Source organism: Patiria miniata, unplaced genomic scaffold (assembly GCF_015706575.1).
Source record: "Patiria miniata isolate m_02_andy unplaced genomic scaffold, ASM1570657v1 HiC_scaffold_6, whole genome shotgun sequence".
In the NCBI taxonomy this organism is placed as follows: Eukaryota; Metazoa; Echinodermata; class Asteroidea; order Valvatida; family Asterinidae; genus Patiria; species Patiria miniata.
The window spans coordinates 20659770-20783434 of record NW_024037073.1 but is presented as its reverse complement, the minus strand read 5'-3'; the positions used below and the strand labels follow the sequence as shown (position 1 = coordinate 20783434).

Below are 123665 nucleotides of genomic sequence, written 5' to 3'. Positions count from 1 at the left end.
AGCCATCTCACTAGGCGTATGTACAGTTAGGCCTACCAATTAGCTGTAACAAGGGGCAGCTTGTACTATTGCAATCACTTCAAGCCTAGTTGAGTCTGCAGGTGTTTATGCCAAGTTTCTTGCATATAATCCACAGTAAGGCTTATCCTGGATTTCTAATACTGCAGGTGTTCTGCTGCATAATACGGGTAAAAGTCGACCAGGATCTGATGAGCTGTCACTGTCATTTCCCTGCTAACTTAAACTGTACGGTGAAAAGCTCGCTGTGTTTCTTTAGAGACAAATATTCCCACCGTGGCATCAATGCCTCGTGTTGATCAGGGATGGCGCAAAGTTCACCTATGATCGTTTCCACTGCACTGTAAACTTGTCACCCTGAGATCGAGACCCTTTTTATTATCCAGGTACTAGCGACTGAGTCAGTTGGACCTGGGGATCGGGCACGGGAAGGGTCCAAACTCCCTGAAGAAGCAATTGCAATGACACAGCTGCATTCACTGCTATTAAATTACTCTTTAGAATCCTTGCCGGATCATACATGTTCACATTTGCATTTATTTATAAATCTGATAAATTTGGCTTTAACCAAGGGTAAAGTTTTTACTTTACACCGAAATAAAACGCACAGTTATATCATGTCTAGGCACCAAGATGCAGGAAGTAGTGGGCTTACTTTTGGCACAAAAGCCATCTTGCCAATAAATAAATAAATGTACGGCATTGCACATCAATAATGTGTAATAATTGTATCTTGCACACACCAAGGAGGTCATCCTCTTAAATATGACTTGGGTGCCACTGCTATCTCACTTTTATTTTCAATGTACCCTGCATTGACCACGGTATAACGTGTACAAGCAGTGAATGGGCAGATGGCTCTCTGGTACAAATTGGATCAATATTGTAAGACTCCCTGTGGTGTGGGGCGTGGTGTTTTACCAAGACCAAGTGCTCCATGGTACCTTCAGCTTTGTGTTTGAGTGCCATGCATCTTGAGCAATAAATGCCTACATGAGTAAATACACAGTATTGCATTGACATGCTGAGCTATACTGGTCAACATACAGTTTGAACAATTCCCTATTTTTAGACATATTTGTAAAAGCAGACTACTGTATGTTAGCATACTTTTCATTGAAGAGTTTTGTCATTATTTTTTTGTCCTGTAAAACTGACACCAGGAATTCTGGTGCAATCCACTAACATTCTAACTGCAACATACCCAAGGGCTGTTACAATTACAACACCATACTCTTACAACCAAGCCACTAACAATTGCAAACATGTTGGCTCTCTTTCCATTCATCATTAGAAAAATTACACTTTGTCAGTATTTGACTTTTGATGGAATTTGCATCAGGATAATTTATATTTTACAAATAATGAATGTTTCAGTTCGTGCAATGGTAAGAATAATTCCATTCCGTGACAGATGAAAAGTTCCATTCCACTATTGAAATTATTCTTACCATTGCACTCACAAAACATTCATTATATTTGTATACTATAATTACTGGCACTGTATAATCAGTGCTTTTCAACAGAAATTAAAACCAATAGCAAAAGCTATCTTGAAAAGGCCAATAGTATCATTTGCAATTACAGAAATGTAAATAAAATGGCTGACTTTTCAGCTCAAGTGTCATGTATCATTTTAATAAAGATCATGCACACAATTTGTGCTTTTATTTAAACAGGTTATTTCAAAGGCAGATTTTGAGTACTTGCAAATGATCCTGTCAAGCCATGTTACTTCCAACCTACATGAGGCCAATGAGGCCTTTACTTTTTAAAAGATATGCCAGGCCTGTACAGAGCATTTTCAAATGAGTGTCATGTATCGTTTCTATCAGAGAGTGTTCATATCAAGTAGCAAAGACTATTCATAAGATAGAATTTGCATCAATATTAGGTTTTGTCCTTCATCGACGAACAAACACTGTATACTCAGTGTGTTCAACCTGAGTGAAAGTCAGCAAAAGCACTCGGGTGGGAATCGAACCCACAACCTTCTGCTTTGTGAGCAGAGACGTCTTACCACTCGACCACCAAGCACGTGAGGTTGTTTAACTTTCACTCGGGTGTAACACACCGAGTAGACAGTGGTTATATGTCGGCGAAGGGCAAAACCTAATTATTGAAATTGTAAAGACTTAAATTGTGAAAGCAAAATGTATGCCAAATATAAATCACACAACAAAAATATGATTTAGCTAAATAACACTTTTCAAAGGTACATGTATTAGCACCCATCTCTGGTGCAGGCCTGCATATTTTATTTTAACTTTTAGTCACTGTAGCGCCCAAAACTGCCCTGCCTGTTACTCACTGTAGCACCAAAATGCCCTAGCACTCTTAGGGTACATTCGAGTACAATGTACATGTAGCTCACCCGGATCGATGTCTCAGGTTAACCCCTTGCTGTTCAATTCGCTCCAATGTCTCGAGTCAGCCACCACAGAAACTGCTCAAGGACCAAACTCAGTGGTGGAAACAGGTCCCATGCATACAAGTGTTGTTCATTTCAAGAAACGAACAAATTCTGCGGCTAGACAGTGAAAAATGTCGAGCGGACCCAAAAATCAACTTATTTCAAGCAAAAGGGTAATTATTTATTTAGTTAATTTCAACTTTAGAGGCTGTAATTCCAGCCCAACATTTTACTTTTGCAACTCTCTAAAAAGCAGTAAATCTCAAACTTAACACCCAGTCTGAAATGGGCATTTTGTACGGACATCACGTGAGGATCGTGATGGCCCACGGTTGAATGTTTGATTAGTCTGGCTGTCATAGCTAACGTCTCCCTTTACAGAGTCGATCCCAGTGAGCTACTTAAAGGCACCCTATGATTATTTTTTTCAGTGAATAAATACACTGTAATAAAATACAGACCAAGATGCTAATGGGTTAATTATATTGAATGACAGATATAAAAATCATCAGTTAAAAAAAAGATTGCTCAGCCATTCGGAAGAACATAAATTGCAATTGGTCTCAAATTAAAGCTGATGGTCAAGTGCATTACACACTACCAAAGCTTATATCATCATAGTTCCTTGATTGTTTATTTAAGCACAGTTTTGTAACTGATGCATTTTTTTATGCACACCCTGTGTAACAGCTATTTAAAGTGCTTTTGGGCAGCCAGGAGAGAGTAGGATTCTCAACGGAAAGAAAATGGCGTATATCGCATTTTGGAAATACACTCTTCATATGTTCATACATGTACACCACACAACAAACATTTCATATTACAGCTTTAGCTAGAAAAATATTCTCACTAATAGGAAATTAGATCTTCATCATTCAATCCTAACTATGAGGTGTTTTACGTGAAAAATAGGGAGGGGGACTTCCACAAATGACTTCTTTTATCAAGTGATACTAACTTTTCTTTCATTTTGTTTTTAAGTTGTGCACCATGTTACACAATTGTTAAAAACCCGATTAAAAACTCTTTTCTTTTTACATTCTTGCAATGGTTGACATGTACATAGAACTCTCTGAGAAGTTGCAGTTGTATAAAAGAGAAGAGATATAAGCCACAGAAAATCACTATCTGATAATGCTTGTCCAGTAACTTTACAGAAAACGTTGTTGCTGACCAAGATTTGGTCAGTGACGGATGACATAGTTTGGTTTGAATTAGCATTTTAAAGAGATTTTACACTTCAGATCAAACGTTTGTTTGAAAGTGATATTTATGGGAGTATGCACTCTGTATGCCTAACAGCAACAGTGACACCTTCCCTTGAATATGGCCACATTTGGTCATTTTGTCAGGCAACACAACCTACATAATGACACACTAGCAGGGCAAATTCATCAAGGCAACAGAAAGGGACACAGGGGAAAAAAGTGGCCTGAGTGAATCAAAGAGGACCAAGCTCTCGGTGAAAGATTGATTCAAACAGGAAAGAGGTACAAGCATATAAGGGCAGCCAACCTCCAGACTGGACAAAGTGCTGGGTGGAAAGGTACATAGTTTACGATGGAAAAAATATCATGTTTTTACTGTTTACATGCCAACTTAGTTGGCAGGAAAATGAACGAACATAGATATTGACTAGATGCCTATTGTGATTTGCAATGTTTCAAAGTCACGACAAGTAATCCACAGGACCAAGACAATTAATCCACAGGACAAAAACAACTTTACATGAGGGCATTCAAAAGTAGAGGCCAACAAGCACTGTGTTATTCAGATAAGTTTTCACCATGGGAATTACACATTTTTCTTTTGAGATATTTTCTTTTAAGAATGATTAAAAAGTATGGCACAGTCTTACCTAGCAACTGCAATTGGGACGAGCTCGTGTTTCCATGACTCCTGGTCTCCATTCTGTGCATCATCAGTGACAGGAGATGCTAATGAGACGAGAGAAGCTTGGGCTATCCTTGAGGGCTGGATGACTCCTGACTCCTTGGCTATGGAGATGCTCCTCACAGAGTACAGTCAATCATTACTGCTCCTCCAGTGAAGGTAAATGAAGCAGGTCTATTGTCCCTGGGCCCAGCACAGGAGTAAGATGCCATGGGTATAGAAGACCGTAGGCTTGCTAAAGTGGGGACACATTGCTATGGGTGCCGAGTCCTTGGGTATAGGTGACCCATCGGACTGTCCAGTGAGGATGGGCTAAAACATGTCACCACCAGGATGTCGATATCTTACTGGTGGCTCAGCCATAGGAACCAGTGTCAGCTTGCTGCCAATAGATCCTTGCTGGTGCCAGGTTGGGCAGTTTATCACTATCCCATGTTTGCCAAGGGATCTTTATTCACCGAGTCCCGTAGGTGATGTCTTGCACTTCACCACATTCGCAGCAGATTCTCCAAGTCTGCACTTCAGGTCCTGCTTGTCCTTGTGGGATTGTAAAAGGCTGTGAATACTGATTAGTGTGCCCTTGTAAAATAATATAGCAAACCACCAAACAACTGGCCAGTGGTAAGGTGGTCTTCCAACTGACATTCAATTTGGCGTTTGGCACTATGCTGAAGTTTCATTGGAGTCAACATTGATTTGAATTTGTTGACTCTCAAGCAATTTGATCGTCAGAGAAAGCAAATCCCAACTTAAGTGTCCTACATGTATATTAAGACCTGTTCTGTATACCAATACTCTAATATAGTAAAATGCCATTTTTAATATATTTTCAAAGAGTATGGTGGCATATTGATCTCATTTAATCAATGCTCGCAGTAGCGTTAATCCTTCATCATTACCTTCAGTATTATTCCCATGCAATATTCACATGCAACTAAACTTTCAAAGTTAAGCTGATGAGTATAAAGTATTGACTCAGACATATTCAAGTTGACTATGAAAGGACAATAAATATTACCATATTATGCTATGAATTATCAATAACATATATGCGTACGAGTAATAACTTGAGTACTATATTATTCAAACATTTCCAGAGTTTTCTAATTTAAAAGAATAATTTCACATTTTACTGGTATTTTCAATGGTTTTTGATAGTCGGTAATTGAAGAAAGTAAAATATTTATGGTTAGAAAGTTGGCACATGATCCATATGTGAGAAGAATTAGATTACCATTTTTATTTGTCAAGGTAGGTCTATATCGTGTTTAAATGAAATAATCAGAGAACAGTTTCCAAATTATATTTTGATGAAACACTGAGGCACACAGAGTATGGTGGCATTAATGTTAAATCTATTTTTGCAGTAACATACCCCCCCCCCTTCATTGCCAAAGGAATTATTCCAACGAAATTTTTCACATCCATTTTTGTTATTTGCAAAGTTAAGCTGGTGAGTATACAGTATACATGTAGATTCCGACATATTAGAGTTGACAACTATAAAGCATGTGAAGTGCTGCTATGAAGCGCGTCACCTTTTCAGTTTGGTAGCGCACGATCATTGAGGGCGTACTTGTGGGAAAAAGAGGCGTTGCGCATTAGTCTGTTGCTAGCCAGGGAACAGAGTGCTGCATAGACTCAAATCGGGGTAATAGCACACCAGGCCCGTCATTTTTAATCCTTGTTCTGTTCTTTCAGTATATTTTACTTTTTTAAGAATGTGGTGATTTTGTGATGTGAACATGTTTTTTTTTTCTTGTTTTGTTTTGTATTATAGTGCAATATTGTGGCACATGTATCTTCATGCATAATTCTTATAATTTACTATTTCACTGTATTGATGTCCTTTATATTATTATATTGTTATTGTAACATGTGTGTGTCACTATTTATAGCTATAGCTTCCTATGGTTGTGAGTCCAAGGGCAGACTAGCGTAGAGTGGATGCCTTTGAGATCTGGGCATACAGACGCGTTCTCCGAGTGTCGTGGATGGAGAGGAGGACCAACCGCTGGGTATTGGATACCACAGGGAGTGAGTTGATGCTGAGACAACAGATGGCTGTGCGGAAGATGCATTTCTTTGGCCACGTCATGCGCCGCGAAGGAATCGACAAAGAAATAATCCAGGGATTGGTCTATGGGACGTCATCCAACAACATCATGGAACCAACGACATAAAGCAGTGGACCAGACAGGGACTTGCAGCAGCATCAAGATCAGCAGTGGATCAAGATTGTTGGCGTAGACTAGTAATGGCCACTGAGCGCAAATTGCGCCATCGGACTGAAGAGAGAGGGAGGTACTTGACCGTGATTCATTCATGTGGTATCCCCCATTCAACATGTGGCATCCCCCCTTCGGCCACTACGTTCACTGTTTAACCAAGAAGAATCGTGATTTCATATGGGACGAGTAGTGTGACAGCTCTTTCAACACCCTCAAGACAGGATTGCAGGAGGTCACTATCCTGGGTTACTCTCAACTGGAGGGCCAATACATACTCGATCAGATGCCAGCAGGGATGGGATCAGTCAGTTCTCTCGCAAATTTAGGAAGGGAAAGAAAGAGTTATCATCTATGCAAGTCTGGCATTGTCCGAACCAGGTGCCTACCTATGTTGCCCAATACCTACATGTTCCACAACCCTAACCCTGGAAGCATCTGCATCTGAGGCCTTTACTTTTAAAAGATATGCCAGGCCTGTACAGAGGATTTTCAAATGAGTGTCATGTATCGTTTCTATCGGGGAGTGTTCATATCAAGTAGCAAAGACTATTCATAAGATAGAATTTGCATCAATATTAGGTTTTGTCCTTCATCGACGTACAAACACTGTATACTCAGTGTGTTCAACCTGAGTGAAAGTCAGCAAAAGCACTCGGGTGGGAATCGAACCCACAACCTTCTGCTTTGTTGAGCAGACGTCTTACCACTCGACCACCAAGCACGTGAGGTTGTTTAACTTTTACTCGGGTGTAACACACCGAGTAGACAGTGGTTATATGTCGGTGAAGGGCAAAACCTAATTATTGCAAATTGTAAAGACTTAAATTGTGGAAGCAAAGTGTCTGCAAGATATAAATCACACAACAAAAATATGATTTAGCTAAATAACACTTTTCAACGGTACATGTATTAGTACCCGTCTCTGGTGCAGGCCTGCAATGGTGATTCATTCATGTGGTATCCCCCATTCAACTACTATAGTGGCATGGTGGCAACGTTGGAAACATTTCCATGCACTTTTCAGCTCATAAAAGGACTGGTCACAACAAACCGCCGACTTTGAGTGCTACATTTGGACTTCCGACCCGGTGCATCATTCACAAACAGGTGAACAGCTAGCCAGCTGATACTACAGCTGCGTAATAACACTAACTTTCAGTTTTTACCAACAAGAGTGTCCTTACCCTTCCAATCACCATTGCCAGTTCACATCGAGCACCAAAACAATGGTGTTTGGACAAGAATGAAACTGTCAACTCCTTCGACATCTGGAAACACAACCTACAATATATATCATTTCAAATATTTCAAGCTTCCTTGTAAAGTTCACATGGAACTCCACCGAGTAAATAAAACCCAATCCCGAGCTTATTTGGCCAAAAACAAAAACAATGAACACGTTATATTCAACCTATCATAAGCTATCCATCTCCACATCAGAGAAAACAGCCCTGAGTAAAGATTTAAACTTTGTTCCCACTCCGGCCAAACCACTACCAAAGACGAATGAGAATTGCATACCTCATGCAAAACAAACCCTTCAAACATACAAAGACCATTCAAACCTTTGTGAGGAACTTTTCAAAGTCTTCTTCCTACTGGAAGAACGAGATACACTCACTACAAGCACGGCCACTACGTACACTGTTTAACCAAGAAGAATCGTGATTTCATATGGGACGAGTAGTGTGACAGCTCTTTCAACACCCTCAAGAAGGAATTGCAGGAGGCCCATACCCTGGGTTACTCTCAATTGGAGGGCCAATACATACTCGATCTGATGCCAGCAGGGATGGGATCAGTGAGTTCTCTCGCAAGTTTAGGAAGGGAAACAAAGAGTTATCGCCTATGCAAGTCTGGCATTGTCCGAACCAGGTGCCTACCTATGTTGCCCAATACCTACATGTTCCACAACCCTGACCCTGCAAGCATCTGCATGTAACCCTAAGCATCTAACCCTAAAGTCTAACCCTAAGCGTCTAAACCTAACCATCTAAACCTAACCATCTAAACCTAACCCTAACCCTAACCATCTAAACCTAACCATCTAAACCTAACCATCTAAACCTAACCATCTAAACCTAACCATCCAACCCTAACCATCTAAACCTAACCCTAACCCTAAGCCTAACCCTGAGGATTTTTGGGAACATATATAGGTATTGGGGAACAGGTATTGGGGAACATCGGGTAGACCCCGTCCAAACCCAAACCTAATTACTGTGTAACAAGGCGTAATTGCGAGCTGTTGTCCAGCTTCCTCAAGCATCGAACGCAACACCTCTAGGGCTGAGTCACCAGTAGAAGAAGCCATGCAGGCGGGATGTGCAGAGCCAATCAAAACATGCAGAGCCAATCAAAACAAGTGAGGCCCAACTAAAGAACGACACCATAACCTGGGTTCTGAAGGAGAAAAATGCAGCAGTCGACCATACCAGAGTGCCGTATCAATAAATGGTCCAGCATCAAAAACTTACTGGTCCAACTGGGACCAGTTCGGGTGAGCTGGTGCCAGACATCGATCTTGAGGAGACATTGAGCTGGACTGCTACCAAGATGACAAAACCTTCATCGTCACCAAGTTTCAGCCAGCATAGCAACCAAGATCAGAAAAGGATGTGGATGTTTGACATCATCTTCAATGCCAAGCTTAAGAAGAAATGAACCATTAGGTCCCAAATTATTCTTTCTGAGTACTGCTCCCATTAGAGACGTCCCATAATTTAAAAGTGTTATTAAAGTGCTCTTAAAATATTCTAAAATCATTCTTAACTTGTTTGGAAAAGGTTCTTAAATGGTTCTTAAATTGTTATGAAAATGTTCTTTAAAGTATTCTCTTAATTAAAACAAATTAAACTGTAAGACATCTCCAGTACCACAGTTAACAAGAGGTAACTTTTCATGTTGGCAAAATTGTTATTTTTTATTAATGTAATTTGTGAGTTATTGTGTATAAGCTTTCAGGTCGGGACACCCTGGCTTAATTAAAGAGGGCCCATTGTAATGCAAATCATACATCGCTACGAGTGTTGCTATGAAGCACGTCACGTGAACAGTTGCATAGTGCGCTTTCGTTGAGGGCATACTTGCATGAAGAGGCGCAGCACATCAGTCTGTTGCTAGCCAAGGCACGGAGCACACGAACAGTTTACCCGATGGTAAGTCTACACTACACTATGCTACTGTCAGAATTCCCCTTAGATTTGAAGTGTTTTATATATTTCCAAATGTGCTTGTAGACTTCTTCATGTTTATTCATTAACTTCTGACTCTTATTTACACAGGGCCATGGATTTCTTTGCCAACATGTAAATAACCTACTATTTTGTTTAGCAATACAGGACTGACAGGAGCAGTAGAATTCTCTTCCTTTGTGTTACCCATACCAATAGCATGTAATGCCTTTTGTGTTTAATTGAATAAGCTTATCCAATTCGTCCTCAATCTTTGTGTTTGAATTCCTTGAGGTTGTAATGAATGAAGCGGAATGTTAGGTATCACGGTTGGTTTGCAGTGATTGCTGGTATAAGAGAGATTTTTGGGTGTGCCATGGCAGAGCACATTTGATTTTTGATAGACATGGATGTCATGCTTTGATCCTCTGAGCCGCGCGCTTTCTTACAAGCCGGTATAGCTGCCGCATTTGCTGCAACTTGCAGAAGCAGATATTACAGACTGCTTATTAAGGCAAATAGTGGTGTGGAGCTGAGACCAAGAGCGGCTGGATCAGCGAATCCAAGATCGTGAATGACAAGGAAACCATGGCCCTTGGCCCTTGTAGCTTGTAGCCTGAGGTGCAAATTTGAGGTAGATTGATGAGCCGGGATGCTCAAGACGTGGATTAATGCAGTAGCAACCGTCGAGTTTGAGGTAGAGTCGCAGAGACGACAGAGGACACCGGAAGGGCTGTCATCTCTAGTGTAACACCACTGAGAGGCTGAAATCAGCAGCAGAACACCAAAGTTTTAAAATACGGTGAACTGTATTATTTCTTATTATTTGCAATAACATTTAATTGTTATTGAAATCTATTTAGATAGATTTCTTTGATCATCTTGATTTACAAGACATGTTTTTTTGTGATTTATAAATTGAAGAGGTATTTTGTTTTTGGCAAATTTGACTGGAAATGAATTTGGAAGTAGTAGTTAACTGGTCATTGTTGTTTTTTAATAGATCCTTTGGAAAACATCCAAAGTTAGTATACCGGTACATTGCTTTTTTTATGACTTAGTGGACAAACGTAGAAGTGGTTTTGAAAGTATCCACACCTAGCGTTCTTGTTTGAGTTTAATTTGTTCAGAAAGTAAAAACAGATATTCCTTTAATTACTATTTTTTTGGTTCAGTTGTGTTTCAAGTTAAGAGTTTAAAACTGAGAAGAAAGAATACTTATAGTTTTTTTGTGAGATATTTTTGTTGTTTTCCGCATTAATCATCCATTTTATGACTTAAGAGAAATTTATAATCCTTTTTATGACTTAAGGAGAAATATTGTAAATACTGCAAGAAGAAGTGGACTTATAAATTAAATTGTAAATAATAATTGTGTAAATAGAACTGATCTTGTCCATTGTTGTGATTATTTGGTGTTTGCAATCTAATCATTTTATCTTTCCAGCCACAGTCCCTAAAACAAAAGGGTAACTGTGACAGCTACGAGTCATACGCTGCACTGTGTACAGCTGGAGGTCCAGACTGCACCGCCATATCAGTGTGACCAGCCGACATGCTTATTGGTTGGGCCTGTGACTCACATTTTCATTATTTAATGCGTGGCTTGGATGCGCTGCATAGCGAGCACTGTATTGACTCAAACTGGGGTAGAAGCACATACTGTGGAGGCATGCAATCCAAGCGTGAGTCCATTTCCTACCCAGGCTGCTAAAGATTTCACCTATCGTTTTTTTAGCGTTCGTTATTAATAAATGTGTTGAATCTAGTAACTGCTGTCACTGTCTCTTTACTGCATTGTCCACTGACTCATTCAGTTTTCTTGCCTATAGATGGGGATATGTTTTCTCTAAACGGTGAGGATTACTGGTGACCAACTTAAAAATACTAGTTTCCTAATTCATGTAACTGGAGGAACATAGGGAGCAAATTGCTAGTTCAGGAATATTTTTCAAGCAAAATAATTAATTGAAATAAATCATATTACAGCCTAACATTGTACTGAATCATTTCTAAAAAGTCAAACAAACCCTTTTGAAATACTGTGTGCCTCAGTGTTTTATCAAAAGATATTTTGAACCTTTTTTTCTAATGATAATGATTATTCAAATGCTTATGTATGTTTACTGTTTTCAGGCATGCAACTGGCATTTTAGGGGGAAAAAGGAAACTCCAAAACCACACAAGACTTTGTATGGTATTTTCAATTTGTAATAGCATTCACGAAAAGTTAAAAACAAGGAAATCAGCAGATCCGAGGAAAAGTTGCATGCCTGAATTTTGACTTTAGTTTAATTTGGTTTTTCTTGATTTTGAATACCAAAATAAAATGTAAGACAAAGTAAAGTAATAAACTGCTGACACTTATTTAAATTCGGTCATTACTGTTAAGTAGCCTTCAACACTAACTTTTGTGTGATCGGTCACAGACAGTCAAAATTTCAATTCTTTTCCCCTGCCATGCCTTTTACACAGGCTAGTCACCAACAGTCAGATCTTGTTTAAAGGCACTGTGACAGTCCATTCCATCAACAGACAAAAGCAGGAGATTCAAAGGTGTTCAAGTTTTTTGTAAAAAACTGATGGAAATACCAAAAAAATATTTAAATCAGAAATCATGATTTGGTTTTGACATTTATGCCCTCGCACTTACTACGTGGACAAGCCCAAAGCTTAGACTTGAGTAGGCCTACTTGAGGCAACACTCACACTCAATTAATAAGCTAGTGAAAACACCATAATTCTTGTTACATGTAGATGGGTTTGCCTTCTCTGACCCCAAATTCTTTAAAAGATCAAGAAATGTCAAATGACACCAACAAATTGCCTATCAAAAAGAATCAACAATAAAAAGTAACACAAATTTGAAGTTATAACAAAAAAGGATTGAAAACGTTGAATGTATTTAAAAAGTAGAAGTAATTTTTTATCAAGTATCAAAGATTTAACAAGTGTTGCCATGCTGAGTCACAAAGTCAGTGGTTAGGATAAGGGTAGGGGTGTTTTGGGGGAGGGGGGTTTCATAGTCTTGTTTTTGTTTTTTTATTTTGTTTCAAACAATTTCTAATTCAAGGGCTCTGGTGAACATGTTTTTCAAAGGAAGTGACAAAATTAAGTGGTTACTCACCATATGCATACACTTGTGTGGCCGTTCACATAAAAGACAACTGGTGCCAATGGTTTGGCTTTGCATGGTTTACCTAATAAGGGTGATGACCTGCTTGCAACAGCAGCAATACTAGCATCCAGTACAATTAATTGAAATAAAACAACGTAAAGGGCTGTGGCTTTCAGTGTGAACTTTTACCCAATTTTCTGTATGACTAAACAAATTAGCAAGGGATTACTTTGAATTAATCTTAACCTAAAAAAACCTAATGAACTAGACCTTCAATCCAGCCATTGACTTGAAGTTGAAGGCAACTAACTGAGGTTAGAACTAGAATTGTGTGTCTAGAATGGGAGTGTACATGCCTGGCAAGGAGGGTTGATGCATGGCAGCTTTGATTGGAATAACATTTTGCACGTAGGACAGTATCGGTAAAGAAGGGATGTAATTATGGCAAGTGATGGCAATAGGCCTAGAGACATTAGACAACATGGCAAGAATTATCACTTTAGGCAAGAATTAATTGGCACTTTAGGCGAGAATTGGCACTTGAGGCAAGAGTTAGCACTTTAGGCGAGAGATGGCACTTTAGGCGAGAGATGGCACTTGAGGCAAGAGATGGCACTTGAGGCTAGAGATGGCACTTTAGGCAAGAGATGGCACTTTAGACAAGGATTGGCACTTTAGGCAAGAATTAATTGGCACTTTAGGCAAGAATTAATTGGCACTTTTGGCAAGAAATAGTTGGCACTTTTGGCAAGAAATAGTTGGCACTTTAGGTAAGAATTAAGTGGCACTTTAGGCAAATATTGGCACTTTAGGCAAGAAAGTGGCAGGCAAGACAGGACAATTAACATAAGGCAAGAAAGGGCAATTTTTGTTCACTATAGAATGTCAAGTGAGTACATGTACATGAATGTTACTTACAGAGCTGAGTTTTGAGGACAGACACCCACAGACAAGCTAAAAGGGGAACTAGATGTTAACTATTGGTGGAGTGAGTATTGGAGGCCTGTGGAATATTGAGATGCTAGCACAGCAAAGGACTCCAGATATCACTGATGATGGAACTGATGTCCTGCAGAAAAATCCTGTGCCAGACATCCAAGGCCTTTCAGACTCGGCAAGGATTGTGGCACTCAATACTTATGATGAGGTGCTACCGATCGGTAAAATGCTGAATTATCAAAAATTTCCTGCAATCTCCCCAAAGAACCATGCGCCTTGTGTTCATGGAGTCCAGCGCTAAGATCCTCACCGATGTACCCAATGCAGACCTTTCTGTATTCACAGGTGTTACATCAGGTTAGGTCTCAGAGTCTTACTCATCCTTGTAGGCTATTGCAGATCATGTTAGGCATGGAAAACCTAGATGCCAGTGTCATTCAGGAAGGACTAAATGCAATAAGAGCTGCCTATGAAGGGAAGTGTAATGGACCAGATGAACCTGATGGGTAGACTTTGAGTATACGAAACACTTTAGTCAGTGAAAGACTTCGGATCAAGTGTCTCAACTTGATGTACCCCAAATCGGTCGTGTTGGATTGTTGCCTTGACATAGCAAAGTTGTCGCAGCAAAGGATCGTGGTCAATGATGAAGGATTGCCAGACAAGGGTGCCAATGACTGATGAATAGATCCCAGGGCACTGGACAGATTGATTGTGGAGATGCCTATCAATGTGTGGCTCTCTGATAGACAAAAGGGCTGAGAATACTGCCAGACTGCCTGGAGGCCTCAATATCCAGGAAGAAGATTCGATCCAAGGTGAGCCAGATGCTGCTGTGTGTGAACCAGCTGAAGTGTCTCAGGAACTGCTGGAGGTACTGTGCTGTGTGATAAAATGATGAAAGTGTCATCCACAAACTGAAGATAACTGTTGCTCTCAAATCCACGAAAGCTGTACAGAACTATATGATGATATTGGCCAGAACTGGAGATGGGGTTAATCCTGTGGAAGTTCCAGCTGACTGCTTGAAGAATTGACCTGTCCACTGGATGAAGGACGGCAGGATGTAGATGGGTAGGAGATCACAAACCTAATCCAGAGAGAGGGTTTCACACTCACACAGCTTGTCTTCATGAAGGTTTCCTGACCGAGACCTTGAGACATGCCTCACCCATGGGATTGGTGATGAATACCTGGAGTCTCCACTGAAGCTGCACATGGCTTTGTTGGGATCACAAGTAAAGGTTTTCGCAGCAGCAGCAGCAGCAGCAGCAGCAGCAGCAGCAGCAGCAGCAGCAGCAGCAGCAGCGCAGCGCAGCGCAGCGCAGCAGCAGCAGCATGATGATGATGGTGATGGTGGTGGTGAGGGTGAGGGGGGTGGTGGCGGCCGCCAGTGGGGGTGATGGGGATGGTGAGGGTGATGATCCCAATGACACCATGAGCGCAACCTCACAGTGTTCCCAACGACACCATGGTCAACCCCGATGAAGGCTACCAGATATTCACTGCCATCCCCACAGGCTACTCATGCCTCGGTGCCAAGGGGGACTCCGACTTGACTACGCCCTGCAGAAATATGAAGCCCCACACTCCAAACCAGGTTCATGATCTGCGACCCACCTACATCCTGCTGTCTTTCTTCCAATGAACAGCCAGTTGTCCAAGCAGCCTTCTGGAACTTCCACAGGATCAACTCTATCCCCAGTTTTAGTCAATGCCTTCATATAGGAGTACTGCCTTCGTAGATCTGAGACCAAGAGTTTGTCTTCAGTACATGGATGAGACTCTCATCACTTCATCATACAGCATGGGACCTCCAGCAGGTCCTGAAAGACTTCAACTGGATTTACAGCAGCATCTGGCGCAGTGAGGATCAGGCGCCTTGAATCTCATCCCCGGATGCTAAGGTCTGAAAACAGTCTGACAACACCCTCGACCCCTGAGTCTATTAGAGATGACCGACAGACACTGACTGGCAACATCGACAACCAATCCTTCCTGCACCCGGAAATCCAAACACCAGTCAAAGAGCAACCTTGTCCGGGAAGCCTGCATCAGCAACCACAATCCTGGCCGGCAACAACTTTACCATATCAAGACAGCACTACAACACAACAGATTCAAGGCTCATCCAGTCAAGACGCAAGATCCAAAGTCTTTCACCTACCAAAGGGTCCCCTACACCCAAGGTCGAACCCACTAGGCTCACCCCGCCTATTACACAGCCCAACACAGGCAGTTCTCATCACATCCAGTACTTCCTAAATGACAAAGGTATCCGGGCTTTCCACACCCACAAGATCCACAATAGCCCACAGGACAAGCAAGCCTCCAAGACCGAACCTGATGCATCCCCTGCGAATGCAGAAGGTGTACACTGGGTACACCAGCAAGAGAACTCAACGCCAGACAGCACAAACACAGAGCACATGGCAGATGGGGAGAATTACAGGAAATCAGTGAACACCCAGCACTCACCAAAAGGGACACCATCATCATGAGTATCAAGCAGCTACATCCATGCTCTGTCCGTCTAGCAATGAAGGTCAGCAAACAGACGATAGCTCTGCAAAACTTCAGCATCACCATCAGAGACATCTGTTACCCTCTACATGTACGTAGTAGCTCAAACATCCACAGACCTCCAATTGCCTTCCTCCTCCAATTTCTTAGACCTCCTCCTCCAATGTCTTCTAAGGATGTGACGTTTCATTTTGTAAATGTTTAGCAAACATTTAAAGAACCATCTCAATGTTGAGCCCTTTCACAAAGACTGACGACTGCCCATTGTGCAGACCAACATGATCGACACAACAAATAATAAATGAGTAACATAATAAAAAGAGGGCTGTCATTGAAAACAATAAAAAGATGAGCACGTAGCCTGAAAGTAATCTAGTACTGCAGTTCTCCTTAGCTTTTAGCAAATTGAATAGGTTTGGATTATTTTTGTTATGCATGCTCAACTCAAAGGAAGATAGCGGAAAATAGGTTCCTGTTTTTAAAATTTGAGTTTTGTTAAAACTTTTGGAAAAATACGATTTAGAATTTTGTTTATTATTTTAAATGTTTAAATGTGTAAATGTCACATCCATAATTTCCTCACTCCACCAATACATAGTTCCCCTTTTGCCTGTGGATTTCAGTTTAATGTTTACACTCAGCCTGCAGAGGACAAAAATACTTTTTGATATCAGATTTTATATATTTATTGAATTTGTTAAAAGCACAAGTAAATTAATAGGCACAGTTTAAGTAGCTAAATTAAATTTATGATATACATCTTTTTTCAAAGTGGATTTTTGTTAATTTTCACCTACTGCTTCTAATTGTTTCAGCTTCTTTTCAAAAAATTAAATGTACCCACTGACACCCTATAGTGAACATAGTTAAACAGTACAACTGCCAATGCATCAACCTTACGCTAGAATCATTCGTGGGTTTATCTCTATCCTAAATGCTGGAGATAGTTTATCATGAATTTCTTCCCGCATGTACACTCCCAGCAAGTTTTTATTAAAAGGGGCCTATGGGTCATTCTTCAGTATCAAGTGTCTACTTTCATGTCCCGACACTTTAAGGCACTATAATTCGAAAAAATATAGAATGAAAATAAGATTTTTGAGCAGTGAAATTAACACGACTCCTATTATGTGCAGTGTTAAAAACTCTTTAACATAATGGACAAGATGCTCATTCTTTACAATACTCCCTCAAAACCCCCTCAAAATGCATGTCCCCGTGTATTTCTCAATATGTACCTACTGCCATAATTTGTAATGTAAACAACTTGAAAAGGTAATTATACCTCCAAAAGCCAAGTAATATAATAATTGTCATTTCCGTCACAAAAGGTGTGACGGATATGACTTTTGCATTCTTTTCACAATCAATATTTCTTTGGGTCCTATTGAAAATAAAGGAACCCAGCATTAATTATTTCCTGTAGAAAACTACTTCACATCACCACTCCAATACAATAGAGACTAAAATAACAGAGAGAGAGATATGTTGCAAGGATGAATGAAGTCCCTGAAAGCCATCAGCCCTGTTTTTGGTACATAATAATTGTCAATTATCAGATTGATCTTCGATCAGGCCAATTAAATATGTTGAACACTTCAAGTTATTCAACATGGGAAAATGCACATGACGAACGTGAGAAACCACTAGCTTAACTGTCACTTCCTTAACATGCTCAAATCCAAAATGTTTAAATAGGATTATGTGAAAATTTTAGATCTACGGTTTACGGAAAATTGTACGTTGATTCGATTGCAAACCCCGCGCTTTGTGAATGCACATCGCCATGATCGCAACCTTGGTAATACGATTCTGTCCCTGTTAAATACTCACGACCAGGCCATGAACTTCTTGCAGTTTTTCAGGGGTTAAGAAAATCGAGTTGACGGCAGACGCACTGAACCAAGTACCTCACAAATTAGCAGAGAAACAACCATGAAAACATCCGGAGAAAGTGACCCAACATGGCGACGACACTTGCGAGACGGGCTTGAGTGCAGGGTCTTTTCATTGTGACATGTGCATGCAGCACTGACATGACAACAAACCACCACGTGTGAATTGCAATCATTCATTTTGCACCTGTCAGTGTCACAAAACAACACCACCTGTATGCGCCCTCACGTGGGCAATACGTCATACCTTGGGAATTTTCGTAAACATTGGTTTCGTTTGAAAGATTTAGCTTTGACTTCTAGCGATGTTATTTTGTCACTTTCGGGATATACTGGTATCGGTCTTTGTTTTGCTTTGAACATTTCTTGTTGTTGACAGCCCAAATGTTATGACTTGCTTGTATCGGACATGTAATTAGTTGTGGAAATGATTACGACACCGAGTCCGAAGCTAGTCCGAAATTTCAAAAACACCACTCTCAAAGATTTGTTTAGAGGGCGCTGTTAAAGTTACCGGTAGAAACTTTTTAACATAGACTTGGTGGCAAGATTACCCCCAGAGAGATTGACCCCTGATACCAAAAATGCTACCTCAAAATGAAAAAAAGTAGAACAAAGTTCCTTTAGAACGGTGTAAAGATTATGTATGTATGTTTTTGTGTTTAAGTATATGTATAATATCCTGGGTCCATTATTTTTTTACCAAATTGTGGTAAACGCAAGAAATGTGGCCTACAGAACCGAAATGGGCCGAGTCATTTGAGGGAACTCACCCTCAGATGTGGTTCCACCAGTGTGGGGGGGGGGGGGGGGGGGGGCAGGGAGCACCCAAACGTTTGTTGAGACCCCCCCCCCCATTAAAAAAAAGGAATTCCGTACAAAAAGACGGTAGCAAATGTTAGAATTAAGGTGATGTTACATTCGAACGGTCTCTGTTTACATCGGATTTTTTGGCTGATGTAACAACCCCCCCCCCCGCGAAATTCCTGGATCCGCCCCTGTACACTATTAGGTAATGTAGTGTGCACGATTGTAGGCTTTTATCGGCACTCCCCTGGGCACTCCCCATTGAATATATGTACAAGAAAAGGAAGATACTTAAATTTTTCAAGATATTTTAAATTTGGATTTGATTATTTTTCTTGAGTACTTTCCATCAGCCATGATATCTACTTGAAAACATTGGGATTCTGTAAACAAGAAATTAAGCGTGACACAATGACATAAGCAAGAGGAAAAAATGGTCAATCTTTCACACAGAATAATTTGACTGAAACAAGTAAATTGGCTCAGATCTACATGTACATGTATTTAATATAAAATTTGCCATTGAAAATACAATTTTATTAAAAGTTCAAAAGAGTTCATTTCTAACATCACGTTGCCAGAAAACTAGAACATTTATAGAATAGAAAGTCTGATTCATTTCAAACACCGCATCTACTTTAATAATTTGCCATTGGAAATATAGTTTTTTGAAATATGAAAGAAGTGACTGTTGATATTTAAACCAAGTCACAAAAATCCAAAATTTACAGCACAAAAATTCTGATAAGTTTAATAACTATATGGTGTACATGTATTATAAATGACAAACACAACTACATGTACATTAAAGTAGGTGAATCATATCCACATCATCTACGTTCATACCAACATCCATGACAGAAAACCTTATCGCATTTGCATAAATAATCTCAACAAGGCAAATTTGCACTTCACTGTAACACACATTGTTTTGATGTTCCAATGTATTTCACTCGCGAAGGTTATACGAAATGACAAAAACACTTCTAAATTGTATATAAATTCTTTGGAAGATTTGGCAACTTAAAACAAAGGGAATACAAATTCATCTTGATGTTTTCTAATTACACATTGCACTCAGATGAATACATGCCTTTCATGATTGCATGTGCTGTCCAAATCTGGTCTCAGATTATCATGATCATGACTAATCCTACACATGCAAGAGTCATTTGACTATTAAAAATGTTCACATTTGATGTTTCCCATTTACCATCAGAAGCAATGAAATACACTTCTTGTATAATCCTAATGACTGCAACTTTCTTAAAAGGTACATATGATTGTTTGCTTCTTGTGCCTTTACTATCGTTTGAAGCAACAAAATTGCTAAAAGTCTGAAGCAGGGTGCATGACATTTAACCTGTTGAAGGCTGATTGGATAGTATACGTTTTAAGAAAACCGAGGAAATACATTCACTTTTTTGGGGTGTCTTGAAACTGGATTCCATTGCTAATGCATAATGTGCCGTGGACACCCTCTTTCAACACCACCTCAGTTTTCATCCACACGAAACAATTTCAGCTGGAATATTTTCAAAGAGTATTTGGTACCACTCCTATCTTGACTTTGAGCAGAGTTTTTGTCATTAAATCAATGCTTCTCCAGGTCATTGCAAATGATGCACATGGCTTTGAGTTAACAGTGTTTCAATTTTATCTGTGAATGTACATTGGTCCAGTAAACAATACTTTCAGGTACTGTTGTCCACAAAATTTTCACACAAAATTTGAGCCCTGCTAACGAACTCATTGCACACAGTAAGATGTGACAATAGCTTGTACATTGACAACTAGTCTCTGTGGTTTCAGTAAAATATATATAAAAAAACATGTTTACATAATAAAATATGTATATTGCATTATTAATTTAGAGCACAAAATTGCATCATGACAAGTTCCATTTTAAGAGTACTGATTTCAACAATGAATTAATCATAATTTTTTTAAATATAACACTGTCTTGTTATTTTGTTACAATTGTTATATTATAATAATGCAATATATTTCATAATGCACTAATCGTCGGTTTCCCTTTTTGGTTTATTGGAACATTTGTTTGTTTATTTTTTAACAATCCTTTGTACTGATCCAGTGTAACCGGCACAAATTTGGACACCATGTATTGGTTCAGTTGAGCTTGCCATTTGGGGTCGAGATGCATGTTGAGAAGATGCCTGCTGATAGATGTCTTGAGATCCTATGAGAAAAAAAAGACCAAAGAATATTCAACATGAGACGAGAAAAATGGTGATTAATCTAAACGCAGACTCAAAACGGCAGGTTCTTGCAGGCCGTTTAAAGTCTGATACTGGCAAACGCGTAGATTGTCAGATTGACCTATGATGCAGGGTTCAACATTATTTAAATATCTACAAGCGTACTAAATATCAGAATCATGAGGCCCTTGTATGTCCTCATGTACACGTGTCAGGTCAGATCTTCTGTTTAAACGGTAGTCTGACTGTCTAAGGTACTTTCCTCTTCCACACAACAAATATCTTTACGCAAAGTATGTACATGTGTATCACTCATTTTATTCAGTATCCATAAGATGGAATTTTGCGTCGGGGTGATGTAAATCAAATTAGGTTTTGCCCTTCACCGACGTATAAACGGTTGGTATAAACGGTCAGTGTGTTACCTCCCGAGTGAAAGTTGGAAAAAAATCACTCGGGTGGGACTCGAACCCAAGACCTCCTACTTTCTAGTGCAGATGTCTTACCACTCAACCACTGAGCTAAGGGAATCAGTTGGTTGGTTCGAATCTGATGTACATAGCAGCAGGTATAGCATTAACTATTCATAAGATGGAATTTTAAGTTGGGGTTATGTAAATCAAGTTGGGTTTTGCCCCTCGCCAACATTTTTTTTCTCCAACTTTCACTTAGGAGGTAACACACTCATACAGTGTTTATACGTCATTTGTTACGGTTATTTGATTAGAGTTTTATTCAGCATACAGAGTCCTGTGGTCAAAAGGTTCCTGTGTTTGACTCATGCACGATGTTATGTTGAGTCAATCTTGACAGGGGACACGGTGCTGGTGTTCTTGGGTAAGATACATTACTACAATTGCCTCCATTGAGTACATGTGGGGGGGGGGGTGTTGACCACATAGGGCTGATCTCGAGCTTATAGCAGGAAAGTGTTCTCATGGCCTGATGAACAGGGGTAATAAGTGTGAGCAATCTGAGAGTGTTGTATAAGAGTGCTATATGAACACTGCACTATGATCATCAAATATCTTAACATCAGCACAAGGTGTTGGGCGACGATGCGTTCAAGAGTTCCACCTAAACTTTTTCTTAAGAGGGATTACTGGGCAGTGTTGTAGGACTCAAGTCTAGGACTCGGACTTGAGTACGACTCTAGTCACATTGGAAAATGACTCGGACTTGACCATGACTCCTCGAACTTGATGACTCGCGACTCGAGTCAAGTAATTTCATCAAAAGTAAAAACCTAACGTAGGGATGGGAAAGGATCATTGAGGAATACTGTTTGGATGATAAAACATGGAGGGAAGGGTTGGAGGAAGATTTTTTAGGAATGGGAATTAAAAGGAAAACACATTTTGGCTCTAAACAACATGTACAACCACAACTATATACACTAGGATTTACTTAAAAGACAGAATGGAGGATTAAAAAATAATTTTAAAAAACGATTAGTTTGGTGAACAACTAAGAACAAGTGACTTGTGACTCAGACTCGAGGCTTGTGACTCGAGACTTGGACTCGGACTCGGACTCGACGTTGGTAACTCGACTGCAACACTGGTACTTGGTCACAGAGTCCACTGTACCTACCAGGTAATTCTGAGTTGACCACCCCAGGGTAGACAGGCAAAGGCCCCCAAGAGGTGACGACATGAAGCTAGTCCCTCAGCTCAGGATGGCCCTTCATCTGTAAGGCTAGGGTGTTGGAGTTGATGCCTGTACCGTCTGCTGTCTTATTAAGGATCATCTGGATGGACTTCAGATGGGAACCTGGGCAGGAAAAAAAAAATTATGAGATGTAAATTAGCCTTTTTTATATTTGATTTTTGTTTGCCCTTCGCAGACATATTTTGTAAACACTGTGCACTTAGTGTTGTCCGAAGGCTTAGGTGGGACTCGAACTAATGACCTCCTACACAAACAAAGTTGGGTTAAGCGCTGCTTCATCAGACTCCAAACGGCCAGCTTGCCACAGCAAGCTCAGTGGTCGAGTGGTTAATGTGTCTGCACTAGGAAGCAGAAGGTTGTGGGTTCGTGTCCAACCAGAAGTAAGCTTGTTGATTTTTTTTCTTGCAAACCCTCGGACAAAACTCAATGTGTACAGTGTTTGTAAACTACTTCACGGAAGGGCAACAAAAAAAATACATATATGAAAAAGAAGATCAATATTATATGGATGAAATCGAATACAGTTGATTCCTACTTTCTAATTCACAATTTCGAATTTCACAACTATCCATATAGAATTGAGATGCAGACCAATGCAATGAGTCTTCACAGATGTTTGTCTTACCTGACTGGATAATTTTACCGAAGAAACTGGCCTTGTTCTCTCCTATCTTTTCGAGTCCTCGATGGGTAATCCCGAATCCGCTCAGTGAATGGACGTAGTTGTAGGCCCAAACAGATCCACGTAGGTCCTCAAACACTTTATATCTATCATTGAAATATCATCAATACAAGTATGATTAGCATCGAAATATTTACATAGAATCAGGGGCGGGGGGGGGGGGGATGTCAGGGGAAGAAAAGGGGTTGGGGATTATATCCCCCCCCCAAACAAAAATGGACAAACACACTTTCCCCTTCCCAATTGTCACATTTGTGGAAGACAGTGTTCTAGTGAAGGTTTGCAGTTTGCAGTAACACCATGTAGGCATGCAGAGTCTATTTTGGGAAGATGTGTGGTTCTGAAAAGAACCACACATCTTCCCAAAACAGACTTCTACATGGTGGTACTGCAAACTTTTACTAAACCATGCCACCACGTAGTTAGATCAAGTAGTTAGCCCTTGCAAATTGTCTTGCAAAGATGTTCAATCAACAAAACTGAGAATATGACAACATCAACTTGATCGTCAGGCAAGGCAGAGACTGATTTCAAATGACAACAACCCCAGAAAGTGAAGAAGAAACTCTGATCAGATGACAACCAACATTTGCCCAGGAAAGAAAAAAAAGGCAACTGATGAACGGAAATCAAATTGTGATTTGTGAATAAAAACTTTCATAAATAATTTGATCAAATAGAATATCAAACAGAAGGGAAGCACAGAATTGTTGTATGGGTAAATAAATCAACATCCAGGGGAAGAACACAAATCATTTGGGGGAAAAAGACAACAAGGATTGATAGAAAAGAAAATGTCCTCTTTTTTTTGCTGCTTAAAGATGTTTTGAGTGAACAACTGAAACCAACTACCAACTACCTGCTACTCCGTCCAATCACATCCATATACTGTCATTATCCCCAAAGGCATTTTCAGGATGTATTCATCAAGTTTATTCCCATGTGACTGGTTGAACCAACTACAGGATGAGTCAAAAAGAAAGTGACAGAATTTGAAAATAAACGTTTAAAGTATTTGGCTCGTTCTATGTTAATAGAAAAACACGGATAAAGTACATCTTATCAGACTTGTATGACTCGTGACTCTAAAGTACATCTTATCAGACTTGTACGACTCGTGACTCGGACTCGGACTCGAGTCCGACTCGAGACACATTTTTAATGACTCGGACTGGGACTCGAGTCACTTTGACTTACGACTCGAACTCGGGGCTACGGACTTGGACTTTGACTTGAACTGACTTGTGACTCGACGGAAATTACCGCACTGCACACGCGCACATATATAATTCGATCGTTTTCTTTACTGTGCAATACCTGTACAGGGCGCTCGATGTGGTGCGTGCGTGGCCTTGGCCGGTTACCGATATATTGACTTATAGAAATCAATGTACTGAAACTTGTACCCCGCCATCAACACGCAATACTGCACTGGTGCAAGATTGATAGGGTACATGTAAGGTACCAGACTTTTCTTGTCAGACGTCCTGTCGTTCACAAGCGTATTGCTGTCGCATCGCGATAACGCGATATGAATAGTCTGCTGATCTGCCAGTTTTGGTAACGTTACATGCAAGTTGCAACGTACATCGATCATGATGGCATCCACTCCAAAAATTGTCAATTTTGAATATCTTAACTTCAAGAGAAATGCCAATGGAAGATCAAGTGCAGAATGCAAGTTCTGCAGGAAGAAAATAGAGGAGAAAACCGGCACTACGTCCAACTTCAATCGCCACCTTTCACGTATATAGAAGTCTAAAAGGAATATTTGAAATGCCTGAACTTTAAATGCAAAAGTTAGGCCAATACCAGTTTTGTCTGAATTGCCTTTAAAACTGTTTATAACTACATGAACTCCTCATTTCCAGAGAAAATTAGAGAAAAGCTGTCGGGAAAAATGAAAATTTACAGCACCTGAAATGTAGGTATTTCCATACTATATCAAAGGTGACTCTGAATCTCTGAATTCCCTAAAATGTGCGTTTTTTTATACAAAGAGGTGACTCGTGACTCGGACTTGGACTCAACCTTTGTGACTCTCTGACTCGGACTTGACCTGGAGGACTCGGGACTCGGACTTAGACTCTAGAAATGTGTCTCGGACTTGGACTCGATGTTTCGTGACTCGAATACAAGTCTGCATCTTATTGACTATTAACTGTGAAAATTTCACTTAAATTGCAAACTCTATTCCCAATTCATGTCTATTTCAATAAAACGATCACAAAACTTGGCTGTCCACAACTTATCAATTACCGTGCTGCGAACTGATAATACATCTCCCAATGAGGATAATGAAACATCAATTGTTTTCCCACCTCCATGAATGAACGAGAACTTGCAAAGGAAGAAATACAAAATCACCATCGATATTTCGAAGAAAAAAGAGAGTTAAAGGGAAAATACAACATTTGCAAACATCGAAAAATAAAATTACCAAGTTGTTACGAAATACCTTACTAGGATGTTGGTAAATGACATGCTAAAGCATCCTGTAAAATTATGGCACCTGGTGTGAAGCCATTTTCAAGAAAATGGTATATTTGTATACATTTCCAACGCTGGTCGGCCGACCACCGTTGGAAAAAACTAACTATTTTTCAATTACTGCTCCAAATTTACCAATTTTTTTTAGTCTAAATTTTGTTTTGCTAGCTATTGGTTCCAATGTTCATGAACGGGTGCAGGCCAGCTAGACTGGTTCCCTTACCTTACAATTTTCCGGTATTTTTGATCCATTTTATCTTTAGTGGAGTCAGGGAACCAGACTACTTGAATATTTTTGTTTTTCATGGTTTTTCCAGCATTTTCGAACACAAAACGTCAAACATGTCAGTGCAACAATATTTGATCTATTATACTAACCCCCCAAATAGTTCATTTCTGAAAATTACAGCAAAAGCCAATGATGTACATTCCCTTTAACTTGCTTCTCATATTCAAAACACACAACCTGATAGTAAAAATTCTCTTGATTTCAATTATTAAAATCTCATTTGTATTTGAATACTTGTGTGTAATCTGTAATTCTCACTTAGCTCATTTAGCTTTCAATATTATCGCATTCCTTGGACAGCTACACAAACGGGTTCTTTTTAGTAAAACATGCTTTTTAGTAAAACATGCAAAAGTTTTAGTAAAACGTTCTTTTTTAGTAAAACATGCAAAAAACTGTGGATGGCATGATCAAATTTAGTGATTGGGTTTTTTGCAGATGAGTGGAAGAACATGCTCTTTTAAGACATATTTCTTCAGTGTCTCTAATTTGATTGCTTAAAGTAAGAAAAAAAATCTTGAGTGCGGGTCACTTTTTTTTTAATCACCCTGTATAAACACAATGTGAACATGCATCTCTCATACACACTAAACTTAATTGTCTTCATTTTCTATCATCCTCTTTTTTTTCTGTCTTTTCTTCTTGTGCGGTAGCCCTCACATTGAGTGGCATTTATGCCTTGTGAAGGGACGACTTGCATAAAAAACAATTACATGTACACAATATGCATGTTTAATCTGGAGCAAATTATTAAAACTGAAACAAATTCAATGCTCAGATTTCATGTCAGTGCAAGTAGTGAAACTGACTAACATGCATCTGCTTTTGTTACAGGAACTGATACCACAAGATAGTCACATGCATTAAAATCGGACAGAAATTTTGGGGGAAAAGAAGGAAAAGAACAAGAAACTTTCTGTTTCAATCACATATTGCTCAAGGTCTTACAATCCTTGTGAGTATAAATCTGGAGTGATTTTGAAATAGAAAAGAACATTCTTTGCTGTATCTGAATAAAATATAGCTCACGGGGCTCAATGCTACATTGTGCATGAACTATGGGTGATGGCTACCAAAACAGCTCCACTCCATCAACTGGGTGGAAAACCGAAGTTGAAAAGCATCTCAAGAACTTTTACATGAATGGAGAAAGAGCTAATCAAATGAAATGGTTAAGTGCTGAAATCATTGCACCAATCGGCCTCTGCTTAAACTTTGTCTTTCTCTTCACAGTCATTCGAGTGAAGTCCATGCGTACAATCATCAACATCTACTTATCCAATCTGGCTGTGGCTGACTCCCTCAACCTTATGACTTACTTCATATTCGCACTGTTTTCACCTATAGAGTACAAATTATTGGTCACAGCAATAGCAAGTGTCCGATACACTTTCCTTGCTACTTCTAATTTCTTTGTGGTTACCATAGCAGCTGAGAGATTCTCTGCAGTGTACAATCCCATAACGTTCAAAGAAAAAGCCTCTAAATCTCGAGCAGCAAAGATATCAGCAGGACTCTGGGTGCCAACAATTATTGTTGGTGTGATTCTGATTTTCTTACCATTAACAGACGCTGTCTCCACTAAAGTCAACCTTGGGATTCTTTCCATTATCAACCTTGCCTCTTTGATAGCAACTCTTGCTTTGTACATCTATGTAGTACTGAAAGTGCGCAAGCAATCAGCCCTGTTTCCGAACCGTCCCAAGCGAGCAGGTAAGGTCCTCTGCATGGTTATCATCAACACTGCTGTTTTCTTCATTCTGAACTCACTGTACACTGCAGCTGCAATAATGACAATACATGTACTCGTAATGGCATCAAAGTATACTTCAACTTCTCAGATTGTTGCCTATCTGGAACTTGGAGAGAAAGTATATATTCTGGCTACATGCATTATAATTTTGCAACTGATCAATAGCTCAATTAATTCCTTAGTCTACAGTGCCACAAACACTGACTTTCGTGAAGCCGTAGTCAAGGCTTTCTCATTTCTGAAACTGTGCTGTCGTTGCTGCCCAAGACGGAATCCCAGCCGACCATCGCAGCCAGGGAAGCAGATTGAGCTTCATGTGCTTCCACAGGCAGAAAATGACCAAGAGCACTGTGCTGCCAGGCCAAGCAGCAGCAAGCCATCAAGACAAGGGCATGCACAACACACAGAGAGTCAGCAGCCACTGGACGGTTGTCAAGAACAATGTTCCAGGCAAAGCAGCAGCAAGGCATCCATGCACAGTCAGCAGCATGTTCAAGTGCATGTTGAGGTACATGCAGAACCAGCAGGGACCCCAGCGCTTGCAAGTTCTCATCAGGAACAATGCTCTAGTCTGACTGACTGCAAGCCATCCATGCAAGGGGAACAGTGTGTACATCCAGAACCAGCAGAGAGCCAGCAGTCACTTGCAAGTACTCAGGAACAATGTCCTGGGCTGACTGGCACCCAGCCATCAGCACAAGGGCAGCAGTATGCACATCCAGAACCAGAAGGGAGTCAATCGTTTGAAAGTTGTCAAGAACGATGTTCTCTGGTACCTGATGAGTGCAAGCTATCCATGTAAGGGCAGCAATGTGCGGAGTCAATGTGCTTTTGAACTTGCTGTCGTGTTTAAACTGTAGAGCAGATTTAAGGCTGTTTCATACATCTTCTTCATTGGAATGCCAAGTAGATTTGACATCGAGAAACACTAACAGCATATTATGCTGGAGTTGAAACGTGTTTTACTTTAGCGAATTGCCAATACATGTACGCACCATGACATCAGAAATGTGCAGGCCCGCCCAGAGCAGATTGCAACCAACTATCAGTGAAGGGAACAGCTGGTATTCATGCAATGTATGTATGTAAATGGTTCAGAAATTAACAAATCCCAAATAGTTTAACTGTTATCTGAATCAAATTTGTGTTCGTGTTTAAAGGTAGAGTAGATCATTTGCAGCTATACAAAAAGTAACTGACAAAATTATTGTTAAAAGGCTTTTGGTTTTGATGGCACTAAACTCCCTGTGAAATCATTCTTTCTGGCATGCTGTCATTTTGAAGGAAACAATGAAAGAAAGCTATTTCCAACGATGCATCAAGTTAGTTCACGTAGTTGGTTTGTATATTCGGTGAATCCATGAATATGTGCGTGCAAGCGTTGACACGACGCACACGCGCACTAGGTTGCTATTATATGTCAGTTCAGTGCATGACATCGCGTAGCTGCAATTGACTGAATGAGAATGTGTCCCTGGAGGCTGAATTTGGACGCAATATAAAACATGACTCAGCAACTTTTGATATGAACCCGAGATCCTAGAATATAATTTTGGAATATACTGCATTCATAGAGCTAAAACTTCATCGTGTTAGTTGTGAAGCTCCCATTTTTAGATTTTGAGCACTTTTGTTGCTGCAAACGAAAAAAAATTCACAAGTGACAAATGATCTACCCTTCCTTTAAATGAGCAAGTTTGTTACTTTTTTCAGTGTGAAAATATACATGTATTGGTACTAACATATGGATAACCCTGAAATTTTTCACTGTAAATAACAGTTTTTTTTAAGTGCCTTTGAAACAGATTTGGAGGTTTTTATCTTAGGAAATGCACCTCTGTATTCCATTTCTTTGGATGTTTCAGACTTTTACATATTTTCATGATGGTGCCAAGATGCATATTCATGAGAAATACAGTGATGTCATGAGCGGGAACTTCAGTGTCACTGCTGTTTTAGGGAAAAATGTTAACAAATGTGTTTTGATCAAGTTTGATGTTACTGTTCCGTTCATTAGCACATGGCAAGCAACCAATGAGATACTCAAATGTACAAACTTTTACACATGTACAATGCAATCAATTTTAGGTTCATAAATTATACAGAAAATCCCGAAGCTGTTTAGTGTAAAATACCTAAATCAACATCACAGCAACATTAGGAACAATTGTGAACATGTGCACAGGCATTGCAAAAAAGTGTGCGTAAAATGTGACCATTACTTTCATACAAACACAGGGCTAGGATATTTCATGTTTTAGTGAAATTCATTTTACAGCCTTTTGATTCTGTTATTAACAGACTTCGACAAATCCCAAGCATGGAGCACAAAACATACATACTCCTAAAAAGGCACAAACTGCAAGGTTATCGTTTTTGAGGCTTCAATATTTAATAGGGAGCAAACTCACCGCAAATCCAAAGTGTCTTGGGAGGTTTTGGATCTCAATCTTGAAGATCTCTGAGGTAAAAAGCTGTTGTTTCAGAGAGTGATAAGGATCCCTTATGGCATCGCCAGTCACCGGTACGTCAGAGGTGCTGGTGGAATGGTTATCTTGTGGGTCAAGACCTGATGCACAAATGGACAGATTAAAAGACCAACTCCAATTAGAGAAGAAAACAGATTAGATTGGTATTTTTTTTTTAGGTTTTTTAAAGTCTAATATGAGCAAGTGAGATGTCTATGGCTATTGTCTAGGTCTTCACCCATAACAATTACATGGGAACAATCTGACAATAGCCGTAGCCATAGCTCTAGAAGCCCGTTTCAGACACAGCCTAAGTAACAGATCAACAAAGTGGCAAGTTATGCATTAGGAGCATCTGATTGTATACCAATCTTTGTGCATACATGATGCACAATGTGGATAACTTTTTTTGAAGACCAAATAAAGTGCTGGTTTTTTGTTCAAAGTTTCTTGAAAAACCCTTTAGGCCGAAAAAAAAAAGTCTCCGGTTTCTGGTATGCGCACGCGTCGCCGTAGCCATGCGCGTCGGCAAAATGAAAAAAGGTTTTTTTTCAATGAAAGCTGATGTCTCAAAACCGCCAAACTCACTGGTTTGACTGGAATCCTGCTGCTGCACAATTTTAACGTGTTTTTAGATTGGGTTATGGTTGAGAATAAGCTTGATGTGGCCTCTCTGGACTCCCATATATTTGCACTAAGTTTAGACATTTGAAGCAAAAAAAATCAGGTAAAAAAAAACAAAACAAAAAACCCGTCGCCGCACCACTTTTTGGGCAAGCTCCATACCAGAAACCGAAGACTTTTTTTTTTGGCCTTAGCAAGGAGAAATCCATTGAATAGACTTTTTTCCCTGCAGACCACAGATATATACGAAACCATTGTAGGCTTTAGATGTACAGTATGGGATTTAAGTCTGATGGATCAAAGGTGTCTTCACAGCTACTAGCTGGAACAAATGTAGTTGATAGTTAAAGTCAGCAATTTGTACTCCACTTCTGTCAATAGAGCGTGCAAGTTGACCTCAAAAACCTAGGTGATTTTACTAGGTTTATCCAGTCAAGGGCAAAGAATGGGTTCTGAGCAAGAAAAAATCATTCCAATTTACAACACCTTCAAAAAATATTGCAAGTTGATTACTATAGTAAATTGAAAAAATGTTGACCTCCACTTCCGTTCATTGGGTGAATTCAAAGACGGGAGTCTGTGGCTAGACTAGTCAGTGTTTGGTACCAAGATGTTCACATGAAAAGTGAATGTGAACTGGCGAGACTTGCATGCTCTATAATTGTACATAATCTGTGTAGCACCACTAGTCTGTTGTATTACATTATGAGCTCCGTGTCTGTATGATGTTTAAATGCAAAGCAATATTCTAATATTTCTTTTAGATGGACTCAAGGGTACTTCAAATTTGGGTAATTGAAAAATCAATGCTGTGAAATATGAATGTCGTTGTAAAGTTAGCATCATACAAGATGTATCTTAATTTGCACAGTATCCGAGGAATTGCTGCTTTTTATATGTTCATTAAAGCTGCTATTTCCTTGTGTAATTTAAAACTCTAAACACAAATAACACAGAAATGTACTATCACCAAATCGGTGTTTCAGCTCTTACATCTTTCTGATGCCTTGTAATATTTGAGAAAAAAAATTGCAGGGCAACCCACATTTCTGAAAGTCACACACTTTTTATAGGACAAACAAATTTGCGTGTAAAAGCAAGATCAGTGATAAAATAAATAAAAGTGTACACTAGCAACATTTAAACAAACAGTGATTTTCCTGAATTTTGTATTTAAAACCTAATTCTTGCTTGTACAAATGTTATTGTTGAAAAATCCCTATTGAGTAAAAGAGCTTGCTGGTCAATGTTAAAAGTACAAACATATACCCTCAATATTCATGCCACAAAAGTAAGCCAACATATTGGTCAGCAAAGGGGATGACAAGGTTTTAAGTCTTTTGTGGCTTGTTTCTTTCTTTTCAATAATTAATTCCTGACAGACATATTAGACAATGCACAAAATGTACACCTGTCAATCTTTCTGTGTATTGCATTCTGATTGGTTGGAATTGATCAGCATTAGCTACTAATAGGCCACGCCCCTCGACAGCCGATCCAATCAAACATAAAAGCTGATCTACGTCTTTTGCAAAAAGGAAACTTCAGAGGAAATACTTACCTTTGTAAGCGCCAAGCCGGAAACCAACAGTGTTATCTGTCAATGAAAATAATAAGACATGAAACTGAAACGTTTGCACAATTTATCCAGGGCCAAGTTTCATGAAGACCCGACAAGAAATTAGGGGAATAACTGAGAAAAAATCCTGGAACTTTCTGTTCAGCTTTCATAACAGGTGCATTAAGTACATGTGTGCACACTTTATATCCAGGCGAGGGGGTACTTGTGAACGGAGTAGATACACACAAAAAATGAAGAGACTGGATAAATAAAAATAAATGCCAGTTTCATTCACCGATGCCATCTACACTCTTGCCGATGGTAAACTCACACTTGTTGCGATAACTCTCTAATACTGGCTGTGAGTGTGCAAACAAACAATGAAAATTAAAGGAGCAAATCAGACATCTCCAATGTCAGGAATATTTACCCCACAAAAGATTCACATGCTGTATAGTTTATCTAACAAGAAATCCAGGTTGAAATATTAATTTAGTACAAGTAAGGTGACTCTATCTATCTACCCGAGTTCATAGATCACACCAGTCAAGCTAACATAACACTATGTGCCAAAGTGAACTATCATAAGGGAATAAATGTGTGCTCCGGAGGTTTTTATCACTCTGTTTAAGACCACTTAGAGTCTGGGTGCTGATAATTACCCGAGCCGGAGGCAAGGTATTTATGAATTCAGATTAAAATTCATAGAATCATTCACAATACTACAAATAAATTTAAATAAAATCTATATTTTTATCAACAAATATTTGTCACCTAGCTTACTCACCGATGGCTTAATTGGCTCCAACTCACATGCCATCCCACTGTGGCTCTTCCTGTCAATGAAATGAAGAGTGCACTATTAAACATGAGAGTGTGGGTTCGAATCCCACTCCAACAGGCTTGTGAATTTCTTCTTGTGGTAACCACAGCTATATATGCACAAGATTCAAACTGGCCCACTAACCTTTGCAAGCTCTGTTATTGAGTCGTTAAGATGTCTGCACTAGTAAGCAGGAGGTCATGGGTTCACATCCCACCCAAGCAAGCTGGCAGAATCTTTGCTCGTAAGCTCTCAGACAGCACTGAATATACAGTGCATTCAAATTTACATTGGTGAAGGTCAAAACCAGGTATTCACATTCACAACTCCCCTACGTAAACAATTAATTAAACTCATTGATTGTGGCACCTGCTATATCAGATTGGGACCAGCCAGCCAACCCCAGCAAGCCTGATGGTCAAGTAGTTGAGACATCTGCACTAGGAAGCAGGAGATTGTTGATGCAAGTCTCATTCGAGCAGCTTATGTATTGTGAAGTTTTGGTTTTGTGTTCATTTTTTTGCTTTTTGTTTGTAAACATTTTTTTTACCACCTCCCCCCCCCTCCCCCTTTTAATCTTTGGGACTTTTGTGTGTGGAAAGGAAGTTTATTTCAGAAGTTGGCTAAAACTTTGCTGAGTTTTAATTGATTCTCAAGAAAAATGAGGCATCATTTTCTGGACTTTTAACAAAATTTCAGGGCAGCTGTGCATGTAAGTCCACTTGACAGAAAACTGTGTCTGGGAACAGTTTTTTGTCAACGAAGATCACATTTCCATTCTGGCCCACAACCATCCCGTGTCTTTGGTGAGTAGCTCACCTTTGTTGCTTCAGCCAGGAAGACATCTCCCCAATGTTCCGTTGCAGCATCTTGGATAAATCCCTCAGAAACTCCCTGGTGTTGGTTTGTTTGGTGGATAGCTGGTCCTCATACGGCTGGTTCCACAGTGGAGTCACCATGTTGTTTAACCTGTAGATTGGAAAAAGATGTGAAAAGCACATTCAGTATTTCAGAGTCTTAACAATTTTGGAAAAAGTGAATAGCTCAACTGCTATAAGCCTTTTGCGATATATGGCAGACACAATACAAGGGTGTTTGATTTGGGTATATTTGGGTAACTTATGCAAAAGACTAGACCCAGACCAAATAGCGCCTTCGTATTGTGTCCACCGTATCTCCAAAGGGGTAATGGATTGTGTGTGGAACTTGTGATCTTTCTACATACAACCATTCTCCTAACTACAGTTCATAGTTCTGGTAGTGCATGTGCAAATTAAAGTTTAAGCTTGAAACAATGAGGGTAATGTGTTCAAGTTAGACAGTTTATCAGATAAAATAAGAATCATCTGAAACTGTGAATCGCACACACACTCTACACAGACATGCAACCTTTAATGCTGTACCTTCTAGGAAAAAAAACAAGGAAAACTGTCCACATAACAGTTTTGCTCAACAAATGCCAGATGAAGTACTAAATTTTCTTAAAGTTCCGTGCTATTTTCGAGTTTCATCCCGAAAAACAGATTTCTTTACCAATCTGCTATTTTTCAAGCAATACAAAAGTTATTCACTTTTGAATGAAACACCAAACACAAAAAAGCTCATGTTTAGTTATTGAATTATTACTTTACAATTCCAAATTATTGGCTGCCAAACATTATTTCTGTTCTTGCTGGGTAGGCTGGTTCCCCCCCCCCCACAATTAGTATCAATAATGTATGGACGGGAGCCAGTCTGTTTGCAAAGCTGGTCATCAGTTTGGGCCAAGAACAAAAAGAAAGTTCATGGGTACTTTCTTAGTATAACATTTGATAGCAGAATTTAAAGTACACTTTCAATTTCAAGCAAGAGAGTGTAGGAATTCCATGGTTTCAAATCTTTGTCGATGCAGTGACTATTTGTATCTGCATTTTAAATGTCTTTCTTGATTATCCAAACACCAAATCTACAGCTTGTGTCAAGTTTCTAAATGTGAGTTATAAATAAATATGTTGTAAGCAAAACGTAGTGAACGACCTGAAAGATTTTGTGTCATTTTTTGATCTGCATCTAATTTTATTCAGTTACAGATAATTCCAGCGTTACGTTATGTCTGTGATCTTTTATGACCTGTAAAACTCTGTAAAAAGTGCAGAGTGCTATTTCACTTTTTTTAAGCATCTGCTTTGATTACAGGAACTGATACCACAAGATAGTCACATGCATTAAAATCTGACAGAAATGTTGGGGGAAAAAGAAGGAAAAGAACAAGAAACTTTCTGTTTCAATTACACTTTGCTCAAGGTCTTACAATCCCTGTAAATATACATCTGGAGTGATCTTGAAATAGAAAAGAACATTCTTTGCTGAATCTGAATAAAATGTAGCTCACAGAGCTCAATGCTACATTGTGCATGAACTATGGGTGATTGCTACCAAAACAGCCCCACTCCATCAACTGGGTGGAAAACTGAAGTTGAAAAGCATCTTGAGAACTATTACATGAGTAGAGAAAGAACTGATCAAATGAAATGGTTAAGTGCTGAAATCATTGCACCAATCGGCCTCTGCTTAAACTTTGTCTTTCTCTTCACAGTCATTCGAGTGAAGTCCATGCGTACAATCATCAACATCTACTTATCCAATCTGGCTGTGGTTGACTCCCTCTACCTTATGACTTTCTTCATACTTGCATTGTTTTCACCTATACATGTAGAGTCCAACTTATTGGTCAACAATGCAATATCAAGTGTCCGATGCACGTTCATCGCTACTTCTAATTTCTGTGTGGTTACCATAGCAGCTGAGAGATTCTCTGCAGTACGCAATCCTCTGACATTCAAGGAAAAAGCATCTAAATCTCGAGCAGCAAAGATATCAGCAGGACTCTGAGTGCCAACAATTATTATTGGTGTGATTCTGATTTTCTTACCATTAACAGAAGCTGTGTTCGCTAAAGTCTACTTTGGGATTCCTTCCATTATCAACATTGCCTCTTTGATAGCAACTCTTGCTTTGTACATCTATGTAGTATTGAAAGTATGCAAGCAATCAGCCCTGTTGCCGAACCGTCCCAAGCGAGCAGGCAAGGTCCTCTGCGTGGTTATCATCAACACTGCTGTTTTCTTCATTCTGAACTCACTGTACACTGCAGCTACAATTATGACAATTCATGTACTTGTAGTGGTCTCAAAGTATACTTCAACTGCTGAGATTGTTGCCAATCTGGAACTTGGAGAGACAATAAATATTCTGACTACATGCATTGAAATTTTGCAACTGATCAATAGCTCAATTAATTCCCTAGTCTACAGTGCCATAAACGCTGACTTTCGTGAAGCTGTAGTCGAGGCTTTCTCATTCCTGAAACTGTGCTGTCGTTGCTGCCCAAGACGGAATCCCAGCCAACCATCACAGCCAGGGAAGCAGATTGAGCTTCATGTGATTCCACAGGCAGAAAATGACCAAGTGCACCGTGCTGCCAGGCCAAGCAGCAGCAACAGCCAGGCCAAGGGTCAGAAGTCACTGGACAGCTGTCAAGAACAATGTTACAGGCAAAGCAGAACCAGCGGGGACCCCAGCACTTGTAAGTTCCTATCAGGAACAATGCTCTAGTCTGACTGACTGCAAGCCATCCATGCAAGGGGAACAGTGTGTACATCCAGAACCAGCAGAGAGCCAGCAGTCACTTCCAAGTACTCAGCAACAATGTCCTGGGCTGACTGGCACTGAGCCATCAGCACAAGGGCAGCAGTATGCACATCCAGAACCAGAAGGGAGTCAATCGTTGGAAAGTTGTCAAGAACAATGTTTTCTGGTAACTGATGAGTGCAAGCCATGCATGTAAGGGCAGCAATGTGCAGTTGCTTTTGAACTTGCTGTGTAGTGTTCAAAGTGTAGAGTAGATTTATGCCTTTTTCATGTATCATTTTCATTGGAATGCCAAGTAGATTTGACATCGAGAAACATCAACAGCATTATATGCTGGAGTTGAAATGTGTTAAATTACTTCAGCAGAATTGCTAATTTGTATGCACCATGACATCAGAAATGTGTAGGCCCAGAGCAGATTGCAACCAACTGTCAGTGAAGGGAACAGCTGGAACTCATTCAATGTATGTATGTATGTAAGTGATTCAGAAATTACAAATTCTATATATTTTATTTGTTACTTAAATAAGGTTTTTGTGTGTGTTATATGAGCAAGTTTGTTCATGTGAAAATATACCAGTATTGGGGATAATGGCACAAACATACCCTGCACTTTTCCTCTGTAAATATATATTGTTTTTAAGTGCCTTTGAACCAGATTTTGAGGTTTTGTTTTTATGAAATACACCTCTTTAGATAAGTCCTAGGATGTTGCAAGTTTTAATTTTTTTTTATGACAGTGCCTCGAGATCTACATTCATGAGCAATACAGTGATGTCATGAGCTGGAACTTCAGTGTCACTGTTGTTTTAAGACAAAAAGTTACAAAAGTGATTTAGTCGAGGTTGATGTGACTGTTTTGTTCATTTAGCACATGGCAGGCAGTCAATAGATACCTTAATGCACAAACTGCTATGTGTACATGTACAATGCAATGAAGTTTAGGTTCACAAATTATTTAGAAAATCCCAAAGCTGTAAATATCACAGCAACATTAGAAACAATTATTAAAGTGTACACGTATGCAAAAGAGATTACAATTATCTAGTTGTTTACCATTACTTTCATATAAACACGAGGCTTAGATATTTTCACATTTTTAGTGAAATTCATCCAATGGCCTTTTAATTCTGTTATATACATGTAAAAAGACCTTGAGAAATCCAACCGTGGAGTGCAATATGAATCTTGAAAGAGCACAAACTGTAGGATTATCCTTATCGAGGGTTCAATGCTTAGAGAGCAAACTCACCGCAAATCCAAAATGTCTTGGGAGGTTTTGGATCTCAATCTTGAAGATCTCTGAGGTGAAGTGCTGTTGCGTCAGACAGTGATAAGGATCCGTTATGGCAGCGCCAGTCACCGGTACATCAGAGGTGCTGGTGGAATGGTTATCTTGTGGGTCAAGACCTGATAGACAAAAATGAACAAATTAAAAGACCAACTCCTATCGGAGAAGAAAATAAATTAAATGTACTTTGATTTTCGTTCGCATGAAATATTGGTAAATTTAATTATGAGTTTTCAAGTGAGACACTCCACAACAAAATCAGTTCACAATAACAAACAGATCAATAAATTTCAATCTCCATGGATGGATAATTGAAAAATGAATGCTACAAAATATGAATGTCTTTGTAAAGTTAGAGATAAGCCTGTATATATCTTAATTTGGATGGTTCCCAAAAATTACCAATTTCTACAGTTCATAATAAGCTGTTATAACTGACACACAGATCCTTGTCATTTGTTCGGTGGAACTTGCATTACGTGACATTCGTTATTGCTCCCATTCACACCGAGGCACAAAAAGTCATATTCGCCCATGGGGAATGGGAAATACTATTCCACAGTTAGGATCATTCTTCGCTCGTACCCCCCGCCCTGCAAACAGGACGCTGGGATACTCTGATGAATTCACGCTCTGATTGGTTGGATTTTGCGTGACCAGTGACCTGCGCATCATCAAGGTCATGACTCTGCAAGGTTTGAAACGGCCGTTAAGACTGATTCATTACTCTTTTATTCCAGTTTAGAGATGTTTTTTCCCGTTGAAAAGCGTAATAATGTAGGAAATTCTGTAAAACTTATGTGTTGTAAATTTAAAATTCCCATCACTCGCTCAGCCTCCGTTTCGAATCACGAACGGTCGGATTGCATTATGCGACGCTCAAAATTTTGTCCACATGGTCCGCAATGAAACAGAAATCACATCCGGTATGGAATATGAGCAGTTCTATGAGAATTATCGAATAACATTTGCCACATTGTCTAACTGCGGTCTTGAACAGCTGCAGCCAGATGCTTTATACATAGGTCATAGGCCACTTCCTTCACAAGATTCTGTGAAGCTCATCAGAGTATCCCAGCGTCCTGTTTGCAGGGCGGGGGGTACGAGCGAAGGATCATTCTTGTTCCATGAAGCTGTGTTTGTGTGCAAATGTATGCTGGTACGTTGTGCGTTCAGCATTGCGCGCGGCGCGTATTGCTCCAAAGAGCCAGCACTACAGAGTTGAGTTCAAACATTTTCATGAAGGAGTGGTTTGGAAGAGAGAAATACAGTTTTCACCAATTTTGTATTGAAATAAAAATTAAAGTATATCAAATGACAAGGATATATAAGTCAGTTATATAAAACAAATAATGAATGGCTTTAAATTGTGAAATGGGAGAAATATTATCGCTTGGTAAAATCTGGACTTTCCGAGTTCACTTGGCTTTGCCTCGTGAAATGGAAAAGTCCAGATTTTACCTTGCGATAATATTCCTCCCATTTCACTCTGAATCACTCATTACTTGTAAACTATTCTTTTTGTACGTAATTAAACACTACCAAACACAAACAATGATTTGTACTATCACCAGTCTGGTACTTGAGCTGGTAAGGTTTTCTGATACTTGGTACTTTGTTGATGCCTCGTAATATTTTGATATTTTTATTTACCTTTTTTCAATGGGCTTTATATTAATCAACAAAGAATTAATGTTTTAAGATATGAATGGCTTTGTAAACTTTGCATTCATTCATCAGAAATTAACAAGTTGGACAGTTCAACAATGACATTTTTTTTTTGAAATTGAACCCTCGATCCCCCAATTTAAAAAAACAACCTGGAAAACAATGAAACCTTTTGCAGCAAAGTGAATTCCACTGGAATAAAGTATTAAGTTCTCCAATTGGCAAGAATGGACAAAATCACATGACTGGGATTACACTTAGCTGACCTGGCAAAGGGGCAAACGTCTTCACCACGTAAAAGAATAACAAGTCACCTTTGGATTTGTCCTCCTTATCTTCATTGGGAATAGCATCCATAGTGATGGCCACATCTGTTGGCATCTTGCCAACATCACCCTCCGTAACTGTGGTTGATGTTGACTCCCCAGTTGGGACATCATCAGAAGTTGGTCCCTGCTTCTCATCCATTTTGGTGTTATTACGTTGGACCACAAACACACTGGAAATATAAAGAAACTGCACATAAAGCAATTGCATACTATTGAAAGCCATGACCAGTGGGATATCTAGGGGGAGGGGTCGAAATTTGAAATCACAACACGCACCTGAAAATAGTATGATAACCATTTTGTGTATATGTGGTTACCATATGTATATGTGGTTACCATACCAGTTTCAGATGCGAGTCGTAAATGTCGCCACAACACGGCTGCAACGCGACGGTTCTGTCCGAAAAGCTACCAAAATCATCATTTTCCCCCCATCTTGTAGTCGGTGTAGTTCTGCTTCAAGCCGATCCTTTGCTCTGTGATGAGTTCTGCATTGTATTAGGTGAGTTTAATCTCAATTAGGTTCTGGATAATGGGGGGAAAAGACAATTTCAGTTGAGGCAATTTTTCATGGCCTCCGCCATTTTCTGACTGCTGGGGAAAAAATAGTTGGGGAAGATTTTCATACATATTGCATCGGGTGTCAAGTGATGTCCAGGTATGGAACTCTTTCCAATAGTTGTTCCCCCAGCTCTAGCTTGAGAAACTCTAGTCCAAAAATTTGGAACTCTCAATACTGTCTATGATAGTCCCAAAAATTAAGGTTTTGAAAACTTGCCATACAAGATGGAGATGAGAAACTCCAGCTCCAATGCTCATCACGAATTTGACACGTAGAGCTGGAGGCACGTCTAGTTTTTGTCCAGCAGTTGAAAAATGGCAGAGGCCGTGAAATTTGGCCTATACTAAACTTTACTTTTTCCCCTATTATCCAAACCCAGATGAGATTAAAACTTACTTCACGCCCTGCAGCAATCATTTACGAAGCAAATGGTCGACTTGAAACAGAACAATGCTTTGTACTAGCTTGAGTAACTCCAGCTCCAATGCTCATCAGGAATTCGACATATAGAGATGCATGGAGCTAAAAGTATGTTGTAGATTCTAAGATGCCCTGAAAAACAGGGCTCTCTGTATCTGTATCACAATCTGGGTTGGGATTAATAGAGGGGAAAAGGACCATTTTTGTGATACAGACCTATACAGAGAGTCCCGTTTTTAGGGCCTCTTAGAATCTAGTATCAATTTCAAATACATGAATTTCCTCTTCATGACAGAAATGAAAAGTATTAAAATATAAAGGTCTCTTGAGGTGGCAAAACCTTGAAAGCATAAGATTCCCATGTTCCCATATATTCCTGTGTCTGCACAACACAGTTTTAGCGCTATATGTCGCATTCCTGATGAGCATTGGAGCTGGAGTTACTCAAACTAGCTTTATTAAACTAAAATATGAAGAAAATAAATGATTTCAATGGTTTTCCGAGGCCATTGTTTACAGCCTCTGCCATATTGTGGCTGCTGAACAAAAACCAGATGTCTTCCTCCAGCTTTAGTCCGAGTAACTTGGACCCAACTTATCGCCCTTTTAACATTCGGACATGGTCTGGTGACCTACTTGCCAGACCATGTCTGAATGTTGAAAAAAGCGATAAGTTACTGGGACTACCACCAGCTCATATAATGTTGAATTCCCGATGAGCATTGGAGCTGTGGTTGGAAAGATTCCCGTATCTGGCCATCACTTTTCACCCTGAGCACAAACCGTATGAGACTGGTCTGAAAATGTCTGTGTTTTCTCAATTTCAAATACAGGCCTACTTCAACATTTCCCTGCTAAATCTGACTTTTTAGGACACAGGCCTATTATCACTTTCTGATGGCTGATAGGTCACTGAAGGGGAAAATTAGGGCAATCGTGTAGTGTAGGGCCCCTGTTTTGTTTTTATCAAATTAGAATCAAGAATGTTTTTTGTTTCTAAAAAAATGACATTGTCAACTTAAACAGACTTCTCTCAATGTTTTGACACATTTTTGGCAATTTTTGAAAAGTTTCTTAGGGTAGAAATTACGATTATCCTACGCGGTTTACAGGCCAGTTGGTGTCGTGCAGCGCGACTTGTGTGCTCATGGTACACATGGTCCATCGCGTGGTGATCGCCATTTTTATTTTCGTGTTGCATTTTGTCGTTGTCGTCGTCATTTTACCCCCAAATTTTCTTCATATATTAAAAACACTGCCCTTTATCTATGACATACCTATATGGGGAATCCTTACATTTAGGACCCATTCCTATATTTGAAAGACTCATCAAAACAGCCCACTAAATGACACTAAAAAGTGACATTCTGATATTTCTTGACACATCTGAACAGGTGGTAATGACACCTTCTTTATTATCAAAACTTTAATTTTGTGGAAAGAGGACAGGGCTTTGATTTACGAGGGAAATTAAGGGGTAGAACTAAAAGACGATGACAACCAGAAAACAGACTCAAAAACCAAGATGGCAAATGTGAAAGCTAGATGCAATGTAAAAGCTCACTGCTGATTGGCTGATAAAAAAAAATATTTTACTTATTTTTTTTAGCAGCCAATCAGCATTGGGCTTGCATTGTGTTGGGCTTTCACTCGTGTTGTGAGAAATACAATGAGCACATCTCACGTTTTACTCCTAGAACTATGAGGCTCCACATAGAACCCCGCAAAATTGTTTGCAGCACAAAACACTAATTAAGTACAAAAACGTCCATCAAAATGCAGACATTTCCCACAGAACCACTGCACAGTTTGCCCCTAAACTCCGTACTATACCTCATGACATACTCAAGTAATATACGCAGAACAAACATCGCTGGAATTTGTCGGTTTTTTGGCTAAAATGATGAAATATATGACCTTTCCGCACTGAGCCAACCTGACACTTGAAACGTGCACGCATATGAATGATCCAGAGTCGTTCATCAATTGACTCCGAGTCGTTCATCAATTGACTCTGAGCCTAACCCTAGCTCTCCCCTCCAGCAGTCTTCTCCTATAAATAGGTCCTCCAAAAGAAGGAAAAATAATCCCAGGCCCTTAAAGGTCCTCTCGGTCAACCTACAAAACATGAATGCTAAAAAGGAAGCGTTTTGGGAAGCAGTGGAAAGTTGTCAGCCTGACGTAATCATTGCTAATGAAACCTGGCTGAAACCATCTATGTTGAGCTCAGAAATGATGCCTCCTGGATATAATCCTCCCATTAGGAAAGACCGTACTGATGGTTATGGAGGTGTTTTGCTTGCTACAAAAAATGACATCATCGATGGTGAAATCAAAGTGAATAGCGATAGCGAACTAGTGGTAACTAAGATCCACCTCTATGGACATCAACCCCTCATTGTTATGTTGGCGTATCGACCACCAAATCGTGACCTTGCCTACGTTCAGACCTTGTGCCAGTCCATCCAGCGCATCATCACTAGTAACCCTTTGGCTGTAGTCTGGCTCAGTGGAGACTTCAACCTCCCTGATATAAATTGGGCTACAGCGGCTATTGTTGGTCACCAATTCAGTCATGCAATCAACAACTGCTTCATTTCTACCTTCAACGACTTGGGGTTAACCCAAACTGTGGACACTCCAACTAGAGATAAGAACATCTTAGACCTGTTCCTTACAAATAGACCAACCCTTGTCAGTAAATGTATGCCTGTGCCTGGAGTGAGCGACCACGAGATGGTTCTTACTGTATCTGACATCCGTGCCAAAAGACAAAAGCCAGTCCGACGAAGAATCTTCTTGTGGAAGAAAACTGATATGGGCAGCATCAAGTCGGAAATTAACACCTTTGGCAGTCACTTCGTCACATCCAATTCTGTTGATACTAATGTCAATGATCTCTGGAGCCAGTTAACAACCTTCCTTAACAAACTCTTGGATACGATGGTCCCCTCCAAGCTATCCTCCACAAGATTCAGTCAACCGTGGATCAATCGCCATATCAAAGCCCCATCTAGAAGAAAGAAGAGAGCCTACAAAAGAGCTTGTAGGTCGAAGAAATCGAGTGACTGGACCCGATACAAGAACCTCAAGAAACAGATGCAAAGAGACTGCAGAACAGCTTACCACACTCACATCAGTGACATGCTGTGCGAAGAAGGTAGTAACCCGAATAGGTTCTGGTCTTACATTAAGAGTAAACGATGCGAGAACTCCGGTGTTGCGCCACTGATGAGTGAAGGCATTCTGCAAAGTGACAGCACAACGAAGTCCAATATGCTGAATGACCAGTTTGTTTCTGTCTTCACTGATGAGAACGCATCAGAACTACCAGATCTTGGCACCAGCCCGCACCCAACAGTTCCATCTTTCTCCATCGTTAGTGAAGGTGTAAGGAAACTCCTCGCCAACATCAAGCCCCACACAGCCTGTGGTCCTGACAATCTGCCTGCCTATCTTCTCAAAGAGGCAGCTGAAGAACTTGCGCCTATTTTTTGCCAACTTTTCAATGCTACCCTTCACCGAGGAAAAATCCCACATGCGTGGAAATCGGCGGATGTAACTCCAATCTTCAAAAAAGGTGACAAACACAGACCTGAAAACTACCGACCCATATCTCTCACATCTATTGTTTGCAAAACAGCTGAGCATATCATCCATAGCCAGATCATTCAACACCTTGATACCCACAACCTGTTAACAGAATGCCAATTTGGATTTAGAAAGAAGCGATCCTGCGAATCCCAGCTCTTCTTAACAGTAGACGACCTGGCCAGAGGTCTACAAGACAAGCAGCAGATCGATGCAATCCTCTTAGATTTCTCGAAGGCCTTTGACCGAGTACCTCAATACCTCATGAACGTCTCCTCCTGAAGCTCCATCACTATGGGGTCAGAGGTCAGCTACTGTCTTGGATCCGAGATTTCCTATCAGGACGTACCCAGCAAGTTATTCTAGAGGGAAAAAAGAGCAGCGTTGCCAGTGTAACATCAGGGGTACCCCAAGGCACCGTACTGGGGCCCCTGTTGTTTTGGTCTTTATCAACGACCTGCTTGAGTGCGTTTCTTCAAACCTACGCCTCTTCGCTGATGATGCTCTCCTGTATAGAGTAGACCCATCCAATCTCAAGATGACACTGCCATTCTTCAAAAGGATCTTGCAAACCTTCAGGAGTGGGAGAAAAAGTGGCTAATGTCATTCAACGGCGATAAATGTGAAGTTCTTAGAATCTCAAACAAGCGAAACAACATCCACGGAGCAACCCCTTATTCAATCCATGGGACTGCACTCCGTACCGTAGATGAGGCAAAGTACCTAGGTGTCACCATCCATCGAAATCTCAGCTGGAAGCCCCATGTTCAAAACATCTGTAAGAAAAGCAACAGCACCCTCGGCATTCTTCGCCGCAACCTGAGAAGATGCCCCCCAAAGATCAAGGAACAGGCCTACAAGACCTATGTCCGCCCCACCCTTGAATACTCATCCTCGGTGTGGGATCCACATACACAGGACCTGATTTCCCAGGTTGATATGGTGCAACGGCGTGCCGCTAGATTTGTAACGGCTGACTACAACCAACGGAATAGTGTCACCCAGATGCTACAAAATCTCCGATGGCAGACTCTCTACGAACGTCGAGCCCACAACAAAGTCATCATGCTGTACAGGATAATGCACGGTCTTGTTGCCATCCCTGCTACCACACCCTACTTGTACTCTTCATCAAACCAGAATAGGGGCCACCAACAGCAGTTCACACAACAGCACTGTAGAATTCTATCATACCAGCACAACTTTTTCCAAGTGTCATCTGCATCTGGAATGCCCTACCAGCCACCGTGGTTTCAGCTCAGTCACTGGAGATTTTCCGGACTAGCTTGAAACCTCTCACCCTCCGCTAGTTATGCCACAGGGGCATCGTTTTTACTTGCACCAAGTTCTAAATTAGTTTACTGCACTCTTCGTTAATATTTGTTCCCGTGACCGAGCACTTTTGCACCCAAGTACGACAATACTCCACTATGGATGGATGTACTTACTGGAAGAAGAAGAAGATCCAGCAATGATTTTTCGGTTCGCTCGGAGCGCGCCGTGGGGGGGGGGGGGGGGGGGGTACGGTACTTGCATTTGTACGCATGCACATACTATCATTTCTGTTGCAACTGAAAATCATCGCTGGATCATATGCGTGCAAGTTTCAAGTGTCAGGTTGGCTCAGTGTGGAAAGGGCATATTTTTTCATCATTTTAGCCCAAAAAACGACAAAATCCAGCGATGTTTGTTCTGCGCATATTACGCGAGTATGTCATGAGGTATAGTGCGGAGTTTAGGGGCAAACTGTGCAGCGGTTCTGTGGGAAATGTCTGCATTTTGATGGACATTTTTGTACTTAATTAGTGTCTAGGAGTACTCACGTCTGACTGCAAAAAAACGGTAGGCAAGTCACATTTTCTTTGAAAGTGTTTCAAAATTGCAACAAACATGAGTTTATCGGAGGGAAAAATGCTGCTTTAGCCTGCAAAAGTCACTTTGGTAATGGACAGTCAAGATCATCTGCAAAAGTCAGTTTTGAACAGCTAGTACTCATAATAGAAGTGTCCTAAAGATAAGGATTACCCCTATATTACTTCTGAAATCAGAAGGCTTCTCTGACGGAGAGAAGCCTTCTGATTTCAGAAGTACCCCTATATATGTTCTCAATGTTGCCAACTAGTTGGGGTGGTCGGACAAAATTCCATACTGGGCCACCACTCAGAGTTCCTGCACAAAGTCTTTGGCCGGGCAATGACAGAACAGGTATTATCAAAGAATTTTTGCTCTCCTTTATATAAAGTGTTTCTTCATCAGATTTACAACTTTTGGCAATAATTGGTACTTTTCAGGTCATATTAAGGAATATGAGTGGTGGCCGGAAAGATTTCCATATACGAAGTTCACTCAACACACTGTGTACAAACCCTATGAGATTGGACTGAAAAATTCTAAGTGTTTTCCAAGAAAATGCTTGTATTTTCTCACTGCTCAAATTGACTTTGATGACATGAAATTGCTATCTGGGGCCGGGCTTGTTAGTCAATACAGAGGAAAATTAGTGAACTTCGCATATGGTAATCTTGCCTGGTGGCCCAGTATGGACTTTTTTCCCAGCATCTCAAACTCTTCATGAACACACATGACGAATTAGATACAATGATACTAGCTGGAGTTACCCAGCCCTGAGTTTTATCATTGGGTTGTCATTTAGGGCTGGAGCTAGTTTTTCTTGTAACCGATAGAGTATAGGCAAACATTTTTGGAAAATGTTCAATTTTGTCCCCGTTACACACTAATTGCAATTGCAACTCACCCCAAACTTGCCTGGAATAACCATTACACAGGTCCTTGAAGTAAATACGATCCACGATGAAGATTCAGCCTACAATTGCAGTAAAAACAGGAGGAATAACCGCTAACCTGACAACCTTGCAGGCATGGCCAGGACCACAATTGGTTTGTGCACAAAAAAAAATTGTGTACAATGAATGGCGGTCGATTACCATGCACGTACAGCTCGCTGGTACTAGGCGTTTTTGCGGTCGGTGCATGACGTGACGCGGAAGCGTAATACCCGATGACTGTTTCATGCATTAATAAGAGGTTCACTCGCATCACAGTGCGGTACTGGAACGGCAACCGTCGAGTAACACTGCACTATGAATGCACGATAGCCGGCCAACTCTTTTTTCCAGCCTCTCAAACTCTTCACGAACACACATGACAAATTAGATACAATGATACAACGCTATTGATAAAGGGGGTCAGACAAGTCGACCGTTGAGACAACTCGACTCGGGACAAGTCGCCCGTTGAGACAACTCGACCGTTGAGACAACTCGACCGTATGTGCGATAAATGGAAAGACAAGTCGACCGTTGAGACAAGTCGCCTCGCATGTTTTTGGGCCTAGTTTGGGAAATAGTACCGGGGATTTTGACGGCGGCTGATCGCCGTTTGGGAGTTATGACACATAACAGAGCAGAGCCGATATAGCGCAGCGTGATTGTCCGTGCACATTGTTCGTTTTTGCCGGGCCTGTGCGCGCATCTCCGGTGCACGTTAGCTGTCTCAACGGTCGAGTTGTCCCGAGCCGACTTGTCTCAACGGTCGAGTTGTCTCAACGGTCGACTTGTCCCGAGTCGAGTTGTCTCAACGGCCAACGGTCGACTTGTCTGACATTCTTGATAAACGCAGTGCCAGTCATGCCAGTGCGTGCGTCTACGGGAGTGCAGCCATGACGGCTACTTCTGCAGTACGTTTCACTAAATAAAATAATGCAGATTGCACCAATAGCTGTTAAAAACAACCAAATTAATGTTACCTTTAATTAAAACAAACTTGTAGTACTGATACTGACGTAATAAGAAAGTTTTCAGCCACTCGGAAGAATACGGGTAGCGCCAGATTTTCAAGAGTCGCGTGTTTATGTTGTTGAATGCTGCCCTCATGTGTCCCTCACATGCAAGCTGTTTCGAAACCTCGGCCTTCGTCGCAGGTTCGCAGCTTCATCATTGAACTGGCATCCTTCTTTTTTTAACGAGATGCCTGCGTCTCCCGTAACGGAAGCCCAATAATACCTATTTGTCTCTTCTTATTTGACACCCCACACTTTCTGAGTAGCTGTGTGGAAATTACATAATTATTCTTCTTCAAATTGGTTTAATAGAACAAGCCGCACTGGGAATGAATCGAATTTTGGAAAACCCTTTAAACCCACATTTTTCTTTTTTTTTCTGGAGGGCGCTGTTTACGCTGAACACTAGTTTTTCCCCTTGATATTTTCCCCGGAATTTATTTATTTATGTGATTATTCAAGGCAAAGGAGTTGTTGAATATGGCTATTCATGTGGTAGGTACCCAAGATATTCTGGAAAATTATTTATATTTTTAAGTTGGACACCTCGTCGTATGACTTTTTTAAACAAAAAGCAAAATGTGAAATCGCCCAGTTTCCGGACACTTCACAATATTGAATGGCTGCTGCTCGCTATCCCTAGTATGGCTAGTGCTACTTTTTTTCGGAAAGATTCCCATATCTGGCCATCAATAATGTTTTCCTTCAGCGACCTATCAGTATCAGCCATCAGAAAGTATGTCAAATTTAGCAGGGAATTTATTTGGGTAGGCCTATTTACTGAGAAAACACTTTAAAATTTTCAGACCAGTCTCATTGTATTTGTACACAGGATGACAAGTGATGGCCAGATGTGGGAATCTTTCCAAAAAGAATATGCTTAGGTCCTGCTTTTTGAAAAAAAAAGGAAGCAGGAGACCCTTCTTTTTTTTTGTCCTCCCCAATGGTCGCCCAACCGGGCTATTTTTCAAGATGGCTGCCATTTTTTTTTTAAATGGCCGCCATTGGACTCAGCAAATTACATACCAGCTTCATATTGAAATTTGTTTATAGCTCCATGATGCAACAGATACAATGTCACTGATGTCACTATTGAAAATTTAAAAAAAGTTTGGTTTAAAAAAAAAAAACCTAAGGAGGCAGCCTCCAAAAAGGAAGCAGGCGGGGACGCTAGACATGTTTTTGTTTTTTTATTTGGCCTAATTTGTTTCCCCCTCTCCACTTTGAAAACTTCTGTGAAGATTTAATTGGTGTTGCCGTTTCATACATTTACATTTGTTTTTTTACATCATACATGTAAACTTGACGGTTGTCTCATTGGTTTTTGCAACTGTAGGCGCATCCATCGGTGCGAATGAAAGGCGCTGAGGCAGACTGGACGCCCATACAATGCACAGACAGGGAGTGTAGCCACTCCTTGATGAAGGCTCCGCATCTGCACTGTCCATTCTGCTCCCAGGACAGTCTCTTCACTGATGAGATTCTCCTCAAGGCGCACTACAGGGTCAAGCACGTGGATAAAGGCATCAACTTTGGGGGTGAGTTTGCATTTGGGAACAAGACCAAGCTCTCGCATACTTGTGACTGGATCCCAAGAAATAAGTTTTAGGTTAAGGACAATGTTTTCACTTTCTCTTCATGAGTCATGCTACAAGATGACTTGTGGTCCGTGTTTGTGAAAAGGTTTGTGAGTTGAATTAAGATAAGTTGAAGGTAGTGGACAGCAGGACAAGGTAGTGGCATTTGTGGGAGTTTTATGAAATTGACAGATACCTGGGCTGGTTATTCTTAGCAGATATCAGTGTTCGATAGACTCAATTGTCACAGGCCATGCCCAAACGCCGACTGTGTCTTGGGAAAAGCTTTGCATCCCTTGCCTGAACAAGAGTCCTAACTCAGGTCAATAGCTTACTTGTGCCTGTTACAGCAAGAGAACCATATAAAAAGATCCATAGTTCATGTTTTGTCAAAGTGCATATGGCTGTCAGCTGTTGTCATAATTGTCAAACCAATCTTCTACTGTATCCCTCCCCAGGTCTTAAAATATTGCGGTGTTGTAGATCCTGCATCGTCCACGGCATCATTCACGGCCTACGTCCCCTGCTGGATTGGCGAGTGTGAAGATCTACTTTGCGCCCATGAAGAAGCAACGACCAACGAAGACAGGGATAAAGCAGCCAATGATCTTTTGGGTAGGCTCTATGAGAAATGAAGGCAGAGATGGACAGAGACTGTGGAATCGATGGATTTCACCCATTCCAGCTGTTGGGCATGGCAAACCATCAACAACTCACGGGTAGGTCCACAACCCCAACACAATGTCCAATTACTGCAAATTCCATCGCGTATCAGCTGTTGAGCAACGGTCGCTTCCCCAACGCGAACAAGAACTTTACTAGAATCACGTCGGCGAGAGTCAAGGAGCTGCGCCATGCGCAGGGGTGTGATCCCAACCTTTCAGGCGACTTCACGGCACACAAACTCCAGTTGGCCATCCAACGGCTAGAGACCGGCAAGGCTCCAGGTTGTTTGCCATCCACGCCCACAAGCTGCTCACGACATCAGCAGATTTCTCTAAGGCCGCCTGGGTAAAAACCAGCTGGAGAGTCTGGTGGACCTCAGCAGAACCATCATAAACAACTCTAAGGATGTGTGCGGTCAAGATCTCCCACGAAAGCAGTGGACGACCCTCTACCATCTGAGGACTGGAGTCGGACGCTATGGTACATCCATGAAAAGCTGGGGATTGGCAGACAGCACTTACTGCGACTGCAGAGAACCAATCCAGACAGTAGACCACATCATCACCGCCTGCCCAAAACACCGGTCACCTGATCAACCTGGAGGATGGCACACTGGCCTGGCTCACCTCGACAGAGCTGCATGTCTAAGGACATACATGTACAACAGAAGAAGAAGTCCTAAATTAACAACGCAATCTCCAGGTGCGTCTTGCACGACATCACACAGTACGTGCGAACGCGCGCGCCAATCTCCATAAAAGGAGTTGTGAACATCTTACTCGCGAGCTAGACACTCCATTATTTAGCTATAGAGGGGTGTTTAAAAAACATGAAGTGAACTTGTTGAACAAAATCGGGGTTTTTTGACCAAAAGTTTTGATTTCTTTTACCGAAAAAGTTTTTATGAATGGGAATAAATATGTGCTTGGTCGGTATTAATCACTCTGTTTAAAAACTGGTTGGAGTCTGGGTGCTGATAATTACCCTCACCTTCGGCTCGGATTAAAACCGACCAAGCACACATTTATTCCTTTTAAACTGCATCAACAGTAATAAGCTGATCAATGTTTGCACATGTGGTTAAACTACCATGGATCACTCAGAAAATGTTGTAAATTCCTCATTGGACTTATTTATAGCTTCAACCATAACAGAACTCAACCCATCAAACTCCAATGACATGTTTTGTTGGAATCTGTCAGGATGGGTACAGTACCCCTAAACTGACAGTCTTTTACATTGGGTTGGCACACCTCCAGAATCAAAGTCAGAAATATGTGTGCGCAGTTTCCCATATGGTGTTGGAAGTTGCCAGGATGGGTATGGTTCCTAGTAAATCATGCTAGGGATTTAGGGTCAAAAGACTCTCTGAAATAAATTTCTCAATCAAACATTTGACTCAAGTATCCATTCTTTTGAGAATGATTAGACACACCTTTTTGGCTTAAAATGTTTGAAAATGCACTTATTTTTAGCCTTCACAGTTTCAGTGCTGCTTCAAGACAACTGGGTATGCCGTTGCTGTAATGTAATGGTCCCCTTTCATCTGCATGAAAAAAAAAAATGAAATAAATTTAATCAGTTGAAATTTATGTACCTTGTGAGCAGGTATGGTAGTTCTACAAGGATTTGGGTGGATTATATCAAATGCCAACACTCCGTGCCTTTTAAAATAATTAATTGTGAACCTAATTTTATCACTGTACGTTTGTGTCGTTAATTGAATCTTTTGCAACCCTGCAGGTTTTAGTCTCATTTTATCAACCTTAACGACTTCACTCCACCATTTTTACCCAGGATGTCAACCAGATCTTCACCACATACACTGACCCAGCACCCAACAGTGCCAGCCTGGTAACACACCTCATAGTCCCCCAGTCACAGCAGCCATCGGAGACGGACACATCATCCCTGGGCTATGAGCAGACTGACGGGCAGCAGTCGCAGATCGAGTACCAGTACGCCTGCATCAATGATCCGAGCCAGAGCACTGCCAATGGGGAAGGTAAGATGGTAAGAATATTAACCCTGACCCTCCAAGAATTCTGCAGCATCTACCCAGAGGTTAGGGAGGATAATGCCACCAGCAGTGAAGGATAATTAGAAGAAGCTGACTAAAAGCCTAGAGGGAAGCATTTGATGCAATGAAGAATTCTTCCCCCATCCCCCCAACCCCAACAATTGATATATCATGAATCCATACGGAAGAAGGGAATGGGTAGACAACAGTATGTTTAAAACAGTTGTCTTCACTCCTGGGCTTGTTTAGTCATGAAATAAAAAAAAACAACCAAAATTTCAGCATTTTTTTTAGGGGGTTGGAGCGGGTGAGGGCCGATATTGTCAGTGGATTTTACAAATTGGAATTTAAAGGTGCACAGAGTGTGCCGTTTGTGTTTTTAAGTTGATGGATTTTGGAGTATTCAAGAAGATTCTAAGCAAATTGAAAAAAAAAAAGAGTCAGGGTGGCAATACATTTTGAAAGCGGACTTCAACAGTTAATTAAATACTGGAATTTGTCTTTCACCTTGCCCACCTAATGTTAGGAATAAGGTTTGAAAAATGAGTGATTGCTTACACCCAGTTACATGAAATTATGTGTTCTTGACACGCACGGCATCTCTTGGGACTTCCTCGCCTGTATCCTGTTTTTAAGGCTACAGATTATCTGTCGCATTGAAGCGCAACATACATGTCGACATTTCTACTCCATAAACTCCTGTCGTTCCCCTCTGTGTAGCCCTCACCCGGAGTGGCCTGAGGGACTTTCTATAATACAGGAATTAGTATCCAGGATAATTACTCAACCTTTCCCTCGACCATTCTGTCCTCTCGTAAACAGTTGTCCTTATTGAGATACCAGATGAAGGAAGCAAAGGGGATTTGGAGGACGAGACTTGCTACACAGAGCACAACTTGTTGCTGCTGCTGCAGGAGAAGGAACATCTGGAGAAGACTCTTGAGGAGGTGCGGACCACGTGGGCCCAGACAGAGCACAGGATGAAAGGCACTATAGAAAGGCTTCGTACAAAGGTGAGTGGGCATTCCATCTGGTCTTGGTCTAAGAATGAGTGTGGATCTTGTTCCCTGAATGCAACAGGTATCAAAGGCGTCAATTGCTTCTCAAAAGTGGGAGGGGGGACATACCTTGATCAAAACTAATGCAGGCACACTAATGCGACTGCATTCTTTCAGTGGTCAGATTTCTGTCAGGATGCCAGCTGTGGGCGATCATGGTGTGCACTGTTGTTGTCATTGTTCTACATTTTCTACACGTTCTACGTTGTTCTATGCACTGACGCTGCATATCATATATGCAGACAAACCGTTCCACACATTTTGTTCACAAGCTCAGATGTGTCGTTTATCTTTGTGTAGAAGATCCGTGGTTGCACTCATACTCTAGTGGCACTAAATAACTGGGCAACAACACCTGTGCCTCTGTAGGCATTCATGCTCCAACTGCACACATCATAAAGTGCATAAATTTTGGACTTTGGTGTGCGCTGTCACGGTTGTGATTGGTTACACATCATGGGGCAGAGCCTAATGGATTGGTCTATTAAAATTCCATCTGTAAACAAATAATTTCTCTGCCCATCCTTCTTGCCCTCCAGGTTGAGTATTTGTCCAACACAAACACGTCACTCAAGCAGCAGCTGTCCATGATGCACACGTCCAGTTTGAAATGTCTGACCAACGACAGCGAAAACCAGTCCATTTTGCAAGAGTTACTGAACACGTCTGAGGAGCACACCCAGCTGCTGCACCACCACCTAGCACAGCTGTGGCTGTACGCTCAGGCCTGCCCATTATCCAAACCAACCCCCGAGGAATCTGCAGCTGAATCTACAGTCTTGGTACCAGACCTGACCGACCAATCACAGGACATCTCACACATGGCCATGATGTCATCCTCGGAGGGCACCCTTGGGAACATGGAGCAGACAGTCGTCATGACGATAACGTCGGAGGAGGATTCGGAGCCGCTCGTCAACATCGTGGATAACCCCGGAGATACTGTTGGACATGACTCCTTGACTTTGGATTAGGACGTTCACTTGTCACCAAATACATTCTGTACCAACTGACAAGCGAGGGACTGTCACCAAGACATGCCACCTCTGAGTCAGGTCTCGTTTATCAATCAGGTAGAACTCATCCACATCACAACACACCCTGTGATGTCACGCAATAGGATTTTCACAAGAACAAAAGTTTGAAATTGATCTTTCCAACAGCACGCCAAAAATATTCTGCCCCGACGGCTTCGACAAGAGAACGTTTGAAGACGACATGTCAAATGAGAGACCACCATTAAAACGTGGGAGAACTAACAGCCTGAAAGCCACTTAACTAAATAAAACCTGACATATTTTGTAAACAGTGTACACTCAGTGTTGTCTTAGGGCTTAGTTGGGGGGGGGGGGGGACTTGAACTAATGAGTTGAGTCTTCATGGAAGTTTGTCTGACCTGAATGAAAAATTTTACCAAAGAAACTGGCCTTGGTCTCTCCTATCTTTTCGAGTTCTTGATGGGCATTCCCGAATCCGCTCAGTGAATGTGTGTCATTGTAGGCTCAACCAGATCCACGTAGGTCCTCAAACACTTTATATCTATTACTGAAACATAAACGATGCAATTATGATTAACATTGAAACATTCGGTCGTATGTATAAAAACTAGCATTTGCTTTTTTTTTACTACGTATTTTTCAGGATAACTTTTATTTGCATAAATAAAAATGAGAGCAAATGCTTTCACTATTTGCTTCAAGCTAAAAGTATTTGCTTTTTAACTTTTTGGCTTTTGCTAGACTAGAAGTGTGGACTGGTTTTTCTTGAAAAAAATATAAAGTTTCAATTGACCTCAAAATTAATAAAATTTTTAACATCTAAAACTCCAACTGTGGGAATTGAACCTGCAACCTTCAGAAGTTCAGATTTAGGGTCATTAGTCCGTATTACTTTATTAAGCACAACTTTACACTATTTTGTGGTTACAAAATTAACTTAAGTTTCGATTGACCTAAAAAGTAATAAAATTTTGAAAAATCTAAAATTCCCAGCATGGGAATGAACCTGCAACCTTAAGATTTAGAGTCAGCAGTCTGAACCACTGCACTAAGACTAATTTCACACTTTCTGTGGTTACGAAATTAACTATAAAGTTTCAATTTACCCAAAAAGAAATAAAATTTTAAAATGTAAAATTCCCACCCTAGATTTGAAACCACAACCTTCAGATTTAGAGTCAGCAGTCCGTACCATTGGACTAAGCATAATTTCACACTTTTTAATGGTTACAAAATTAACTATAAAGTTTCAATTTACCCCAAAAGAAATAAAATTTTAAAATATAAAATTCCCACCCTGGATTTGAACCCACAACCTTCAGTTTTAGAGTCAACAGTCTGAACCACTGCACTAAGCATGATTTCATGCTTTTTGTGGTTACGAAATTAACTATAAAGTTTCAATTTACCCCAAAAGAAATACAATTTTCAAATATAGAATTACCACCCTGGATTTGAACCCGCAACCTCCAGAATTAGAGTCGGCAGTCCGTACCATTGGACTAAGCATAATTTCACACTTTTGAGAGGTTACAAAATTGACTATAAAGTTTCAATTTACCCAAAAAGAAATAAAATGTTAAAATGTAAAATTCCCACCCTGGATTTGAACCCGCAACCTCCAGATTTAGAGTCAGCAGTCCTTACCATTGGACTAAGCATAATTTCACACTTTTGAGTTGTTACGAAATTGACTATAAAGTTTCAATTTACCCAAAAAGAAATAATATTTTTAAAATGTAAAATTCCCACCCTGGATTTGAACCAACAACCTTCAGATTGAGAGTCAGCATACTGAACCAATGCACTAAGCATAATTTCACATTTTTAGTGGTTACGAAATTGACTATAAAGTTTCAATTTACCCAAAAAGAAATAATATTTTTAAAATGTTAAATTCCCACCCTGGAATTGAACCCACAACCTTCAGATTGAGAGTCAGCAGTCCATACCATTGGACTAAGCATAATTTCACACTTTTGAGTTGTTACGAAATTGACTATAAAGTTTCAATTTACCCAAAAAGAAATAATATTTTTAAAATGTAAAATTCCCACCCTGGATTTGAACCAACAACCTTCAGATTTAGAGTCAGCATACTGAACCAATGCACTAAGCATAATTTCACATTTTTAGTGGTTACGAAATTGACTATAAAGTTTCAATTTACCCAAAAAGAAATAATATTTTTAAAATGTTAAATTCCCACCCTGGAATTGAACCCACAACCTTCAGATTGAGAGTCAGCAGTCCATACCATTGGACTAAGCATAATTTCACACTTTTGAGTGGTTACGAAATTGACTATGAAGTTTCAATTTACCCAAAAAGAAATAATATTTTCAAAATATAAAATTCCCACCCTGGATTTGAACCCGCAACCTCCAGATTTAGAGTTGGCAGTCCGTAACATTGGACTAAGCATAATTTCACACTTTTTAGTGGTTACAAAATTAACTATAAAGTTTCAATTTACCCCAAAAGAAATACAATTTTAAAATTTAAAATACCCACCCTGGATTTGAACCCACAACCTCGAGATTTAGAGTCAACAGTCTAAACCACTGCACTAAGCATGATTTCATGCTTTTTGTGGTTACGAAATTAACTATAAAGTTTCAATTTACCCCAAAAGAAATAAAATTTTAAAATATAAAATTCCAACCCTGGATTTGAACCCGCAACCTCCAGATTTAGAGTTGGCAGTCCGTACCATTGGACTAAGCATAATTTCACACTTTTGAGTGGTTACGAAATTAACTATAAAATTTCAATTTACCCCAAAAGAAATAAAATGTTAAAATGTAAAATTCCCACCCTGGATTTGAACCCGCAACCTCCAGATTTAGAGTCGGCAGTCCGTACCATTGGACTAAGCATAATTTCACACCTTTGTGTGGTTACGAAATTGACTATAAAGTTTCAATTTACCCAAAAAGAAATAAAATGTTAAAATGATAAATTCCCACCCTGGAATTGACCCCACAACCTTCAGATTGAGAGTCAGCAGTCCATACCATTGGACTAAGCATAATTTCACATTTTTAGTGGTTACGAAATTGACTATAAAGTTTCAATTTACCCAAAAAGAAATAATATTTTTAAAATGTAAAATTCCCACCCTGGAATTGAACCCACAACCTTCAGATTGAGAGTCAGCAGTCCATACCATTGGACTAAGCATAATTTCACACTTTTTAGTGGTTACGAAATTGACTATGAAGTTTCAATTTACCCAAAAAGAAATAATATTTTTAAAATGTTAAATTCCCACCCTGGATTTGAACCCACAACCTTCAGATTGAGAGTCAGCAGTCCGTACCATTGGACTTAGCATAATTTCACACTTTTTAGTGGTTACAAAATTAACTATAAAGTTTCAATTTACCCCAAAAGAAATACAATTTTAAAATTTAAAATTGGACTAAGCATAATACCGATGGACTAAGACTAAGAAATAATATTTTTAAAATGTTAAAATTTAAAATTGGACTAAGCATAATACCATTGGACTAAGACTAAGAAATAATATTATTAAAATGTTAAATTCCCACCCTGGATTTGAACCCACAACCTTCAGATTTAGAGTCAGCATTTTGAACCAATGCACTAAGCATAATTTCACATTTTTAGTGGTTACGAAATTGACTATAAAGTTTCAATTTACCCAAAAAGAAATAATATTTTTAAAATATTAAATTCCCACCCTGGAATTGAACCCCACAACCTTCAGATTGAGAGTCAGCAGTCCATACCATTGGACTAAGCATAATTTCACACTTTCTGTGGTTACGAAATTAACTATAAGGTTTCAATTTACCCCAAAAGAAATAAAATTTTCAAATATAAAATTCCCACCCTGGATTTGAACCAGCAACCTCCAGATTTAGAGTTTGCAGTCCGTACCATTGGACTAAGCATAATTTCACACTTTTTAAAGGTTACGAAATTAACTATAAAGTTTCAATTTACCCAAAAAGAAATAGAATGTTAAAATATAAAATTCCCACCCTGGATTTGAACCCACAACCTTCAGATTTAGAGTCAGCATTTTGAACCAATGCACTAAGCATAATTTCACACATTTTTAGTGGTTACGAAATTGACTATAAAGTTTCAAGTTACCCAAAAAGAAATAATATTTTTAAAATGTTAAATTCCCACCCTGGAATTGAACCCCACAACCTTCAGATTGAGAGTCAGCAGTCCATACCATTGGACTAAGCATAATTTCACACTTTTGAGTGGTTACGAAATTGACTATGAAGTTTCAATTTACCCAAAAAGAAATAATATTTTTAAAATATAAAATTCCCACCCTGGATTTGAACCCGCAACCTCCAGATTTAGAGTTGGCAGTCCGTAACATTGGACTCAGCATAAATTCACATTTTTTAGTGGTTACAAAATTAACTATAAAGTTTCAATTTACCCCAAAAGAAATACAATTTTAAAATTTAAAATTCCCTCCCTGGATTTGAACCCACAACCTTCAGATTTAGAGTCAACAGTCTGAACCACTGCACTAAGCATGATTTCATGCTTTTTGCGGTTACGAAATTAACTATAAAGTTTCAATTTACCCCAAAAGAAATACAATTTTAAAATATAAAATTCCAACCCTGGATTTGAACCTGCAACCTCCAGATTTAGAGTTTGCAGTCCGTATCATTGGACTAAGCATAATTTCACACTTTTGAGTGGTTACGAAATTAACTATAAAGTTTCAATTTACCCAAAAAGAAATACAATTTTAAAAAATAAAATTCCCACCCTGGATTTGAACCCGCAACCTCCAGATTTAGAGTCGGCAGTCCGTACCATTGGACTAAGCAAAATTTCACACTTTTGAGTGGTTACGAAATTGACTATTAAGTTTCAATTCACCCAAAAAGAAATGAAATGTTAAAATGTAAAATTCCCACCCTGGATTTGAACCCACAACCTTCAGATTTAGAGTCAACAGTCTGAACCACTGCACTAAGCATGATTTCATGCTTTCTGTGGTTACGAAATTAACTATAAGGTTTCAATTTACCCCAAAAGAAATAAAATTTTCAAATATAAAATTCCCACCCTAGATTTGAACCCGCAACCTCTAGATTTAGAGTTTGCAGTCCGTACCATTGGACTAAGCATAATTTCACACTTTTTAAAGGTTACGAAATTAACTATAAAGTTTCAATTTACCCAAAAAGAAATAAAATGTTAAAATATAAAATTCCCACCCTGGATTTGAACCCACAACCTTCAGATTTAGAGTCAGCATACTGAACCAATGCACTAAGCATAATTTCACATTTTTAGTGGTTACGAAATTGACTATAAAGTTTCAATTTACCCAAAAAGAAATAATATTTTTAAAATGTTAAATTCCCACCCTGGATTTGAACCCACAACCTTCAGATTGAGAGTCAGCAGTCCGTACCATTGGACTAAGCATAATTTCACACTTTTTAGTGGTTACAAAATTAACTTTAAAGTTTCAATTTACCTCAAAAGAAATACAATTTTAAAATTTAAAATTGGACTAAGCATAATACCGATGGACTAAGACTAAGAAATAATATTTTTAAAATGTTAAAATTTAAAATTGGACTAAGCATAATACAATTGGACTAAGACTAAGAAATAATATTATTAAAATGTTAAATTCCCACCCTGGATTTGAACCCACAACCTTCAGATTTAGAGTCAGCATTTTGAACCAATGCACTAAGCATAATTTCACATTTTTAGTGGTTACGAAATTGACTATGAAGTTTCAATTTACCCAAAAAGAAATAATATTTTTAAAATATAAAATTCCCACCCTGGATTTGAACCCGCAACCTCCAGATTTAGAGTTGGCAGTCCGTAACATTGGACTCAGCATAATTTCACACTTTTTAGTGGTTACAAAATTAACTATAAAGTTTCAATTTACCCCAAAAGAAATACAATTTTAAAATGTAAAATTCCCACCATGGATTTGAACCCACAACCTTCAGATTGAGAGTCAGTAGTCTGAACCACTGCACAAAGCATGATTTCATGCTTTTTGTGGTGACAAAATTAACTATAAAGTTTCAATTTACCCCAAAAGAAATACAGTTTTAAAATATAAAATTCCCACCCTGGATTTGAACCCGCAACCTCCAGGTTTAAAGTTGACAGTCCGTACCATTGGACTAAGCATAATTTCACACTTTTTAGTGGTTACAAAATTAATTATAAAGTTTCAATTTACCCCAAAAGAAATAAAATTTTAAAATATAAAATTCCTACCCTGGATTTGAACCCACAACCTTCAGATTTAGAGTCAACAGTCTGAACCACTGCACTAAGCATGATTTAATACTTTTTGTGGTTACGAAAATGACTATAAAGTTTCAATTTACCCCAAAAGAAATACAATTTTAAAATATAAAATTCCCACCCTGGATTTGAACCCACAACCTCCAGATTTAGAGTTGGCAGTCCGTACCATTGGACTAAGCATAATTTCACACTTTTTAGTGGTTACGAAATTAACTAAAAAGTTTCAATTTACCCAAAAAGAAATACAATTTTAAAATATAAAATTCCCACCCTGGATTTGAACCCGCAACCTCCAGATTTAGAGTCAGCAGTCCGTACCATTGGACTAAGCATAATTTCACACTTTTGAGTGGTTACGAAATTGACTATAAAGTTTCAATTTACCCAAAAAGAAATAAAATGTTAAAATGTAAAATTCCCACCCTGGATTTGAACCCGCAACCTCCAGATTTAGAGTCAGCAGTTCATACCATTTGACTAAGCATAATTTCACACTGATGAGTGGTTACGAAATTGACTATAAAGTTTCAATTTACCCAAAAAGAAATAAAATGTTAAAATGTAAAATTCCCACCCTGGATTTGAACCCACAAACTTCAGATTGAGAGTCAGTAGTCTGAATCACTGCACAAAGCATGATTTCATGCTTTTTGTGGTGACAAAATTAACTTTAAAGTTTCAATTTACCCCCAAAGAAATACAATTTTAAAATATAAAATTCCCAACCTGGAATTGAACCCGCAACCTTCAGATTTAGAGTCAGCAGTCTGTACCATTGGACTAAGCATAATTTCACACTTTTTAGTGGTTACGAAATTAACTATAAAGTTTCAATTTACCCCAAAAGAAATAAAATTTTAAAATTTAAAATTCCCACCCTGGATTTGAACCCACAACCTCCAGATTTAGAGTCGGCAGTCCGTACCATTGGACTAAGCATAATTTCACACTTTTGAGAGGTTACGAAATTGACTATAAAGTTTCAATTTACCCCAAAAGAAATAAAATGTTAAAGTGTAAAATTACCACCCTGGATTTGAACCCGCAACCTTCAGATTTAGAGTCAACAGTCTGAACCACTGCACTAAGCATGATTTAATACTTTTTGTGGTTACGAAAATGACTATAAAGTTTCAATTTACCCCAAAAGAAATACAATTTTAAAATATAAAATTCCTACCCTGGATTTGAACCCACAACCTTCAGATTTAGAGTCAACAGTCTGAACCACTGCACTAAGCATGATTTCATACTTTTTGTGGTTACGAAATTAACTATAAAGTTTCAATTTACCCCAAAAGAAATACAATTTTAAAATATAAAATTCCCAACCTGGAATTGAACCCGCAACCTTCAGATTTAGAGTCAGCAGTCTGTACCATTGGACTAAGCATAATTTCACACTTTTTAGCGGTTACGAAATTAACTATAAAGTTTCAATTTACCCCAAAAGAAATAAAATTTAAAAATTTAAAATTCCCACCCTGGATTTGAACCCACAACCTCCAGATTTAGAGTCGGCAGTCCGTACCATTGGACTAAGCATAATTTCACACTTTTGAGAGGTTACAAAATTGACTATAAAGTTTCAATTTACCCCAAAAGAAATAAAATGTTAAAGTGTAAAATTACCACCCTGGATTTGAACCCGCAACCTTCAGATTTAGAGTCAGCAGTCCGTACCATTGGACTAAGCATAATTTCACACATTTTTAGTGGTTACGAAATTGACTATAAAGTTTCAATTTACCCAAAAAGAAATAATATTTTTAAAATGTTAAATTCCCACCCTGGAATTGAACCCCACAACCTTCAGATTGAGAGTCAGCAGTCCATACCATTGGACTAAGCATAATTTCACACTTTTGAGTGGTTACGAAATTGACTATGAAGTTTCAATTTACCCAAAAAGAAATAATATTTTTAAAATATAAAATTCCCACCCTGGATTTGAACCCGCAACCTCCAGATTTAGAGTTGGCAGTCCGTAACATTGGACTCAGCATAAATTCACATTTTTTAGTGGTTACAAAATTAACTATAAAGTTTCAATTTACCCCAAAAGAAATACAATTTTAAAATATAAAATTCCAACCCTGGATTTGAACCCGCAACCTCCAGATTTAGAGTCAGCAGTCCGTACCATTGGACTAAGCATAATTTCACACTTTTGAGGGGTTACGAAATTGACTATAAAGTTTCAATTTACCCAAAAAGAAATAAAATGTTAAAATGTAAAATTCCCACCCTGGATTTGAACCCGCAACCTCCAGATTTAGAGTCAGCAGTCCATACCATTGGACTAAGCATAATTTCACACTGATGAGTGGTTACGAAATTGACTATAAAGTTTCAATTTACCCAAAAAGAAATAAAATGTTAAAATGTAAAATTCCCACCCTGGATTTGAACCCACAAACTTCAGATTGAGAGTCAGTAGTCTGAATCACTGCACAAAGCATGATTTCATGCTTTTTGTGGTGACAAAATTAACTTTAAAGTTTCAATTTACCCCCAAAGAAATACAATTTTAAAATATAAAATTCCCAACCCGGAATTGAACCCGCAACCTTCAGATTTAGAGTCAGCAGTCTGTACCATTGGACTAAGCATAATTTCACACTTTTTAGTGGTTACGAAATTAACTATAAAGTTTCAATTTACCCCAAAAGAAATAAAATTTTAAAATTTAAAATTCCCACCCTGGATTTGAACCCACAACCTCCAGATTTAGAGTCGGCAGTCCGTACCATTGGACTAAGCATAATTTCACACTTTTGAGAGGTTACGAAATTGACTATAAAGTTTCAATTTACCCCAAAAGAAATACAATTTTAAAATATAAAATTCCCAACCTGGAATTGAACCCGCAACCTTCAGATTTAGAGTCAGCAGTCTGTACCATTGGACTAAGCATAATTTCACACTTTTTAGTGGTTACGAAATTAACTATAAAGTTTCAATTTACCCCAAAAGAAATAAAATTTTAAAATATCAAATTCCCACCCTGGATTTGAACCCACAACCTCCAGATTTAGAGTCGGCAGTCCGTACCATTGGACTAAGCATAATTTCACACTTTTGAGAGGTTACGAAATTGACTATAAAGTTTCAATTTACCCCAACAGAAATAAAATGTTAAAGTGTAAAATTACCACCCTGGATTTGAACCCGCAACCTTCAGATTTAGAGTCAGCAGTCCGTACCATTGGACTAAGCATAATTTCACACTTTTTAGTGGTTACGAAATTGACTATAAAGTTTCAATTTACCCAAAAAGAAATAAAATGTTAAAATGTAAAATTCCCACCCTGGATTTGAACCCACAACCTTCAGATTTAGCGTCAGTAGTCTGAACCACTGCACAAAGCATGATTTCATGCTTTTTGTGGTGACAAAATTCACTATAAAATTTCAATTTACCCAAAAAGAAATTAAATTTTAAAATTTAAATTTCCCACCCTGGATTTGAACCCACAACCGTCAGTTTTAGAGTCAACAGTCTGAACCACGGCACTAAGCATGATTTCACACTTTTGAGTGGTTACGAAATTGACTATAAAGTTTCAATTTACCCCAAAAGAAATACAATTTTAAAATATAAAATTCCCCCCCCCCCTGGATTTGAAACCACAACCGTCAGTTTTAGAGTCAACAGTCTGAACCACTGCACTAAGCATGATTTCATGCTTTTTGTGGTTACGAAATTAACTATAAAGTTTCAATTTACCCCAAAAGAAATCAAATTTTAAAATATCAAATTCCCACCCTGGATTTGAACCAGCAAACTCCAGATTTAGAGTTGGCAGTCCGTACCATTGGACTAAGCATAATTTCACACTTTTTAGTGGTTACGAAATTAACTATAAAGTTTCAATTTACCCCAAAAGAAATACAATTTTAAAATATAAAAATCCCACCCTGGATTTGAACCCACAACCTCCAGATTTAGAGTTGGCAGTCCGTACCATTGGACTAAGCATAATTTCACACTTTTTAGTGGTTACGAAATTAACTATAAAGTTTCAATTTACCCCAAAAGAAATACAATTTTTAAATATAAAATTCCCACCCTGGATTTGAACCCACAACCCCCAGATTTAGAGTCGGCAGTCCGTACCATTGGACTAAGCATAATTTCACACTTTTTAGTGGTTACAAAATTAACTATAAAGTTTCAATTTACCCAAAAAGAAATCAAATTTTAAAATTTAAAATTCCCTCCCTGGATTTGAACCAGCAAACTCCAGATTTAGAGTTGGCAGTCCGTACCATTGGACTAAGCATGATTTCATGCTTTTTGTGGTTACGAAATTAACTATAAAGTTTCAATTTACCCGAAAAGAAATAAAATTTTAAAATATCAAATTCCCACCCTGGATTTGAACCAGCAACCTCCAGATTTAGAGTCGGCAGTCCGTACCATTGGAATAAGCATAATTTCACACTTTTGAGTGGTTACGAAATTGACTATAAAGTTTCAATTTACCCAAAAAGAAATAAAATGTTAAAATGTAAAATTTCAACCCTGGATTTGAACCCACAACCTTCAGATTTAGAGTCAGTAGTCTGAACCACTGCACAAAGCATGATTTCATGCTTTTTGTGGTGACAAAATTAACTATAAAGTTTCAATTTACCCAAAAAGAAAAAAAAATTAAAATATCAAATTCCCACCCTGGATTTGAACCAGCAAACTCCAGATATAGAGTTGGCAGTCCGTACCATTGGACTAAGCATAATTTCACACTTTTTAGTGGTTACGAAATTAACTATAAAGTTTCAATTTACCCCAAAAGAAATACAATTTTTAAATATAAAATTCCCACCCTGGATTTGAACCCACAACCCCCAGATTTAGAGTCGGCAGTCCGTACCATTGGACTAAGCATAATTTCACACTTTTGAGTGGTTACAAAATTAACTATAAAGTTTCAATTTACCCCAAAAGAAATCAAATTTTAAAATTTAAAATTCCCACCCTGGATTTGAACCCACAACCGTCAGTTTTAGAGTCAACAGTCTGAACTACTGCACCAAGCATGATTTCATACTTTTTGTGGTTACGAAATTAACTATAAAGTTTCAATTTACCCCAAAAGAAATACAATTTTAAAATATCAAATTCCCACCATCGATTTGAACCCGCAACCTCCAAATTTAGAGTCGGCAGGCCGTACCATTGGACAAAGCATAATTTCACACTTTTGAGTGGTTACGAAATTGACTATAAAGTTTCAATTTACCCAAAAAGAAATAAAATGTTAAAATGTAAAATTCCAACCCTGGATTTGAACCCACAAACTTCAGATTTAGAGTCAGTAGTCAGAACCACTGCACAAAGCATGATTTCATGCTTTTTGTGGTGACAAAATTAACTATAAAGTTTCAATTTACCCAAAAAGAAATAAAATGTTAAAATGTAAAATTCCCACCCTGGATTTGAACCCACAACCTTCAGATTTAGCATCAGTAGTCTGAACCACTGCACAAAGCATGATTTCATGCTTTTTGTGGTGACAAAATTCACTATAAAATTTCAATTTACCCAAAAAGAAATTAAATTTTAAAATTTAAATTTCCCACCCTTGATTTGAACCCACAACCGTCAGTTTTAGAGTCAACAGTCTGAACCACGGCACTAAGCATGATTTCACACTTTTGAGTGGTTACGAAATTGACTATAAAGTTTCAATTTACCCCAAAAGAAATACAATTTTAAAATATAAAATTCCCCCCCCTGGATTTGAAACCACAACCGTCAGTTTTAGAGTCAACAGTCTGAACCACTGCACTAAGAATGATTTCATGCTTTTTGTGGTAACGAAATTAACTATAAAGTTTCAATTTACCCCAAAAGAAATCAAATTTTAAAATATCAAATTCCCACCCTGGATTTGAACCAGCAAACTCCAGATTTAGAGTTGGCAGTCCGTACCATTGGACTAAGCATAATTTCACACTTTTTAGTGGTTACGAAATTAACTATAAAGTTTCAATTTACCCCAAAAGAAATACAATTTTAAAATATAAAAATCCCACCCTGGATTTGAACCCGCAACCTCCAGATTTAGAGTTGGCAGTCCGTACCATTGGACTAAGCAGAATTTCACACTTTTTAGTGGTTACGAAATTAACTATAAAGTTTCAATTTACCCCAAAAGAAATACAATTTTTAAATATAAAATTCCCACCCTGGATTTGAACCCACAACCCCCAGATTTAGAGTCGGCAGTCCGTACCATTGGACTAAGCATAATTTCACACTTTTGAGTGGTTACAAAATTAACTATAAAGTTTCAATTTACCCCAAAAGAAATCAAATTTTAAAATTTAAAATTCCCATTCTGGATTTGAACCCACAACCGTCAGTTTTAGAGTCAACAGTCTGAACCACTGCACTAAGCATGATTTCATGCTTTTTGTGGTTACGAAATTAACTATAAAGTTTCAATTTACCCCAAAAGAAATATAATTTTAAAATATCAAATTCCCACCCTGGATTTGAACCAGCAACCTCCAGATTTAGAGTCGGCAGTCCGTACCATTGGAATAAGCATAATTTCACACTTTTGAGTGGTTACGAAATTGACTATAAAGTTTCAATTTACCCAAAAAGAAATAAAATGTTAAAATGTAAAATTTCAACCCTGGATTTGAACCCACAACCTTCAGATTTAGAGTCAGTAGTCTGAACCACTGCACAAAGCATGATTTCATGCTTTTTGTGGTGACAAAATTAACTATAAAGTTTCAATTTACCCAAAAAGAAAAAAAAATTAAAATATCAAATTCCCACCCTGGATTTGAACCAGCAGACTCCAGATATTACGGAAGCCGGATAGTGCCAGGTCTCTAAGGGATGAATATATATTTTGCAAACACGTCAGAATTTTTTTGTACATCGCCGCCACTTAATATGCGGCGGCCGCAACTTATTATGTGGCGGCCGCAACTTATTATGTCGCGGCCGCAACTTATTATGTGGCGGCCGCAACTTATTATGTGGCGGCCGCAACTTATTATGTCGCGGCCGCAACTTATTATGTGGCGGCCGCAACTTATTATGTCGCGGCCGCAACTTATTATGTGGCGGCCGCAACTTAATATGTGGCGGCCGCAACTTAATAACTGGCGGCCGCAACTTAATATGTGGCGGCCGCAACTTATTATGTGGCGGCCGCAACTTATTATGTGGCGGCCGCAACTTATTATGTGGCGGCCGCAACTTATTATGTGGCGGCCGCAACTTATTATGTCGCGGCCGCAACTTATTATGTCGCGGCCGCAACTTATTATGTGGCGGCCGCAACTTATTATGTCGCGGCCGCAACTTATTATGTCGCGGCCGCAACTTATTATGTCGCGGCCGCAACTTATTATGTCGCGGCCGCAACTTATTATGTGGCGGCCGCAACTTAATATGTGGCGGCCGCAACTTAATAACTGGCGGCCGCAACTTAATATGTGGCGGCCGCAACTTATTATGTGGCGTCCGCAACTTATTATGTGGCGGCCGCAACTTATTATGTGGAGGCCGCAACTTATTATGTGGCGGCCGCAACTTATTATGTGGCGGCCGCAACTTATTATGTGGCGGCCGCAACTTATTATGTGGCGGCCGCAACTTATTATGTGGCGGCCGCAACTTATTATGTGGCGGCCGCAACTTATTATGTGGCGGCCGCAACTTATTATGTGGCGGCCGCAACTTAATAACTGGCGGCCGCAACTTAATAACTGGCGGCCGCAACTTAATATGTGGCGGCCGCAACTTAATAACTGGCGGCCGCAACTTAATAACTGGCGGCCGCAACTTAATAACTGGCGGCCGCAACTTAATAACTGGCGGCCGCAACTTAATATCTGGCGGCCGCAACTTAATATGTGGCGGCCGCAACTTAATAACTGGCGGCCGCAACTTAATATCTCGCAGCCGCCACTTAATCATCTGAATTATCTGACGCTATCAGTCAGACCAAAGACTCGAAGCTTTGGAGAAGGAAATCTTCACAGGTGAGCTCGCTGTTCCCGCTTTAATTTTTGGTTTGCTTAGTTCTAATAACGCCAGGTAATGAAAAATCCCTCCCTGTAGGCCAATATTGCCAAAGCTTTTGGCAGATGAGATGTATTGCTTTTAATAGCCTTTAGTACCGTAGTGTTATCATGCATAATGCATGAGGCCCCTGATTGTCTCGACTCTGCCTGTGATTATGACAAAGCGGCTGATTTTTGCTACTAAACACTAATATTTTCACGGTATGGTGTTCAAAATGTGTATGTAGTATACATGTTGTATTATTTTGCTCACACAGATAAGCTATGGATCAAGATATTATAGCCACGTATTTCCATTTGGGTCTCAGCTACACGGAAATTTTGTATGCGCTTGCTCTAAACCACCGAATCGTCATAAGTCTTAGGACACTGAAAAGACGCTTGCGTCAGCAACGTCTGTTTCGACGCAAACACTTCACTGACATTCTGGAAGTCGCTGACTTCATTTTTGATCAGATCAATGAAAGTGGAATTATGCATGGATACAGATGGATGCATTTGAAATGTCTGCAAGCTGGCAAAGTCGTTCAACGAGACACGGTTTATGCCGTTATGAAGATCCTAGATCCTGATGGTCTGCAACTTCGGAGAAGAGGCAGGCTCATAAGAAGGGAATACTTCGCAAGGGGACCCAACTACTTGTGGCACCTGGACTCCTATGACAAACTTAAGACGTATGGGTTGCGCATCAATGGGTGCATTGATGGGTTTTCGCGTCAGATAGTTTGGCTAAACGTATATCGCACGAGCAGCGATCCTAAGGTGATTGCTGGATATTACATGGAAGCAGTGAGCGCTATGGAGGGATGTCCAAGTATGATCAGAGGAGACATGGGAACCGAGAACGGGCGTGTGGCGATGATGCAAGAGTTCTTGTCGGAGCAGAATAGCTTCATATATGGGAAAAGTACTCACAATCAGCGGATAGAGGCTTTTTGGTGTATGCTGCGTAAAGAATGCACACAATTTTGGATTGATGCTCTGAAGACATTGAAGGATGTTGGCGATTTCACAGGAGACTCTCTAGACACAGGTCTTGTCCAATTCTGCTTTATGAGTTTGGTCCAGGTGTGTTGAATTATTTCAATTTGCTGTTCGTCATCCTCATGCATGTATGCCGAAATTAGGTCAATGTGGAAAAATCTAATATGGTGCAAAGCCTGTCTTAACTGTGAGGACGGTGTAAAGTAATGCCGTGCACTTTACCCTTTCCATATGACTGGATATCCCTCTCTCTCTCTCAAAAAGGAAAATAAATATAGAAAACCCACTTAATACCACTAAATGGAGTTCCAAAATTATTGATTGTCATTGTGAAAGTCTTAAGTATGTGTATGGCTGCTGCAATTTTGACTACTAATTCTAATGTATAATTCAATCAAAAGTTATGATACTCGAACATACCGAATGTGAGTAAAAGATGTGATATAGCCTAAATTTCTTATTTGTCATTTTTTTGTAATAGAATGATCTTGATAGGATGTCGTCTGTCTGGAACTGCCATCGCATACGACGTTCAAAGAATCAGAACGTTCCCAACGGAAGACCTGTAGTTCTCTTCTCCATGCCAGAATTGTTTGGCCGACGTGACTACTTGAAGCCAGTTGACCAGGAACATATCGAAGCCTGCTGCACCGAGTGTACCTTCAGGGATGGCCTTCCGTGTGACGAGGAGTTATTTGAACTCTTCATTATTTACATGACTGAACATTCTTTGGAACATCCTGGCAATGTAGAGCAGGCACTGCAGCTATACCACGCGCTGCGTGATGCCATTCGACAGGATCTGGAACAGTAATATATAGACCTATATAGTTTCTCACAATACTGTCAGTGTCGGTGATACCTGCTGCCCAGAAACGACTTGTGGATCAGTAATGAGATGAATTATTGATGTTATATGAAAACCTCCAATTTGTAAAGAAGAAGCACATGTCACGAAGTAGACATCAATTACAAAAAGGCCATTAATGAACCTCTTAAAGTTGAAATTGGTGTACTAAGTTGTCAGTTTTCTGAAATCAAGTACATGGAATTATTGAAGTAATTGAGTAGGATAAACAGCCAACGTCAAGGATAAACAGCCAACGTCAAAAAAAAAATAGCCGATATCCCACTCAGCCCAGCCAGACGTTATTAAAATATCAAGCAACAGGTTTGGGTGTGTTGGTGGGGGTGAGGGACCTTCTGCTGAGCAACCCCAGCAAATAAGGCGAAGTACACCATGTCTGCACCCCTGGACCCATTCTTAGAACATACTCGAATGCCATGAATGACGTACAGACAAATCTATGTAGATTACACTACTAATTACATTCTTACCTATTTCTTAGTTTTGTTTATGTATAAGTCTATTTCCAGGTTTTTTTTTATATATTTGATTGCAGCACTTTTGGAAAACTGCATTGTTCAAAGAATGTTCAAACTAACCACAAATGAATATACAGAGTGAAACCAACATTTCTAACGGAAATTTTCTGTGATTCCCAGTTTAATTGCCTGGCAAAAACTACTTTTATTACAATCCACGTCACTTTTTAATTAAAAACGATTAAATAAACACTTCACTTTTTTTATAATTTCAACGAGCAAAACCAAAACGCTATATCAAAACTTCAACAATATCTAACACGAGCAACTGCCTGCAAATGTAACACCTCAGTCACCAATATAATTATGCAATGAAATTTGGGACAAATATAATCCAAATGTGTGAGCAAAACGTCTTTGGAAAATCGAAAAGGTACGATTTGCTTTTCCTGTTGAATTTGTATTTCAACGGAACTAATTTACATTTTGGGCGAGTTACCTTTGCACAATTTGTACAGGACGCGGAATATGCATCGCCAAATTAAAGTGCTTTATAATTAGGATTTTGTGACGTATGTAAAATCTACAACTAAATCTCGTATGAACTTATTTATGAGGGACACATCATTCAAAGGAAACCTTTGCATCGTAGGAAAGAAGCAATATCAACAAAATATGTTTTGTGGGATGGAAAAAAAAGGAAAAAAAATTATAACAGTAGTGCCAGCCTTTGGGATTAGCGAATCTTATACAGTAACAAAAAAATCATTTCAAAATACTACAACTACAGAACACCACATAAAAGAATGTATATCCCATGAACAGAATTTGGGATTTAAAAAGGTTATTTCACTACAATACAAATGGGAAATGTCACTGTTTATGAAGAATACTTGTCCTCGTTAAAACACATAAAGAACAAAATGGCAACGCAATTGAAAAATACAACTGTTACTGAAGGATATTTCTCTTAAAACATAAAAGAACAAAATGGCAATGCAAATGAAAAATACAACTGTTACTGAAGGATATTTCTCTTAAAACATAAAAGAACAAAATGGCAATGCAAATTAAAAATATAACTGTTACTGAAGGATAGGCCTACTTAAAAAAGAACCAAAATTATGGCAATACAACTCTGACTGAAGGTTATACTGAAGGTTACTTCTCCTCAACCAAAATGGCGGCGCAAATGAAAAAAATACAACTGTTACTGCAGGATACATCTCCTCATAATACATCATGAACAAAATGGCAGCGCAAATGAAAAAAATACAACTGTTACTGATGGATACTTCTCATCATAATACATAATGAACAAAATGGCAGCGCAAATGAAAAAAATACAACTGTTACTGATGGATACTTCTCATCATAATAGATCATGAACAAAAATTATGGCAATGCAACTGTTACTGAAGGTTATACTGAAGGTTACTTCTCCTCATGATGATACAAAAAGAACAAAATGACTTTTCGTTTCAAGCACGTACATAATACAATATACAAATCATGTATAACATAAAGCACACTTCCAAATCACCTAATTAACTACTACTGCAGTGAAACAAGAGTGCATGTATGGGGATTGATATAGGTTGTCTGTTAATGAAATAGAAGAAGGGTGACACGGCTTTTAGATGATGTCCATTTGCCAGTATCTGTTGCGAAGGAGGGTGGTGAATTCTGACTTCAATGTGATATAAGGCAGTGCCGCATACGAGCGCGGAATGTTCAGAACACACCCACATGTGTGTGCTGTGGGGCAGCGAATCTCTGACTCGGTGAACCTGGTGGTGATCTTCTCTCTGACCGCGAGGTCGGACCCTGTGCAAAATCGCAAGAACAGGCCGAGCAGATTCTGATCCATCTCCCTCACCAGTCTCTTAAGTGAGGAACTCAAGGCGCCTTCTTCTGTGTTCATTGGTTTGGGAAATTCCAATATGTTCAATACCTTCCTGGTTGATGGCTTCAGGTTGTCATAAATCTGACGGAGCTGGAGTCGTGAGAGGCCGAGAGATTTCAGCTTTGGTCGCCAACACAGCGCCACAAATAGTGGTACTTGAAGCATCTCCTTATTTGCCATCTCGGTAAGTGATTTCTCGATGTTCTCGTCTGTAAGGTTTCGTCTGGCATCGTGTCGTTCCATGAAATCCATCAAGTCATCTGCATCGACAGATGAAACACTCCTCATTGCATCTTCAAGCAGCAATCGGTCGACATCCGGGAGCAATTGCATGAACGCGTCTAGTGGGTCATCGGGTGTCCCAAAAAATGCCAGTTGCATGAAAGGCAGAGCAAGCCTGACCGGCAATATTCCCTCCTGTCTGAATGCTAAGCGGATTACTTCTCCCACTGCCGACCAATGGACCTTGGTCATGTCATGGCGTAATACCGGTACGGCTACCGAGTTGCCGATTGTGTACTGCAAATAAAAGCTGTCGAAAAACTCAGTAAGTGCATCCCTCAAGACTCCTCCGTTGTCTTCAGCCATCTCTGTGCTTCCATCTGACTTCAGCATCTTCACTTCGAAGGTTGTTCCTCTCAGGTTGACGTTCTCCTCTTTCGAGAAAAATGTTACCATTTCTTGACAAACGTTGCCACGGTGCACTTTTATTTCTTTTACCAATGGCTGTGTTGCATTTAAGTCCAGTTCCACTGCTGCTGGGAAGGGGCCAAACTGAATGATACCGGAGTCGTCGTCGTTTAATCGAGCCAGTTGGTCCTCTTGAATGAATTCGTCAGGAATGTTATAGGTTGGTGGAGTGAGATTCACAGCATCCGAGTCCAACGTTGCAGCAAATACTGACTGGACATCTAATTCAACGCGGTCTTCAGCAGCTTCGGACAACAGTGGGTTGTTGGAGGGCGATGAGTCATCAGCAGTCTGCACGATGACTTCATTGTCAACTGTCATCTCATCACCTTGATTCAACGGACGGTATCGCTCCGAGTTAGGTTGCCCATGAGAAATGTGGTGGCCGTCACTTGTGCTCGGTACCTCCTCTTGGCTCGAATCAATGGCTGTTGGCATGAGGTTTTCCTCTCCTCTCCGACGTCTGTGAGCAAACATATCAGGTAGATCTTCCAGGCTGTCTTCTGCAGGGTCACTTGCTGACTTATCTTCATCCAGGTCTACTGATTTGGCCAGGAGATAGCATCGTACGTGTTTTAGACCAAGTCTGTCGATCAAATGTTGAATAGTCTCGTTCTCGTGAACGGGTTGGCTACCATGCACATCTGTGGAGACATCTAACTGGAAGTCCCCGAGCGAACCATGACAGTTTTTTCCATCTTGAAAAAACAAGGGGCAAAGGGTATGTAGCAATTTTCTTTTGGGTGTATTTTTGTCGACAGTAATGTGACGTATCCCCCCACCCATGGGGGCGCGTACCTGCTTGTACCTGGACTCTGTAGCCTCGTAAACAGAGAACCCGACTATTAGGGACCTTGAACTTGTTGATGCCTCTTTCGCTTTCTTGCCTCTCGGGCCCCTCTTTGTTTCTGCTGATTTCTGCGTGCTGTTTGACTGACCGCCGTCACTTGGCCCGGGGGCAGAACTCTCATATTCTTCCTCGCTGTCACTTACAAGTCTGGCTGTTTTTTTCCCTGACTTTCCTGCCATTCGGGACCTCAAGCTCTCGAGCAGTGTAAACTTCCTCTTCTGAGTTTGAGTTTCACTGTTCTCCTTCCGGACGAAAGCCTTAACGACAACTCGGTCACCCTTACGAGGAATGTACTCGCTGAGTTCTTCATCCGTCATTTCAATAATGACATCCTCGTCAATCTGAAACATACAAACAAACAAACAAACAAAAAGTAAAAACAAGAATCTTTTCTAGGCATTGATATACTCCGACTAGAAGGACTGACAAGGAAGACTTAGTCCCGTGACTTAAGAAAAAAAATGTGACATGCGGAATTCAAGCACAAATTGTGTGCTGTGGGTCCAAAATAATCGACAGCAGTTGGGTGTCAGGTTTTGGTGGACTAAATTGAGGTCAGGTCATAGTCAAAGTTTGCGCAAAGGGTCTCTGGTGCTTTGCTTTTCTGATTGGGCGGTCTTAACTGCCAGGTATATAATATCCTTTGATGTTATTCCAAATGTAAAATGTCACACTTTTATGTGTGGAAATTCACTTCAACCATAAACAGTATAGTTGACCAACTTTGACCTTAACCTAGACAACAATTAATATGAATTGGCATTCAAAATTGCGACCGGGTCGTACCCGATCACTTTACGAATTAAGAAGAACGGTCAGGACAGCTTTAAGAAAATTCTCAAGAGCCACCGTTGAGGAAAAGAAACGTCTTTTTTTTTTATCAAGACTCAATTAAACAACATACAGGGTGTCCCAAAAAATGGTGCAAGTGAAACGCGCCACGTTACCCATTAACCATTCAATATTTGCTACAGATGTTTATATCATCTTCATGATTACTTCATTAGCTTCGAAATGCCGCTTCTTTCATCGTATTTGCTTTAGTTCATGTAGAGATATGTTTGATTAACCACAAACACCTAAAATCAAGTTTGTGCCACTTTTAGAGTATGAATGCTTCTAAGCCCAAACGCTGCCAGTAGTTCACACATGAGAAGAAATCACCCATGTGTGAACTACTGGCACTTGCACCATTTATTTTGGGACACCCTGTATATTTGAATGAAATTAATGCCCCCCCCCCCCCCACACACACACACCCACATTTTTAGGACCATATACAAAAACCCTATGGATAGCGTCTAAAAAGGTTTTCCTAAGAAACGTAACATATTTTCCACGTTGATATCATGATTTCTCATTAGAATTTCACTTTTGTTATAAGGAAATAAAGTGGAGGTATTAAAGTAAAATCTATACCGCTTGGATAATTGGATTAGGTCCCTCCAGGAATTCTGCTGAGCACCCTTACCTTTTCGTTCTGCATTTTTTCCAATGTGTCACGCTGCACACCTCGGGCTTTAAGTACACCCCACAGCCGCTCAGACATGCTGAAATGTGCAAACAAAATTAATTTTGCAAACGCGCATTCTCAAATTTGTATCCTTGTGGAGACATTGCTTTGTTTGTTCTCGTGTACAAATAGAAAATAGTGTGGAAATCGAATTTCAAAATGCTGCTGTTCTAACCAGAATCACTCTCCTGGGTTGAAACTTCGACCCAATGTCCCTTTAATATATAAAATACTTCAATTTGCGACGGATCAACACACTTGGAAATTCCTAGTTTATGAGTAAAATCAAAATAATCTATTTCGTGAAATCCTGGTGGATACCTAGTCACCTTCAGAAATTTCCTTGTGTCGACCTTTACAATCTTTTGTTCCATATTATACCCGGGTCTCCACTAGGATACAAATTTCAGGTCATGAAAATCAAAATAAGGGCCGGAAGCCGAAAGAGATTTACAACTTAAACTTGGTAAAGAAAAAGGAAACATAGCTGTCAATAATTACAAGAGCAAAACAATGTGCAATGAAGGCCTACAGCTACCTAGGCCAAGTGCCTCAATTTGACTGATGACACGTACATTTACAAGGCACATCCAAAATGCCTGGTACAAAACGAATTTAAGATGTTAATGTTAGTAACATACAGTATGGGCTTGATCTCACCTGACGAGGCTTGCTACCAAGTGCAAATGTACGCGTCCCCAGTGTCGCCTTTACATACAAGTGGTAGCATCAATACGATCGATCGGACTGACAGACAAGACCGTGCACGCCCGGTCCCCACTGGCTGTCGAGACCACGTGGTGAACACGAGATATTAAGTTGCGGGCCGCCACATAATAAGTTGCGGGCCGCGACATAATAAGTTGCGGCCGCCACATAATAAGTTGCGGCCGCGACATAATAAGTTGCGGCCGCCAAATAATAAGTTGCGGCCGCGACATAATAAGTTGCGGCCGCCACATAATAAGTTGCGGCCGCCACATATTAAGTTGCGGCCGCCAGTTATTAAGTTGCGGCCGCCACATATTAAGTTGCGGCCGCCACATAATAAGTTGCGGCCGCGACATAATAAGTTGCGGCCGCCACATAATAAGTTGCGGCCGCCACATAATAAGTTGCGGCCGCCACATAATAAGTTGCGGCCGCGACATAATAAGTTGCGGCCGCCACATATTAAGTTGCGGCCGCCACATAATAAGTTGCGGCCGCGACATAATAAGTTGCGGCCGCCACATAATAAGTTGCGGCCGCCACATAATAAGTTGCGGCCGCGACATAATAAGTTGCGGCCGCCACATAATAAGTTGCGGCCGCGACATAATAAGTTGCGGCCGCGACATAATAAGTTGCGGCCGCGACATAATAAGTTGCGGCCGCCACATAATAAGTTGCGGCCGCCACATAATAAGTTGCGGCCGCGACATAATAAGTTGCGGCCGCCACATAATAAGTTGCGGCCGCCACATATTAAGTTGCGGCCGCCGCATATTAAGTGGCGGCGATGTACAAAAAAATTCTGACGTGTTTGCAAAAAATATATTCATCCCTTAGGGACTGGCACTATCCGGCTTCCGTAAGATATAGAGTTGGCAGTCCGTACCATTGGACTAAGCATAATTTCACACTTTTTAGTGGTTACGAAATTAACTATAAAGTTTCAATTTACCCCAAAAGAAATACAATTTTTAAATATAAAATTCCCACCCTGGATTTGAACCCACAACCCCCAGATTTAGAGTCGGCAGTCCGTACCATTGGACTAAGCATAATTTCACACTTTTTAGTGGTTACAAAATTAACTATAAAGTTTCAATTTACCCCAAAAGAAATAAAATTGTAAAATATAAAAGTTCCACCCTGGATTTGAACCCACAACCCCCAGATTTACAGTCGGCAGTCCATACCATTGGACTAAGCATAATTTCACACTTCTAAGTGGTTACAAAATTAACTATAAAGTTTCAATTTACCCCAAAAGAAATCAAATTTTTAAATTCAAAATTCCCACCCTGGATTTGAACCCACAACCGTTAGTCTAAGAGTCAACAGTCTGAACCACTGCACTAAGCATAATTTCACACTTTTGAGTGGTTACGAAATTGACTATAAAGTTTCAATTTACCCAAAAAGAAATAAAATGTTAAAATGTAAAATTCCAACCCTGGATTTGAACCCACAACAATCAGATTTAGAGTCAGTAGTCAGAACCACTGCACAAAGCATGATTTCATGCTTTTTGTGGTGACAAAATTAACTATAAAGTTTCAATTTACCCAAAAAGAAAAAAATTTAAAATGTAAAATTCCCACCCTGGATTTGAACCCGCAACCTCCAGTTTTAGAGTCAACAGTCTGAACCACTGCACTAAGCATGATTTCATGCTTTTTGTGGTTACGAAATTAACTTTAAAGTTTCAATTTACCCCAAAAGAAATAAAATGTTAAAGTGTAAAATTCCCTCCCTGGATTTGAACCCACAACCTTCAGATTTAGAGTCAGCAGTCCGTACCATTGGACTAAGCATAATTTCACACTTTTGAGTGGTTACGAAATTGACTGTAAAGTTTCAATTTACCCAAAAAGAAATAAAATGTTAAAATGTAAAATTTCAACCCTGGATCTGAACCCACAACCTTCAGATTTAGAGTCAGTAGTCTGAACCACTGCACAAAGCATGATTTCATGCTATTTGTGGTGACAAAATTCACTATAAAGTTTCAATTTACCCAAAAAGAAAAAAAATTTAAAATATCAAATTCCCACCCTGGATTTGAACCAGCAACCTCCAGATTTAGAGTTGGCCGTCCGTACCATTGGACTAAGCATAATTTCACACTTTTTAGTGGTTACAAAATTAACTATAAAGTTTCAATTTACCCCAAAACAAATCAAATTTTAAAATTTAAAATTCCCACCCTGGATTTGAACCCACAACCGTCAGTTTTAGAGTCAACAGTCTGAACCACTGCACTAAGCATGATTTCATGCTATTTGTGGTTACGTAATTAACTATAAAGTTTCAATTTACACCAAAAGAAATAAAATTTTAAAATATCAAATTCCCACCCTGGATTTGAACCAGCAACCTCCAGATTTAGAGTCCGCAGTCCGTACCATTGGACTAAGCATAATTTCACACTTTTGAGTGGTTACGAAATTGACTATAAAGTTTCAATTTACCCAAAAAGAAATAAAATGTTAAAATGTAAAATTCCAACCCTTGACTTGAACCCACAACCTCCAGATTTAGAGTCAGTAGTCAGAACCACTGCACAAAGCATGATTTCATGCTTTTTGTGGTGACAAAATTAACTATAAAGTTTCAATTTACCCAAAAAGAAAAAAATTTTAAAATGTAAAATTCCCACCCTGGATTTGAACCCGCAACCTCCAGATTTAGAGTCAGCAGTCTGAACCCAGCACTAAGCATAATTTCACACTTTTTAGTGGTGACGAAATTAACTATAAAGTTTCAATTTACCCCAAAAGAAATCAAATTTTAAAATATAAAATTCCCACCCTGGATTTGAACCCACAACCCCCAGATTTAGAGTCGGCAGTCCGTACCATTGGACTAAGCATAATTTCACACTTTTTAGTGGTTACAAAATTAACTATAAAGTTTCAATTTACCCAAAAAGAAATAAAATGTTAAAATGTAAAATTTCAACCCTGGATTTGAACCCACAACCTTCAGATTTAGAGTCAGTAGTCTGAACCACTGCACAAAGCTTGATTTCATGCTTGTTGTGGTGACAAAATTAACTATAAAGTTTCAATTTACCCAAAAAGAAAAAAAATTTAAAATATCAAATTCCCACCCTGGATTTGAACCAGCAACCTCCAGATTTAGAGTTGGCAGTCCGTACCATTGGACTTAGCATAATTTCACACTTTTTAGTGGTTACGAAATTAACTATCAAGTTTCAATTTACCCCAAAAGAAATACAATTTTAAAATATAAAAATCCCACCCTGGATTTGAACCCGCAACCTCCAGATTTAGAGTTGGCAGTCCGTACCATTGGACTAAGCATAATTTCATGCTTTTTAGTGGTTACAAAATTAACAATAAAGTTTCAATTTACCCCAAAAGAAATCAAATTTTAAAATTTAAAATTCCCACCATGGATTTGAACCCGCAACCTCCAGATTTAGAGTCGGCAGTCGGTACCATTGGACTAAGCATAATTTCACACTTTTGAGTGGTTACGAAATTGACTATAAAGTTTCAATTTACCCAAAAAGAAATAAAATGTTAAAATGTAAAATTCCAACCCTGGATTTGAACCCACAACCTTCAGATTTAGAGTCAGTAGTCAGAACCACTGCACAAAGCATGATTTCATGCTTTTTGTGGTGACAAAATTAACTATAAAGTTTCAATTTACCCAAAAAGAAAAAAATTTTAAAATGTAAAATTCCCACCCTGGATTTGAACCCGCAACCTCCAGATTTAGCGTCAGCAGTCTGAACCACGGCACTAAGCATAATTTCACACTTTTTAGTGGTGACGAAATTAACTATAAAGTTTCAATTTACCCCAAAAGAAATCAAATTTTAAAATATAAAATTCCCACCCTGGATTTGAACCCAGGGGCGGATCCAGGATTTTCAAAAAGGGGGGGCACAAAAACTTTGTGCGCGTTGCACACATAACGAGACTGAAGCGCGAAATCCCTTGCAGGCAGGGTTGAGGGCACTGGAAGCTCTACGATTTTAGATGTTCTCTCCTACATCATGAGTATTTTAAGCCATTAAGAGCAAAATTCACAATGTTTATTTTTTAATTTTGATAATACTTTTTTTTTTCTATCAAATATAGAATTTAAAGTCACTGTTGATGTTAGTTGAAAATGAACCCCAAAATTAGAAGGTGCTGATGACAGCCCCCGGGTGAAAAAAAAAATGAAATTTGTTATTTTGCGAGCGAGCGGAGCGAGCGAGCCAAAAAAAGTCATGTTTACTATTAAAACATACATTTCTACCCAGAAATTTGCCTTGCAAACAAAGAAAATAAAATAAATTGAATTTCATTAGGGGACAGCCTGCCCCAAGCAAGGGCGGATCCAGAACACAATTTTTTTTGGGGGGGGGGGCTAAAAACAAATTTGGTCCTCCCAAAAAGTGGGTCAAAAAAATTACGGCGTGGGGTTCGGGGCCCGCTTAAGGGCCCCGAAATTTTTTTGGATTCTATATGCTCTGTGGTGCGATCTGAGGCAATTTCTGACCACTTTAACCAATGTTTTTTTGAGGAAAAGATGGTGGTGTACTCATTGCCTGCCTTTTTTGCGATGTCATATAAAAAAATTAAAAAAATTGCTTTCGGTTTTTTTTTTTGGGGGGGGGGGGGCATGGCCCCCTTTGCCCCCCCCCCCTGGATCCGCCCTTGGCCCCAAGCAGCCCCTACCCCCACCCCACCCCATTTTGGTTGATGTTATTGTCGTTATTTTTTTTTGCTTCCATCATCATTAATAATATCCTTTTCGTTTTGCCCCTCTCCTGGTATTTTCTTTCTTTTACCATGTAATGTAATTGGTGATTTTAGTTCAATTCGTATTTTCTCCATTATCATCCCGTTTGTGTGTGTGTGTGTGGGTTTGTTTATGGTGTAAATCGAGCTCGCGCGGATGTGATTGGCTTCACTTTTGAGTCCCAGTATAATGTGTGGTAACTGCGGTCATATATACTTAATTTGTATATACACTTTGCATACACTTTAACCACCATTTTTTCCATGTTCTTTTGAAGTCTGCAGGCTAAATAATTTAAGACGAAGTGAATCGTCTGCATTCTGCAAGTGTTGTCGAATCACTTCAAGAAATGTCAAGGCCTGAGGAAAATCGTTTATTTGTATTTTTTTTTGGGGGGGGGGCTCCGATTTTCTTAAAAAGAAAAAAAAAAACAGCTTTTATTTAACGGAAATGCAAACTGCATCCAAATTCCAATTTCAAAAATATAAAAAACTTTGCCAACACAAATTTCCCGAAAGCGGCAGCATTCCTGAGCTGCCGCTTTCACATACAAGGTTTCAAAATAGTCACATAAAAGATTTCTGGCTACGCAACCGGCAGTCCCAGGCATCACAGGGGAGCCGCCTAGCAACAGTATTTCCCAGCAACCAAGTTGGAATGTGACGGGCATGCAGCCATGCACCTGTGGCTCAGATAGCTAATCACTCCAGTTGCGCGTGGAAGGAAGTCATATTCATGAAAGCAGACGGTCCGTGATGAAAGCAACCAATGGCATAATATTTATTTGCCGGGAACCGGCTCATTTCATTGGCTGAGATACTATCATCACTGTTTATCATCTAAGAATCTTCCAATTACTGACGGCAAGTTCTCAAAGGCCTTAAAGTTCGGTGGACTACAGCTGAGCCCAAATGTATATGCTTTGTAACGAACAAGAGTGGCATTGTATCAATTTGACCAATGCGGCTATCAATCATTCTCTGGAAAGGCTTTTCGGAGCTGCCATTTTATTTGGGATTTTTTTTCTCAGAGACAGGGGAAAACTTTATGCGAAAAATGTGGGAAACTGAATTGAACGTGAAATTTCAACTCCGTGTTGTGTACATGCACATAGATAAACGATTGGGGGATGATATTCCAGGTCCAAATAATTCATTAAATGTAGGGCTCCCGATGTCTTTGTTTCGTAGTACGATTTTATTCTTCGCTTATTTAAAAAATAAAACTGCATGGCCTACACTATTCTTGTAAATGTTACTCTAGAATATAATTATTTCGGAATACATTTTGAAATTAAGTTTGAAGTCAAAGGGCTGTTGATGATCTTATTCGTATTCCTTTTAAAATTAGGAAAAACTAAGCATAATTCGTATTAACATTTCCCCTGGAATCTACAAAAGAATTAACTGAGAGTTCAGTACTTAACGGGCTAGGGTGTTTGAAATCGTTTTACTTTAAAAATAAATCGAGAGAACAAGACATACTAAATCGTATTAAAATAACCCCTATTTATTTGATGTCTCTCTCTATTTGAGGCCGGGACAATATAAAAGGGATGACGATTAATTCTTCGTGTATTTAAAAAATTAAACGCATGGCCTACATTATTTTGTGAAAATGTTTTACTCTAGAATATATTTTGGAATATATTTTGACGCTATTATTTGAGGGATGTTGTTAATCCTGATATATTCATTTAAAAATAAGAAAAACCGAGCATAATTCGTATTAAATTTCCCCTGGAATCTACAAAAGAATTAACTTAGAGTGCAAACTTTAACGGGCTAGGTTTTTTTGTAATCATTTTGCTTTTAAAAAAATATTTAGAGAAACAGACGTAAATCTCTCTCTGAGGTCGGGAAAATAAAAAAGGGGATGACGATTTTATTCTTCATTTATTAAAAAAACCCACATGGCCTACATTATTTGTGTACCGGTACATGTTCTACTCTAGAATATATTTTGGAATATATTTTGACATGAAGCATTAAATGCAAGTGCTGTATTAAATGTGCCCCTAATTCCAGCCGGGAAATAAAAGTGTCTTATAAAAATATATTCTTGCTTTGAAATAAATTTTGAGACAATGATTGACAGGCTACCTTCAAAACTTATACATTGTATATTTTTGTTTATAATTATGTATGATAGTTATGTTCAAAGCGATTGATTTGATGACCGCCCTCCGCCCGCCATAATGACTCCTCAAAAACGAAAAAGACAGCCATGTTCTCAAAGGAATGTATTTAATGCCCGCCAGCCCTAAGACGACTCGTAAAAAAAAAAAAAAAAAAACCAGTTGCGAAAAGGGGGGGCACGGGCCGGGTGTGCCCCCGTCTGGATCAGCGCCTGTTTGAACCCACAACCCCCAGATTTAGAGTCGGCAGTCCGTACCATTGGACTAAGCATAATTTCACACTTTTTAGTGGTTACAAAATTAACTATAAAGTTTCAATTTACCCCAAAAGAAATCAAATTTTAAAATTTAAAATTCCCACCCTGGATTTGAACCCACAACCGTCAGTTTTAGAGTCAACAGTCTGAACCACTGCACTAAGCATGATTTCATGCTTTTTGTGGTTACGAAATTAACTATAAAGTTTCAATTTACCCCAAAAGAAATAAAATTTTAAAATATCAAATTCCCACCCTGGATTTGAACCAGCAACCTCCAGATTTAGAGTCGGCAGTCCGTACCATTGGACTAAGCATAATTTCACACTTTTTGTGGTGACAAAATTAACTATAAAGTTTCAATTTACCCAAAAAGAAAAAAAATTTAAAATTTCAAATTCCCACCCTGGATTTGAACCCACAACCCCCAGATTTAGAGTTGCAGTCCGTACCATTGGACTAAGCATAATTTCACATTTTTTAGTGGTTACAAAATTAACTATAAAGTTTCAATTTACCCCAAAAGAAATCAAATTTTAAAATTTAAAATTCCCACCCTGGATTTGAACCCGCAACCTCCAGATTTAGAGTCAGCAGTCCGTACCATTGGACTAAGCATAATTTCACACTTTTGAGTTGTTACGAAATTGACTATAAAGTTTCAATTTACCCAAAAAGAAATAAAATGTTAAAATGTAAAATTCCAACCCTGGATTTGAACCCACAACCTTCAGATTTAGAGTCAACAGTCTGAACCACTGCACAAAGCATGATTTCATGCTTTTTGTGGTGACAAAATTAACTATAAAGTTTCAATTTACCCAAAAAGAAAAAAAAATTAAAATTTCAAATTCCCACCCTGGATTTGAACCCACAACCCCCAGATTTAGAGTCGCAGTCCGTACCATTGGACTAAGCATAATTTCACACTTTTTAGTGGTTACAAAATTAACTATAAAGTTTCAATTTACCCCAAAAGAAATCAAATTTTAAAATTTAAAATTCCCACCCTGGATTTGAACCCGCAAGCTCCAGATTTAGAGTTGGCAGTCCGTACCATTGGACTAAGCATAATTTCACACTTTTTAGTGGTTACAAAATTAACAATAAAGTTTCAATTTACCCCAAAAGAAATCAAATTTTAAAATTTAAAATTCCCACCCTGGATTTGAACCCGCAACCTCCAGATTTAGCGTCAGCAGTCTGAACCACGGCACTAAGCATAATTTCACACTTTTTAGTGGTTACAAAATTAACAATAAAGTTTCAATTTACCCCAAAAGAAATCAAATTTTAAAATATAAAATTCCCACCCTGGATTTGAACCCAGACCCCCAGATTTAAAGTCGGCAGTCCGTACCATTGGACTAAGCATAATTTCACACTTTTTAGTGGTTACAAAATTAACTATAAAGTTTCAATTTACCCCAAAAGAAATAAAATTTTAAAATATGAAATTCCCACCCTGGATTTGAACCCACAACCCCCAGATTTAGAGTCGCAGTCCGTACCATTGGACTAAGCATAATTTCACACTTTTTAGTGGTTACAAAATTAACTATAAAGTTTCAATTTACCCCAAAAGAAATCAAATTTTAAAATTTAAAATTCCCACCCTGGATTTGAACCCGCAACCTCCAGATTTAGAGTTGGCAGTCCGTACCATTGGACTAAGCATAATTTCACACTTTTTAGTGGTTACAAAATTAACAATAAAGTTTCAATTTACCACAAAAGAAATCAAATTTTAAAATTTAAAATTCCCACCCTGGATTTGAACCAGCAACCTCCAGATTTAGAGTCGGCAGTCCGTACCATTGGACTAAGCATAATTTCACACTTTTGAGTGGTTACGAAATTGACTATAAAGTTTCAATTTACCCAAAAAGAAATAAAATGTTAAAATGTAAAATTCCAACCCTTGATTTGAACCCACAACCTTCAGATTTAGAGTCAGTAGTCAGAACCACTGCACAAAGCATGATTTCATGCTTTTTGTGGTGACAAAATTAACTATAAAGTTTCAATTTACCCAAAAAGAAAAAAAATTTAAAATGTAAAATTCCCACCCTGGATTTGAACCCGCAACCTCCAGGTTTAGAGTCAGCAGTCTGAACCACGGCACTAAGCATAATTTCACACTTTTTAGTGGTGACGAAATTAACTATAAAGTTTCAATTTACCCCAAAAGAAATAAAATTTTAAAATATAAAATTCCCACCCTGGATTTGAACCCACAACCCCCAGATTTAGAGTCGGCAGTCCGTACCATTGGACTAAGCATAATTTCACACTTTTTAGTGGTTACAAAATTAACTATAAAGTTTCAATTTACCCAAAAAGAAATCAAATTTTAAAATTTAAAATTCCCACCCTGGATTTGAACCCACAACCGTCAGTTTTAGAGTCAACAGTCTGAACCACTGCACTAAGCATGATTTCATGCTTTTTGTGGTTACGAAATTAACTATAAAGTTTCAATTTACCCCAAAAGAAATAAAATTTTAAAATATCAAATTCCCACCCTGGATTTGAACCAGCAACCTCCAGATTTAGAGTCGGCAGTCCGTACCATTGGACTAAGCATAATTTCACACTTTTGAGTGGTTACGAAATTGACTATAAAGTTTCAATTTACCCAAAAAGAAATAAAATGTTAAAATGTAAAATTCCAACCCAGGATTTGAACCCACAACCTTCAGATTTAGAGTCAGTAGTCTGAACCACTGCACAAAGCATGATTTCATGCTTTTTGTGGTGACAAAATGAACTATAAAGTTTCAATTTACCCCCCCCAAAAAAATTTTAAAATGTAAAATTCCCACCCTGGATTTGAACCCGCAACCTCCAGATTTAGAGTCAGCAGTCTGAACCACAGCACTAAGCATAATTTCACACTTTTTAGTGGTTACGAAATTAACTATAAAGTTTCAATTTACCCCAAAAGAAATAAAATTTTAAAATTTAAAATTCCCACCCTGGATTTGAACCCACAACCTTCAGATTTAGAGTCAACAGTCTGAACCACTGCACTAAGCATGATTTCACACTTTTGAGTGGTTACGAAATTGACTATAAAGTTTCAATTTACCCAAAAAGAAATACAATTTTAAAATATAAAATTCCCACACTGGATTTGAACCCGCAACCTCCAGATTTAGAGTTGGCAGTCCATACCATTGGACTACGCATAATTTCACACTTTTTAGTGGTTACAAAATTAACTAGAAAGTTTCAATTTACCCCAAAAGAAATAAAATTTTAAAATTTAAATTTCCCACCCTGGATTTGAACCCACAACATTCAGATTTAGAGTCAACAGTCTGAACCACTGCACTAAGCATGATTTCATGCTTTTTGTGGTAACGAAATTAACTATAAAGTTTCAATTTACCCCAAAAGAAATACAATTTTAAAATATAAAATTCCCACCCTGGATTTGAACCTGCAACCTCCAGATTTAGAGTTGGCAGTCCGTACCATTGGACTAAGCATAATTTCACACTTTTCAGTGGTTACGAAATTAACTATAAAGTTTCAATTTACCCAAAAAGAAATAAAATGTTAAAATGTAAAATTTTCACCGTGGATTTGAACCCGCAACCTCCAGATTTAGAGTCAGCAGTTCATACCATTGGACTAAGCATAATTTCACACTTTTGAGTGGTTACGAAATTGACTATGAAGTTTCAATTTACCCCAAAAGAAATAATATTTCAAAATGTTAAATTCCCACCCTGGATTTGAACCCACAACCTTCAGATTGAGAGTCAGCAGTCCTTACCATTGGACTAAGCATAATTTAACACTTTTTAGTGGTTACAAAATTAACTGTAAAGTTTCAATTTACCCCAAAAGAAATTAAATTTTAAAATTCAAAATTCCCACCCTGGATTTGAACCCACAACCTTCAGATTTAGAGTCAACAGTCTGAACCACTGCACTAAGCACGATTTCATGCTTTTTGTGGTTACAAAATTAACTATAAAGTTTCAATTTACCCCAAAAGATATAAAATGTTAAAATGTAAAATTCCCGACCTGGATTTGAACCCACAACCTTCAGATTGAGAGTCAAAAGTCCGTATCATTGGACTAAGCATAATTTCACACTTTTGAGTGGTTACGAAATTGACTATAAAGTTTCAATTGCCCCAAAAAGAAATAAAATTTTAATATCTAAAATTCCCACCCTGGATTTGAACCTGCAACCTTCAAATTGAGAGTCAGCAGGCTGAACCACTGCACTAAACATAATTTCATGCTTTTTAGTGGTTATGAAATTAACTATAAAGTTTCAATTTACCCAAAAAGAATTAAAATTTAAAATCTTAAATTCCCACCCTGGATTTGAACCCACAACCTTCAGATTTAGAGTCAGCAGTCTGAACCACGGCACTAAGCATAATTTCACACTTTTTTAGTGGTTACGAAATTAACTATAAAGTTTTAATTCACCCCAAAAGAAATACAATTTTAAAATATAAAATTCCCACCCTGGATTTGAACCCACAACCTTCAGATTTAGAGTCAACAGTCTGAACCACTGCACTAAGCATGATTTCATGCTGTTTGTGGTTACGAAATTAACTATAAAGTTTCAATTTACCCCAAAAGTAATATAATTTTAAAATATAAAATTCCCACCCTGGATTTGAACCGGCAACCTTCAGATTTAGAGTCAACAGTCTGAACCACGGCACTAAGCATAATTTCACACTTTTTAGTGGTTACGAAATTAACTATAAAGTTTCAATTTACCCCCCACCAAAAAAATTTTAAAATGTAAAATTCCCACCCTGGATTTGAACCCGCAACCTCCAGATTTAGAGTCAGCAGTCCGTACCATTGTGCTAAGCATAATTTTACACTTTTTAGTGGTTACAAATTAATAATAAAGTTTCAATTTTCTCTGCTTGAGAGGTGGTTTCAGTGTGTCCACCGTCAACTTGATTTTCTTAAAACCTGAAAAACTGCAAGAAGTTCATGGCCCGTCGTGAGTATTTAGCAGGGAAAGAATCGTATACCAAGGAGGTTGCGATCATGGCGATGTGCATTCACAAAGCACGGGGTTTGCAATCGCACCGATCCCATCCTGTTGCATAAACGGCAGATCTAAGATTTCACATAATCCTATTTAAACATTTTGGATTTTGAGCATGTCAAGGAGTGGAAATTTTTTGGATGGTGAGCATGTTGAGGAAGTGACAATTAAGCTAGTGGTTCCTCACGTGCGTCACAATATGTGCATTTCCCCCCATGTTGAAGCACTTGAAAGTGTTCGAAGATCAATCTGATAATTGTTAATGTACTTATGTGCGTGCCTTTGCGAGGTTGGTGACATTGCATCATTTGGTACGGTACCGGTACGTGGGTGGCGATGCTTCCGCTTGCCCCGTTGTCAGGTTGTTGGGTTGAAAGTCGGTTTATTTTGTTTTCTTTATTCTTCTCAAATACCATACAAGTTTTACTGTTACATACTGTCGTGACTTCATTTCTTATAAATCATAGTTTCATGGAGAACAAGATTTAATGTTTTGAAGGCAAATTCATTACCATTTCAACAAGAGCATGTGGCCCATGCATTAGCTACATAAACGATCCATGGTGCGTGTCGGCGAGTGCGTGAAAAATGTTCATCGCTTAAAACGAGGTATCGGATAACACGAGGCATTGTCGTAAGTCCCAAGTGTTTTTCAGATAAATGCACACCGAGTTTTAACTAGAAGATATATTTCTTAAACATTCTGGAGGAAATCAAATTTACAAAATGAACAACCATGCATCCGTACCTGGTACATTTTCCTACTTGTGACAACACACACATTTTGACTAACAGCAGAATGAGCTACGGAGATTTGCACGCAATTGACAGCGTGACCGGCGGGCTACCGTAGTGTGCGCACTGCGCTGAAAGTTCCCGGATTCATGACGCCCCGTTACTTCAAGTAATAAATGCACACTTGGCACTAGTGTACAGAGGATTTTGTAGGCTTCATTTTGATCGGTCATTCAATGCATTTGGTAAAACTAAGACCCCGTACCAAGGACCAAACAAATTTGTCTACTCATCAGTCCTTTGGCTGCCATAAAATACGGCGAACATCATTTTTTACTACGCTCCACCACTGTGTTGTTACAAAAAGCGATGGTAGACTTGTACTGACACACACGGTGTATACAGACATGCAAGTGATAAACCCAATTGCTGCGACAAAAACCGTTCCACACGCACTTCACGTTATCACTAACTGATAAGTAAAGTATTTTATACAGATATTTCGAGCAGGGTTTTAATGAATGGTTTTATGTCCAGCCCCATTCAATTTTCAAAGGTGTTAAGCAGGGGTGTCCATTATCCCCACTTTTATTGAGAATTGAGATTTGATATTGTTGCTGATATTTTTAAACGTATAGAACAGTAATGTCTTTATATGCTAGTGGGAAAAGCAAATGAAAAGTATCCATGCCTATTGCATTCTACTTTAAGTTGCGTTTAATCAGAAATTAAAACCAGAGATTTATTTCATATCAATTCTTCTTTTTGAATTGTTTGAATTAAGAGTTCATAACTTAGAAATATACCAAGTTTAGTTTGCGATTGTTTTCCACCTTCCTAGTGATTTGGAGTGCTGCATAAGTTGACGTACATGTATAAAGTTTGACTGATAATCTTTTTATGACTTAATAATAATTGTAAATAATGCAAGTGTAATGCAAATGCAAGTAGGTTTGCAAATTAAATGGTACATAATAACGTGTACATAGAACTGTACTTGTCCAATAATTGGTGTTTGTATTCTGATCGTCTTGATCTTTCCAAGCTCCACTGATGTGCTACTCTTTTAGTGGCATTCATGCAGAGTCCAAACAGATCAACCTAAAATCATCATATCATGCCTAGCTGTATAGACAGGCAATTATGACAAGCTCACTGCACCCCATCTGCATATAATCCAGGGTATCTACGTGACATGGTATCATCACCCTGTTCCTCATTGGTGTTTGTCAGCAAAATACATTGTAAACTTCACCAAGACCTCATGGGCTGCAACTACAATATAGTGTCCCTGCTTAAGAGGGCTACACACGTAGTTCTCATGTTGCTATACAAGAAAGTAATTATTTCAAGGGATTAGGCCTATATTTTTAGGTTCTGCAAAAAAATACTGGCAGTGCAGAGCAAAAATAAGCATTCTGCACACAATACAAAATTGGTGAAAACTTATCAAAATAACACAGCATTGTTGGCATAATGGTGCAGTGTCCCCTTTTGTTTCCTGTGGGGATACATGTGTTGGCCCTGTCACGATTAATTCCAGGATAAGAATTATCTTTGCCTGCATTACAGTTGTATAACAGGCAAAATGTGTGTAATCGGTTTACATAAAGGGTTCAACTGCACTTCCTCGGAATCAGAATATGAACCAGCCAAGAATATCTAGAAGGGTGTCTGCTAATAGCTCAATGTAATTAGCTTTCACGATGGTCAAGTAGACAAGATTTCTTTGGCCAAGAGTACACTTACAGTTTACCATGGAATCGTTCATATATTTAAGACTTTTTCAGTACCTGTTAGTACTTATTACGCAAACGACCTTAACTATTGCAAGGGACAATATTCAACGGATACGAAAGGAAAGGTAAAGGATTGAATGATGAAGACCTGTTTTATGATTTGGATAGTTTTTCATTGTGGGTATATGTACATGTATATGTACACCAGTGCTTTTTCTAAGAGCTTGGTAGGAAAACAAATCACAAGCTTGCTCAGCTGGGAGTGAACCCATGACCTCCTGTTTACATTCAAATATAATTAGCTCAAATAATTAGGAAATTTGGTTTGTCCCAAGAATGTTAATATTTACAGTCACTTGACTCAAAAGTTCATCTAGGAAAACAGCATCAGCTGACTAATTTTGTATCAAAGAAAATGACAGTATTTTATGCATTCCTTCCTGGTCATATTTTATATAAATGTTAATTCCATCAGCACTTGTACTACATTGTGTATTTTGTAATCAATAAACAATTAATCAATAAAACCATGGAGTGCACAGGCTGTTTCAGGCGCTACAGTGATTAGGCATTGCAGTTTTGGACACTACAGTGATTATATAGTGTCCAAAACTGCCATGCCTAATATTAGGCATGGCAGTTTTGGACGCTACAGTGAATAGGCATGGCAGTTTTGGACACTACAGTAAATAGGCATTGCAGTTTTGGACACTACAGTGATTAGGCATGGCAGTTTCCGACACTTCAGTGCCTATTAAAGGGTTGGGTAATTAATTCTTTAAGTAATGAAGGCTAATCCTTCTTAAGGATGTACATGTAAAGTTTACATGTACATCCATAAGAAGGATTAGCCTTCATTACTTAAAGAATTTTTATTGTAAACCCCATTCACACTTTTATCAATACAATGCTAGACTATGGAAAACTAATATCAACTTTAAAAGCCCTTGAACTGATTACTGTAATGAGTGAGGTACACGGTCAAAAAAAATATGGCTTTACTTTGCCTTTAAATAAGGTACCGGTACATGTATAGCTTTAATAAGCAACAGATGAAAAGCATGAGTTGAATGAAGAGTAAAAACAGTCAACAAGAGGCTCCTAAACCGAAGTGTAGGGTCATCTACGCCTTCACCGACAGCTGGAGATACCCCCAGTGTCACCCTGATGTTGGGTTATTCCGAGGATTGGGCGCCTATTCCTTATTTCCACATACCACCCAAAAATGTTGTAGAAAATGGCATCATATTCATGGAAAGCACATTCACAGGCAACACAAACCACATTGGCATGATGAACGTTCATGTTCAATTTCATGAGTTTATGTTTTCTGTGTTGTTTCTAGATGGTTTGTAGCCCACACATTTTAGGAGCCTTGGCTTTATGGTTGGGCTATACAACAAACCACCACCTCGGCTTGTGTTTCCCACTAAAACTGAAAGGAATATTTAGTTAAAAATATAAATTAAAAAAAACTTGGTTGTTATCAAAAATGAATCTTCAGGTACATGTAGGTTGGCAGGCACAAGTGAATTAAATTAATTAATGAACACAAATTAGTTAACATGTTTGAATGTAATCAGTAGCATAGCTTTTTGTGGCGGGGGGGGGGGGGGGTGTCTGAACTATCTTAAAAGCTCTTAAAAAGATTGTTCTTTTATGACACCATTAAATGCTGCCAGGGGCCTTCCCCCCACCAATACCACCATCCAGCTAAATAAAGGCCACTGTACTTTTTATGCATCAAATTACTTTTTACAAAGGCATTTGGTCTGAACACCTTCATATTTAAGCCAATATTTCACTTGGTTTTGCCCTCACCTGCCATAATCAGTGAAGGGCAAATTCAACATTTAACCCTCCTATGCAAACATACATTCTGTTTAAAGTTGTCCTTTCAGTCTAATTCTCACCAGTGACTGTTTTCAACAGTTAAGAGCTCCCAGCCCTTGTAAAGCAGGATTGACTGCCTGTGACTGTTTATGTAACTTGATAAAGCTTTACTTTGACTGTAGATGATTGATAAGACAGCTGTGCCTACTTCCTGCCTGCTGTTGTCTGATGACTGAGTTTGACTAGTCACTTGCTAGCTTGCTTGAAATATGATCTGACTGTTGGTGACTAGCTTAGGTAAAAAGCATGGCGGAGGAAGAGGATTAGTTTTTTTACTGTCTGTGACCGTTGAAACAGCAGGAGGGTTAAAATTGAGAAATCGTGTCATTGTGAAAAACCTTACATTAAAATTACACCAACCTGACGCAATTTCCATCAAAAGTCTCTACTACATAAAGTATCAATTAAAAAGAATTCATCACAATGAAAAGTGACCACAAAATATACAATTGCTAATATTATAACAGCTTTTAAATGCTTTGTTTCATAAAGTACAAAAAGCAATACATTTAAATGTTGCTGGATCAAATATTAAACTGTCACTTTCAAGAATCTAAATTTTTCTTTCTAATAAAACAACGGATGAATTTTGCATATCATGTGATACTTCAGTCTCAAACGACAGTATGGATTACGCCTTCACCGACAGCCAGATACTGATACCCCACTGTCACCCTGATGTTGGGTTATTCCAAGGATCAGGCACCTCCTCTTTTTAACTCTCTATGCTGATTACAAGCATCTCGCTTTTATGCCAAGTGCCACTGCATTGTTTAAGGGTCTCGATCCAGCCGAGTCTCTGTACTGCTGAAGAGTTCATCAGAAAATATCATTATCAGAGCTGAATCCTTGATCATCTATGCCAAGTCCTGCTGCAAAGTTTCATGTTCGGTGGATTTCTGCAGAGTGACCCAGACCCACAGCTCAAATGAACCTAGGACATGCACAAAGCTGCTGTATCAGATGTTCCGCTGCAATACTTGAGGATAATGAGCCAAAACACTGCCTTCACCGACAGCCAGATACTGATACCCCACTGTCACCCTGATGTTGGGTTATTCCAAGGATCAGGCACCTCCTCTTTTAAACTCTCTGCTAGTTACAAGCATCTCGCCTTTATGCAAAGTGCCACTGCATTGCTTAAGGATCTAGCTGAGTCTCTGTAATGCTGAAGAGCTAATCAGAAAATATCACTATCACAGCTGAATCCTTGATCATCTATGCCAAGTCCTGCTGCAAAGTTTCAGGTTCAGGGGATTTATGCAGGGTGACCCACAGCTCAAACTAACCCAGGACATACACAAAGCTGCTGTATCAGATGTCCCGCTGCAATACTTGAGGATAATGAGCTGAGCCACTGCCGTGTAAACGAGCTCAGAAAACATTATCAGAACAAAATCATCGACATGCAGGTATTCCATGTTCTGCTGCAAAGTTTCCAGTTTTAAGCAGAGTCTCTGCAACATCCGTACAGCTCAAGAAAACATGTCCACGTACAGTTTTTATTAAGCTACTTCAATGGCAGAATCTCTGATGTACAAGCACAGCTTCGATTTACATAATCTCTGGCTTTGAAGTACATGTATCCTAGGATACAGACATCTTTAAACGGCCAACTAGATGCAGTGTTACACCGTTAGTGGAGGTTTGGCAGGATTACCGATGTGACAACTCAGGGAAAACAGCCATCTCACTAGGCGTATGTACAGTTAGGCCTACCCAGTTAGCTGTAAGCAAGGGGCAGCTTGTACTACTTGCAATCATTTCAGGCCTAGTTGAGTCTGCAGGTGTTTATGCCAAGTTTCTTGCATATCATCCAGTAAGGCTTATCCTGGATTTCTAATACTGCAGGTGTTGTGCTGCATAATACGGGTAAAAGTGGACCAGGATCTGATGAGCTGTCACTGTCATTTCCCTGCTAACTTAAACTGTACGTGAACAGCTCTGCTGTGTTTCTTTAGAGACAAATATTCCACCGTGCATCAATGCCTCGTGTTGATCAGGGATGGCGCAAAGTTCACCTATGATCGTTTCCACTGCACTGTAAACTTGTCACCCTGAGATCGAGACCCTTTTTATTATCAGGTACTAGCGACTGAGTCAGTTGGACTTGGGGATCGGCACGGGAAGGGTCCAAACTCCCTGAAGAAGCAATTGCAATGACACAGCTGCATTCACTGCTTATTAAATTACTCTTTAGAATCCTTGCCGGATCATACATGTTCACATTTGCATTTATTTATAAATCTGATAAATTTGGCTTTAACCAAGGGTAAAGTTTTTACTTTACACCGAAATAAACGCACAGTCGTATCATGTCTTGGCACCAAGATGCAGGAAGTAGTGGCTTACTTTTGGCACAAAAGCCATCTTGCCAATAAATAAATGAATGTACGGCATTGCACATCAATAATGTGTAATAATTGTATCTTGCACACACCAAGGAGGTCATCCTCTTAAATATGACTTGGGTGCCAATGCAATCTCACTTTTATTTTCAATGTACCCTGCATTGATTACGGCATAACGTGTACAAGCAGTGAATGGGCAGATGGCCTCTGGTACAAAATTGGATCAATATTGTAAGACTCCTGTGGTGTGGGGCGTGGTGTTTTACCAAGACCAAGTGCTCCATGGTACCTTCAGCTTTGTGTTTGAGTGCCATGCATCTTGAGCAATAAATGCCATACATGAGTAAATACACAGTATTGCTTTGACATGCTGAGCTATACTGGTCAACATACAGTTTGAACAATTTCCCTATTTTTAGACATATTTGTAAAAGCAGACTACTGTATGTTAGCATACTTTTCATTGAAGAGTTTTGTCATTACTTTTTGTCCTGTAAAACTGACACCGGGAATTCTGGTGCAATCCACTTCTAACATTCTAACTGCAACATACCCAAGGGCTGTTACAATTACAAGACCATACTCTTACACCAAGCCACTAAAATTGCAAACATGTTGGCTCTCTTTCCATTCATCATTAGAGAAATTACACTTTGTCAGTATTTGACTTTTGATGGAATTTGCATCAGGATAATTTATATTTTACAAATAATGAATGTTTCACGTTCGTGCAATGGTAAGAATAATTCCATTCAGTGACAGATGAAAAGTTCCATTCCACTATTGAAATTATTCTTACCATTGCACTCACAAACATTCATTATTTGTATACTATAATTACTGGCACTGTATAATCAGTGCTTTTCAACAGAAATTAAAACCAAGAGCAAAAGCTATCTTGAAAGGCCAATAGTATCATTTGCAATTACAGAAATGTAAATAAAATGGCTGACTTTTCAGCTCAAGTGTCATGTATCTTTTAATAAAGATCATGGACACAATTTGTGCTTTTATTTAACAGGTTATTTCAAAAGGCAGATTTTTGAGTACTTGCAAATGATCCTGTCAAGCCATGTTACTTCCAACCTACATGTAGGCCAATGAGGCCTTTACTTTTAATAGATATGCCAGGCCTGTACAGAGCATTTTCAAATGAGTGTCATGTACCGTTTCTATCAGAGAGTGTTCATATCAAGTAGCAAAGACTATTCATAAGATAGAATTTGCATTAATATTAGGTTTTGTCCTTCATCGACGAACAAACACTGTATACTCAGTGTGTTCAACCTGAGTGAAAGTCAGCAAAAGCACTCGGGTGGGAATCGAACCCACAACCTTCTGCTTTGTTGAGCAGACGTCTTACCACTCGACGACCAAGCACGTGAGGTTGTTTAACTTTCACTCGGGTGTAACACACCGAGTAGACAGTGATTATATGTCGGTGAAGGGCAAAACCTAATTATTGCAAATTGTAAAGACTTAAATTGTGAAAGCAAAATGTATGCAAAATATAAATCGCACAACAAAAATATGATTTAGCTAAATAACACTTTTCAACGGTACATGTATTAGCACCCATCTCTGGTGCAGGCCTGCATATTTTATTTTAACTTTTAGTCACTGTAGCGCCCAAAACTGCCCTGCCTGTTACTCACTGTAGCACCAAAACTGCCCTAGCACTCTTAGGGTACGTTCGAGTACAATGTACATGTAGCTCACCCGGATCGATGTCTCAGGTTAGCCCCTTGCTGTTCAATTCGCTCCAATGTCTCGAGTCAGCCACCACAGAAACTGCTCAAGGACCAAACTCAGTGGTGCAAACAGGTCCCATGCATACAAGTGTTGTTCATTTCAAGAAACGAACAAATTCTGCGGCTAGACAGTGAAAATGTCGAGCGGACCCAAAAATCAACTGATTTCAAGCAAAAGGGTAATTATTTATTTAGTTAATTTCAACTTTAGAGGCTGTAATTCCAGCCCAACATTTTACTTTTGCAACTCTCTAAAAAGCAGTAAATCTCAAACTTAACACCCAGTCTGAAATGGGCATTTTGTACGGACATCACGTGAGGAACGTGATGGCCCACGGTTGAATGTTTGATTAGTCTGGCTGTCATAGCTAACGTCTCCCTTTACAGAGTCGATCCCAGTGAGCTACTTAAAGGCACCCTATGATTAATTTTTTCAGTGAATAAATACACTGTAATAAAATACAGACCAAGATGCTAATGGGTTAATTATATTGAATGACAGATATAAAAATCATCAGTTAAAAAAAAGATTGCTCAGCCATTCGGAAGAACATAAATTGCAATTGGTCTCAAATTAAAGCTGATGGTCAAGTGCATTACACACTACCAAAGCTTATATCATCATAGTTCCTTGATTGTTTATTTAAGAACAGTTTTGTAACTGATGCATTTTTTTATGCACACCCTGTGTAACAGCTATTTAAAGTGCTTTTGGGCAGCCAGGAGAGAGTAGGATTCTCAACGGGAAGAAAATGGCCTATATCGCATTTTAGAAATACACTCTTCATATGTTCATACATGTACACCACACAACAAACATTTCATATTACAGCTTTAGCTAGAAAAATATTCTCACTAATAGGAAATTAGATCTTCATCATTCAATCCTAACTATGAGGTGTTTTACGTGAAAAATAGGGAGGGGGACTTCCACAAATGACTTCTTTTATCAAGTGATACTAACTTTTCTTTCATTTTGTTTTTAAGTTGTGCACCATGTTACACAATTGTTAAAAACACGATTAAAAACTCTTTTCTTTGTACATTCTTGCAATGGTTGACAGTATGTACATAGAACTCTCTGAGAAGTTGCAGTTGTATAAAAGAGAAGAGATATAAGCCACAGAAAATCACTATCTGATAATGCTTGTCCAGTAACTTTACAGAAAACGTTGTTGCTGACCAAGATTTGGTCAGTGACGGATGACATAGTTTGGTTTGAATTAGCATTTTAAAGAGATTTTACACTTCAGATCAAACGTTTGTTTGAAAGTGATATTTATGGGAGTATGCACTCTGTATGCCTAACAGCAACAGTGACACCTTCCCTTGAATATGACCACATTTGGTCATTTTGTCAGGCAGCACAACCTACATAATGACACACTAGCAGGGCAAATTCATCAAGGCAACAGAAAGGGACACAGGGGAAAAAAGTGGCCTGAGTGAATCAAAGAGGACCAAGCTCTCGGTGAAAGATTGATTTAAACAGGAAAGAGGTACACGCATATAAGGGCAGCCAACCTCCAGACTGGACAAAGTGCTGGGTGGAAAGGTACATAGTTTACGATGGAAAAAATATCATGTTTTTACTGTTTACATGCCAAATTAGTTGGCAGGAAAATGAACGAACATAGATATTGACTAGATGCCTATTGTGATTTGCAATGTTTCAAAGTCACGACAAGTAATCCACAGGACCAAGACAATTAATCCACAGGACAAAAACAACTTTACATGAGGGCATTCAAAAGTAGAGGCCAACAAGCATTGTGTTATTCAGATAAGTTTTCACCATGGGAATTACACATTTTTCTTTTGAGATATTTTCTTTTAAGAATGATTAAAAAGTATGGCACAGTCTTACCTAGCAACTGCAATTGGGACGAGCTCGTGTTTCCATGACTCCTGGTCTCCATTCTGTGCATCATCAGTGACAGGAGATGCTAATGAGACGAGAGAAGCTTGGGCTATCCTTGAGGGCTGGATGACTCCTGACTCCTTGGCTATGGAGATGCTCCTCACAGAGTACAGTCAATCATTACTGCTCCTCCAGTGAAGGTAAATGAAGCAGGTCTATTGTCCCTGGGCCCAGCACAGGAGTAAGATGCCATGGGTATAGAAGACCGTAGGCTTGCTAAAGTGGGGACACATTGCTATGGGTGCCGAGTCCTTGGGTATAGGTGACCCATCGGACTGTCCAGTGAGGATGGGCTAAAACATGCCACCACCAGGATGTCGATATCTTACTGGTGGCTCAGCCATAGGAACCAGTGTCAGCTTGCTGCCAATAGATCCTTGCTGGTGCCAGGTTGGGCAGCTTATCACTATCCCATGTCTGCCAAGGGATCTTTATTCACTGAGTCCCGTAGGTGATGTCTTGCACTTCACCACATTCGCAGCAGATTCTCCAAGTCTGCACTTCAGGTCCTGCTTGTCCTTGTGGGATTGTAAAAGGCTGTGAATACTGATTAGTGTGCCCTTGTAAAATAATATAGCAAACCACCAAACAACTGGCCAGTGGTAAGGTGGTCTTCCAACTGACATTCAATTTGGCGTTTAGCACTATGCTGAAGTTTCATTGGAGTCAACATTGATTTGAATTTGTTGACTCTCAAGCAATTTGATCGTCAGAGAAAGCAAATCCCAACTTAAGTGTCCTACATGTATATTAAGACCTGTTCTGTATACCAATACTCTAATATAGTAAAATGCCATTTTTAATATATTTTCAAAGAGTATGGTGGCATATTGATCTCATTTAATCAATGTTCGCAGTAGCGTTAATCCTTCATCATTGCCTTCAGTATTATTCCCATGCAATATTCACATGTAACTAAACTTTCAAAGTTAAGCTGATGAGTATAAAGTATTGACTCAGACATATTCAAGTTGACCATGAAAGGACAATAAATATTACCATATTATGCTATGAATTATCAATAACATATATGCGTACGAGTAATAACTTGAGTACTATATTATTCAAACATTTCCAGAGTTTTCTAATTTAAAAGAATAATTTCACATTTTACTGGTATTTTCAATGGCTTTTGATAGTCGGTAATTGAAGAAAGTAAAATATTTATGGTTAGAAAGTTGGCACATGATCCATATGTGAGAAGAATTAGATTACCATTTTTATTTGTCAAGGTAGGTCTATATCGTGTTTAAATGAAATAATCAGAGAACAGTTTCCAAATTATATTTCGATGAAACACTGAGGCACACAGAGTATGGTGGCATTAATGTTAAATCTATTTTTGCAGTAACATACCCCCCCCCCTTCATTGACAAAGGAATTATTCCAACGAAATTTTCACATCCATTTTTGTTATTTGCAAAGTTAAGCTGGTGTGTATACAGTATACATGTAGATTCAGACATATTAGAGTTGACAACTATAAAGCATGTGAAGTGCTGCTATGAAGCGCGTCACCTTTTCAGTTTGGAAGCGCACGATCATTGAGGGCGTACTTGTGGGAAAAAGAGGCGTTGCGCATTAGTCTGTTGCTAGCCAGGGAACAGAGTGCTGCATAGACTCAAATCGGGGTAATAGCACACCAGGCCCGTCATTTGTAATCCTTGTTCTGTTCTTTCAGTATATTTTACTTTTTTAAGAATGTGGTGATTTTGTGATGTGAACATGTTTTTTTTTTCTTGTTTTGTTTTGTCTCATAGTGCAATATTGTGGCACATGTATCTTCATGCATAATTCTTATAATTTACTATTTCACTGTATTGATGTCCTTTATATTATTATATTGTTATTGTAACATGTGTGTGTCACTATTTATAGCTATAGCTTCCTATGGTTGTGAGTCCAAGGGCAGACTAGCGTAGAGTGGATGCCTTTGAGATCTGGGCATACAGACGCGTTCTCCGAGTGTCGTGGATGGAGAGGAGGACCAACCGCTGGGTATTGGATACCACAGGGAGTGAGTTGATGCTGAGACAACAGATGGCTGTGTGGAAGATGCATTTCTTTGGCCATGTCATGCGCCGCGAAGGAATCGACAAAGAAATAATCCAGGGATTGGTCTATGGGAAGAGACGTCATCCAACAACATCATGGAACCAACGACATAAAGCAGTGGACCAGACAGGGACTTGCAGCAGCATCAAGATCGGCAGTGGATCAAGATTGTTGGCGTAGACTAGTAATGGCCACTGAGCGCAAATTGCGCCATCGGACTGAAGAGAGAGGGAGGTACTTGACCGTGATTCATTCATGTGGTATCCCCCATTCAACATGTGGCATCCCCCCTTCGGCCACTACATTCACTGTTTAACCAAGAAGAATCGTTATTTCATATGGGACGAGTAGTGTGACAGCTCTTTCAACACCCTCAAGACAGTATTGTAGGAGGTCACTATCCTGGGTTACTCTCAACTGGAGGCCAATACATACTCGATCAGATGCCAGCAGGGATGGGATCAGTCAGTTCTCTCGCAAATTTAGGAAGGGAAAGAAAGAGTTATCATCTATGCAAGTCTGGCATTGTCCGAACCAGGTGCCTACCTATGTTGCCCAATACCTACATGTTCCACAACCCTAACCCTGGAAGCATCTGCATCTGAGGCCTTTACTTTTAAAAGATATGCCAGGCCTGTACAGAGGATTTTCAAATGAGTGTCATGTATCGTTTCTATCGGGGAGTGTTCATATCAAGTAGCAAAGACTATTCATAAGATAGAATTTGCATCAATATTAGGTTTTGTCCTTCATCGACGTACAAACACTGTATACTCAGTGTGTTCAACCTGAGTGAAAGTCAGCAAAAGCACTCGGGTGGGAATCGAACCCACAACCTTCTGCTTTGTTGAGCAGACGTCTTACCACTCGACCACCAAGCACGTGAGGTTGTTTAACTTTTACTCGGGTGTAACACACCGAGTAGACAGTGGTTATATGTCGGTGAAGGGCAAAACCTAATTATTGCAAATTGTAAAGACTTAAATTGTGGAAGCAAAGTGTCTGCAAGATATAAATCACACAACAAAAATATGATTTAGCTAAATAACACTTTTCAACGGTACATGTATTAGTACCCGTCTCTGGTGCAGGCCTGCAATGGTGATTCATTCATGTGGTATCCCCCATTCAACTACTACAGTGGCATGGTGGCAACGTTGGAAACATTTCCATGCACTTTTCAGCTCATAAAAGGACTGGTCACAACAAACCGCCGACTTTGAGTGCTACATTTGGACTTCTGACCCATATGCATCATTCACAAACAGGTGAACAGCTAGCCAGCTGATACTACAGCTGCGTAATAACACTAACTTTCAGTTTTTACCAACAAGAGTGTCCTTACCCTTCCAATCACCATTGCCAGTTCACATCGAGCACCAAAACAATGGTGTCTGGACAAGAATGAAACTGTCAACTCCTTCGACATCTGGAAACACAACCTACAATATATATCATTTCAAATATTTCAAGCTTCCTTGTAAAGTTCACATGGAACTCCACCGAGTAAATAAAACCCAATCCCGAGCTTATTTGGCCAAAAACAAAAACAATGAACACGTTATATTCAACCTATCATAAGCTATCCATCTCCACATCAGAGAAAACAGCCCTGAGTAAAGATTTAAACTTTGTTCCCACTCCGGCCAAACCACTACCAAAGACGAATGAGAATTGCATACCTCATGCAAAAAAAAACCTTCAAACATACAAAGACCATTCAAACCTTTGTGCGGAACTTTTCAAAGTCTTCTTCCTACTGGAAGAACGAGATACACTCACTACAAGCACGGCCACTACGTACACTGTTTAACCAAGAAGAATCGTGATTTCATATGGGACGAGTAGTGTGACAGCTCTTTCAACACCCTCAAGAAAGAATTGCAGGAGGCCCATACCCTGGGTTACTCTCAATTGGAGGGCCAATACATACTCGATCTGATGCCAGCAGGGATGGGATGAGTGAGTTCTCTCGCAAGTTTAGGAAGGGAAACAAAGAGTTATCGCCTATGCAAGTCTGGCATTGTCCGAACCAGGTGCCTACCTATGTTGCCCAATACCTACATGTTCCACAACCCTGACCCTGCAAGCATCTGCATGTAACCCTAAGCACCTAACCCTAAGCGTCTAACTCTAAGCGTCTAAACCTAACCATCTAAACCTAACCATCTAAACCTAACCCTAACCCTAACCATCTAAACCTAACCATCTAAACCTAACCATCTAAACCTAACCATCTAAACCTAACCATCCAACCCTAACCATCTAAACCTAACCCTAACCCTAAGCCTAACCCTGAGGATTTTGGGGAACATATATAGGTATTGGGGAACAGGTATTGGGGAACATCGGGTAGACCCCGTCCAAACCCAAACCTAATTACTGTGTAACAAGGCGTAATTGCGAGCTGTTGTCCAGCTTCCTCAAGCATCGAACGCAACACCTCTAGGGCTGAGTCACCAGTAGAAGAAGCCATGCAGGCGGGATGTGCAGAGCCAATCAAAACATGCAGAGCCAATCAAAACAAGTGAGGCCCAACTAAAGAACGACACCATAACCTGGGTTCTGAAGGAGAAAAATGCAGCAGTCAACCATACCAGAGTGCCGTATCAATAAATGGTCCAGCATCAAAAACTTACTGGTCCAACTGGGACCAGTTCGGGTGAGCTGGTGCCAGACATCGATCTTGAGGAGACATTGAGCTGGACTGCTACCAAGATGACAAAACCTTCATCGTCACCAAGTTTCAGCCAGCATAGCAACCAAGATCAGAAAAGGATGTGGATGTTTGACATCATCTTCAATGCCAAGCTTAAGAAGAAATGAACCATTAGGTCCCAAATTATTCTTTCTGAGTACTGCTCCCATTAGAGACGTCCCATAATTTAAAAGTGTTATTAAAGTGCTCTTAAAATATTCTAAAATCATTCTTAACTTGTTTGGAAAAGGTTCTTAAATGGTTCTTAAATTGTTATGAAAATGTTCTTTAAAGTATTCTCTTAATTAAAACAAATTAAACTGTAAGACATCTCCAGTACCACAGTTAACAAGAGGTAACTTTTCATGTTGGCAAAATTGTTATTTTTTATTAATGTAATTTGTGAGTTATTGTGTATAAGCTTTCAGGTCGGGACACCCTGGCTTAATTAAAGAGGGCCCATTGTAATGCAAATCATACATCGCTACGAGTGTTGCTATGAAGCACGTCACGTGAACAGTTGCATAGTGCGCTTTCGTTGAGGGCATACTTGCATGAAGAGGCGCAGCACATCAGTCTGTTGCTAGCCAAGGCACGGAGCACACGAACAGTTTACCCGATGGTAAGTCTACACTACACTATGCTACTGTCAGAATTCCCCTTAGATTTGAAGTGTTTTATATATTTCCAAATGTGCTTGTAGACTTCTTCATGTTTATTCATTAACTTCTGACTCTTATTTACACAGGGCCATGGATTTCTTTGCCAACATGTAAATAACCTACTATTTTGTTTAGCAATACAGGACTGACAGGAGCAGTAGAATTCTCTTCCTTTGTGTTACCCATACCAATAGCATGTAATGCCTTTTGTGTTTAATTGAATAAGCTTATCCAATTCTTCCTCAATCTTTGTGTTTGAATTCCTTGAGGTTGTAATGAATGAAGAGGAATGTTAGGTATCACGGTTGGTTTGCAGTGATTGCTGGTATAAGAGAGATTTTTGGGTGTGCCATGGCAGAGCACATTTGATTTTTGATAGACATGGATGTCATGCTTTGATCCTCTGAGCCGCGCGCTTTCTTACAAGCCGGTATAGCTGCCGCATTTGCTGCAACTTGCAGAAGCAGATATTACAGACTGCTTATTAAGGCAAATAGTGGTGTGGAGCTGAGACCAAGAGCGGCTGGATCAGCGAATCCAAGATCGTGAATGACAAGGAAACCATGGCCCTTGGCCCTTGTAGCCTGTAGCCTGAGGTGCAAATTTGAGGTAGATGGTTGATGAGCCGGGATGCTCAAGACGTGGATTAATGCAGTAGCAACCGTCGAGTTTGACGTAGAGTCGCAGAGACGACAGAGGACACCGGAAAGGCTGTCATCTCTAGTGTAACACCACTGAGAGGCTGAAATCAGCAGCAGAACACCAAAGTTTTAAAATACGGTGAACTGTATTATTTCTTATTATTTGCAATAACATTTAATTGTTATTGAAATCTATTTAGATAGATTTCTTTGATCATCTTGATTTACAAGACATGTTTTTTTGTGATTTATAAATTGAAGAGGTATTTTGTTTTTGGCAAATTTGACTGGAAATTGAATTTGGAAGTAGTAGTTAACTGGTCATTGTTGTTTTTTAATAGATCCTTTGGAAAACATCCAAAGTTAGTATACCGGTACATTGCTTTTTTTTATGATTTAGTGGACAAACGTAGAAGTGGTTTTGAAAGTATCCACACCTAGCGTTCTTGTTTGAGTTTAATTTGTTCAGAAAGTAAAAACAGATATTCCTTTAATTACTATTTTTTTGGTTCAGTTGTGTTTCAAGTTAAGAGTTTAAAACTGAGAAGAAAGAATACTTATAGTTTTTTTGTGAGATATTTTTGTTGTTTTCCGCATTAATCATCCATTTTATGACTTAAGAGAAATTTATAATCCTTTTTATGACTTAAGGAGAAATATTGTAAATACTGCAAGAAGAAGTGGACTTATAAATTAAATTGTAAATAATAATTGTGTAAATAGAACTGATCTTGTCCATTGTTGTGATTATTTGGTGTTTGCAATCTAATCATTTTATCTTTCCAGCCACAGTCCCTAAAACAAAAGGGTAACTGTGACAGCTACGAGTCATACGCTGCACTGTGTACAGCTGGAGGTCCAGACTGCACCGCCATATCAGTGTGACCAGCCGACATGCTTATTGGTTGGGCCTGTGACTCACATTTTCATTATTTAATGCGTGGCTTGGATGCGCTGCATAGCGAGCACTGTATTGACTCAAACTGGGGTAGAAGCACATATTGTGGAGGCATGCAATCCAAGCGTGAGTCCATTTCCTACCCAGGCTGCTAAAGATTTCACCTATCGTTTTTTTAGCGTTCGTTATTAATAAATGTGTTGAATCTAGTAACTGCTGTCACTGTCTCTTTACTGCATTGTCCACTGACTCATTCAGTTTTCTTGCCTATAGATGGGGATATGTTTTCTCTAAACGGTGAGGATTACTGGTGACCAACTTAAAAATACTAGTTTCCTAATTCATGTAACTGGAGGAACATAGGGAGCAAATTGCTAGTTCAGGAATATTTTTTCAAGCAAAATAATTAATTGAAATAAATCATATTACAGCCTAACATTGTACTGAATCATTTCTAAAAAGTCAAACAAACCCTTTTGAAATACTGTGTGCCTCGGTGTTTTATCAAAAGATATTTTGAACCTTTTTTTCTAATGATAATGATTATTCAAATGCTTATGTATGTTTACTGTTTTCAGGCATGCAACTGGCATTTTAGGGGGAAAAAAGGAAACTCCAAAACCACACAAGACTTTGTATGGTATTTTCAATTTGTAATAGCATTCACGAAAAGTTAAAAACAAGGAAATCAGCAGATCCAAGGAAAAGTTGCATGCCTGAATTTTGACTTTAGTTTAATTTGGTTTTTCTTGATTTTGAATACCAAAATAAAATGTAAGACAAAGTAATTCGGTCATTACTGTTAAGTAGCCTTCAACACTAACTTTTGTGTGATCGGTCACAGACAGTCAAAATTTCAATTCTTTTCCCCTGCCATGCCTTTTACACAGGCTAGTCACCAACAGTCAGATCTTGTTTAAAGGCACTGTGACAGTCCATTCCATCAACAGACAAAAGCAGGAGATTCAAAGGTGTTCAAGTTTTTTGTAAAAAACTGATGGAAATACCAAAAAAATATTTAAATCAGAAATCATGATTTGGTTTTGACATTTATGCCCTCGCACTTACTACGTGGACAAGCCCAAAGCTTAGACTTGAGTAGGCCTCCTTGAGGCAACACTCACACTCAATTAATAAGCTAGTGAAAACACCATAATTCTTGTTACATGTAGATGGGTTTGCCTTCTCTGACCCCAAATTCTTTAAAAGATCAAGAAATGTCAAATGACACCAACAAATTGCCTATCAAAAAGAATCAACAATAAAAAGTAACACAAATTTGAAGTTATAACAAAAAAGGATTGAAAACGTTGAATGTATTTAAAAAGTAGAAGTAATTTTTTATCAAGTATCAAAGATTTAACAAGTGTTGCCATGCTGAGTCACAAAGTCAGTGGTTAGGATAAGGGTAGGGGTGTTTTGGGGGAGGGGGGTTTCATAGTCTTGTTTTTGTTTTTTTATTTTGTTTCAAACAATTTCTAATTCAAGGGCTCTGGTGAACATGTTTTTCAAAGGAAGTGACAAAATTAAGTGGTTACTCACCATATGCATGCAAGTACATTACTTGTGTGGCCGTTCATATAAAAGACAACTGGTGCCAATGGTTTGGCTTTGCATGGTTTACCTAATAAGGGTGATGACCTGCTTGCAACAGCAGCAATACTAGCATCCAGTACAATTAATTGAAATAAAACAACGTAAAGGGCTGTGGCTTTCAGTGTGAACTTTTACCCAATTTTCTGTATGACTAAACAAATTAGCAAGGGATTAATTTGAATTAATCTTAACCTAAAAAAACCTAATGAACTAGACCTTCAATCCAGCCATTGACTTGAAGTTGAAGGCAACTAACTGAGGTTAGAACTAGAATTGTGTGTCTAGAATGGGAGTGTACATGCCTGGCAAGGAGGGTTGATGCATGGCAGCTTTGATTGGAATAACATTTTGCACGTAGGACAGTATCGGTAAAGAAGGGATGTAATTATGGCAAGTGATGGCAATAGGCCTAGAGACATTAGACAACATGGCAAGAATTATCACTTTAGGCAAGAATTAATTGGCACTTTAGGCGAGAACTGGCACTTGAGGCAAGAGTTAGCACTTGAGGCTAGAGATGGCACTTTAGGCAAGAGATGGCACTTTAGACAAGGATTGGCACTTTAGGCAAGAATTAATTGGCACTTTAGGCAAGAATTAATTGGCACTTTTGGCAAGAAATAGTTGGCACTTTTGGCAAGAAATAGTTGGCACTTTAGGTAAGAATTAAGTGGCACTTTAGGCAAATATTGGCACTTTAGGCAAGAAAGTGGCAGGCAAGACAGGACAATTAACATAAGGCAAGAAAGGGCAATTTTTGTTCACTATAGAATGTCAAGTGAGTACATGTACATGAATGTTACTTACAGAGCTGAGTTTTGAGGACAGACACCCACAGACAAGCTAAAAGGGGAACTAGATGTTAACTATTGGTGGAGTGAGTATTGGAGGCCTGTGGAATATTGAGATGCTAGCACAGCAAAGGACTCCAGATATCACTGATGATGGAACTGATGTCCTGCAGAAAAATCCTGTGCCAGACATCCAAGGCCTTTCAGACTCGGCAAGGATTGTGGCACTCAATACTTATGATGAGGTGCTACCGATCGGTAAAATGCTGAATTATCAAAAATTTCCTGCAATCTCCCCAAAGAACCATGCGCCTTGTGTTCATGGAGTCCAGCGCTAAGATCCTCACCGATGTACCCAATGCAGACCTTTCTGTATTCACAGGTGTTACATCAGGTTAGGTCTCAGAGTCTTACTCATCCTTGTAGGCTATTGCAGATCATGTTAGGCATGGAAAACCTAGATGCCAGTGTCATTCAGGAAGGACTAAATGCAATAAGAGCTGCCTATGAAGGGAAGTGTAATGGACCAGATGAACCTGATGGGTAGACTTTGAGTATACGAAACACTTAAGTCAGTGAAAGACTTCGGATCAAGTGTCTCAACTTGATGTACCCCAAATCGGTCGTGTTGGATTGTTGCCTTGACATAGCAAAGTTGTCGCAGCAAAGGATCGTGGTCAATGATGAAGGATTGCCAGACAAGGGTGCCAATGACTGATGAATAGATCCCAGGGCACTGGACAGATTGATTGTGGAGATGCCTATCAATGTGTGGCTCTCTGATAGACAAAAGGGCTGAGAATACTGCCAGACTGCCTGGAGGCCTCAATATCCAGGAAGAAGATTCGATCCAAGGTGAGCCAGATGCTGCTGTGTGTGAACCAGCTGAAGTGTCTCAGGAACTGCTGGAGGTACTGTGCTGTGTGATAAAATGATGAAAGTGTCATCCACAAACTGAAGATAACTGTTGCTCTCAAATCCACGAAAGCTGTACAGAACTATATGATGATATTGGCCAGAACTGGAGATGGGGTTAATCCTGTGGAAGTTCCAGCTGACTGCTTGAAGAATTGACCTGTCCACTGGATGAAGGACGGCAGGATGTAGATGGGTAGGAGATCACAAACCTAATCCAGAGAGAGGGTTTCACACTCACACAGCTTGTCTTCATGAAGGTTTCCTGACCGAGACCTTGAGACATGCCTCACCCATGGGATTGGTGATGAATACCTGGAGTCTCCACTGAAGCTGCACATGGCTTTGTTGGGATCACAAGTAAAGGTTTTCGCAGCAGCAGCAGCAGCAGCAGCAGCAGCAGCAGCAGCAGCAGCGCAGCGCAGCGCAGCGCAGCGCAGCGCAGTGCAGCAGCAGCAGCATGATGATGATGGTGATGGTGGTGGTGAGGGTGAGGGGGGTGGTGGCGGCCGCCAGTGGGGGTGATGGGGATGGTGAGGGTGATGATCCCAATGACACCATGAGCGCAACCTCACAGTGTTCCCAACGACACCATGGTCAACCCCGATGAAGGCTACCAGATATTCACTGCCATCCCCACAGGCTACTCATGCCTCGGTGCCAAGGGGGACTCCGACTTGACTACGCCCTGCAGAAATATGAAGCCCCACACTCCAAACCAGGTTCATGATCTGCGACCCACCTACATCCTGCTGTCTTTCTTCCAATGAACAGCCAGTTGTCCAAGCAGCCTTCTGGAACTTCCACAGGATCAACTCTATCCCCAGTTTTAGTCAATGCCTTCATATAGGAGTACTGCCTTCGTAGATCTGAGACCAAGAGTTTGTCTTCAGTACATGGATGAGACTCTCATCACTTCATCATACAGCATGGGACCTCCAGCAGGTCCTGAAAGACTTCAACTGGATTTACAGCAGCATCTGGCGCAGTGAGGATCAGGCGCCTTGAATCTCATCCCCGGATGCTAAGGTCTGAAAACAGTCTGACAACACCCTCGACCCCTGAGTCTATTAGAGATGACCGACAGACACTGACTGGCAACATCGACAACCAATCCTTCCTGCACCCGGAAATCCAAACACCAGTCAAAGAGCAACCTTGTCCGGGAAGCCTGCATCAGCAACCACAATCCTGGCCGGCAACAACTTTACCATATCAAGACAGCACTACAACACAACAGATTCAAGGCTCATCCAGTCAAGACGCAAGATCCAAAGTCTTTCACCTACCAAAGGGTCCCCTACACCCAAGGTCGAACCCACTAGGCTCACCCCGCCTATTACACAGCCCAACACAGGCAGTTCTCATCACATCCAGTACTTCCTAAATGACAAAGGTATCCGGGCTTTCCACACCCACAAGATCCACAATAGCCCACAGGACAAGCAAGCCTCCAAGACCGAACCTGATGCATCCCCTGCGAATGCAGAAGGTGTACACTGGGTACACCAGCAAGAGAACTCAACGCCAGACAGCACAAACACAGAGCACATGGCAGATGGGGAGAATTACAGGAAATCAGTGAACACCCAGCACTCACCAAAAGGGACACCATCATCATGAGTATCAAGCAGCTACATCCATGCTCTGTCCGTCTAGCAATGAAGGTCAGCAAACAGACGATAGCTCTGCAAAACTTCAGCATCACCATCAGAGACATCTGTTACCCTCTACATGTACGTAGTAGCTCAAACATCCACAGACCTCCAATTGCCTTCCTCCTCCAATTTCTTAGACCTCCTCCTCCAATGTCTTCTAAGGATGTGACGTTTCATTTTGTAAATGTTTAGCAAACATTTAAAGAACCATCTCAATGTTGAGCCCTTTCACAAAGACTGACGACTGCCCATTGTGCAGACCAACATGATCGACACAACAAATAATAAATGAGTAACATAATAAAAAGAGGGCTGTCATTGAAAACAATAAAAAGATGAGCACGTAGCCTGAAAGTAATCTAGTACTGCAGTTCTCCTTAGCTTTTAGCAAATTGAATAGGTTTGGATTATTTTTGTTATGCATGCTCAACTCAAAGGAAGATAGCGGAAAATAGGTTCCTGTTTTTAAAATTTGAGTTTTGTTAAAACTTTTGGAAAAATACGATTTAGAATTTTGTTTATTATTTTAAATGTTTAAATGTGTAAATGTCACATCCATAATTTCCTCACTCCACCAATACATAGTTCCCCTTTTGCCTGTGGATTTCAGTTTAATGTTTACACTCAGCCTGCAGAGGACAAAAATACTTTTTGATATCAGATTTTATATATTTATTGAATTTGTTAAAAGCACAAGTAAATTAATAGGCACAGTTTAAGTAGCTAAATTAAATTTATGATATACATCTTTTTTCAAAGTGGATTTTTGTTAATTTTCACCTACTGCTTCTAATTGTTTCAGCTTCTTTTCAAAAAATTAAATGTACCCACTGACACCCTATAGTGAACATAGTTAAACAGTACAACTGCCAATGCATCAACCTTACGCTAGAATCATTCGTGGGTTTATCTCTATCCTAAATGCTGGAGATAGTTTATCATGAATTTCTTCCCGCATGTACACTCCCAGCAAGTTTTTATTAAAAAGGGGCCTATGGGTCATTCTTCAGTATCAAGTGTCTACTTTCATGTCCCGACACTTTAAGGCACTATAATTCGAAAAAATATAGAATGAAAATAAGATTTCTGAGCAGTGAAATTAACACGACTCCTATTATGTGCAGTGTTAAAAACTCTTTAACATAATGGACAAGATGCTCATTCTTTACAATACTCCCTCAAAACCCCCTCAAAATGCATGTCCCCGTGTATTTCTCAATATGTACCTACTGCCATAATTTGTAAAGTAAACAACTTGAAAAGGTAATTATACCTCCAAAAGCCAAGTAATATAATAATTGTCATTTCCGTCACAAAAGGTGTGACGGATATGACTTTTGCATTCTTTTCACAATCAATATTTCTTTGGGTCCTATTGAAAATAAAGGAACCCAGCATTAATTATTTCCTGTAGAAAACTACTTCACATCACCACTCCAATACAATAGAGACTAAAATAACAGAGAGAGAGATATGTTGCAAGGATGAATGAAGTCCCTGAAAGCCATCAGCCCTGTTTTTGGTACATAATAATTGTCAATTATCAGATTGATCTTCGATCAGGCCAATTAAATATGTTGAACACTTCAAGTTATTCAACATGGGAAAATGCACATGACAACGTGAGAAACCACTAGCTTAACTGTCACTTCCTTAACATGCTCAAAATCCAAAATGTTTAAATAGGATTATGTGAAAATTTTAGATCTACGGTTTACGGAAAATTGTACGTTGATTCGATTGCAAACCCCGCGCTTTGTGAATGCACATCGCCATGATCGCAACCTTGGTAATACGATTCTGTCCCTGTTAAATACTCACGACCAGGCCATGAACTTCTTGCAGTTTTTCAGGGGTTAAGAAAATCGAGTTGACGGCGGACGTACTGAACCAAGTACCTCACAAATTAGCAGAAGAGAAACAACCATGAAAACATCCGGAGAAAGTGACCCAACATGGCGACGACACTTGCGAGAAGGGCTTGAGTACAGGGTCTTTTCATTGTGACATGTGCATGCAGCACTGACATGACAACAAACCAACACGTGTGAATTGCAATCATTCATTTTGCACCTGTCAGTGTCACAAAACAACACCACCTGTATGCGCCCTCACGTGGGCAATACGTCATACCTTGGGAATTTTCGTAAACATTGGTTTCGTTTGAAAGATTTAGCTTTGACTTCCAGCGATGTTATTTTGTCACTTTCGGGATATACTGGTATCGGTCTTTGTTTTGCTTTGAACATTTCTTGTTGTTGACAGCCCAAATGTTATGACTTGCTTGTATCGGACATGTAATTAGTTGTGGAAATGATTACGACACCGAGTCCGAAGCTAGTCCGAAATTTCAAAAACACCACTCTCAAAGATTTGTTTAGAGGGCGCTGTTAAAGTTACCGGTAGAAACTTTTTAACATAGACTTGGTGGCAAGATTACCCCCAGAGAGATTGACCCCTGATACCAAAAATGCTACCTCAAAATGAAAAAAGTAGAACAAAGTTCCTTTAGAACGGTGTAAAGATTATGTATGTATGTTTTTGTGTTTAAGTATATGTATAATATCCTGGGTCCATTATTTTTTTACCAAATTGTGGTAAACGCAAGAAATGTGGCCTACAGAACCGAAATGGGCCGAGTCATTTGAGGGAACTCACCCTCAGATGTGGTTCCACCAGTGTGGGGGGGGGGGGGGGGGGGGGCAGGGAGCACCCAAACGTTTGTTGAGACCCCCCCCCCATTAAAAAAAAGGAATTCCGTACAAAAAGACGGTAGCAAATGTTAGAATTAAGGTGATGTTACATTCGAACGGTCTCTCCTCCCCCCCCCCCCCTTCCCCCTAAAAAAAAAACAGTTGTGAGCAGGGGCCATCAATTTACACCAGGCACGGATCTAGAGGGAGGGGGTTGGGGTAAAAAAAAAAAAAATAAAAAATAAAAAAAAACCATTATCATACAAATTCCTAAAAAATTATACTGGTATAATGTACCCCTGTTCAAAATACGGCACACCAGTCTGTAATCTAGCGTTACTAATCGTCGAATTTGAACAGCGCCCCCTATTAAAATATGGAACCAGCCCCCCCCCCCTAGTTTTTAATTTTACGGAGGCCAAATGTCCGGAAAAACACCTGTTTACATCAGATTTTTGGCTGATGTAACACCCCCCCCCTGCGAAATTCCTGGATCCGCCCCTGTACACTATTAGGTAATGTAGTGTGCACGATTGTAGGCTTTTATCGGCACTCCCCTGGGCACTCCCCATTGAATATATGTACAAGAAAAGGAAGATACTTAAATTTTTCAAGATATTTTAAATTTGGATTTGATTATTTTTCTTGAGTACTTTCCATCAGCCATATCTACTTGAAAACATTGGGATTCTGTAAACAAGAAATTAAGCGTGACACAATGACATAAGCAAGAGGAAAAAATGGTCAATCTTTCACACAGAATAATTTGACTGAAACAAGTAAATTGGCTCAGATCTACATGTACATGTATTTAATATAAAATTTGCCATTGAAAATACAATTTTATTAAAAGTTCAAAAGAGTTCATTTCTAACATCATGTTGCCAGAAAAATAGAACATTTATAGAATAAAAAGTATGATTCCCTTTAAACACCGCATCCACTTTAATAATTTGCCATTGGAAATATAGTTTTTTGAAATATGAAAGAAGTGACTGTTAATTTTTAAACCAAGTCACAAAATCCAAAATTTACAGCACATAAATTCTGATAAGTTGAATAATTATATGGTGTACATGTATTATAAATGACAAACACAACTACATTAAAGTAGGTGAATCATATCCACATCATCTAAATTCATACCAACATCCATGACAGAAAACCTTATCGCATTTGCATAAATAATCTTAACGAGGCAAATTTGCACTTCACTGTAACACACATTGTTTTGAAGTTAAAATGTATTTCACTCTCGAAGGTTATACGAAATGACAAAAACACTTCTAAATTGTATATAAATTCTTTGGAAGATTTGGCAACTTAAAACAAAGGGAATACAAATTCATCTTGATGTTTTCTAATTACACATTGCACTCAGATGAATACATGCCTTTCATGATTGCATGTGCTGTCTAAATCTGGTCTCAGATTATCATGATCATGATTAATCCTACAAATGCAGGACTCATTTGACTATTAAAAATGTTCACATTTGATGTTTCCCATTTACCATCAGAAGCAATGAAATACATTTCTTGTATAATCCTAATGACTGCAACTTTCTTAAAAGGTACATATGATTATTTGCTTCTTGTGCCTTTACTTTCGTTTGAAGCAACAAAATTGCTAAAAATCTTAAGCAGGGTGCATGACAACTAACCTGTTGAAGGTTGATTGGATAGTATACATTTTAAGAAAACTGAGGAAATACATTCACTTTTTTGGGGTGTCTTGTAACTGGATTCCATTGCTAATACATAATGTTAAATGTGCCGTGGACACCCTCTTTCAACACCACCTCAGTTTTCATCCACACGAAACAATTTCAGCTGGAATATTTTCAAAGGGTATTTGGTACCACTCCTATCTTGACTTTGAGCAGAGTTTTGTCATTAAATCAATGCTTCTCCAGGTCATTGCAAATGATGCACATGGCTTTGAGTTAACAGTGTTTCAATTTTAACTGTGAATGTACATTGGTCCAGTAAATAAAACTTTCAGGTACTGTTATCCACACAATTTTCACACAAAATTTGAGCCCTGCTAACGAACTCATTGCACACAGCAAGATGTGACAATAGCTTGTACATTGACGACTAGTCTCTTGGGTTTCAGTAAATATATATAAAAACATGTTTACATAATAAAATATGTATATTGCATTATTAATTTAGAGCACAAAATTGCATCATGACAAGTTCCAATTTATGAGTACCGTTTTCAACAATGATTAATTTTTTTTTTTTTTAATATAACACTGTCTCCTTATTTGTTACAATTGTTATAATAATAATAATAATAATAATAACGGAATTTATACCGCGTTATCCGCCATAAATGACGCTCATGGCGCAAACAAAAATTATATCAAATCAGAAATAACAAAACAATAAATTATATCATAATAATGCAACATATTTTATAATGCACTAATCGTCGGTTTCCCTTTTTGGTTTATTGGAACATTTGTTTGTTTATTTTAACAATCCTTTGCACTGATCCAGTGTAACCGGCACAAATTTGGACACCATGTATTGGTTCAGTTGAGCTTGCCATTTGGGGTCGAGATGCATGTTGAGAAAATGCCTGGTGATAGATGTCTTGAGATCCTCTGAGGAAAAAAAAAGACCAAAGAAATTCAAAATGAGACGAGCAAAATGGTGGTTAATCTAAACACAGACTCAAAACGGCAGGTTCTTGCAGGCCGTTTAAAGTCTGATACTGGCAAGTGCGTAGATTGTCAGCTGGCTAGTGCGTAGATTGTTAGATTGACCTATGACGCAGGGGTCAACATTATATAAATATTTACGGGCGTACTAAATGTCAGAATCATGAGGCCCCTGAATGTCCTCATGTACATGTGTCAGGTCAGATCTTCTGTTTAAACGGTGGACTGACTGTCTGAGGTACTTCCCTCTTCCACACAACAAATATCTTTACGCAAAGTATGTAACACTAATTTTATTCAGTATTCCTAAGATGGAATTTTGCGTCGGGGTGATGTAAATCAAATTAGGTTTTGCCCTTCACCGACATATAAATGGTCGGTATAAACGGTCAGTGTGTTACCTCCCGAGTGAAAGTTGGAAAAAATCACTCGGGTGGGACTCGAACCCATGACCTCCTACTTTCTAGTGCAGATGTCTTACCACTCGACCACCAAGCTAAGGGGATTGGTTGGCTGGTTTGAATCTGATGTACACAGCAGCGGGTATTGCATTAACTATTCATAACATGGAATTTTCAATTGGGGTGATGTAAATCAATTTAGGTATTGCCCCTCGCCAACATTTTTTTTCTCCAACTTTCACTCAGGAGGTAACACACTGAGCATACAGTGTTTATACGTCGGGGAGGGCAGAACCTAATTTGATTAGAGTTTTAGTCGGCATGCAGAGTCCTCTGGTGAAAAGGTTCCCGTGTTTGACTCAAATCAAAAGTTACTGAATCATGTTTTGAATAGTTTTGAATTGCAGCTATACGCGACGTCGCGCACTGATCCAACGAATTATAGCAACCGTGCGCCCGTTGCATCGTTCCATGCTTGCACGCACTTCGCCGAAAAACAAACGAACAACTAATTTAAATTTTCCTACGGTGCGTCTTCAAACGCACCGTTAGAAAAGCCTTCTTTCATTGATTTCTTCAAAATGAGAGCTTCCCAGAAAGAGGCTTCAGAAAGAACATTTCACAGGGCGATTAGTTCCCTTACTATCTTTCAACCAAGTTTGTTTTTCAACAATAATTACGCCAGTTACTTTTCAGATGGCTGCACATGATGGACTATAGCTTTAACATCAGCGCAAGGTGTTGGGTGACAATGCGTTCAAGAGTTCCACCTAACCCTTTTCTTAAGAGGGAGTACTTGGCAGTGTTGTAGGACTCGAGTCCAGGACTCGGACTTAAGTTTGACTCGAGTCACATTTTTCGTGACTCGGACTCGACTTGAGTCACATTGGAAATGACTCAGACTCGGACTCGACCATGATGACTCAACTCGCGCTTGGTGACTTGTGACTCGAGTCACGTAATTTCATCAAAAGAAAAACCTAACGTAGGGATGGAAAGGATCATTGAGGAATAATGTTTGGATGATAAACATGGAGGGAAGGGATGGAGGAGGATTTATTTAGGGATAGGAATTTAAAGGAAAACACATTTTGGGTCTAAACATATGTACACACACAACTATATACACTGGGATTTACATAAAAGACAGACTGGATGATTGAAAAATCATTTTTTAAAAATGATTAGTTTGATGAACACTAAAAACAAGTGACTCGTGACTCGGACTTGGACTCGAGGCTTGTGACTCGAGACTCGGACTCAGACTTAACGTTGGTGACCCGACTACAACACTGGTACTTGGTGACAGAGTCCACTGTACCTACCAGGTAATTCTGAGTTGACCACCCCAGGGTAGACAGGCAAAGGCCCCCATGAGGTGACAACATGAAGCTTGTCCCTCAGCTCAGGATGGGCCTTCATCTGTAAGGCTAGAGTGTTGGAGTCGATGCCTGTACCGTCTGCTGTCTTATCAAGGATCATCTGGATGGACTTCAGATGGGAACCTGGGCAGGATACAAAAAAATTACGAGATGTAAATTATCCTTTTTTATATTGGATTTTTGTTTGCCCTTAGCCGACATATTTTGTTAACACTGTACACTTAGTGTTGTCCGAAGGCTTAGGTGGGACTCAAACTAATGACCTCCTCCACAAAGTTGGGTTACGCGCTGCTACATCAGACTCCAAATGGCAGAGTTGCTGACTCGAGTCATGTGACTTGGACTCGAGTCGGACTCGAGTCGCTATTTTTGTGACTTGTGACTTGACTTGTAAATACCAGCTTTGACTTGTGACTTGACTTGGACTTGCAAACAACAACTTGTGAACTTGACTTGGGATTGCAAAAAAAGACTTGTTATCAACCCAAGTCAGACGCTACTCGAGCAACCCAATACACTTTAATTAACTATTATACTTTTAATTAGCTTTTTCATTCCAGAAAATAACCTCAGTGACTGAATCCAGTAAAATGAGAGTTCCCACTAGTTTCAAAAGTTTTCAATAAGACTGTCACAACAAACTACAGTTTTCAATGAACAATTGTCTCTTGCTTAATTATTGGTTGACAAACTTTGAAAGGAACATTTCATGAAAAGAAGCAGGCCTTTGTCAATTGCATGTGAAATACCGGATAGCCTAACCCATTGGTAGGCGTTTAGCAGGCGCGGTTCTAGAACCAATATTTTTTTGGGGGCTAGCACGGTGGATCCAATTTTTTCAGGGAGGCGTGCTGAAATGTTGATCGGTTATTTTTTTCCAGACACTTAGGCCTCCGAAAATCAATAGGTTGGGGGTGGGGGGGGGGGGGGGCCTCATGCCATATTTTCAATGGGGATCGCCAATAAAATCCTAAAATCTGTCACACTATATTAACTAATGCACCCTTGTCACGGCTATTTCTTCTTTAGGGGGAGACCGTTTCGCATGTACATCACAATCCTCCTTTTGGCTAATGCAATTTTTTTTTAACAGAATTTATTTTGGGGGGGGCTAGACCAAATTTTTGGGGGGGCTACAGCCCCCCCCCCCCCCCCCCCGTAGCCCCCCAGAAAAACCGGCCCTGGCGTTTAGTATACATGAAATTGAACAATAAAGTGTTAGTATACTACATGTAATCGAGTGAGTGGAGTCTTTTTTTCACGGTCATCTCAACATTTATTTCTACAATGTAAAGTAAATTGATTAAAGTATACAAAGGGCTAATATCCGACAGATATGTGATAAACTACAATAATAGTAATTGCAACACATTTGAAAAAGGGGAATTAAGGAGGCATGTTCAAAATAACTCGTAAGTTGACGCCAGGTTATTCTTTTAGCTTTTACAGCTGGACAAAATAATGTGTAACTTGACGTGTTCTTGGACAAAGATACTTGTGACTTGACTTGTTTTTAGACCAAAATGACTTGTGACTTGACTTGTGACTGGACCTAATGACTTGTGACTTGACTTGTGACTGGACCTAATGACTTGTGACTTGACTTGGACTTGCAAACATGACTTGTGACTTGACTTGGACTTGCAAAAAATGACTTGCTGCCACCTCTGCCAAATGGCCAGCTTGCCACAGCAAGCTCAGTGGTCGAGTGGTTAATGCGTCTGCACTAGAAGCAGAAGATTGTGGGTTCGTGTCCAACCCGAAGTAAGCTTGTGTTTTTTTTCTTGCAAGCCCTCAGACAACACTCGAGTGTATACAGTGTTTGTAAAATACTTCAGGCAACAAACAAATAACATATATAAAAAAGAAGATCAATAATTTATGGATGAAATTAAAAACCAATTGTTTGAAAAGTTGATTCCTACTTTCTGATTCATAATTTCAAATTTCACAATCATCCACATAGAAATGAGGTGCAGACCAATGCAAATGAGTCTTCACAGATGTTTGTCTTACCTGACTGGATAATTTCACAAAAGAAACTGGCCTTGTTCTCTCCTATCTTTTTGAGTTCTCGATGGGTAATCCCGAATCAGCTCAGTGAATGGGCGTCGATGTAGGCCCCAACAGATCCACATAGGTCCTCAAACACTTTATGCTATCACTGAAATATAATCAATACAATTGTGATTAGCATTGAAACATTTACATAGTATCAGGTGGGGGGGGGGGGGGAAATGTCAGGGGAAAAAACGGGTTGGGGATTACATCCCCCCCCCAAAAAAAAATAGACATACACACTTTCCCCTTCCCAATTGTCACATTTGTGGAAGACAGTGTTCTAGTGAAGGTTTGCAGTTTGCAGTAACACCATGTAGGCATGTAGAGTCTCTTTGGAAAGATGTGGTGTTCTGAAAGAACCAACCAGTTCTTTTCAGAGCCACACATCTTTCCAAAAGACACTTCTACATAGTGGTACCACAAACCTTTACTAGTTCATGCCACCACCATGCAAGACAGTGTTGTCGTGGAGACCCTCACAAGCAGTACTGTAGCGTCGAGTCCTCACAATTCCATCAAAATTAAATCACACGTCCTGTCACAAGTCCAGTCACAGGTAACGATACCAAATGAATGGTTTTGCCATGTGCTGTTCCTTTTGAAAAAATTCTGGCTGGACTTTTTAATAGACTTAAAGACATGAAACAAGTCTATCACAAGTCATCCCACCCCTGGCCAAGTCACGAGCTATTCCAATGAACCGTGACAAAGGCATTCCTTTGTTTAGGCCAAAAAAACCCATGTTTAGCATCCCTGCCCACTTCCATTTTGGAGGCCGACTCCTTTTATTTTTTTGGCCTACCATTCATCCCGTTACTGTGACCAGCAGTGTTGGAGGTCTCGAGGCCGGCCTCGGCCTCGAAGCCGATTTTCAAGGCCTTGGCCTCGGAGGTGCAAGGCCTCGGCCTCGGAGCCTTCCGGCCTCGGCGAATCAGTCAGGCCCGGCTTTTTTTTATAAATTTCCCATGTAAAAACAAGAGTCTCTACTTGAAGAGGAAGAACAAGAAAACCAATTTCAAAAAGTTACACTTAATTTGCATTTTCTTCTTTGTCATCTTTGGCTTAAAAGGTCTGCAATTATCTGTTAGATTACCAAGATGCGTCTGTTTTTAGTTAAACATCCTTTTAAACTAGGAAACTTTTGCAAGGTAACGTTATTAATTAATGAAAGTCTACCCTGCCTTGCAGGATCACTCAAATCAGTACATTGGAGCAATGCTATTACTGCAACTTTTTTATTTGCCCTTTTTTCATTCAAATGAAAGCGTCGTGTTGGTATGCGTGATTGGATTTCTATCATTTTCTCACAAGATGGGCAGAAGAGTGCCCTCTGTCATTGCATTTGGGATATTGTTTGAAATCGTGCATTTCTATTTCATTAATTTAAGAATAATGTTGGGGGAACTCAGGATTTGTGATACCTGTATGTTACCTTTTGAAATTCATATGTAAGGTATTTCTCATGTTTTTGCACTGACAACATTTCTATTTGTCAGAACCTACACAATTTAGTTGTAAAGTAGACCAATGCGCAGCAACAGCGCCACCATGTGGGCGGCTTTGGCATTCCTCATATTGCCATCGCCTCTGCTGTTGGCCTGCGTGCTTCGCACAAAATTCACATACTTTATCTCTTTCTTGAATTGTTAATGTCTCATCTTGGTTATACAGGGTGTCCTGAAATAATGGTGCATGTAAACCCCGCCATTTTCGCCAATATACAACCAGAATGCGTGGGTGCGCGCGCGTAAGGAAGTTTTGGAAACGACATCGTACAGCAGTGCAGTATATACTGAGGATGTTTACGACGAAAGCGTATACTACGATTTATTTTCTTTGAACACTTCCACCCACCGACATATTTACCTTTCCTAAACCAAGCATCTTTGTAATCCGGACACAAGGAATGTGTAAACGAGATTTCAGCTTCCTCCATCAGGTAAAGATATGAAACATTGTTGTAATTGTTTCGCTACGGCAGCAGTTTCTGTTGAGTTTACGTCGTTATAGCTGTTTAAGTTAAGCTAAAATATGGCCCATGGACATGAACACAAAAAAGTCTGGAAATATCGCCAAAAGAAAGTCACAAAATTGGAGCATTTTAACTGTTTATTTCGTTAAAAAGGTATTTATTAATGGGAATAACAGTGTGAGGAGCCGGTCTTCACACTGCGTGATAATGACCGGGTGTGTGGGGGTGACACGCTGTTAATGGACCTTGAACTTCGTCTCGGTCCATTAACAGCGGTCACCTCCACACCCGGTCATTATCACGCAGTGAAGACCGGCTCCTCACACTGTTATTCCCTTTAATCTAAGCAAACCTACTAGATTCGTGTGACTGATTCAAATCTATATTATGTACTGATTATCAGCACCACTCCATGTACATGGATATCTGCAGCAATTTTCTGTTCA

General features: G+C 39.4%; 4 protein-coding genes, 1 long non-coding RNA gene, 1 other non-coding gene and 1 pseudogene across 11 annotated transcripts; 2 read left to right on the top strand and 5 right to left on the bottom strand.

Moving 5' to 3' along the window:
* Window positions 1–1980: 1980 nt before the first annotated feature.
* Trnac-aca lies at window positions 1981–2054 on the bottom strand. Its single transcript has one exon. It is a non-coding gene; the product is annotated as a tRNA-Cys (tRNA).
* A 17411-nt stretch (window positions 2055–19465) lies between these two features.
* On the bottom strand, window positions 19466–34438 carry LOC119742932 (tRNA (uracil-5-)-methyltransferase homolog A-like). 3 transcript variants are annotated; one of them, XM_038219203.1, is made up of 7 exons: window positions 34410–34438; window positions 33555–33603; window positions 33063–33126; window positions 32768–32803; window positions 30526–30683; window positions 22823–23002; window positions 19466–21210 (listed from the first exon to the last, which is right to left on the bottom strand). In XM_038219203.1, the coding sequence occupies exons 1-6, from the start codon at window positions 34433–34435 to the stop codon at window positions 22991–22993; spliced, it is 345 nt and encodes a 114-aa protein (XP_038075131.1). In that variant the 5' UTR covers window positions 34436–34438; the 3' UTR covers window positions 19466–21210; window positions 22823–22990. The 3 variants fall into 3 exon arrangements, with proteins under 3 accessions (XP_038075131.1, XP_038075132.1, XP_038075133.1); XM_038219204.1 differs by having other exon boundaries at window positions 19466–21201; XM_038219205.1 differs by lacking the exon at window positions 32768–32803.
* Window positions 34439–38589: 4151 nt separating this feature from the next.
* Window positions 38590–49119, bottom strand: LOC119742933. The gene is made up of 3 exons (XR_005272924.1): window positions 48848–49119; window positions 40494–40678; window positions 38590–38630 (listed from the first exon to the last, which is right to left on the bottom strand). It is a non-coding gene; the product is annotated as an uncharacterized LOC119742933 (long non-coding RNA).
* Window positions 49120–49256: 137 nt separating this feature from the next.
* Window positions 49257–55512, top strand: LOC119742931. Of its 3 annotated transcripts, XM_038219200.1 has the most exons (6): window positions 49257–49375; window positions 50217–50418; window positions 50916–51176; window positions 52921–53128; window positions 53966–54156; window positions 54741–55512. In XM_038219200.1, exons 3-6 carry the CDS (start codon window positions 51123–51125, stop codon window positions 55173–55175), a joined length of 888 nt encoding a protein of 295 aa, XP_038075128.1. In that variant the 5' UTR covers window positions 49257–49375; window positions 50217–50418; window positions 50916–51122; the 3' UTR covers window positions 55176–55512. The 3 variants fall into 3 exon arrangements, with proteins under 3 accessions (XP_038075128.1, XP_038075129.1, XP_038075127.1); XM_038219201.1 differs by lacking the exon at window positions 50916–51176 and having other exon boundaries at window positions 53987–54156; XM_038219199.1 differs by lacking the exon at window positions 50916–51176.
* Window positions 55513–69404: 13892 nt separating this feature from the next.
* LOC119743612 lies at window positions 69405–71472 on the top strand. The gene is made up of 2 exons (XM_038220025.1): window positions 69405–70625; window positions 71023–71472. The coding sequence occupies exons 1-2, from the start codon at window positions 69822–69824 to the stop codon at window positions 71353–71355; spliced, it is 1137 nt and encodes a 378-aa protein (XP_038075953.1). The 5' UTR covers window positions 69405–69821; the 3' UTR covers window positions 71356–71472.
* A 1466-nt stretch (window positions 71473–72938) lies between these two features.
* LOC119743478 lies at window positions 72939–77623 on the bottom strand. 2 transcript variants are annotated; one of them, XM_038219896.1, is made up of 3 exons: window positions 77487–77623; window positions 76785–76863; window positions 72939–75654 (listed from the first exon to the last, which is right to left on the bottom strand). In XM_038219896.1, exons 2-3 carry the CDS (start codon window positions 76860–76862, stop codon window positions 73504–73506), a joined length of 2229 nt encoding a protein of 742 aa, XP_038075824.1. In that variant the 5' UTR covers window position 76863; window positions 77487–77623; the 3' UTR covers window positions 72939–73503. The 2 variants fall into 2 exon arrangements, with proteins under 2 accessions (XP_038075824.1, XP_038075825.1); XM_038219897.1 differs by having other exon boundaries at window positions 77468–77611.
* Window positions 77624–117135: 39512 nt separating this feature from the next.
* On the bottom strand, window positions 117136–122014 carry LOC119743330 (annotated as a pseudogene).
* Between the last annotated feature and the right edge of the window lie 1651 nt (window positions 122015–123665).

Coding starts and splice junctions, on each gene's coding strand:
- LOC119743612 (XM_038220025.1), top strand. CDS start 69,822: ATGGATCAAGATATTATAGCCACGTATTTCCATTTGGGTCTCAGCTAC. Junction 70,626..71,022: donor GCTTTATGAGTTTGGTCCAG/GTGTGTTGAATT, acceptor TTTTTGTAATAG/AATGATCTTGATAGGATGTC.
- LOC119742932 (XM_038219203.1), bottom strand. CDS start 34,435: ATGTCTTCCTGGCTGAAGCAACAAAG. Junction 33,127..33,554: donor TGGAGCCAATTAAGCCATCG/GTGAGTAAGCTA, acceptor GCACACTCACAG/CCAGTATTAGAGAGTTATCG. Junction 32,804..33,062: donor CAAGAGTGTAGATGGCATCG/GTGAATGAAACT, acceptor TTTCATTGACAG/ATAACACTGTTGGTTTCCGG.
- LOC119743478 (XM_038219896.1), bottom strand. CDS start 76,862: ATGTCTGAGCGGCTGTGGGGTGTACTTAAAGCCCGAGGTGTGCAGCGT. Junction 75,655..76,784: donor AAAAAATGCAGAACGAAAAG/GTAAGGGTGCTC, acceptor TGTATGTTTCAG/ATTGACGAGGATGTCATTAT.
- LOC119742931 (XM_038219199.1), top strand. CDS start 50,356: ATGAGATTCTCCTCAAGGCGCACTACAGGGTCAAGCACGTGGATAAAG. Junction 53,129..53,965: donor GAGCACTGCCAATGGGGAAG/GTAAGATGGTAA, acceptor TCTCGTAAACAG/TTGTCCTTATTGAGATACCA. Junction 54,157..54,740: donor TAGAAAGGCTTCGTACAAAG/GTGAGTGGGCAT, acceptor CTTGCCCTCCAG/GTTGAGTATTTGTCCAACAC.